Source organism: Apteryx mantelli, chromosome 5, assembly GCF_036417845.1.
Source record: "Apteryx mantelli isolate bAptMan1 chromosome 5, bAptMan1.hap1, whole genome shotgun sequence".
Classification (NCBI taxonomy): domain Eukaryota; kingdom Metazoa; phylum Chordata; class Aves; order Apterygiformes; family Apterygidae; genus Apteryx; species Apteryx mantelli.
In genome coordinates, this window is record NC_089982.1 from 58,964,837 (window position 1) to 59,102,059 (window position 137,223).

General features: G+C 38.3%; 1 protein-coding gene across 1 annotated transcript; it reads left to right on the forward strand.

The window, feature by feature from the left end:
- The first annotated feature begins 38,837 nt into the window (after nucleotides 1–38,837).
- GABRA2 (gamma-aminobutyric acid type A receptor subunit alpha2) lies at nucleotides 38,838–105,727 on the forward strand. Its single transcript, XM_013949450.2, has 9 exons — nucleotides 38,838–38,908; nucleotides 41,477–41,592; nucleotides 66,846–66,913; nucleotides 82,044–82,264; nucleotides 84,646–84,728; nucleotides 87,756–87,899; nucleotides 88,761–88,913; nucleotides 97,489–97,691; nucleotides 105,145–105,727. The coding sequence occupies exons 1-9, from the start codon at nucleotides 38,838–38,840 to the stop codon at nucleotides 105,451–105,453; spliced, it is 1,368 nt and encodes a 455-aa protein (XP_013804904.1). The 3' UTR covers nucleotides 105,454–105,727.
- Nucleotides 105,728–137,223: the final 31,496 nt, after the last annotated feature.

Consider the following 137,223-nt stretch of genomic DNA (forward strand, 5'->3'; position numbering starts at 1 on the left):
CCCGCAAAACTCTGTGCTGTTTCCAAAGTGGGAAAAGTGGTACTGGGACAAACAGTCTGCTCTGTCTTTTTATAAATCCTGAATTAGACTCCTGAAATAGAGCTTCCCATTTCAGGAGGCCAATGATTATAAAAGACGCTTTGTAGTTGAACACAAAAAACTGCTTTCCTGGTCCTAGGAAAGTAGACAGTACCCTCAGATGTGAAGGGGGATGCAGGCTCTTCAGGAGCTGTTGAAAAACAATTTTCTCTGAGGCTGATTATAGAGGAATGGTTAAGTGGGATTTTTTGTTTTGTTTTGTTTTCCCTAAGAGTCTAATCACAGACTTATAGGCTTTAGAATTAATAAGGAAACACAAAATCCCAAATGAGCGTGAGGTCCCAACTTTCCTAAACATGCACTGCTATAGTCTGTGGATCCTTCTAGGCAGCAGGCCATCAAAGCATGCTTCTCTACTGAAGTGTGGGAGATCTTGATGAATATTGTTCTCTTTCCTTTTCTAGTACTTTAGCCTTAGCAAGAAATTAGTTCATTAATAAATGAAGAGGATGGGTGAATTAAATATGATTTAAAAATGGCAGAGAGTGAGATCCTCTGCAAGATTTGTGTGTCATATGTGCACACACAAATTGGAAAGAAGATAAGGTCATATAGAAATAATTTTGGGGCGGGGTGCATGCAAGGAAGTATTTGAAGTAGCAGAGTCTGAGGAAATTGCTGCTTTGGAGAATTTGTTGCACAAAGTTTCAGGGGGAAAGAGTTAACCAAGATCATGGGCTATTTCTGAAGAGCCCCCAGGGGCAACTTAAGGTGTGCACTGAGCGCAGATCATTTGCTTTGATCTCTGCCTACTGCTCTACACCAGTACCTGCTGGCAGAGGTCTGTGTCTGGTCGGGTAGCTGCTCCTCTCGCATGGCCTGGTGAGTGACTCCTATGTATCAGGACTCCACAGTTGGCAAAAGGTAGCTGAAAAATGTGAGAAAACACACTTAGTTGTACTGATTCGTGAGTCACAGCTGGAAGTGAAAGAAGAAAAAGATGGCCATAGGACTTTGTTACATTTTTAACCTCTGCTTCTAGTAGGATGATAGAACAATACAGAAAAATGCCTCTCTACATATATAAGTACTTTGAGCAGTAAGTATCATAGTTAAAGTTACTTTTACCAGTGTGTTTCTATCATTCCTTTTTATTGAAAGTATAATAGAAAATTGGTGGCTCTACAGACTGCAGCAGATGAAATATCTTTCATTTTCATTTCAGAGTTTGATCTCATCCTATGGAATCAGCTGACAAAATTAATTCACATTTACTTGAACAGAAGCAGTATTACTTGTCCCAAAAAAGGGGCTGAAAGACAGATATGTTTAAAAATAACAATATATCAAACAAGGTAGGAGATGTCTAATGAGCTGTATTAGGGACTAATAGTTTAGCAGCTAGTGTAACATTTCTTGTGAAAACATAAAATGCATCAATGAAATTCAAGCAGGCAGTGCAAATGGCAGAGAAAACATATAACTGAGTTGAAAGACTGGATATATAGGCAAAATAATACAAATAGAGCACCAACATGGAAAAATGTCTGTTAAAATGGGTGAAATAATTCTGTAGGTGCTGTAGACATGGTGAAACATAACTTACTGCTCCCAAGAGTGTCTTTAAAAGGGAATAAAGTGCACAGGGGAATATCATGGAAAAGGAAACACATCTTTGTGTATGCATACTTTTGGCCATAGGGATTGTGTTATTTATTATGTTAACTCCACAGGATTTAAAGATCTCTTTTTCCTAGAAGTGGAATGCTTTGGAAGAATGTCTTTGCGGGAAACTGTGAGAATTTTCTTCCCTGAACAGTCTTGCCTGAAGATTTCATCATGGAATCTGTCCTTATATGGTCACCGATGAGTCAGACTTTACTGGAAAGCAAATTACCAGATATATAATTGACTTAAAGGTGGAGAGGAACAGCAGAAATAGAAGGAATGGCATATGGAAAAAGATAAAGTGGCATAAAATTGGATAGCTTGGCTTAAGAAATGACTTAGGTTGTGATGGACTTTGATAGCTTGCAGCTATTGAAAAAGTGTGAAAGAAAAAGGAAGAGAAGTTATGTGATATTTAGAGTATTTTTGTTTACACCAAGATTGAATTTAGTCATATGTTTTTTGTAGAGGTGGCTGTACATTCCTTTCAGCCTGTATCCACTAGATTTTTAACCAGACAGCTTATGCTCTGAGAAGAAAGAGGATACATGTGTCTAATATTTCAGTAGCTCTTTGTCATTGTATCTCTGTCCTGTTCACACCTTTGTAGGACAGGAAAGATTGTTGCCCTCAGGAATGCTGCTGGCGCTGGCAGCGTCTTCACCATACCCCAGGGCGTGGTGTGTGTGCTGTGCTGCCAGGGCAGGCTTGCAGCGGTCATCTACAGAGCTCAGTGGGATGCTGCGTCAAGGCTCTCCAAACCATGGAAGAACCATGGAAATCTCCTCCATGGAAGGAGGAGACTTGCTTAAAGTGACTTACAAAAGGTTACTCAAGCAGTGTGTGGCAAAGCAGGGAGTTGAACCTTGGCTTCCTAGGTCTCAGGTCAATGGTGTAAACTTTGGGACATCCTTCCTCCTCCTCTTTATTTAGACATGCAATTTTATTCAGGGCTTGTCATTATGAGAAATACAGATGTGGCATGAATAGAATACTATCCTATGAATAGAAATATCACTGCATGAAGCATTTTTACAAACAGAAATGGGCAACCAGTTAGTCAGAAGTGGCAAGTAATTCAGCTCCTGTGATGGTACCTCATTTTCTTAAATAGGAGTAAAGATCTCTTAGTACCTCTTGAAATCAGACCATCTTACTGTGAAGCTGCATTACAACTATCTGAGGGTGTATTGACTTAGTTTCAAACAATGACTGGAGTGTGGCCAAGACCTTCCTGTAGCTTTACCTTCAGGCTTCATCTCTTGCTGTTTTGTTCCACTTAGCAATTCTGATAATTTTGCTAGTATGTGCAGTTGGCTACTGTTTTCTTTCTTCAGTGGTGCCAGGTGGCCATCTTTCCTTCAGAGTAGTTTTGTTCCAGGCAGTTGGCTTCCTGATAGCTAGATGTCTTTTTCTATTAGATGGCTGTTGCTTCCCAGTGATTGAGCTGCTGCTTCTTGTTTACCATTTTCTTTTCACAGCTCTTAGCTTGTTGCTTCAGATGATATGTCAGTAGGCCCTGACAACATCAAGTGTCTCCTTCTGCTACCTCTCTTCCCCTGCTGCTTCTGCTTTTTGCTGTGCCTGGCATTCTGGTTCTTGTTCATCAAGACTATTGTTTGGAATAAAAATCAGCATTTCCTTGCTGATTTTATTTCTGAGTTCTTGCTGATCTTTTATTTTATTTCCCATTACATTGTTGGCTTCAAACTCTAGAATTTTATTTAAGACAATTGGGTTATTTTGAATTCTTGTATTGCATATTTATTGTATCTACTAAGGCATCAGTAATTCTCATTGGCTATGGTGATTAACCTCTGTATGTTTCATTTATGCAAATGTTTCATACTTTTTTAAAAGCTTCTGTTTCTGTCCATGTCTCTGAATTGTATTGGTTTGTGATGCTAACACAGACTTAAATCTGGGACTCGACTTTATCACTTATTCCAGAAATGCAATACAGGTAACATAAGTAAGCTTCCTGTTAAGGAACCCAGATCTGCTTTTAATTGGAAGATATGGGTTTTAATTAGGGTGGAGTGTGGACTGGAGGCACTGAACAGCAAGATTTTTATTTTTTAAATTCTGATCTTCAGAAGTCATTGGGTGCCATTCTATGGACATAAATGTCATTGAATGGATTGGGTGTTTTTCAAAATCAGAATTTAAAGAATCTGGCTTGCAGTGTTCAAACTGTTTGGAACAAACTTAAACCCAAAATATTTATCTCAGAACAGGGCATTACTTATGCAATTCTCTAAGATTTTTGTATCTATATCATATGGTTCCATTTTGGTCAAAAGGGGTTCAGATTGAAAACTCTGCCCATCCCTCTGTTTTTGAGGAAAATGACATGAAACAGTGACTGTTTCACATGTGCTTTTAACTAATTCTTTTCAAAGAACGACATAATGAAAATTGTTAAATCAGTAAATAATTTTTGTCTTTACATGCATTGACTATATTTTGTGAGATGTGCTTCTGTTTGTAAATCTAACTCAAGAGACAGTGAGTCAAGCAGTAGTCAAGCGTATGGGATATAGTGACATTTTAAAAGTTTTTGATTTGAATTTCATTAATACTCTACATGTATTTCATTACAACACTACTATTTATAGTAATGATGTGCTGGCAATGGCTTGTACTAAATGGTTATGGAAAAAACAGATCTACAAAGTCATCTGTAGTAGCTGGTAGATATGGAAGACAGTCTCCATCATCCATTTGTTTCATGATCACCATGTACATGACTGAACAGTTTAAGAGCAAAATCATGTGACATGAAGGATTTATACCCAGTGCAACTGGTGTTACCTGGAGGACAAAAGTCATCTTTGAATGACTGAGCATCAATTTTGAATTAGCTGCTGAGCCAGAGGGAATGCTGCAACTTGTGCTATAAGCCAGTGTGGTGTTTCCTCCTGAGATGGTGGGATCAATCCAGCCCTTAGGCACTGGATGGTTGTGTTCTTCTCATCCCTTCTCCTGCCTCAGATCACCTGGTTCTTCTCTATGGCTCTTTTGCCCAACCCATGAGAAGGAAATTCTCATCTACTCTTTTGTGCTGTTCCAGAGCTTTCCCAGGACACAGCAGCTGTCAGAACTGTCTGCAGTCACTTGTGTGGGAGGTGTGTGAGGGGACTTATGCAGTAACTGTGCTGAAATAATTACTGTATTTGACCTGACTAATAATCAAGTGGTATTTGTTGCCTCTCCCCACCCCCCAAAAAAAAAAAAAAAATCTGGACAGTGTACAGAAGAGCGTTTTACTCATTAAGCTCTGTACTCAATGCCATGAAGATGAAAATATAAAATGCTTTGAAAAGAAGCAATTACTTCTAAAAGGTGTAGGAAGTACTATTTATGAAATAGATATCGTTTGTTATGATTTTTTTATTTAAAGTTTAAACTCAGAATATTGACGTCTTTGGGGAATAAAATGTTAAGTAATTCTGCAGTCTTAATTTTTTTTTAAATGCTGCAGTTTCCTTGTGTTGCCGTGGTAACATACATTCTGTATAATTGCCAGGCTGCCTTACAGTGATGAAAATAAAGTAAAGAAGTTGTCATATGGTGTGACCCAGGCTCATATTTTGAGTGGAGATTTATTGCCCACAGATCAGGAATAACAAAGATATCTGGTGCCTGCAGGATAAGGAATTAAATGTTCTTGAAGCGCTGTGGAAACACATGATAATGAACGTGGAGCACTGGGCCTACATGTTATAAAGGAGGACTAGAAGCCCTCCCCCAAGCCTGCTCCTGCTGAACTTAAAAATAAGTTCTACATCATTCTTGGCACTCCAAATGTCTTCCTTAGTTCTCCAAGTTACCCAGTCTAGAGATGTGGCAATTAACTCAGTTCACATTTGTACCACCTGCTCTGAGATTTTCCCTGCACATACATCATCTTTGTTCCCTTGTTAATATTCGATTCTGTTAAATGTCCCTCTTTAAATGCCTCTGTATCTTTAGCTAGCATGGGCATGGGGGAGTTAACCGTGTTCGTTTTATGAGTGTTTTCTCTTTAGAACAGCTCTTCCTGTAAGACCTTTTTTTTTTTTTTTTGTTAAAACGTGAGTGTCCCTATTTCTCTTTGCTCTTGATAGACCTCCCCTGGTTGTCTTAAATATGGCTGTGAAGTTAATTGCTTCCTCGTGAGTCTTGGAGTTGGGTTATACAAATGCCAGCTGAGCTTAAATTCCCACTGTGTATTAAACTCAGGTCCAAGTTCGGGGTATTGCTTGCATTTAGACTATGTCATGGCTCTGAGTTTTGAGGTCAATACAGAGCAAACTGGCAATATGAATTTACACAGAGCTGTTTATTCGGTTGGAATGAGATGAACCTTAACTACAGAATGTTCTTAACCTGGGGGGGGCGGGGTGAAATCAGTATTTCATGGTAGTAGAAGATGGAAGGGAAGATGAGAAGTTAAAAGCCAGGAAGGAAGAAGGAGATTGAGCTAAGAGCAGAGGATGGTGGAAGGAGCAACACTGGGCCAGAGTACTGGGGACCCACCTTGCCCCCTTTCCCAGAGATTTCCTTCTGGCTTGAGAAGATAGTTGCTCTACTTCCACAGTGTACAACACATGCCCATCTCCCATGAGCCTGTGGATCTGAGACAACAGTCATTATTTGGTGTGTCTTCTGTACAGTACAAAGTGTATAAAATAACCTGAAGGCTGTGCTGCAACCCATCTGAACAATGTGTTTATAGTACAAAGCTAAAAGCATGGGTTGCATACATTGGGATGTAACATGAGAACATACAGGGTTGAGGCTTGAGGGTACAAATCCCACTGAAACAGTGCTGGAGACTAAGACATGGGTAGCTAGATCTGGTGTAGGATAGTACATCCTGCCCTTTGGGTGTGGGACCTAGGCTGAACTGCTCCCCATACCTTGCCAAGGCTTTATCTTAGAAAGCTAGCAGGAGTGGTCCAAAGCAGTAACAGACAGATAGCTAACAATAGAGTTGGAGGATGATCACAGGTCTGTTCCCGAGTTTGCTCTTACGTGGTAGTATATTTGTACTCTATACCTGGTCCCATGTCCCCAGTGTGCTGACCCAGGCTGATTGTACAAAATGTGCCTATGCGTAGAAAGCAGGATGGCTTCTCACCTCTTGCTACCTGGGGTTAGTTTTTTTTTTTTTTTTTTCCCCCTTTCCCTACATATTTACCTCTAAACAACTAGAATTGAAATGTCTCCACGCAGATATTTCCGCTGTGTTCCTTAACTAGTCTTTCTGGCTTTTGGCTCTTTCTGCAAATTGTGTTTTAAGGCTGTAACAGAACTTTATCTTCCTAGATTATGAGGCGGGCTCGTTGCTCATGCATACTGTACAATTTGACTTCCAGCCTACTGCTAGCTTCTTTCTCAGAGGCCCTATGTGACAAAATAGTAAATTAAAAAAACCTGACATTAACAACTTTGTTTTTCCAAGTAGCTTCCAGAGCAGGTTTTCCAAAGCTACTCTCCACTGCCCTCTGTCTGTCTGGGGAAGGTCCTGCTGTTGCAATATGTATTATTACAAATTAGTTAATATGGATAGATCATGGCTATTTTCACCTTATAAGAAAGATTGTAGAATAAAATAGTAAAAGCATCTAATGCTTTTTTTTTCCACTTGATAATTTCCAAAGTTTGAATTGCAGGACAATTCATTAGAGACAATGTAGTATCCAGTTGGTAGAATGCTGTTAAATTTTTCAAAAGAGAGGTTCAGCAAATATCCTTTTAGTTTACTGGGATAAGAGAGGCATTCCTGCCATGAGTAGAGTATAAAAGAGCAGGGAAAAGTGAACTTCTAGCAACTTAAAGTAGGGCAGCTTTACCCAGAAAACTATAGTGTAGATTCAAATTAAATATAAGCTATAGTTTCGCAGGAACCATAATCATTTTCTTTTTCCTTTTTTTTTTTTTTTTTGAGAGGAGAAAAGTGTGGAAAGTGAGTGGCTGTATTTTGGATCTTGACTAGATTTCACGTGCCACTTTTTGCCTTCTCCACAGATCTTTGTTCTGCCCTTCTTGCATGAATGGACTGTCAGCTGGAACAGCAGAATACAAAAAAGCAATGTCTTCCCTGAGGCTATCCGATGGGAGAATATTACCCCCTCCCCCCAAAAAAAACCAACAAAACCCCCCCTGTTATTCACCACTTCCATGAAGGAACAGCAAAAGGATAACTGTAAGCTTCTTGAGCATGTAAGGTGAAGTTCAGAGTTCTGCCATGGCAGGACAAATTTCATTTTTAATATTCAGGACACTCAGCTATCAAAATCAGATTCTCCCTTTTTACTTTTCCTTGAAATCTCATATTTAAGAAAATGTTACTAGTTATCACTGCATAAAAATGAACCATGTTAATTCTTTACTAAGATTGCTTTAAAATTCTTGTTATTTTAGATGTAGGAATTAGAATGAAAAATCTGTCTTTGAAGTTTCTAAACATCCCACCATTCTATCAGGAAAATCATAGCAATTTGGAATCATTCTCATCATAACATTTTATATATCCTATTAAAAAGAACATGCGAGTTGCCTGAGGGAGGAATGATTTTGTTGTCTGTATAATGGCATGTTGGTCCATTACTCCTACCTAATGCTGGTAGTAAAAATAATAATCTGTAATTGGGATGTATAGTAAACTGCCCTTAAATAGGAACATATAAAATTGTGTTAAGACAATAACCTTAGTAGAGTCGATGAACACTTCTATGAGTCTGTTGGGGGCGGGGGAGAGGAAACTGCTTTGAATATGCACAATATAGGAATTTTAAACTACAAACTAAGTTTCTTTTCTCTCTGTTTCTATTCTATCCTTCGCCACATTATCTCCATTTTGCTTTCCATCCTCTACTGCTCAAATGAACTGTTGCTACTTAGAAACTCAAGGGGAAACATGAGACAATTTCAACTCTTGCCGACCCCTGTCTCTTCCTCAACACATAAGCAAACAAGTACTTTCCTCTTCCACTGTTTCTGAAAATAAAGTAATTTGCTACTTATTTTCTTACTTTGTGAAAGCAACCTAGATTTTTATTGCTTGTAGAAAGTATTGAAAATAGTGAAGGAAAACTATGGATTTGCAGCTGGGAATCACACTAATAAGTTTTTAAAGATATCCTTCTACAGGACTTCAGTGTATCAGATCCACTCTGCTAGACAACAGAACTCCCAGACACATACACAAAATAAGTTTGTGTGCTTGTCTCCCACGTAATCCTGGTTCTACCACTGTTGACAATGTGAGTGTAGAACAGAAATACACAACCTCAGCATTCTAGCCCTGCTGCTAATATCAAATTGATATTTAGTCTTGAGTATTTAACAATGAAAGATTGTTTCCACATTTGTAACCCCTTCTGTACATTGAGCAGGAGACTATTTCTTACCAAGTCATCTCCCTGGGGTGTCCTAAGGATTAACTGCTGTAAGCACAGTTCCTGGAATACATAAAATTACCTGTAAGTATCCATTATTAAATGTTATATCCCCTCAAGTACTTATTTGTGTTAGTTTCTCTTACTTACGTAGCCCCAGTCACATCTGTTCCTTTTAACTATTTTACTATTTGCCACTCTTCTTAGACACAAGCTAAATGGCTTTGGCTGTGGGAAAGCAAATTCACCACAGAGCTGCTTTCTTCTATATTTAAAGCATATGCAATGCTGTCTTTTTGCATTATTTTATTTGCTTACATTTATCTTTGTCATTGAATTTTTGTACTCAGTTGGTTTTCTGACTCCTATATTCCTTATTAAGAGAAGTGCTTAAGAAATAAAATCCAGCCTAACAGCAGAGAAATAAAGTAGAAAATGAAGAAGCATCATACACCTTTGCAACTTGCAAAGGTCTCATGGTTTTCATAACAGTCTAAAAATAACTTTGGCATTTTTTCTGCAGATATTGAAGAAAATAATTAAAGCTAATGTATTAAAACAGGAACAATGAATGGAGGGGAGTAAGAAAGGAGGAGGTGGCAATGAAGATTTCAGAAAACTAACTTGAACTGTCATGCAAAAAATGTGTTTTTAAAAACAATTCAATTAGCTTTTTATTAGTATAGCATCAATTAAAAAAAAAAGTTCAAATGCTGTGTTTAGAATTCATATATTCCTTATCTGGCATTATTCTCCTCCTTCTATTTACTGAACCAGTCCCCTCTCTCCCCTTGTAAATCTTGCAGACATGAAAGTCCTCTTTTTTTGGAGTCTCTGTAGGTAGAGGTTTCCATTTTCTGAATTTTCCCAATTTCCTATTAGCTTCTTTAGTGTATTTACAATGGTGACTAAGTATAATTAATTACAAATAAAGTTGATCAAAAAAAGTCATCTCATCCCCTTATCACCACCACCTTTCCACTAAACAAATACAATGACTCCCTCCATTAAGCAAATAGAATTTAACCTACTCCCTCAGTTTAATCTGTAAGAGCAAATAGGTAGAGACACCTAATGTGATGCCCTAAATAAATTCTTCACGAACAGGGAAGTTTTTTCCATAATGCCACCTTCAAGTTAACTTGAGAAGATGGATAGCAAACACTGTCTAGATGATCTTAATTGCATGAAAGGTGCATGAGGCAGAAGTGATCTTTAAAGCTGTGTCCCTTCAGTGTGCTTTCACCTTTGGAGAAGCTCAGAATACAATTTCTTTTACCTCTGTGCACTCAGCCCCTGCTTTGGTTGGAAAAGTGCCAGGCTTGTACTTTGAATGCAATAAACAGTTCTAGCAGGATTTTGTTGTGTTAAATTGGTATAAGACTAGTAAGTATAACTTCTCCAGTTCCCTTTTTCCTCACTCTCTAGGACTCTCCTCACATCCCCTTCTTCCTTGACTCACCCTCAGGGACTTGAAGCATTCGGTCCCTCTTCTATCCATCACCATCTCCCATCTAGAGCTCTGGGTACATTCATGTGGTTCCCCAGTCTTCTGGCATGTCGCTCCCAAGGCAGGCTCATGGATGAGGCTTTGCAGAGTCACTAAAAGCTGGCACTCCACTAATGGAGAAGTTATGAAAAAGTTTATTGCTTGCTCTTGTCTTCATTTTATTTCTTTCACATTTTACGTGGTCCAAGAACAGGTCTCACTCTTTCACTTCTGCTGTGCTGGAAATATAACTGATATATCTTCCTCATCTTAAAAAGCGCTTAGCAGTATTGGAAACTAATTAAGGCTGAATTCATCATAATGCTTAAGCATGTTCCTTAGCTGAGGGACACAAGTAGTTCCATTGGTTTCATGTACTTATTTGTAGGCTTAGATTTGAGTACCTGGCAGAATCAGGACCTATTATGAAGATGGTAGATGGAAGAAAAGTTCATTTGCTCTAAACGAAAGAACGTACAACATGCATTTTGATGTTAGAAAAAATATGCAGTCCTCTTCCACTCTGCTGAAAAAAAGCTAACATATTACACTTGCTAAGTACCAAAGTAATATTAAAGACTTATTACTTTCAAGTTTAAATGCTACCTTTGACTTATCTTAGTTTATAGCTCAGGAGTTGTAATAAATTGTAAAATGCTCTTATCTGGCCTCTGATATGTCCTTGGTAAGGACACATATACTAGGGAAATATAAATCTTGGATTTTTTTTTTTTTTGAAGAAAACTCTTATCCTGGGGTTCTTTAAATAAGAATCTTGAATAGGCCCTTAAAATATCGTGTACTCATGTATCAACTTGTTATGTGCCAGATCTGGCAAAATGCTGAGCATCTGAAGCTGCCCAAAGCTAACTGAAATTATGGGTGCTCTGTACACCAGGGATCACAACCCCCATCTTTTTGAATAAGCCATGATACATAACTATGCAGCCAATGCTCAAGGTTCAACATCCTAAAGCAGAAGTAGAAACATGTCCTCTTCCCTTCTGCCCTGCCCAAAAAGAAAAGCCTGCAAAAAACCAGATGATTTCAACAGTTTTCCCAAAACTTCATCTGCTGCATAACACTGTTTTTACCTTCGTTCCTTCCCTTTTTGCATGCAAGAGTATCCCTGTCGTGGCAAGGGCAGACATCATCTGGCTAGCAAGCTACTGAGGCCGGCAAGTACTGGACTGGGTGAGAATAGGCATGGCGTCTCATTTGCCACATGCTAAGATGGCTGGGTTGAGATGGTGTTAACTCTAGCTGTGCAAGATGGAAAAACCTAACTGTCTTTGGTACCTTTTGGAAAATTTATGCTTTGCATTGATCTGACTCTTCTTCTCCCCACGCTCCCAGTGACTGACACAAGACCTGAAATTCATCTTTCAAATTCATCTATGATTCTTCCATATAAGCTTTAAAATTGCTCCATCCATATGGTTTTATTGCTCTCAGATCCCATTGTTTGAGTGTGGATGTGGCTGCTTTGTGGTGGGCTAGAGCTAAATCAAAAGAAAGTGCAATTCATAGCTCTTCTTCAGCAAAATCTAAAGGTACAGGTTTAGTGACAAGTCTGGGATCTCTTGCTAAATTAGGTTTTTCAATGCATTCCTAGTATGTTCACATATGTAAGCAGAGGTGAAAGATGTAGTATAAAGATTTAAGCATCATGAATTAGAATTGCTACATTAGTTTTGATTTTACAGCTTAACTTTGTGCCCTCAGTCAGGGGTGTATGCACATTTATTAAGGGGTATTCCATTTTGAAGGGCCTCTCTAACAGGGTGGTCTGTTCTCTGTATACGTTAAGAAATCTGGGACCAGCAATACTTGTTCAAGACTTGGCATTTTTAAGAGGAGGAATTCTGGGAAGGAGGGATGGTGGAAGAAAGGTGGTACACAGGTATCTTGATGGTGTAATTAGCTGACCATGAAGAGGCATGCTTTTAGAATAGAAGGTAATTTAAGATCAGGATAAAACTTGTGGTGACTTTCTTTTTAAAGTCTTATGCATAAGCCACTGCAAAGTTGGGATCATAGATGATGAATTATCAAGACTGTCTGTAACCCATATTTGTGCATAACCATAAAGTAAGCCCTAGTCCAAGCTGTGGGTGCTACTATAATACAATTAATTGCATTATCAACAGCTTGGTGGAAAAATTGCTAAGGGCTAATAGTAAATTAATTGTGTTTGAATAAATGAAGTTATGCAAGAGTACAAGTATTTGCAGCATTAGAAACCAGCAATGTGAGTAAGTGTAAGAAATAAAAGGAGACATGAGAAATAAGGAAACAAAGAGAGAGTAACTGTATGGAAAGAGGTTGCATGTAATACTTCACTGGGCTCTTTCTTTTCCCTGATTTATAGGTTTTGGGATTATAAACTTCTTTTTCCTCTCAGTCTTTTATGACTTGCTCATTCCATTAACTGATGACAGTAATCATGTCACCTTTCAGGCACTGACCTGCTCCACAAATGTAGATTTCCTGGCTTCTTCTAAAGAGAAGAACAATTTATTGAAAAAGCCAAAGAGGAAAGATGGAGTAACAGCACTGAACAGTGTATTTCCTACAGTATTAGCAGGAGAGAAAATAAAAGATTCATGGCTATAAAGCTTGAGATTGCATCCCTAATAACTTTATTCTCATGAAATATAAACTCAGTCTCTGAACATCTCCATCCTGGGACAGAAATGACTAGTACTAGGAGTCTTAGATACTTCTGTCAACAGCCTGATAGCCTTAAAAAGTCTTGTAGACTTAACGGTTGATATTAACAGGAAGATGCAGGCAGATTACACATGACTGCTTGTTAGGCTAAAAATCCCTAAAATCAAGCAAAACCCCCAGGTGGCTGATGCTTTTTAATAACTGATAAATAAAGATTGTGGACCATGGTGGTTAGATCATAGTCGAACCAGTATGAACTCTACAAAATGCTGATGTCATGGTACCCATGGGGCATGTAATCTCTTTTGGAAAACAGACCTTTTTGCTTCTGGATATGCTGTAAGGCATTCTATCCTAAGGCTTTCCTTGTGGCAATAGATAAAAGACATATTTACTACTAAAAGCTTTTTCTTTCGCCTGGCTTTTGAGTAAGATTGGATTTGTTGCCAATATCTTAATATACAGCGTTCCTCAGCCTTGGACTCCATTCATAAATGGGTTCCCTGAGCTCTATAAATTAAACATAGGATAAACAAAGCCAGCAATGCTCACATTCAGATTATGAATGAATCCTGGTCCTGCAAGGTATGGAGTGCTTCCAGAAGTGCATGAGTCAGTGGGAAAATAGGATCTTTCTAGATCTATCCTAATAGCTCTGAATAACTCTATCCTAATATCAGATTCTTATTCATCATTCACAAGAAGACGTTAACTGTGGCTTTTAATAAGAAACAGATTCTGCATATCCAAAGCAAAAAATATGAGTTGGTAGATATGTTGCTTTTTAGACAACAGTTTGTGAACACATAATTAAACACTTATTCAACTGTGGGCTTGATTTATGGCAGGCCAACTCAGGGATATACAATCAAGTTCCAGTCTTGCCTGTTCAATTGATCGATGGAAAAGTAACTTGCTGTAATTTAATAAAACTGAAAGCATCAAAGGTTTTCAAAGTGTTGTTATTTGTCTTGGAAGCACAATCATAAAATATGTGAGGTGACCCTCAATACTTCCTGCTGCATAGAACTAAGCTGTCTTTTATGCTTGCCTTTTTTTTTTTCCATAGCACATCCAAAAGGCTCATTTTTCTCTCTTTTTCAGTTCAGAGACTTAAAACTTTAGATCAAAAGTCTTTTACATCATGAGCACTGAAGCTACTTTACTGCTTTTTCCTCCCAAGATTCTCATCACTACATTCACCCTTTTCCCAGGCAAAATATGGCTGCTAATGTCATCTTCCTGTGCAGCGTCTGTGAGTCTGTTAGTGTTGTTCTTTCTTGGAATCCCCATATCTACTGATAGTTAGGGTTTTTGTTACCTTATTTCTCTGCAATCATTCACAACATTTTTTAAAGGAAAAAAGTGGTAGGGGTAAAAGTCATTACTGTTTGCTATTTCTTAAGACATTTGTAAACATTAACTTAAATCCTTTGTGCAAGCATTTGATTATTTGTGTATGTTGTATGATTATGATTAATGAAGAAGACAGTCAAAAAGAGGCTCAGAGCAGAAACTGGTGACAGAAAACTCATTCTGTTTTTTAAATGACCACAGTACAATACCATTAGGTCATTATTGCAAAATATTGCTGTGTATTGTTCAGTTGAGAAGTAATGTAAATGTTGCATAGAGAAAGAAGTAACTGAAGTACATGCTCTACTTATTCTTGCTCTTAGGGAAAGGTACAGAGGGATAAGTTTGCCACTGTGCAGACTTTGCCTTCAGAAGGAATTTGGTGCTGAGGTATTTTTTTTCCTTTGCAAATTCCCTCCTTAGAACAAATTTTACTGTTAAAAAGACATGGTGATAGAGAAAAGTCCTCACGTTGACAGCTTTCTCAAATCAGATTGGCTGACTGTACCTCACATCTTGCTGGTGAGGATACCCTGTAATATACGCTAATGCTCAATGGAAAATTAGCAGTAGCAGCATCTATGGTGGGAGGTGATAGAAGTGGGAAGGCATGACCAGGGAAATGCAACAACCCAATTTTCAGATGAACTTAAAAAGCCTTTTTAGGGAAAGATCCAAAGGAGGACAGGAATAAAATCTCCACCATGACTGTAGCAAGGATTAGCATTGTCCAGCAACTATTTGCTTTGGTATTATAGAGATATAGGAGGATAGTAGTTTGGCAAACTGTGCACGGAGAGCAATTTGTGGTAAAGGACAAAAATAGCATAAATACAAGAAAGGTTGTGGGAATCTAATCTTACTTTAGAAAGAGTTTTTCCTCTAACTAAATTGAATCAGCTATTAATAACGCAGTGATCTACTGAGAGATTCAGCCTGTAGATGTGATTTACTCTAGATGTGCCCAGAAAGCAATGTTCTAAAAGGATAAGCAAAAGTTTCAGACTTGAGTTATTTTACTGAAGCCAAAAAGCTCTGTGTGCTTATGTAATCCTTAACTGGAAGAGGGGGGAGTAGGTATGTACTGGGATGTCACCTTGATATGGGATTCAGAGTGCAGCCTGAATCATCTTGGGAAGCAGGAATTACTCCAGTTTCTGTCAAATTGACTTGTGTGTCAGCCTATTTATTGATCATGATTTCGGGTCTTTTAAAGGAATTAATACCACTCAAGAGGGAAAAAAAAGAAAAAAGAAAAAAAAAAGCCTTTGTTCCTGCCTGTATCATGATGTATGTAACAATAGAAGTGCAGTACAACCCTGTTTAATAGTACAACTCTGTTGAATAGAAATCATCTTTACCGAGAATATGGCTCGGCAGTACAGCTGGGCCTGTCTAACGGCTGACTGCTGAGTCCTACTCCTCCTTCTGGCCTCCAGCTAAGCACTCTCCCTTTTGGGTTCCAGCCTGTGCCCATCACAACAGGGTCCAACGGTGAATTTGTTCAGGGAGCTGAGCCAGCGGAAGCTGGGGTGCAGTTCTGGTGCTTGAGTGCTTTGGGCTGGCTCATTGCAAGTCAGGGGAATGATAGTACTAGCATAAGGAAAATGGTGGGAGCACTTGGCTGCAGCAAGCTGTTAGATTGCCTTAGCTGTAACATGAAACTGCATCTGAATTTCAAACACGCACACACACACACATATATATATATATATAAAAATAAAACTACCAATACACTTTTAAGGAAACAGCCGTATCAGTAGAACTAGGCATTAGATGGGCATGACTTTTATGAATTTAAGTTTACAGTCATCCTCTATCGTATCCCTTTTGCTATTTTCTTCCTCCTCTCCCCTATGCCTGGCACATTTCCCAGTGGTATGACAGAAATATTAGCTTGATGTCCGAAGTCAATTTATCTCTGAACAGTTTGGGAAAAAAGAGGTAGTTCTGTGCCATCCACGGCAGATGAGTTATAAAAGAGCAGGGTGACTGTATGAGTGGATGGCTCACTTCCCTGTTACAGAAAGGTAGGCGTTTGGAGGCTGTAACTTCCACCATAGTCCTGTGCAGGGGGTTGTACCACAGTAGTCCTAGCATGTCTCTGTATTGCTAAAAAAGAGGGCCAAGCTCTGAGATCAATTATTGGTCAATAATCAAGCAATAATCCAGCCTTCATACTCCAACTGGTGAGTCAACTACTTCGTTCAGTGTGCGGGAATAGAGTGAAGTCCCTTCCCTGTGTCTTGGGACTGATGTGAGCAGGTCCTGCCCACGCAGGTGCAAGGTCTCACTTGTCCATCCATGAAGAGGCTGGGGTTTTGGATGAGCATGTCACCCAACTCACAGCCAAGCCCAATTAATGTATGCAGAGAAAGAGACTGTTGCTCAACAGTTAGTTAATCCTCCTGATCTTGGCATTCAAATAACAATTACTATCAGGTCTGTAAATCTGGCTGAAGTCTGGAATCAGACCGTGAAGTTTGTTTCAGTGCTTAGCCTTCTTCAGTCAAAGCACCTATTGAAAGAAATGGGAGTTTTATCTGCGTCAGTGCTGAATAAATGGTTGGGTTGTCACATTCTGACACCTCTTTGCACATCAGGTACCTTTGTGCTTGTTCAGCACTACCTACCTACCTCAGTTAGGTTAGTAATGAGGACATGATCCTGGAAAAACTAAAAACATCTGGGCCTGCCTCAGTCTTTAGAAGTACAGTTCTCTGAGATAAAGGCACCATTAAATAGTGAGGGAGCTGAAAGCTTTCAAAGAGTATTAAAGTTAATATGCTGCCTCTTCTTTCTTTTTGCAAACCACCTGGATAGTATTACAGGGAGAAGCTGACTTTGGTTTAATTGAGACATAGCAGAAGGCAGGGTTCCTCTGATGTTACTTTAATTACAGCAGACGGAAAAATAGCAATAGCTGAAAGTACTTGAGCAGTAATTTCAGCAGGTGCATCAGCAGTAATAAGAAACCTCATTCTTGCTTATCATTATCAACAGGGGGGAAATTTTTCCTTCAGCCCTTTGCGGAGTGAATCACCAGATTATCCCAAATCAGTCCCTAAGTGCTATTTTGAAAGTGTGAATTTGGGTGACCAGCAATTTTCTGATGTACTCTCTATCTGTTCATTTAAAAATGGCTCTTTTCAGTGGATAATATTACAGATTAACTTCCTAGGTCCTCCTGGTACCCCTATAGCCACATTATTTGTGGGAAGCAATATCTCCCTGGAGTGCACAGTGCAGTGATGTTCAAACACTAAATGTCATCATGAAAACTGTAATGCTTGCTATACTACTGCCCGTGCAAAAGTGAAAGGGTAACAAAAAACTTGAGAAGAATCTAGAGGTCAGAAATGATTGTATTGTCCATGTTAAGAGGATGTTCATTTAAAATGGATAAAATCAAAGCTGCTTGATAGATATGTGATAGGACAGCAATGGTTCTTATTTGTTTGCAAGTCATTTGGTTATCCTTTTTCTTTAAGATGCTAAAGCACATATCCCTGATGAGAGGGAGTTCCTAATGGTCACCAGATCTGAGCACTGAATTAATGAGAGCATGTTCCACATCTGTTTAGGCTTTAACAGTAACTAAGTGCAACGAAGATACAGGCTCAAAGTAGGTGACATAGCTCTTCTGATTCTGTTAACAGCTTAAATTAAATTTTTAAAGCATTGAAGTAATTTTTTTTCTCATGTGCTAGTAGTTAAAAGAAAGATAAATATTTTTTCAGGAGGAAAAGAAAAGCTTTGCAATACTTCAAAGTATCTGGCAAAACATATCAGCTGAAAATACCACCTCAACCATAAATTTATGCTTCTGCATAGCTTGCCCTATGTCAGAGCTGTCTGAAATACATTTGAAGAAACACTGTAATCAGTTAGTGGCTTGATTTTTTTTTTAAAGGTTTTGAACAACCACTACAATGTCTAGTGAATTCTGTAGGATCCCTAAGCACTGGGATCCACTTAAATCAAATGTTTTACCAGAAGTTTCTTTCTTCCTTTCCAAGATACAGTAGTTTCTCTCAAGCCAAGAAGCTATAGTTATTGTCAGTAATTCTACACTCCTATGTTTCCATCTCCTTGCTGGAGCTGAAGCTAATATTGTCTTTTAGGGAAAGGACAGTGACTTCTGAGTAGGACAAGGACAATGAGAGAGCTGCTGATATACTTCATAGAGCAGGTGCTATAGTTGAAAAAGGATACACTTCTGCTCATTCAAATGAATTCCCTTCCCTCCCCTGTCCTGTTACCAGACATTTAATGACTCAGTTGAATCTATTGGGAAGTGTCAATTAAAATCTTAATATGAGATTATCAGAAGTTTTCTTCTAAATATCTTGAATAGTAGTGGGGAAAATAACCCTGACATTATTTGAAATGTAACTCAGATTTCTCTAACCTGTATAGTAACTATGATGTCTGTACAAAAAGCAGTGATTTATTTGTTCAGTGGCGCTTGTAGTCTGGAAGTAAATATTATGTACAGTAGCTGAAATGTGCAGTCCATTTCACAAGAGCTCACTAGCAAAGATACCCCTGAGATGGAACAACTGTTATTTCTCTTGAAGCCTAAGAGATAGAAGATTTTTGCTGGGCCATGATGGCTGAATTTACTAAACGACTTTTCATTCTACTTAAATGAATGAATAGTAAAGTGACCTTTAAATATTGAGAAAGGCCTCAGATGAACACAGTTTAGTAATATAGTTGGTTTCAAATAGGATCTGATATTTTTGTGTCCCTGGTTTGATAAAATTTAAGAGTTTTAAAAATGTCTTCTACAAATTCATTGCATTTTGTCTGTCTAAATTAGTTTAATCCTTTATTTGGGTTGGAACACTTATTTTAAAAAAAGCTTATTTCTCCCCTCCCTTCCCCTCCCCTCCCCTCCCCCCCAAAAGCTATATCACAAATGCACCATAAAAAAAATGGAGGTTAATAACAGGATCATATATACAAGGTCTGAGCAATCTGAACACAGCAATTGCTTAGTCTGTCTCTTCATACTGATTTTAAAGACAGATTATTTAACACACCAGTTCAACCTTATTAGGTGTATTAAAACTTTACATAAAATCATATGCACAGCAGCTTAACTTAATGTATTAAATTAACAAGGGATTAAATTTGGTTGAAATAGCTGGGGAGACATTTGCTTTATATTCTAAAATGAGTTTTTATGAAAGTCTTACATGAGAATGAGAAGTTAAGTTAATGGCTCTTTTAAATACTCTAGTGAACTAGTTTTAAAGACTAGTGCTTACTTTGCAATCACCTCTGCAAAGCACAGCTTGCATTTTCATGCAATACTCTCCTGTGTCATGTTGCATAAGCCATTGGACTTTGCATTTTTTCTCCAAAAATGTTTTGTGTGACTTGGGTGCACAATTTTGGCAATAGTAAAAGAACAATATTTCCCAATGGCACAAGAATTTCAAGCATAAATGGCTTTATTTTACAGTATATATTAATGTGAGATAGTGCACTGACTGAGTTACCTAACTTTTCTAATCTTTATTTTTTAAAAAAGGGATCTCTTCAGGAATGTGAATGAGTATTACAGGGAATTAAAACTTTCTTTTGTTATTTTAAAATTTTTCCTGCAGAACACATATCTTCTGGAGACAATCTGTGCACATTTCTCCAGGTTGATTTCCCAGCTTATCCTGATCCTGACACTCAGAGACCTTCTCATGACCTCCGTCCCCATTCAGTCATTTCTTCTGTTTTTACATAACAGCAAGGGATCCTACAGTGGGAATATTTTTTTTCTTGTTGTTGTACAGTGATAGATAAGTTTCTCTAGTGTCACATAGAAAGAGCATAGTGACTGGTGTGCCGTCATGGGAGAGGTGAGTCAGAATGCCTTTGTCAGACAAATATCTGCCTATTGTGCAAAAGACAAGTGCCTTCATATTTTCTAAAAACAGATTACAGAATGATTTTTAAAGAAGTTGTAAGCAACTATGCTCAGGAGAAAATTCAAGGGTATAATTACCAGGTGGCTGTTTTGGATCTTGCCCGAGTTCTCTGTCTTTCTGCATACCCTGTGCATTGAGGTATTTAACATGGAGTCTAGATTCCACTTTAGTCTTGGTTCAGATGCAGCCTCAATGGTCCACCTACACAGTGTAGCCCAAACCTGGTGGCTCTGCACACACCAACCACAGCAGTGAGTAAAGGGACGGGTTGGACCATGACGGGCCCATTTTTCTCCCAGACTCCGTATCTGAGGTGACAACTGCACGTGCAGAGGGGGGCTTTGCTCTCCAGAAGAGTATTCATCTCACCCTAGAGAAAGTGTACCAAATTAACCTGATTTCTTGAATTTGTCAATATCTGTTGTCTTTCCTACTAGGAGCTGACTGAGTGAAGAATTTTGAAACAGGCATATCCCTTTAAAATAAATCTGCATTGACAAAGCTCTGATGATGAAATAGACAAATGTGTTCAATGTAGGTAACCCAATCCTCACCAATTTCATGCTGTTTTAATGGGAATTATGTCCTTCTGCCTCCAAGCAGACCTGTGAAATCAGACTGTGCAATTAGAGCTACAGACTACATTCACCGGTTGGTTGAAGTCAAGATATGGCTTGGACAATACAGTGGTTTTTAATTTGTAAAGTCTATGGATTCCTCCCCCAAGGGTCTGAGAAATGGAACTAAGAAAAGTACTGTGTTAGTAGGCTTACATTCACTGTGAATCTCCACTGGGAAATTTTAGAGGTTTGCAAATCAAAAAAAGTTGAAACCAAACTGCATTAGGTTATTAAATAAAAGGAGGGACAGAAGGATGATTAAAGCATATATATCAAGGCTTTATTTGGAAAATCTGACCTTTTATCAGAAACACAAAGGTGTACAGCCTGGAAAGGTGAACATTCTGTTTTTAGAGGTATCAGAAGAACTAACAGTCCAGTCTGCATTTGTTAAACAGGGAATTTTTAGAGAGGACCAAAGGCCTGCCTGATGGGTAAGAGAGGCAGAGGCAGAGGAAGGCTGGCAACTGGCTGACTACCTTCATCAGCCTATCTACGAGCTACCTGAACACTGCTGAGATTGAATTGTATTGTAATTGCTGCATAGTTAATTCCTTTGTCTTAGAAAATGTCTTTATTGTTTTAAATCTAAACAAATTTCTTTATCTGTTAGGAGGAAAAGGCAGTATTTTTTGGAGTGTGTGCAATTTTTCTGGAAGTTTGTGCACTTAACTAAGTCTCCAGGTGGATAGCTTTCATGCTGCAGTTTAGTATCAGAAGCAAAAGCATTTAACAGGCAGAAGCACTGGCCTGGAGGTGCCCCTTCAGCATAACTAACAGAGCTGCTGGGCAGAACATGACTCACTCAGACTTTAGCAGCTCCCTCTTCTGGCTGAGTGTGAGAACAACTACTTCTTGAGCTCAGTATTTGTTCCTGATACTTATTTTTTTTTTGCTGCAGAAAGGCGCATATTCTGACCCCAAGCTTCACGAACACCCTAATAAATTTATCACAGAATCACAGAATCGCTGAGGTTGGAAGGGACCTCTGGAGATCATCTAGTCCAACCCCCCTGCTCAAGCAGGGTCACCTAGAGCATATTGCACAGGATTGCATCCAGGCAGGTTTTGAATATCTCCAGAGAAGGAGACTCCACAACCTCTCTGGGCAACCTGTTCCAGTGCTCTGTCACCCTCACAGTGAAGAAGTTTTTCCTCATGTTCAGATGGAATTGTCTGTGTTTCAGTTTGTGCCCGTTGCCTTGCGTCCTGTCGCTCGGCACCACTGAAAAGAGTCTGGTCCCATCCTCTCAACACCCTCCCTTAAGATACTTGTACACGTTGATAAGATCTCCTCTCAGCCTTCTCTTCTCTAGGCTAAACAGGCCCAGCTCTCTCAGCCTTTCCTCATAAGAGAGATGCTCCAGTCCCCTAATCATCTTCGTAGCCCTTCGCTGGACTCTCTCCAGTAGTTCCGTATTTCTCTTGTACTGGGGAGCCCAGAACTGGACACAGTACTCCAGATGTGGCCTCACCAGGGCTGAGTAGAGGGGGAGAATCACCTCCCTCGACCTGCTGGCAACACTCTTCCTGATGCACCCCAGGATACCATTGACCTTCTTGGCCACAAGGACACATTGCTGCCTCATGCTTAACTTGGTGTCCACCAGCACTCCCAGGTCCTTCTCCGCAGAGCTGCTTTCCAGCAGGTCAACCCCCAACCTGTCCTGGTGCATGGGGTTGTTCCTCCCTAGGTGCAGGACCCTGCACTTGCCTTTGCTGACCTTCATGAGGTTCCTCTCCGCCCACCTCTCCAGCCTGTCCAGGTCTCTCTGAATGGCAGCACAGCCCTCCGGTGTATCAGCCACTCCTCCCAGTTTGGTACCGTCAGCAAACTTGCTGAGGGTGCACTCTGTCCCTTCATCCAGGTCATTGATGAAGAAGCCGAACAGGACTGGACCCAGTACTGACCCCTGGGGGACACCGCTAGCTACAGGCCTCCAACTAGACTCTGCGCCCACAACCCTCTGAGCTCTGCCATTCAGCCAGTTCTCAATCCACCTCACTGTCCACTCATCTAGCCCACACTTCCTGAGCTTGTCTATGAGGATGTTATGGGAGACAGTGTCAAAAGCCTTGCTGAAGTCAAGGTAGACAACATCTTTATTATCACTACTTCTTTAAAATAATAGTACTATGTTTTATAACATCAGAGGGTGATGTTTTAAGCATACTATTTCTGGAATTTAATTCTGGATGAGGAATTGGAAGCAAGTTGATAGTAGGTTGCAAGCTACTCAGTTAACTGCATCTCATACAAATAACACCCCGAAGTCATAGGAAACTGTTTGGTTCTCTATAGTTAGTCTTCCTATCATAAAGCATTTTAACTAACAAAGGTCTGAAAGAAAGTTCTAGATTTAAATTGGAAAATATGTCCCCTCTTAAGATAGGAGGGGCAGGGAGGATTCCTGAACATTGAGAATGGATCTTTGGTCAGATGATCACACTGTGGGAAATCATAAATGTTAAACCCAGTTTTGATACAGCAAAACAACAGCATCTAACCCAGCTAGTAAACACCCTTTTTCAAAGGAGTGAACATTTCTGCCCCTCTTCCACCTCTCTATAGCAGCTTCATCTCTACTAAAAGGCTTTTCTGCTCTCAATTTTCTTGTTTTAATGACACAGAATTCTATGTCCAGGTATCTTTGAACCTCTGGTTTCTACTTTTAGCCTTAGATATCAAAGTTCCTAATTGAATTGGTGAGATAATTTTCTTTCCTTATTATGGTCTTCCATTAACCTTTCTCATTTCTCTGAGATTTATTATCTATTCTTCGCTTGCCAGTGGTTGGAATATATTTGCCATTTGCTCTTGAATGGTCTGGGTATAGTAAAAGAGGTATGGATTTTAATCACATTAATTCTTAAATGACTTAGCTAACCTTTTTCATTCATTTTTTATTTTCTTGATCTCTTTTGAGATAGAGATGAACAATGCATATCTGCTTAATCAAAGCTAGGTCTAATCAATCAAGTTTTTATCTTGTCCATAGTGTATCTATACATTAAAAAAAACCCCTCATGTTTCACTCCTTGTGATGGAGAAAGTATAAATTTGAGGGAATAGCATTTTTTAAAAAATTGTAGTGATGTTGTAGAAACAGTAATTCATAATATACAACAAAAGTGTAATAAGATGTTATGTTAATAAAAATATTGTATTAAAAATACTTTAGCACTTTCATAAAAATACTCTCCTGTTTGGAAGAAAATTTCCAGACTTGATCTTCACCCCTGCAAGTATTTTTATGACACTTGAGAAAGCCCATACACTTAACTTCTGATTTATGTAAATGCTAGTTATTTTACCCTTTCGAGACATTCAGAACACATTTGTTCAGAAAATGTACAACTGCGATGTCCCTGGGTACATGTTGAGCATTAAGGGCTTATGAAACACAGCAGTGAGCTGTACTCTGTTCCCTATGTCTTTTGGAAGAAGGTAGAATTTGTCTCAACCAGTTAACATATATTTAAAGAACAAGTCATTCAAGATTAAAAAACTCTAACATAGTGTTTAGCTTAATGAAAATACTTATTAAACAGATTCTGAAATGATATCTTTTTCCTAACTACAACTAGCTGACAGAGTGAGGCTGCTTAAAAAAGGGCAGGCATCAAGTGTATGTTTGAGGCAGAGTGCATATAAATTATTTGTTCTACCAAAATACAATTGTCTGCTGTTGCCAAGATTTGAACTGGACAGAGGTGGTATTTAAATATTTGTGTAACAGAAGTTGTCACTGTTGGCAAAGACTGACATTTATAAAAAGTGTCTGTAGGTTCTTATGATGAGGTGTGCTCCTCAGTTTTGTTCTGAGTTCATATAACACTACCGCTATAATTAATTAGCATTTGTTTTTCTTCTACCACCAAGCAATAGAGCTGGAACTTTCAAGATCTCACTAAGGGAGGCAAAACACTTTATTCCTCCCTAAAGCTTTCCCAGTCAGCGCTCTCTTTCAGTAGACCATACTGTTAAAGATGACGAAGCAGGACTTTCATATTCACTTATTTTTTCAAATTCATGCTTAATTAAACAAGTATATACAAAGTTATTGTTTGATTAAAAGATAAATGAATGTGCAGACTATTGTAATCCAGCATTACCATTGATCAATTGATAGCTTCCATTGAAGCAAAATGATTGTGCTAATACTGTCATGAATATCAGCTGTTCTTCAATGTTGATATGAGCTTTTCAAGTCACAGCATTTGTAGTACCTGTTCTCTTCTAACAAATGGTGTTTTTAGAGTCTCTGATTATGTTTTACCTAAAAACTATTTAAGATAATTTTCATGTTGTTGAATTAATCCATACACACCTTTATGAGAGGATAGCAAAGACAGATGTAATGCTTGCAAGTTTATCAGCCTCCTTTTTTCAACTACCAGGTCTTCTACCTGTCACACTTCAAAGTATTCTATTCAGCTTGGAAACGATCCATTTTTTCAGTTGAAAACTTCCTATGAAACTTTATAATTTGGGACTAAAAGCGACTTTTGGGACTCCAGTCCTCTTCTGTTGCAGGTATCCAAATACAATAATTCTCTTCACAGATTTATCACACTCCAATTTACAAGTAGCTTGGTGAGCCTTTTTACCCCACTTCAGTTCTTAAAGATGAAGGCTGCTCTAGAACATGACTACACTAATGGTTCAGAATCCTTACTGAATTTCCAGCCTCATTTATCTAAAAACTAGTATATGCCCAGTTGTTCCTATGCCAACGTTATCCTTTAGCTTCAATAGCTCTAAAATATCTCCTCTTCTTTAATAGTTCTAAAATAGCTCTTCCATTTCCTTGTTTACTCCCCTCTCCAGTTCTGTTTTCCTAGGTTAAACAATAAAAATATTTTTCAGTTTTACTTGGTAGGAAAATCTCTTCATTCCTTGGACTGTCCTAATACTCCTCTCCTGAAATTCTTGCAGTTCATTGAGATGGTTGAAAAGCCTCATGGTTACATTCGCCTAATTTCAGAAGGCTTTGATAGTTCCCAAGCTGCATTTTATTATCAATGATACAGTGCTTCTCTGAGGCAACAGATGAAACTGGTTGCATCATGTGAGGTGGAATCCAGGCTATTGAGGAAAAATGAGGCGTGAGTCACCCGAATTAAAACTTCTGTTAGGCTCTGCTAGCATTTCAGAATTGAGGTTTTGAGCTTGTTTTTGTTTTGGAGCTGTTTGTGTTCTTTGCAACATAATATAACACTTCCCACGTTTTGTGCAAGCAGCGCTGGGCAGGAAATGATTTTTATATTAGATTGGGACAAAAACAAGCCTTTTAAAGTTTAAACAAAGAATGAGAAACATCTTATAAAGTAGCAAACACCCAGTGAAGGGAGATCTCTGTTCAGACTGCTTTGTTCACTTTTCTTACCAACTGTTGTGTTTGTCTCAATCAGTCTCCTGTTGCAGCTGCTGTACTTTGCTATAAGCCTTCTAATTTCAAGACTAAAGGTATTCAGGACCTGTGGATACCCACTCCTTCTCTTGTTCTTCAACTGAAATCTCTCTTCTTTACCTTTTTTTTTTTTAATGACACCTTATCTTAGCTTCCTTTCTCTTTTCTCCCCTCCTTCTTCAGCCTTTATTATACTAGGCACAACAAGGCTCTCCTCTTTCTTCTGCAGTATAGGCAGACCCATTTCAATGCCCCTTTTGGGCACACATTCCAAGTTTTAATTCCTCCTTCCCAAACACCGATTTAAGAACTGATCCTTATTATTCCTGACAGGGTCACACAAGCATTTTATATAAAGATATTAAAGCTTGCTTTCTACAGCAAAAGCTTCCTCATATATCCTAGGATCACATTTGTTTTTCATTGCCACTTTACATCAGTGACTCAGAATGGTCTTTCTTCTCTGTTTCTGATTAATGAATCCTGAATTTAGCAACACTATAAGAAGAGCTACTTGCCATATGTGGCGGACACTGCAGATATAAGAATCTGCCACAACGGAGCAGTCACTAGGCTCCTCGCCTAAAGGAGAAGGCAGCATACCTACCTTCTGCATGTGCTCCTTTGACAATCTCCCTGTATCCATGGCCCCATTCATACTGCAGTGGTAGTGGTCATTATTTCTTGAGCAGACTTTGCGGATCCTAACGGATCTTGTCCTTCAGTGAATACACTGAAAGCTCTTTTCTTTCTATTTCCTATCATTTTGTGCACACAGATTTATCCTTATTCCTCTTGCCTTTGATGTTCTTGCCTTCTGAGAAGAATGTAGTCATTCACAAGGTCTTAACTACTTAAGGCCATAAATGCTGCATTTTAAACTGTTACCCTTGAAGTCTTTGAACTACTTCCAACTCAACATTAATTTTCCTGGGTTACTCTCCTTGAGTTAATTAGTTCTCTGTACTGTCTGCCCACATCTTTGATTTGTTTTATAGCTTTCCTTACTTGCACAGAAAAAGATTTCTTCTTTTTGCACGTGAATGAAATGAAATAATGGTCTTCAGTATTTTGCAAGATTATTAATTCAGGAGGTTGAAAATCATATTGTCATTCTCTATGGGGAAACCTATTATTATATCACCATTAAGTACTGATTAAATATACATTGTCCTTGTATAAATATATTATGCTAATAGTGCTTCCATGATCTTATAATACTTCAGGATCATTCCAAAACTAATACATATAGAAAATCCCATTTTTTTGAATTGAAAATGTACTAATTTTCTTCTATGTAGACCATCAGGTAACAGGTATAGGAGGGAGATTGTGGAGCACAGGCCAGAGTTTGGATTCCCACTGTGAGCATCATACAATTTTTAGGGAGTTTCATCTTGATACAGCCAGGATGGTATAATCTGTATACAAACCTGAATTACTTTAACTAAGCAGCATGAGTACTGTCAGCACTAAAACCATGATTATCTGAAGCTACCTCCTTCCATGCACCCACTCCGCTATCTTAAAAGTGCTTATTTTACTAAGCAACTTTTGTAGCCTATACTGCCAGAGTCTACACTGTTAATAGGATCTGAGCTAGAATAAACCTTCCTTACATTTCTCTGTACTTCCCAAATAACAGCAGTATAGGGGTACTGTCATTCAAACACAGCTTCATTACAATATGGGACAGGTATCTGGGTAGAATAATACAATAATGTCTGTCATTCTTCTGTGAAAGATATCCAAAGGACTCATCTCCAAAATCAGTCTCTGAAGTGGTAAGACTTGGAAAGAAATTTGGCCATATGGAAGTCAAGAGCATTGATTTTGATGTGATTGGGATTTTAACACTTAAACTCGGTTTGCAGGATGACTAAAATGTAGTGATACATGAGAACTTGAAGAGAAGTAGTAATAACATGTAACTGGATGCACGTGATTAGTATGTAGAAAAGAGAAAGAAGTGTCTGTGCATTTATATGAGAGTTGGAGTACAAAACAAAATAATCTCATGAAAATTGCAAGATAGGAGGCACTGTTTAACATGGGAATAATATCCAGGATCAACTTATATTTACTCTGCCATTTTCAATGAATGAAAATTTTTTTGAATTATTTGAGGAGAGTTACATGGCTTTACATGTATGGTCCACTCCTTTTGATATATATGTTTTCAACTTTTTTTTGTGTATTAGTGAAGTGCAAAATTCTTCAATGCAAAAATATTTTTTCAGTTTCTTTTAAGTGATGGAACACCAAAGGCTTATTTTTCCATTTAAAATAATGTACACAGAGTGGAAAAAAAAGCATTGAATAACACTTAACTTTGAAATATTCATTTTTGCAAAGTATTTCTGATGTATCGGAGGAGCAACTTGGGGCCTGTGATTTCTTTCTTAAGACAGAACAGGCTGGTAGAAAATGCAGAAATCTGAGAAGAAAATCACCCTAAAGGAGGGCAGCAGTTGGGTAAGAGAGACATATTTAAAAAAAGAAAATCTTTATAGTCTTTTGTGTAGCTCAATTCTTTTTTTTTTTTTTTGATGGGATAAGAAGGAATTGAGGAAACACTATGTTTATATCTGAATAGAAGATAGACTTGCTGCTGTGCAGAACAAATGAATTCAATATCTCATATTTCCTGAATGTACTGGTGAGGGTCTGGATTAAGCAACACAAAAACAGAGAAGCAAGCTGTTCTCTGCAATGCAAAATACTCCAGTGAAAGACTGTGAAAGCTACAAGTGTGCAGAAAATTGGGCAACATGTAAGTCTCTAACAGAATTGCATAGATAGTGCACAAAGCATATTTTGTAGAATTTATCCATTTTTGCATGTAGGTTGTTGTTGGTTTCTGTCAGAATGATCTCTTGGTTGAACACTTACTATAACATAGTCTTTAGGCTCAGAGCAATAGAAAAGTCCTTATGCAAACAGACCTGCTAGTCCTTTAAAATTTAAAAAATTAAATTAAATAAAACTCCAGTTAGCTACAATTTTTTCCTTGAAGAGGAACAGCCATCTACACATCTTTGTAGAATTAATCCTTCTGGACAAATACATAATTCAAAAAAACCCCACAAATAGTCAAGTATATGAGATGAGGTTACTGTTTGCCTATAATAAACTGGAAGCAAAAGAGAGGAGTGGGAATTCTGTGAATAGTGTGAAGCTGAAAGTTGGAGCTGAGTATCTTGACAAACAAAAAACTCCTGAGCTTTACCTTGGTGTTTCTTTAGTTTCTTGCATGCAAGATCACAGCCTGCATGCTGTTAGTGTTTATGAGAACTGATTCAGGCTTTTAGGGAGACCCTGCGTTGAGGAGGATTTTGCTCTTGCTAATAGGCTGATTTCTGACTCCTAGCTCTCTTCACATTTGCTTTTTGATAGAGAGTTAGCCAAAACCCTCCTTCATCAGGTATGGTTGTAGGCTCCTGAGGAGTAGGGGAAGTCTACAGCCCAGCTGCCCCCACTCATCCTTTGGTGCTTGCTGGCAAAAAGGACTGGGGGGGGGGGAATAGGCCAGAAAAAGCCTTTGAAGCCAGACAGTGTGGTGAGAAAGTTGCTTGGAGGGCTGCTGGGGAAGTGGGGAGAGCTTGTCCCTGTGTTTTTAAAATGTGGCATATAGCTTTGTCCTCCCCGTGCCAGGACTAAATGCAGCTCAGCCTGGGCTGAAGGTTTTGACCAGGCTCTCTGCTAGGCAGTGAGCTCCCTCAGTGAGACCTCAGAGCACAAAGCCAGGAACTGCAGGGTCAATTAAAAGGACATAACAAGTCCCTTCTTTTCAAATAGCCTTGGGGTTGTTTAATAAATTCTTGCCCTGGGCACGCTTTTTGCGTGGAAGGTTTAAATAGCGCTGCCCAGAGTGCTGCACATACCTTTCGTGTGACACAGTTCTTACTTTGTAAGCAGTGCGTAGTATTTTGCAAACAATTGCTCAGTTGCTCTCTCATGTTAAGCAGTTGATATCCAGATGCTTGCAAGTACAATACTGTGTTGACACAAACTAATTATCTGCCATGTGCAACTATTTATACACTTTCTCTATGTTAGTAAGATATGAGGACAACTTTATTTTTCCTTTAAAAATCCCTATGCATTTACAGGCAGTTTTGACTCAGTGTTGTGGCAATGGATGTTAAAATGTAGCCTAGGTTTCTCCTCCTTTAGAGCCTGTAAGGCTACTGCAGAGTGCTACCTGAAACAGAAAGCATGCTTTGAATTCCTTCAGTGAGTCATCTCTATTTTACTGGTGGTTCATTTCTTGAAAGGAGAGGAAGGAAGACCCAGCCTGTTTATACCAAGTGCAATCTATTTATCTATTTATTTATTTATTTCAGCACAGAGCATTCTCAGAGCACTTAACTGCTGCAATGTGGCTGGACTGATGGCTGTCCACATCTGACACCTTTGTTTGGCCCCAGGTTGTGCTTGGCACTTGCGCGCACAGAAGTGAGCAGAGAAGAAATGGAGAACCTTCATCCATGTAAAGGCCAGGTACAGTTAAGCTCTCTTGCACTGAAGCTGGGAAGAGTGGGGAAAGGAATCATTCTGTGGGCTTAGGGGTGTGTGTGCGTGTGTTAGGAGCATTTTGGATTTCTGCAGCACTTGAGTACCTCACCCTCCTGCAGCACAACTGGCTGCAGCCAGCACCACAGGAGCTGGCGTGGTTTCATCTGCTTGGCTAAGGAGCTTTCTGGTCTATGTATCTGTTGGTGCAGCAAGTGGCAATGTAGGAAACTACAGTATCTGGAGCAGGTATTGTGTTCTAGCAGTTTGTTTATGCAAATGTCTTTACTATCATTTAATTTTCATTCTGCATAATATGTCATCTGCATTGTGAAGAAAAGCAAAATCCTTCTTTTAAATGTATAAAATACTATAAAGGCAATTACTTAAACCAGATGTGTTTATAAATAGCTCAATGCTTTTGCAAAATGTAAACAAACTGTCATGAACTAGAGCTACATCCATAAGCAATTGTGGTTTATGTTCTATTTCTTTGACAAACATGGGGCATAGCATAAAACTATGTGACGCTCTTACTTTCTTTTGAATCTTCCCATCTAGACTCTATAGACAAAGAAACCCCATTATCTGGACTGCATATGGAGTAATGTGGGGTTTTTTTGTTATTCTTGTTGAATCAGGCAAGACATTTCATGTTAGAACTGTCTTTGGATTATTTGCTGTTAGTGATAGAAGAACACCTTTGCATGTGTTTTAGCTAGTATTAGTCACAGGCAGGAAGAAATTCTTTGAAGTTCCAGGAAGCAGAATCATTTTTAAAATGCAGGGTTTTTTTGTCACCAAAGATAAGGTAATCTTGGATCAGCAACAAATGCTTTCCTGAATTATAAACATTTATTGATCAGATTCCTAAATGCATTCTGGCCATCCATTTAAGCAGCAGTGCAATTAGGGCAAGGATGATTTTTTTTTTTTAATCAGAACTTCATAAAAGCATCCATTTTTTTAATTCAAAAATTAAATGACCTCTTAGTAGGAATATGAAAAACAACTTTTTCTTCTCAAAATCTTCCACTGCCAGAACTACCAATTTTGTCAGTTTTCAGCCAGTTTTAAGGTCTGGATTGTGCTTTTGTGAATAAGCACAAGTTGCTCTGGAACAAAAAGACTATACCTTTCTAACCAGTTTGTCTTGAAAAATCATCCCTTGGTAATCCCTTTTTTTGTCGTGCTATATTCATTTAATTTTCTGCTTGCTTTTAGTATTCTTTCATGCTACTGACTCTCAGAAAGGAGACTTTAACTAATTATTTACATAAACATAAAAGTATCCCTGCGCAGTTGTGTCATCTGTCTATAGACTGTATTACGGGGGTGGGAAAGGGTGTGCAGAAGCACATCCTCTCAGAAGTTGTCCAAGGCCTTGAGGCCTAGGTAAGTCTGCTGTTCATTGACAAATCAGTGCATTCAACATCATTGAGGAAGGCCAGTATCAGCCAGTGACGAGGGGAGATGAGGCTTTTGCAAAAACTAAGAGAGCAATTACGGAATAACTGCTGGTATTTCCAGGTAGCAAAGCCACCATATGTCAATTCTGTGGGCAACACAAGGTGGCAGGAGCCTAGTGTCTATCCTTCCTGGAACATGGTTGACCATAACTGGCCTTACATCTGTAAAATTATCCCTAAAGATCAATTGCTTAGTAGCAATAGAAGAGTAATTATGTCTTTAAATTTGAAAATATATTCAAAGAAAATGAACCTCAAAGTAGTTCCATGTAGTCACACTGATTTTTAGAAATGTGAAATATTTCTACCCTTCCAATAAGCAAGGTCTACTTGCCCCAAGCTGGACACTTGGAACATGAAACGTCAGTAATTTGCATTCATTTATGCAAAAAACATCTTCAGAGTTCAAGGAATATTTGAGTGAACAGCTGAAAGATAAAATAAACTGTATTTGTACAAGTAACACACATGTAAAGACATTTTTGAAATTATTTAAAATATGTTTGCATTTTCTGAATTCTGTCTTCTCTACCTGGAGCAAAGGTCATGTTTTGCAGTAATGTTACTTTTGGTCTGCCGTGAGCTCCCTGTAGGTGTGAAAAGCAAACAGGAAATCTGTAGTTGAACAACTATTGTTAAATTGGCTGTGCATTCTTTATAAAAGCAGATCTTCCCTTCCACTCACTCAGACCAAGAGTTATGAGTCAATGTTATTTATCTGAGCTTTCCTATCCCAGTTGGTGTGTGTGTTGCATTGCCCTCTGCTGCTTGCCTCATGTTTGTCCTGTCAAGGCAAAGCTACTCTAGAAATACGACACAAGCCTCCCTACTCCTGATAGATTCTGGTCAGTCTGTCTGTACATCTCAGTGTGTTTCGAGAAGCCTAAAAATCCTAACGTGTTTTGTAAGGTTAAAATTTAGGGGGAGTATAACCCTGGGAGAAAAAAACACTGATTAATATATAAACTGGCAATTTTGGATAAGCTCATTTCAGCTTCCTGTTCTGATAAACTTCTAGGTAAATTTAGGAAACTAACCTAAGGATGGCTATGCACCACTGAAATAAAGCTGGCACTTACTATTTACTTCAGTAGGTGCTCAGTTAGTGCCCTAGTTGAAGTCTGTATTACAGTTAGAGCTTTAAAATGAGTACAATATCTCTTCCCAATTCTGGATTGCCACAGGTAGAGGAAATACCCTAAAGATTATAAGTTGTTCAAGCACTACAGTAGAGGGTGGCACTTAAGGCCGTAAGATTTTTGCTCATTATGTTAGCATCTACTGCTAAATAGTGCATTTCAAAATAATTTCACCTCACTGAGGGATCTGTGGCATCATTTTGTAGAAAATTGGTGACTGATGAGGGGGTTTTGGACACTTGAATCCCATGGAGCCTAGTTATCATTTCTTATGAAAATCTTACTTTCTTAGAGAAATCTTATTTCCACAGCCAATGTAATGTGGCTTAACTTGGAGCTGCTCCTGAAAGGAGACAGCCCTTCCTTTTTTTTTTTTTTTTTCCTCAGATTAGCATTCATGTGGCTGTGTGATGAATCAGTCCAGGGAAGCCATCCAGCTAAAAACTAATCCCCCCTTCCCAACTTCTTTTTTTTGTCATTATTCACATAAATAAGATGAGATAACAATTGCTTATATTATGTAGCCATTGTATCTTGGTGACATACTTCAATCTTCTGATTTTATACATGATTGCTTAACTATTTAATTAATACACAAATAAATTTTACAAGGTTAAATAAAATAATCTTTCCAATACTGAATCCCATAGTGATTGACAGATTGCCTTTTCAGAGATGAATACATTTATAAAAAGCATACTTCATACTAAAAAAAAAAAGCTGTTGTTATATTGCAAAGAAAAAAGTCTGACATACCACTTCAATTTTCACATAAATGCATCACTTCACTGAATCTCAATGTTTGTTGTTGTTTTTTCTTATAGCTAAAGAGTGCTGCTGGCCTAGATATAAGAATACAGATTATTCTCAAGCAGTACAAAATATATGATGATTACCCCAAGCTGCCAAAAATTTTGTCTGGAACTAGTATTTTCCAGAACACACCCCAGATCAGCACGCTCTGTTAAGTACTGTTGACATTACTTGATTATGTCCATGATAGAACATGTTTACTGCCAGCTCCCTAACGGTACAAATCTGAAGTATTGTTTTTGTGAATTTTTTTCTGCCTGAAGGATGTAGTAACTTTGTCATCTAAATGATTCTTTTCAGCAAAATGTTAAAGGAAGCATTCACTTTAGTATTTTGCAATCCTGAAAATAACTGGTCTGGGCTTAACCTCTCCTGTGATTCTATTACCTGTAAACTGGAAGAAGTGCTTATGAAATGTCACATACCTTTCCTGCTCTTCAATTTGTTCTCGCAGGGGAAATCTCTCTAACTTTACAAAGGTATTGTGAAACATCATTTATCAGCATGTGCAAAGCTTTGAGATCCTTGGCAAGAGGGAATAATAGGATTGCAAGATTCTTAAAAAAAAAATACTTTTAAATATCGAAATAGGGATTAAATTATAGTTATATATTTCAGTAAATAAAGCAGAAAAGAAATACAACCTTTTTGGTAAAACAATTTATGTGCACTCTGAAAACAATCATTTATAGACCTGCTGTCTTCTAATGGACTCATCCAACTCCCATGCAAATCAATGGCATGACTCCCTACCTTCCAGGGCACATCAGGGCTCAGGAAAGTCTCACAATCCAGGTGATGTGTTGGATGCTGCATATGTCAACAAACTGACATATGAACAAACTGAAATTCAGTAATGAATAATAGCATTCAATACCACTCAGCAAATAATAACACAGAATGGAAGAGAGGGTTCCCTGTTGACTCCGCACCTGAGGAGGCTCAAGTGCACTGTTTCTGAACAACAATAGCTAACATACCCAGTATGTGTGAAACCTGGGCCATTCATGCATGTAACCCAACACAACAATAAATACCCAACAGTACCACAGATTTATCCTCAAATGCTTTCCAGTTCATCAACAGTGCAGGTTATAAGCATGGGGGACTATCATAAAGAACCTTCTTTCTGGTAATAATCACATTGCTTCTGATCTCTCATACACTTTGGTAATTTTTCCCTGTGTTCAGCTTCCCTGTGATTTGAGATGCCACATAGGGCTGCTCACGTTGTCTGAGAATGTGAATACGGAGTTATTCTCAAATTTCTGATACTTCAAGGTATGTGGTTTACCTGACGTGTGAATTCAATGCATGTAGCTATGGTAAATCTCAAGAATATCACAGGTAAATAATTGTGATTAGAGCCAAAAACCTAGCATATTTTTCTGAGGAAAGCCTTTGAGCACAGGTTCATTGGAAATACATACCTACCCCACGTGGCTTTTGAAGAATGGCAATATACTATCACAGCAACAAGAAGCCACTGTTACTGCTTTCCTTAAAAAATGGGCTTTCTATTTTTTGATGCAACTCACACATAAAGATTAGAATCTAGTTTAGGTATTATGGTTAATTGAAGTTACTGTTGGGAAGGAATGACACAAATATCTATGAGAAAAATTTACTCTGCTTCTACCATGCTATGTATTTCACATTAGAATAAATCACCAAGACTACTTTTGATGATTTTTTTCTGCATATTGATATTTTTGAAGCCATTCTATCTTAGGCTAGATAGTCAAAACTAGTTTTCTTTACTGTGAAGGTTGATACTGCTTTCAGTATCAGTTGTTAATTCTGCAGAGTCATTTACAGTCAGGTTTTGCCATTCTTATTCCTAATATGTAGGGACTTACAGGCAGATCCACAGAAGATTTTCAGTTGATTGTAGGTGTTTAACTGATGAGACAATGAAGAATTGTGAGCAGAGGGCATTTTCAAGGCTGCAAAGGAAAGACGATGGCCTAGTATCTTAGGCATTTCCGGGATCAGATGGCTGCTGAATGAGTGTTCTTTGGATTACAGTTTTTGCATTTGTGCCCTTATCACTGTCATTTCCTACAGTTTGGGCTAGTCATTTAGCGGTCATTTTATAACATAGAAATCCAGCTTGTTCCTTCTCTCTTCCAAGCCTTACTGCAGGTTATGAAAAAAAGCTCAAAGCTGTAAGTAAGAGATCATTTTGACAGCCTGAGCACTTTTCTTCCTTCTTTTGGGTCTCATGCTTTGCTGTGGAGTTGTTAAGCCATTAGAAGAGAAGGAAAACAGGGCGACATCCAGTTGCAAGCAACAATGATTAGAAAGCGCAAAACAACAGAAAAACAGCAGGAAGGGAAGTAGGAAAAAATCCCCAAATTTTCTAGTTGATTCTGTAGTTAACTGAAAAAAGTGACTTTTTTCCCCCGCCAAGTTTTGGCATACAACTTCACATGCTCATATTAAAACTGGTAATGATTCAGAAGCAAGCTGAACACATCACTCAAAAATGCAATAAGCAGGTAGGCCGGTGATGTTAGGAGGGTAATTGAAAGCTTTGTTTCCTGCAGTTAATAGTTTAAAAGGAGAGGGGGATAGACAGAGATTGGCTTAGAAAAAGGCAGCAATGTTATTGCTGGTGGTATTTAATTATTTTCAAGTTAACAATGAAAAATGAAGGTAAACTAAATTTAAACCCGTATGTTCAATTCTCAAGCTTGTCATGATCCACTTGCACTGGAAAACCTAAAATCGATGGCAATGAATCTTAGCAGCAGTCCAGCGGCTAAGGCACTATCAAAGCAGCACTGCATATTAGAAAGGAGGGCAACGTGATTTAAAAGACAATACAACAGAAAGTGTGTGATCTGGGCAGAAAAATGAGGTTTGTTTTCCTGGCTGCCTGCATCCTGAGCTCAGTTTAAATGACAGACTTTTCTTCTCTCTGCATTTCAATTAGACTGTGCCAATGAGCAAGTGGGGAAAGGAATATTAATGACACAGCATCGGGGGGGCGGTGGGAACTGGGTACTTGCAATTATTCATCTAGCAGGCAAAAAAGAAAAAAAAAGCTAAGAGTAATTGTTTATTTAGGTTATGGCACATCAAACATGTACCTGAGGTGATTAAAAGGTTAAAAAGGGCGGCTGAAAATATGACTTATCATTTGGGGGGTCTCTTTTCACTCTGCTTATCATTCAGCGCCGGCAAAGTTGAGGCTCCCGGCGGGCCGCCCGTCCCCGGCCCCTTCGCGCGGGTCGTTAACGCGAAGCGGCGCCCTCCCGCCGCGCCTGCCGCTGGCGGCGCGACCTGCGCCCTCGCCGCCGCCGCCGCCGCCGCCGCCGCCGCCGCCGCCGCCGCCGCCGCCGCCGCCGCCGCCGCCGCCGCCGCCGCCGCCGCCGCCGCCGCCGCCGCCGCGCGCACTGGCACGCGCGCGCCCCCCGCCCCCCGCGCGCACTGGCACGCGCGCGCCCGCGCGGCCCCCACCCCCCCTCGCAGCCAGGCACGCGCGCGCCCGCGCTCCCGCCCGCCGCTCGGCAGCCGCTCCGTCCTGGCCGCGCTCGCGGTCGCCGGCTCTGCCCGCCGCCCCGCGTTTCCCCGCCGCCGCCGGCCGCCTCCTGCCCCGCTCGGGATCCGCGCTCTCCCCCTCCCCCCGCCCCGGCCTCCCGCGGCTCCCAGGTAGGGTCCCCGGGGGTGCCCGCCCGCCGCGGGCAGCGCGGCGCCGACGGCGGCGCGGCCCCAACGGCCGCCGCGTGGCCCCCAACGGCCGCGGGCAGCGGCTGCCGGAGGCGAGGCGAGGCGCTGCCCCGGCCCGCGGCGTCGCGCCCTGCGGTGGCTGCCCCCGGGCCCCCGCCGCGGCGGCTGTGCGGCCGCCGTGCCCAGCAGCCGTCAGACGTGGTCGGCACTGGACAGCAGCAGGGGTCGGCTTGCTCCGCGGTCCCCTCGCCGAGCCGCTGCAAATGGCATGGTTCCCCCCGCCCCCCGGCTGCGGTGTATCGTAGTGAGACGAGGAATGGTTAAAACACAGTCTTTTTATATATACATTTTTTTTTCGTCTTGGGGCTTTCAGTTTACAGAAAAGGAGAGCATCTGATGCATCTGCTCACATGCTACTTCTGATCATACGTTGCCTCCTTGCACAGAGCAGGATCGTTGGGAAAGATGGAGATACCATAAGTTGCTAGTAGTGAAAAGTGCTGCAGAAATCCAGTGGTTTCCCTTCTCCATTGAAGTGACATATTTTTTCCTGGGTTAAGTTGAAAGCAGTGGTTGGCGGAGAGTGACGGTAGCTGGGAGTGGGTTTGTGTTTTTGTTGCACCGTTAGGTTTTGCAAAGAGCAGCGATGAAGAGGAAGCTGGCACTCTCGGAGATGCAGTTGGTTCTTCTCATTTTATTGGTGTGGCTGCCCACAAGGTGAGAGGATGTTTAATTTTGTTGTTCTATATAAGCATATATGTTGTGATCTGCTTAGGGTAAGCTTGTGTTAGAGGTTGTAGTAGTATATAGTAATGTGATAAGAAAAAATCTCTTCTAGCTGTTCAAATACAATAAATATTACATAGTTTCCAGAGCAAATGCAGTGGGAGAAGGTACTGGGAACAGTACAAACCTAATGGCTTGTCCTTAAACAGTTTGTAAATTGATGTTTTATTTCACCATTTGAAAGAAAGCTATGCTTTTAAATGCTTTATTTTAGAACTAGGATCTTAAAGATTTATTAGAGCTACTGTATCACTATCAGTCTATACCACATGTTTCTTCATGCAGATGAAGAAATAGATTGTTGTGAAGTCAAATAGCAAATCATAATCTCTAAAATAATGCTGGCATTCTTTTAATACAGCTTGCCTTTTTTTGGTCTTATTTTGGTCAACGTAACAGAATTCAGAATGATACTTAAGCTTTAAACCTCTAGGTGGAGATAGCATACAACTTCACAATCACATATAATAAGACAATAGCTTCATTTATTAATCAACTTTTCTTATGTTGTTTAAAGTTCTCTATTTCTAAAGTGAAAGCATAGTAGAAAGTAATTTTAATCATGCAATTAGTTTTGTGTTGCCCATAATCCCTAAACATGCAATTAATTGTAGTTTGTGACTTCCATTTAGTTACTTTGGTTCTCACTGCCCTAGGTCTTGCCCTAATATGGGAAGGGTCTTAAGTCACCCAATTCAAGTTTCCTATGGTTGAAAATGCCTATATTTATTTTTGTCTATTTCTTACTGACCAAAATATTCACGAAAAATATGTTTCCTGTTTCACTTTATGCCTAACTATGGTGCAGTATTAGTTGAGTCACAGTGGGCCAGATCCTGCAAACCTTACTCGTGTGAGTAATCCCACTGACGTCAAAGGGATTACATGCGTAATTATAAGGGAGTTTATGCCTGAGTAAAGTTTGGAGGATTAGACCCTAGTAATGATGTAATTGTATGAACTAATTTTTAGTGATATCTTGACTTCAAAAACTATTATATCTCAAAAAAGAAGCATATAAAATGGCAGAGACTTACAGTGGAGGAATACTATTTAAAAATAAAAAATGAAACATCCAGTAATTATAATTAGTAGTAAACTCATAGAAGAGTAAAATTACAGATGACGTTTTGATATTTACTTTATAAGTTATCTGATTTTGTTTGATTCTATGGGATGTATAATGGAAATCACAGACTGCAATGATTTACATTTAAATACTTCCTCCATGCTGTTGAATTGGGAACCAACATAAACCCCTATCTTTATTCATTTTATAGCTTGCTTTAAAAATGTCTCTTGAACCTATTTTTGAGCTAGAGTAGGAAGAAATCATGCTCATTTTCATGGCATAGTTAGTCATTCAAAATATGTTGATCAATAGTTCAGTTACAGATGATAAATACTCGAACATCTCTTATGAGGAATATCAGATGGCTGAAAGAGGTGTAAATGATATTGCATGGTAGCATATGATTCTTTGCTTGCTTGATATTAATGTTCTGGTATTAATAAGATAGACAAACTAATGCATTTCACATACATGATACTTAAAAATTGTTGGCTCAGTAACGTTTGTGTGCGTAGGCTTTGTGCATGGGAATGGTCCCCAGTACACAAAACCTTTGGTTTGGATATCCAGGTCCAGGTGGACTGTTCAGCGGCACAGCTGGCTGGGCAGCAGATTCATGTTCCAGTCCTTGGTGTTTTCCAAGGAGATATGACCCGTGAAGCCTGTAACATATCTTTCTTCATCGGGGAAGTTTTAAACAATTGATGATCTATAGATTTTTTTTGATGCTTCATTTATGATTTTTTTCTATCCAACTTTTACAAGGTGTGTCCGCATCTAGCGGAAATCGTGTAGTGCTTTTTATAACAAAATACCATTTTAGAAACAGAAGCTATCCACAGCTATCCTGCAGCTTGCTAATCAGCATCATTGTTCCCACCCACCAAATACTGACATCAGAGGACTCCCTGAGCATGATCGCTGGAGTTTTCCCTCCTGTTAGTACGTCTGGTCATGTACGTTATATGACCATTGGGTGGAGGCAAATCCACAGGATTTATGCGGAGAAATAGTACACAGAGGTGAGGGCAGACAGGATAGAGCTGCAAGGAGACAGTTTTGTATGTGGGAACTCAGGTTATCAGTCTAGGAGTGACATACCATTGAGGCCTGGAAAGCTCTTTTAGACTTTTGTAACTGCACAACTGAATGTGTTAATGGAGCTTGAAGTAGCACTCACTGTGATGCAATGTGGACTAGAAGTAGAGGCTACTGGAAAATTACTACCTGGGAATTTTAAATAGTATGTCATAGACTCTTACGTTTCTGAACATGTTAAACATGAATTGTGAATTCGTATACTCCTAACTATACCTTTCATATTAGAGGGTGGTGTGTTAAATATTCAAGGCTAACCTGCAATGACTGCATGCTGAGTGGATGTAAAGCATATTTAGCACTTTGTAAAATATAAAATGTCCATTTAGATCAGTGCTGGCTGACTCGCTGGAAGACGAAGCTAAGAACAACATCACCATCTTTACAAGAATTCTAGACAGACTTCTGGATGGTTATGATAATCGTCTTAGACCTGGATTAGGAGGTAATAAACACAATTAAAGATTGATTTTAAAAAATCAAGTTTTAATGTTCAGCATTTGTTATTGATGCAGTGATATTCTTCCTTCAGGGTTTTCTTTTCCTAACAACTGGTATGTATTTTGATAAATTACTTATAACTATATTCACCCAGTTGAATCATTTGAAGTTTGAGGAAGATAACATCTACAAACGGAAAGCAGGCACTTTCACACATTTATCTTAAGTAAAGAGAAAAAAATCTGGAGATTTAACATAGTAAATCAGAATGAGAACAAAAATAACATCTAACGCTGTTATTCCAGTCAGGGAATTTTGGTTGAGCAAGGAATGCAGGCTTGATTCTCTGCAATGCGATGAAGTGTATGTTTTCAGAAATCTACACGTGTGTTTTGTGTGTGGTGTAAAATTTGCATTTTAGATTCATTCGTTGTCCCAGTAAATTCAATGGGATTGTTATATCTTTGACTTCCTTGGGATTAGGATTTGATTTATAATTAGCATTTTGTTTCTGGGTATTTTACATGTATGTGGGCACTGGAAAAAAATAATGGAAATATTGGAGGGCAGAGGTCACTGGACTCTTCTGTCATGACTGTCAGTTGTTTTTCAAAATATCAGTTTTCATGTTCATTTTAAAGCTGTATGCTAGCTCATATAAATATGTAAGCAACAAATTTAAATAATTTTGTTTGGTGTTAGGAGTGTTACTGTGCAGAATGATCTGTATGATATGGGGAGGGGCAGAATATCTTGATTTTGATAATATTTTATCTTCTATTATTAATCTACCATTTATACTTAATATAATATCCAACATAAATATTTACATATTGATAATAAAACTGTTATTACTATTATTATTCATAATGGTTTTGGTAATTGTAATTTTCAGCCTGGGGACTGTTTCGGCTTGCTGAAACTAAGAACAGTACAAAATTCTTTAGAACTATTCAGGCTCCTGTTGGTTTCAGTAAGATCAGGCCCAAAGCTGTAGGTCTGCTCTAACTTCTGTGGAAATAATTTTAACAACTCCATTTGACCAGATTAAGAATTGGTTAAAGTTCACAGTTTTTAGTCAACACTGCCATCCTAACCTGTGGCTCTACTGCTGTTCTGGGTCTGAGAACCTTGGCTGGCACTTGACACAGCATAAAGTGGGAGTTGGCACAGGCTGGCAACAGCTCTCTCATTACACATTAATCTTAACTTGAAGTTATCTTTACATTTCCAATTCTGGCCTCTGTACAGTTGAGACTTGTGAAATATTTTATATTAAAGGGCTATTTTATTTAGATGATCCATAAAATGAGACATATGGTACTGTAGATGGGTGTGAGAATCTGTATGGTGATGTTTTCATGGAGATTCAGTTTCTCTGCAAAATACCTGATTTAAAGAATTTAGATGTAGTGTGAACATACTATGCCTTGCAGGTGACCTGTAGAGATATTTTATATCATAAAACTCAAGTTTAATTTGGAGGGCTTTTTAAATTATGTTTTTGTTAGCAAAATAATGAAAAGTTCTTTTCTTGTTTGCAAAAAGGAAAGTGCCATTTAATGAGAGCAGTCTGCAGTTTCTTTGCATATCAAGCCTTCTTCTGAATATTAAAATTTATATTGTTGATTATATGAATTTAGAAAACTGTATTTCCTGGTGGATTTTTATTTTATTTTCCAATAAATTAACTTTAAAATACTTACCTTGTTTTCCTTTTCAAGCCTCCTAGGTAATTAGAATATACTTTGGGAGCATAAAAATTAAAGAATTAACAGCTGTTTGGTATTGGCATACATGGCAATCAACCCATGTAGAACATGTGTGAAATGAAACTATGTCATGCATATTAAACCGTGATGATTCATGATGCATTAATGTTAATCTGCAAGAATACTTCAGTTGTCGGTGGACAGATTCTGATAGTTTAAAAGAACACTTGTGAAATTCAATTGTGATAATCCATGATATGAAATGTACTAAACAACACTTTTACAGATAATTCTTACTGATCATGGAGTTTCTTATTTCACAAATTTTATTCCTTTTTCTCTGTTAACACGTACTCTAAAAAGAAAAAAGGAAATGATTGGTTATTGAAGTCCCTTCCCTCGCCCACCGCCTTTTTTTTTTTTTTTAAACATGATGTGTCTGGTGAGTCTTGATAGTTTCTAAAAGTGTTCTTGCACAGTCTACTGTGTTTTGACCATGCCACATGTCATTAATTTAATATACTGAGGCTCAATTCTGTTCAAGGTACATTTATATGAATTTGAAGTAATTCATTTGAAACCAGTAGAGCATTTACTTTGGCATAGCAGCTTGCATTATGCCACTACACTCATGAGACTGAGATCACAATCTAGTATAACATGTGCTAAAACAGAAATAGTCCAGGATCTGAGATGAATTCTTTTAAAGCCTCTGAAAGCAAAAGTTACTCACTGGCCTACTTTCACCTGATGTATCTTCAGAGATGTCTTATAACAAAATCCAGATCAGTGTAGAGAAATATTCACCTCAAAAATGTTTTTTAATAATGAAAACTGTTAGTTTAGCACTGGATATTTTAGCTAGCTACTGACCAACAGAATGCATTAAGTGGAAACATATAGGCTCCTTCAAAGGCTGTGTAAAAATTCTGCTTAAGTAAAGGTCTGTTGGGAATTTGTTCTTGAATTTAGGGATAGATTTATAATTAATTTTACTGGAAAACTTGTTGTGAGTGCTTACAGTGTGTAATTGATGCTTTAGTAATATATTGATACACTTCAGAACTGAGAGCTATGTTCTGTATACTGTTAGGGCAGCTTTGACTTTTACTGTTGCTACAGATCCGTTGTAAAACCAGTTTTTGGCTGTTGGAAAGTCATCCTAGCAGCTGGGATCCTTGAATGATGTATGAGTACTACAGTGATGCAGTAGCCTGCAAAGTGGGTGTGGACAGGGAAAAGAAGACACTGCACTGTCCCCTGAAGCCAGAGACATCTCATATGTATTAGATAACCCTGAAATCTACTGGGCTGATATGAATAGGAATGAGGTTATTCAAAGTGGGATTAAAATTCCTCTGTACTTATCTTACACTAAGCACTGGATTGTAGCTGGAACGCTCCTGAGTACACTGTTGTTTCTGACATGAACTATTTTACTTAAACATTCTGTGCAATTTCTGTTTAGATAACAAAATAAATTAAAAGTTTTGGTTTCAAACCAAATTCCATATGTCATTAGCACTAATTTGTATGAAATAGTCATGCAAAATGACAAATCATACAGAGGTTGATTGTTTATTATTTTCTTAAAAATCATGAAGGAATTTTCTTCTATGTATTTTCTGTAATGCTTGCAAGACATTTAGGATAGCACAAATCCTTTGACTTCATTACGTTATAGAAAAAGCAATCCACAAAACAGTGGACACTAAAACTAAGCAAGGGAACAAAAGAGACTTCAGGTTTTTAAACAGGGAGACAATAGAATGTTGAAGTTGAGATACAGCTGCATTTAAATCAGGAAGTAATTGAATTATCTGTCTGTGCTATGTCTGCTTTCCTCTACCCCATGGGCAGGCCTGATTAAAGGAAATAGGGACAAATAGTAAGGCAATCCCATCTTTTAATTTGTTGATATTCTTGTATGTTAGATATATCAGCAATAACAGTATTTTCATACTTTTTTTGGAACTGTTAGCTTCTTTTTAAAGATGAGAAAGAAGGAAGGGAGAAGAAATGGAGATGGTGCTAGGATTTTGATATCATGTTGGGTGCTCTGGTAGTCTGACTATCTCCATTAGCTATTCAGCCTTTCCTTTCTCATATTTGAAACTGCTTTTTTCTAGCAGCTATTGTACTTGTATCAATTCTACTCACCCAAATTTAGAAGATATAATTGAATACAAGACGCAATTAGAAAAGATTAATTTACATCTTGAAAAAATGTTGTGGGGAGTTACAAAGAGAGGTAGACTTCGTTGTCTAAGGGTCAGATTCCAAATGCCATATTGACATTGAAAAGAGCTACACAAATTTATCCTATTTGAGAATCTTTCCACAAACTGTGGTGAGTCTCAGTGGCTATAGGAATGTCATTCTTTTTGTAACTAGACAGCTTAATGTTGGCTATTCAAAAAACTCAAGCAGATCAGACAATAGGTAAGTGAAAACTAGATGCCGCCATGGTTCCATTTCAAAGAATCTTCTCTGCTGCAAGGTGACTCTCAGATGTTTTGATTGTGTTAAACAAGAATTTCCATTAGCTTTCATTTTCAGACATACTGAAATCTTTTTTTCACAACATTTTATAAATGGATTGCGCAGGAGAACTGAAGGGAACTAAGAAAGATTATTGCTGATTTTTGCTGGTTATTGCTGTCTGAGGGATGGTGAGCAGAGAGCACTTACAGGCATGATCATTCATCTTTGCAGCAGTGGAGATACCCTCGCATAGAATTGGTGTAATAGTGTAAAGGATCAGGCTCAGTGGTTAAAAGTGTATGATGTGCTTATCAGTATGAGCTAAAAAGGGAAAAAATATTTTTTCACAGGAAACTTTTTTCTAGATTGCGACAGCTGTTATATATATGTGTATCAAAGGTTTGTATGTTTCCAGTTACCAGGAAACAAGACCATCATCATATGCTGATAATCTGGAATATGCTAAGTTTAGGACAACATATTTGTATATCTCTGTGATTCAGAGAGTTTTTAATCAGCTTCAGAAGCATTTGCAGCAGTTTTAGCAGTCCCCCAGCTGGAGATTCAAAACTTCAGCAGTGTTTGTCAGCCTCATCCTGCTTGATACAAATTCAGAGCAGCCTCCTGGAAGGTCCTTGGGCTATTTTTCTTCCACAACACTACAAGGATGCTTTTGCTGCTGTTTTTAAAGGAAAAAGGTGCAGTGTGTTCCTGCTCAGTTCCTTCCGTATGTGTGGTTGCTACCCTGGCCCTTCTTTGCCCCAGTTTCATCTTTTAGAGAAGATCATGCCTCTGCCAGTGCTAGTGCAGAGCAGCTCAGAGCAGCACCTGTGTTTTCTGAAAGCACACTATTTATATATGGTACTTATGCTGGGATATAAAGGAGTAAACTACTCCTGCACTCGCTCTTTTTTCTTCATACCTTAAATGGATCACATGGAATCTGGCCATAATAATATACGTCCTAATAATGCTTTCAAAGTAGTTGGTTAGAAACTCAGATTAATTTATGTCTTAGTTGAGGATAATGTATGTCGGTAAAAAGCATTCATTGTAAAAAATGGAAAAGCGATAGGGAAGAAGATTCGAAAATTGTATTTAATTAGTTATCCAGGACATGTGGATGGAGCTAAAATACAAGAAGAGAACTCAATAGCTATAAACATTCTAGAGAATGAATCCTTAGGGAAGCGGTAGGGTAAAAAACCTTCAGAAAACTATTGAGCTATTGAAGAACAAACCAGCAAAAGAGATATAGGATAGGATACTGGCTGAGGTGCTAAGCAAAAATTTTTGTTCTTTTTTTTAATGAAAGGTAGTTGTTAAAAACAACAGTGAATATGTCAAAATTAATGTTGCAATTGTGCAAAGTATTGTGATTGCACAAAATATTGCACTGCACAGAGTGGCAAAATGCTATACTTCCCAACATTTAACAAAAATCTAGGTGCTCAGCAGGAAAGTTTATATGCCTATATAGGAGCTCATCTGTAAGGATCTCCCAGTTCATTGAACTCTTTTTTTTTCCCTGGCAAAGTGTCACATTTGCTTATAATGGTAGAAATACTGCTGATGACACCACATTAGTGGTTGGCTTACTTTTGTTTCAGTTACAAGGAATACATGAAAGATGATACTATAGATTTCTGTGTTCAGTCTCTCCTACCATTTTGGAGGTCATTGTAAATCAGATTGACAGGATGGTTTAATTGTTCAAGTGAGATTTGGTGGGCTCAAACAAACATGGCCTTTATTCAGACATACATCTGTTCTAGGTCATTTACAAACTGGTTGAAATGTGAGTTAATATCCAAGTCCTAATATCCTGTGAGTTTATATTCAAGGCCTTCCACTGTTGACTGCTTCCCGCTGATATCTGTTAACATTTTGCATAAATCTTGCAACCAGTTTGCTATCTCAAATGTAAAGCTATTTTTCACTCAGAATGACTTAGCTTTAGTAGGCAAGTACCAAAGGATTGTAATAATATCGTTTCAAAATTTTTATTATTCTTGTGAAATGACACTGTTTATGTAGTGCCACCTGAATTGAATAAAATCATTACTATTTAAATAATCTGATTAACTCTGAAAGATTTTCATAAATACTTAAGCACATTGGAAATTAATCCAGAATATGTTTGGGGGATTTTAATGGATTTTATGGATTTCTGGTTGGATTTTAACCAAGCATAAAGTGAATTTAAAATGTGAAAATCAAAGTATATATTGCTTACACTGAGAAAAATGTTAGGCATTCTGTAGCAACAAAGACCCGTTTTATAAAACAAAATTGATAATATTCTAGCTTACATTAAAAGGTATACTTACAAACAAGATCAGGGAAGTCCTTTTATGTTTATTGCTATGATGTAGTCCAGGAGTAGTGTATTCGGTTTTGTGTGTGCTTTGTATAGGAGATACAAAAGTTACACATTTCAAATCTTTTATTAAATAATGTATACCAAAATAGAGTGTTAACTAAAGAGTTTAAGAAGAAAGGAAGCTAGGGAGGTCTCTTATTGTGGGGTATAAGCACCTAAAGGAATTAAAAAGGTTTTGGTGAAAAACTATTTAAGTAGCAGTTAATAAAAGCATGGGTGTTCTGTGATTTTTTGTGTGTAGATTTATAGGACATAGTAGATATTTGGAATACTTTTCTCAGAGAAGTGGTGGAATCTACATCATGAGACACAGTCAAAATTTGACAGAACATGGCCTGAGCAATCTGATCTATCTTCATAGTTGGTTCTGCTTTGGACCAGATGACATCTAGGAGATCCTTTCTAAAATGAATTATTCTAAGATTCTATAACTTACAGTTAGCAAGGCATTGAAATAATGCCTGAAGTTTTCCATCTTATTAGGTGACTGTGAAAGAATTAGTTTTTGGAATGTGAGTTATGGAATATATAGCTGAACAAAAATACCTGTGTAAATGAGTGGTTGAAACCAACTGAGGACAGCAGAACATTATTCATAAACCAGTAAAAGATTTGGAGTAAACAGGAAAGGTCTGGGAAAACCCAGAGGACATATCTGTCCTTTTCTATGGTCTTTGCCTTGGATTTTCTAAGATTCAGCAGAAGCTGGGACTTGGCTAATCAGTTAAAAGTGACTATAGCCACCTTTTGTTCCCCTCTCACCATAATCTGATATCCTGAAAAGAGTTAAATATGGGAGAAGACAGTATCTTAAAGGAGATGCACTGTATTTCATTGAATCATTCTCAGTTGACTTTGTCATCATCAAATGTACAACATATAGGAAATGGTTTTCTGGGATCTAATTGTATTTGGAAAAAAAATGGTGTTAGCAAAGCTATGTAAGGGACCACCACAGACTTTCACAGAGTTGTGAACAAGTAGAAACACTGAAAAACTCAGCTGTACAGCACCATGCATTGTAAAGCCAAAAACCTCCTCAGGAAAAACACAGCAACTAGCAAATTCTGCCCTTCTGAAGTATTTTCTTGAGAGAGGTCTTCCTTTTTTCTTTCTTGTGTAGTTGCTTCTCCCTTTCTGAATGTCTATTTAGTTATAGATCTACTTCATGTTCCTCAGTACTGCATTTTATACATTCTTCCTTAAAAAATTCCCTTTGACCAAAATTTCATCAATTTGCCTTACTGCATCTAAATACAATTTTCCCCAAATCCAGGCCAGACTTGCCACCTAGATGCAGCTGTCTAATTTTGCATTTTTTGTAGTATGAATCCCAGACCTTCCTTCCCTCCTCTCCGGTACAGTTGCTCACATTTAGCTGCCTACCTGAAAGATTTCATATTTAATGAACCTGACTGGAGAGAGAGTGATCTGAAGGCAGTCTCCTTGTGACCTGGAAAGTAAAGATCCTTCTTTATCCACAGATTGTATGGCCTTCCTTTTGTGCTATTGCAATTTTATTGCTACCGTTGGGTGGTCTGTGATAGATCTGTTGCTTCTGGCAGTACTCCTGGCTACATATTAGTGCTTCTGTTTGCTTGAGTGCCACCATTTCATGACCATTTTTAGCAGTAACCTTTTCAATACACTGACTAGCGCATCCAATTTCTAGAATTAGTAGCATGTAGAGAGAGACAAGGATCATGCAGAACTTTTTAATTGCTGGTACATTATGGCTATATCTGCTTTATGTTTTTTACAGTATTTCAGTCCGTATTAATTCTTGTTGCTATTATAGTAGCTCTTGAAGACTCCAAGAGGAAACAGATATGAGATAGATCATAACACTATTTTTTAACAAACTATCATTAGGGTACTATATGCTAAAGGTGAAAAACCACAAAGAGGAAGGAGCAGGGTAAAGGGCAGGAGGATAGGACGAAAGAGGTGGAGAGAGAAGGAGAGAGATAAAATGGTAATACTAAACATTGACCACTTTTAAACTATTGGCAGGTGAAGGCAGCTGGCTGATAATAGCTTCAAATATGCATTAGAAACTTGTAAGTGAAATAATATAATCAGTTTTAGCATTATGATATATGCATTTATTTAAATTTCTGACATTAATGTTTTTTCAACAATGAGTCATCTGTCTCAAAAACAGGTATAGAAGATATATCAGATAATGTTTTCCATTGCTGTACAATTCACCAGCCTGCTAAATTAAAGCATCAGCAGAAGATTTTGAATTAATATTGTCAAAAGTCTAATAAATTTTAATGATAAGAATCAAAGCACTTTAATATGTCAAGATTAGTCTTTGAACACATTTTATGTCTGTTTTTTCAGGTTAATACACCAATTAAATTAATCACCAGCCAAAGAAACTTTTGTTTACCACTGTCATCCTAATAATAGTTTGCTTTCTCATGCAGAATATGTTAGCACTGGCTTTCTGAAAATGTCTGTACATTGAGAAGGTATGATTCTGCTAACCTTCCAGAAGTGCTTTTGCTGGTTGGGAACCATTTGTGAGATTACTTTGTAGCACAAGATTCTTGGATATTCCATAATTGCTTGTCATAATTTTTAGGGCTCTTTAAGAGTAGCTAGTTCAGTGAAAGTAGCCTAAGTGAGTTTCCCTCTTGCCTGGGAATGTCCTGCACATTAGAGCACATGACAGTTTAGTAAAGTTGTATAGCTGTAGTCAGAGATTGGATTTACTTACGTCTGACCAAATTACATTAATTTTTCTGTCCATGCATACATATTTGGTCCTGCACATGCATTTCTTGTTGAACTGGAAGAGATCATGCATCCAAAGTATTAATCTGGGACTTGTTCAGGAAGTACATGAATGGCCCATGTTCAGTCTGATATCTCTTAATCTTGTAATGTTATGACTAATATGAGTTGATTGCAATCCAGATTCAGTGCACTGTACCACTAACCATCATTATGTTCTAGCACATATAGTTTAATAAGAATCAGTTAAAAATGATGTATGCTATGAAACTTACATGTCCATTTTTTATATAAATAAACATATAAATATATATTTATAAAAGCTTCTCTTAGACACTGAAAACCTATCAGAGAACTCAGACTACTCTGCAAAAGAGGTAAGCTTTATATTTTGGTGAAGCAGGGTAAAGTAACCGGGAAGTATGATCCACCACTCTGTGGTGGAACAGATCGTTGTCTCCAAGGCTCAGTACAGTGCTCTGTCTTCCTGGTCACAGATTTCTAGGACAAATTTGACTTCAGAGAGGAAAGATTTATACAGAAGGCATATTCCAGCTGGAAAGATTACTTCTAAATATGCTCTTTTTTAGTACTCATGTTTTTTTTTCTTAAAGCGTACAAAAGCTGATTGCACTTGTGATCTTTCACATGAATGTAGTTTCCTTGGGTTACCTATCATGAGAGCCATCTGTATTTGTTGCCCTTTTTTGGTTTAATTTCAAAAATTGCATTGTCTTGATTAGTTACATTGTTTTCTGCCATTCAGGTATGTATCCTGTGACTGAAAGATTGCCCTGTCATTAGGAGTGTCTTGTCTCTTTATTGGTCTCTATAAGAAAGGGAAAACAAGATAAAGCATAAATAATGGCAGTTTGGGACCTTCACTGTTTTACAAATGACTGCTCAGTAATTGGTAGATCATTACTGTGGATGAGCCATATATCTTGAATTATTTGATCTGGTCACTTCATGGTGCTGATTCTCTTATTCAGGAGAAGTAATTGTCTTCTAACATGTTCGTTTTCTTTTCTTCATGCATCCATTCTCTGTGGTCCCGAGGTAATAGATTCTTCAGACCACTTCTGTCAGGAGATTGGGAATGATTATGAAAGCTCTAGTTTGTGAGCTTTCAGCAGAGCACCAGAGGGTGAAAGGAAAGGAGGGGGAAAGAGAGTCTGCATTTGTCTTTGAAAATTTGGAGGTGTGTTGAAGGGCTAATTCCTGGTCTGAATGTATCAGCCTAATGTTTTAGATATTTTCTCCTGACTGACAGTCTAAAGACTACTGTAGATGCCTTTTTATTCTTGCTTTTTGTAGGTCATTTAGATTTTTCGCAATTTATAGGCTCACTGAATGAAGGATGAAGTTCCTCCAGATGAGACAAGGCTGAGGAACAGGTGTAGTGTGGAGTATATGACTGAGAAAAAGCTAAAAGTAGAGCCTTAGATTGAGTGCTGCCTTGATAAAAGCCCTCTGTCATGCTGAGAACGTGCCATGGCATTTCACTTACTACCCTTATGAGTGTCCACAGTTTTAATTGGGTGCTGAACAATGAACTTCTTTCTAGTAGACCTTTTAATTTGAACTTCTTAGTGCATTGCCTTGTACAGTTTCTGAACAAAAGGAAAGATATATCCTCATAGGAAAATAAATAAATAAAGATAGGAGAAATAAATAAAGAAGGAAGAAATATAAATGCCTGTGGTTTCAGATAAGGGAATGGTCATGTCCTTAATAATCCCTTTCAATCTGCTGGATCCTAAAAGCTGTCAGAGAATTTCATATTTTATTACCAGGCATTCTCTCTTTAGTTGACCATAAGAAAAATGAACAGATAATCTTACTTGCTACTGAATAACTTGTTAATTTTAAAATAATGTTCTGTGGTAGGTCCTGTCCACATTCTCATGAAGTCATAGTATGTGCTTAGAAGAATATAGACTTTAAGAAATCAAATGATACAGATTCTAATTAAACTCACATTAAGCAACATATCTAAGAAAAAAAATGCTCTTTTGCATAATCAAAACAATCATTTTGCATTTTCTGCCTGTAAAAACCAGTTAGTTTAATATTAAAAGGAAATTCTTTCCCCCAATATCTAGCCTTTTCACACAGAGAAGCCTGAATGGGTTCTGAAAGTCCCATATGCAGTCAGAAGGGAAATCTCTTGTCACAGCAACCATGAAAGACAGATTTGAGGCTGCTTAATCCAAGCTCCTGGGAGTATGTTGTAGAGGAGATTCTGGGAAACACAGCTAACAGTAAAGTAGCTTAGGGATGTTGCAGTGACTCAGCTGTGAGACTGAGAGTCCTACACTACACTTCTTGTAGGCACAATACACAGTCTTAGTATAAGACTTCTTTATTATTAGCTAAATAATGGAAAAGTAACTGACAACTGTATAACATATTAAAGTAAGATTTAATAAAAGATTGACATGTTACTGTCTGAGTTATTAGCTCATTTGGGGGGTTCTTTTCCTTGATTTAAATATTAATATGATTCTCTTTTGGGTGAAGCCATGAACATATTGTTTGTCAGGATTCCTGTTTAGCAAGAAGCTTATTATCCATGGTCATCCCACAGAGGGACCTGCTGAACAAAAAGTATTAAGAATAAAACCAGGCAGCTTGGCAGCAGTTCTGATTTGTACTGTGTCTCAAAGTGCTTACCTCTATTCTTCCTTCCCCTGCATTTCAGCAACTGCGGGGTTCTGGGAAGTTTAAAGAGTGCCTACCTGTTCTCATGCACCCCGGGGACTCTGGGTGTTAACATACAAGCAACTTCAGCTGTTTTCAGTAAGTGTACACAGTAACTTTTTTGAAAGTATATTTATTAGAATAGTCTGGATAAAGATTAACTTCCTGTACTTCATAGTTATTTTACCTGGCTTAAAATAGGAACTTTTGGCTGGTTGATAAATGGATTAGAATGGTGTCTAGTTTTTTAGAGGTTTCTGTAATTGCTCTGTCTTGCAATCCTCTGAAATGCTTTTTTAGATTTTGATACAGCATTACTTATTAAAAAAAGGTATTTGAGGCTCCTTCTGCAAAGAATATGTTAAAAGTACCCACTAATACGCAGCTCTACTAAATAAAGGCACTACCTCCTTTAGCAAAAGAAAACAGAACTGTAGCTGCCTTTTTAATGACTGTGTGACCCAGGACTATAGTAACCAGGCACTATACACAGACATTTAAATTAGCCTATCTGAAAGGACCAGCATTTTCAATGCTTTCTTAAGTCTGTTAGTCCCCAGAGAAGCTCTGTCAGTCTTTGGGACTTGGGAAGATGTACATTTCATAATCTGCTCTGACAGCAATAAGCCTTGGGATCATGCTGACCTCTGGTGCCAATGAGTGTTTGCCACAGAACAAGCAAGATTCTGCTTCCCAGAGGCTTGTCCTGGCTTCTTTCAGCTCCAGAGTCCCATAGAACTCTTTTTTTTGTGGCTGACTGCAGAGGTAGGCATTCTCCCGGTGCTGCCTTTTCATGTCAGCCATCACCAGGGGAAGCCTATTTCACTGACTTCAGTGGGCTCTGGCAATCCACCCAAATCTTTATTATATAATTAACAAGAATAATAAGCATTTGGACAGTGTCTGTTTTAGCCTAGGAAAGTGGTGTGCAGTTGAAGGGTGAAATCCTGTGCAAGTATTGACAGTTCTCTGGTCACTCTGTTGTGTCACTAGTTCTGCAGCCATCTCACATATTCTGAGTCCTGAAGGAATGTCACCTCTGATGCTTTTCCAGTGAATTATGAGAAAATTTCTTTATTTTTGGAATGTGTGGGAATTTGTGGGAGGGCATTGAAGGAGAACCATCTCTCAGCTTGTACTTTCACTGAAAAGTGGATGTGTTTGGCATAAGCCAAAGTGGTTCCTGAAATCTAACCTGTAGAACATCTAGCCTGACTAGCCTTCGTTAGAAACACATCTGAGCTTAAGAGGAAATGGGGAACAAGCAGATAAGCTAGCAGCTAAAATTAAGCAAGTCAGGAGCCACTATGCAGTAAAGGCTTATCTTAAAATGTCCAGATTTGGCTGCTTCATGACTTTAAAGAGAAATCTGAAGCTTATTCTTTTTTTTAAATGATACTGCTTTTATGGGGAGATGTGTTTTGAAATACAGAAGGGGGTAGCTGAGTGAGTGTATCAAAAGGGATGATTTGGGAATGCTGTGACTTGGAATAAAGCACAGAGATGAAACTTGAAATTACCCTAGAAGGCTGATGCAGCAGAGTTTGACAGGGTGTTCTATGACTTTAAGTACTAAGGTCATCACATGTAAACATTAAAAAAAAAGACTTCTGAATGTAAGTTTCTAAAATCTCGGATCATTTTGGGAACCTTTCTGCCTTACCTGCATGTTACAGTTTTCTTTCTAATAGAACAGCACTTGGAGCAGATTAGATGGAAATGTGGTTGCATGGGAAAAAATGCAGTTGCATGAGAATAATAACTTTGCTATCCCTAGTTGTGTGATGACACTGTTTCAGATCAGTCCAAGAGTCTGCTCCCTTGCATTTCCAAACTTGAGTGCTGCTGTTCTCTTTGTCTTTCTTGGTCTCATTCCTTAGAGGGTGTTAGGGCCATTTTAGCTTTATCATGTTCATCCATTTGATCTAAACAATGCAATAGTCTCAATTGTTACTCAGCCTGGTTATTATATGGTTACACGGTTACCTGGTTATCTAACTCTTCCTATCCTGATAGGTGCTGTAGTGGCTGAAGTGATAAGGTGTAATGCTGATGTTTTATTTTTATTTGAATGCCATGTAGTTTTGATTTGCTGCCAAATATATTCGTTTTACTTCAACCTTTTAAGTATCCCATCTCAGTAAGACCACGTTTCTTCTAGCCAAACTCCTCTATGTTTTAAGTTTTCACTTTCGTGTTTCTATAGAACTTTTTAAGTAACTCCAGCTAAAGATTACTCATGTTTGTTCTTTATTTAAGAGCTGGATTCTTTTTCCCTTTTTGTGTGCATGAGGTTATAGTGAAAAGGAAACAAATGGACATTTGATGGATTTCATGGTAGTCTGGCTTTATGGGGAGAGATTTCATATGACCTGTGTGTTTAGATTGCCCTTTCCAATAATTTCATTCACTCCTTGTTGCTCCTGTTTTCAACATTTTGTTTCGCCACTTGTTAATTGTAATATAGTCAAGACTAGTGTTTGTAATTACTCAGTTGCCTCTAATGTTTATAAAATCAAAGCATCCACACAATAACAGTATGTTTACAATGAACCTGTAAATTGGAGGAATACACTATTTAAAAGATAGGGAAAAAATCTAGAAAGATGTTTAGAAAATTAATTGCCATCCTAATCACCTGACATTTGAAACCTCTGAGATTTTCAAAATGTTGCTTGAGGTTCCAAAAGTCTATGAAGTCCCACAATAAAGGCCAAGATGTATTTTCTTCCTCATACCTGGAACCAGTTCAGTTTTGCACTTCTGAGTTGCTTCGAACCCTCACTTGTGTTTAAGTATCGGCAGGATTCAAGCTAGGTACTGGTTGGTCTACCTGACGTGATTTGGGCTGCACTCAAATTACAAATTGCCTTCTCATCAGGAATGAAGCACATGCTAGCTGAAGCATCTTATTTATTCTCTACCTGATTTGGAAAACTTACTTGAACCCATGTCTGATATTTCCCAACTCAGTTAACTAGGCATAGGGCTTTAGGTTGTTCTGGGAGAGTGATCTTTTCCACTGGAGGTGTTTCACTTCGTATAAAGTACCTACCTTTGTATCAAAGCATGAGCTGCTCTGATAGCAGACCTGTGTTAGGTACTGCTGGACTGTAGTGCCATTCACAATCTTTGGCCAGCTGGCCCCATGAAGACTGATGGCTGTTCAGACAAAAGCGCTTAGATTTGGCAGTGCCTAGTTCTTATGCACACTACCTGCAGTGGAGTTCATAGCTTCAAACATCCATGTCTTATTTGTGAAACATGGGGGAAGCGAAGCATGTGGGCACAGAAGGGGAGTGGAATATTGTTAATAGGCTGTAAAAGCAGTTGTTAAATCCAATAAACTGAATAGAGATCTGCCAAGCTAGACAATTCAAAAATGCTGGAGAGAGGCATCAGCTGGCATCCATTTCTTACCAATGCAGGTGAAACAGTGGTGTGCCCCCTCTAGAGTTCATGCTATTCCTCCTCTCCTGAAAAGAGCTGTGAGATTTCCTAATAGCCTGGGATGGTGGAAACTTATGAGAGAGCACTCTGATTTAAAGCAGTGACATGAACTGAAGTTACTGTGTTTCAGGGGTTGTCTCGACCACAAAGGTGAGTTTTCTAAGTTAGGGCATGTTTCCTCAGTTCTTAGAAGGATTTGTTCTGCTTTGTACAAATAATTAGATACTGAGCAGTGTCTTCAACTTTGTCTGCCACATCCTGTGAGTACTGCTAGGCTGTGGAATCAGTCTCTTGCTTTTTTTGTTGCTTTCTCTCTCAATGTCTTTCTGGCCCAGGAAATCTGTAATTATTTATAGTTTGAGGAACTTGTTGAAACTTGGTTGAGAGCCAGTTCTCTAAGCTGCTTGGCAGCATTAGGGCATATGGATAGTTCTGCCTTAAGGTGGAAATAAAAGCAGCTAGGGAATTTTAGTTATTTACAGTGTTAGGAGTTTGGGACAAAGGAGGATTCAAACAGATAAAAACACAAAATCTAGTAATTATGATCTGGACCACAGAGACATTCAGATTAACTTTTATTGATTTAAGTGGAAGCTTGGAGCTTAAATAACTTTGTGGAGCTTGTCCAGTATTCTTAGAGATAATTGGGCACCAAAGTCCTTCTTTAACCCTACCCTTGAGTGACTTTCTTAAACTTGAGTAGATAGCCTATGATAAAGTTAAAATTGCACCTCGAATTGTCACTTGTATCCAAAGCTCTTTAGTCATAGGACCTTTTGGAAATATATTTAATTTTTTTCCTGAAATAATGAGGTTTGCAATTAAAACTATTGGTAAAGGGGGAGAGAAGCAAAAAGTAGCAAAGATATTTATATATGGGATCTGTATTCTTTACATCTTTTTGAATGAGAGTTAAACCCAAAATCTAATCTGTCATAGTCATGTAAAGATTATCATTCTAATAATGTAGATCTATCACTTAGTACAGAGAGAACTCTAAATTCCTGTCTTTTTCTCCAGCATATTTTCTCCTCCTTTCTTCTGATTTCCCACTAATGTCCTACTAAGTGATTAAGACTGGGGTTCTGTAATCCATCACACAATTAGATTTTTATCTGAATAAAACTTCACTGTTATCTTTAATCAATCAGCTATTTGGTGACAAAACTAGCTAAGAGCACATTCTTGTTTCAGTCAATGCCATGAGAAATCAAATACAGGGCCTGATTCTGATCTCATTTATACCAAAGTGAATCAACAGAACAAATGTTGTCAGTAACTCTAGGTCTTACTGTGGTAAGCGCTCTACGTACACTTTGTTAGAGATTTGGAAGAGAAATTTACTTATGGCTCAAATTAAGAAATTGCTTTGCAGATAGGTCAGGAATAGTGAGGCTCTTGGTAGTAAAGCACTGATGTCAAGGAGGGAAATTAATTTGTTTTTTCTCACAAACACCACTTCCGTTTACAAGTTGAAACTATTTGTGTATGCACATGTGACTTTGAAACTACTGTAATCTAACCTAGTAGATAACAATTGAAGAAGCTGAGTAATTGGATAGATAAAACTGTCCTATGAAGAACCAAAAAAAAAAAAAAAGAGAGACAAGAGCAGGCAGAATGATATTTTGAAATACTTTAATTCCTATGGATTTTGCTGCTCCTATGGCTCCATGTTGTGTGACCTCTTCTTTCCCCCATTCCCCTTCAGCCAGAGACTGTCTTCAGCTGTCAACAGACACACTAAGGAGCTTGTCAGTTAAGGGCAGCATGTTAAGTTGGAACAGTGTTTGATGGATTAAGACTCAGGCTGCTTCACCTGTGCCATTTCTGGCTTGTGTTGTGAATGATGATTTCAAGGCCTTTGGGCAACATTGCCAAGCATGTCCTTAGAGACCATATTACAATGTCAGAACAATGTCAATTCCTGTTAAATAATTTTTATAGCAAAATAATTAAAGTAACATCAAGCTTTTGACAACATTTCTACAAAAACTCAGAAATCCTGAGTTAAGGCTCCCACAGCACTCCAAACTTGACCTCCTTTTTTATTTTGTGTTGACATAATTAATAAACAGTGTTTCATTTTCACATTTTTTGCATACTGTAAAAGCCCTTCAGTCAAGTTGCAGCCTTGCAGTGTTCTCCTGAGCACTATTTATTTTACATTAAAAATAATGTTTGTAAAAGAGAAATTGTTTCATGCTATGCATTAGACTTGCGTATGTATATTTTAGAAGCCATCTCCCACTAAGAAATATTTTTAATGGTTTTGGATTACCTCAAACAGATTGGCTTTTATTTTAGCTGTCAAAACCACGACTTATAGTTTTAGTTCTGTTGACTAGAAGTCTAATAAAAAAAAAAAGCCTTTCTCTTGTGAAGATAGTCTTGACACATAATTATATATCCAGCTTCTTGCAAATGAACACCTGGAACCTTGTTGCTGGTTCATTCTGAAGACTTCAAGATGGTTATTCTGCTTTCTTCTCTTTTTTTAAACATAGCTAGAACCAGCCACACACATTTTGGCCCTGCTTGCTGTGAAAAAAGCTGTAGATTCTTTTGGTGAGAGGAGTGAAGAGAACCCAGATCTTTCTCAGATTTAAGAAATATTCAGAAGATTTGTTTCAAGAAAGATAATTCTCCTTAAATTCTCCAGGGAAGAGCTCTCGCATGTCTAAGCCTGCCTGTCTAGCTGCCCTACATCACAGACACTGGAACCTTGGGAACTCCTTCAGCGATGCAGGCAGGCTGAGAAAGGACTTTTGAAAGAAAGTAGAAAAGTTTTGAAAACTGTCTGGCAGGCAGCATTCCAGAGGAACTCCTTCAAAATTGAATTGTCTCTCTGGAAATGTCCAAGACTGACAAATCAGTAAGTGCTGATGAAGAACCTTTTTATCTGACTTTTTCGGCCATCTCTATTATTCAGCCTGTGATTGATTTACACTTCAGCCACTCCAAATTCTCTACCAAACAGTTAACTTCAGCTGAGCCAGCTCTTCTACGGGAGAACAAGCCAGCAGGATCTCAGACCATCAGAATGGTTATCGCAGCAGCCTGAGAGGTGGAATGGACCAAGGCACTGGACCAACTCTAAACTCTGAATGAGTTCTGAACTCCTCTTCAGGAGACCTGCATGGATGAGCAAGGAGCTCCTGGCAAAACTCAACCAGAAGAAGGAAGTATACAGAAAGTGGAAAGGGGGACAGGCCACTCGGGAGGAATATAGCAATGTTGTCAGAGTATGCAGGGATGTGACGAGGAAGGCTAAGGCCCGTTTGGAATTATATCTGGCAAGAGATGTCAAGGACAACAAGAAGGGCTTCTTCAAATACATCAGTAGCAAGAGGAAGACTAGGGAAAATGTGGGCCCTTTGCTGAATGGGGTGGGTGCCCTGGTGATGAAGGATGCAGAGAAGGCAGAGTTACTGAATGCCACCTTTGCTTCAGTCTTTACTGCTCAGGCCAGCCCTCAGGAACCCCAGACTCTGGAGACAAGAGAGAAAGTCTGGAGAAAGGAAAACTTTCCCTTGGTGGAAGAGGATCAGGTTAGAGATCATTTAAGCAGACTTGACACCCACAAATCCATGGGCCCCGATGGGATGCACCCACAAGTGCTGAGGGAGCTGGCAGATGTCATTGCTAAGCCACTCTCCATCATCTTTGAAAGGTCATGGAGAACAGGAGAGGTGCCTGAAGACTGGAAGAAAGCCAATGTCACCCCAGTCTTCAAAAAGGGCAAGAAGGAGGACCCAGGGAACTACAGGCCAGTCAGCCTCACCTCCATCCCTAGAAAGGTGATGGAGCAGCTCATCCTGGAGGCCATCTCCAAGCATGTGGAGGAAAAGAAGGTGATCAGGAGTAGTCAGCATGGCTTCACCAAGGGAAAATCATGCTTAACCAATCTGCCAGCCTTCTATGATGGAATGACTGGCTGGGTAGATGAGGGGAGAGCAGTGGATGTTGTCTACCTTGACTTCAGCAAGGCTTTTGACACTGTCTCCCATAACATCCTCATAGACAAGCTCAGGAAGTGTGGGCTAGATGAGTGGACAGTGAGGTGGATTGAGAACTGGCTGAATGGCAGAGCTCAGAGAGTTGTGATCAGTGGCACAGAGTCTAGTTGGAGGCCTGTAGCTAGCGGTGTCCCCCAGGGGTCAGTACTGAGTCCAGTCTTGTTCAACTTCTTCATCAGTGACCTGGATGAAGGGACAGAGTGCACCCTCAGCAAGTTTGCTGATGATACAAAACTGGGAGGAGTGGCTGATATGCCAGAGGGCTGTGGTGCCATTCAAAGAGACTTGGACAGGCTGGAGAGGTGGGCAGAGAGGAACCTCATGAAGTTCAACAAAGGCAAGTGCAGGGTCCTGCACCTGGGGAGGAATAACCCCATGCACCAGTACAGGTTGGGGGTTGACCTGCTGGAAAGCAGCTCTGCAGAGAAGGACCTGGGAGTGCTGGTGGACACCAAGTTAAGCATGAGGCAGCAATGTGCCCTTGCGGCCAAGAAGGCCAATGGTATCCTGGGCTGCATCAGGAAGAGTGTTGCCAGCAGGTCGAGGGAGGTGATCCTCCCCCTCTACTCAACCCTGGTGAGGCCACATCTGGAGTACTGCGTCCAGTTCTGGGCTCCCCAGTACAAGAGGGATGTGGCACTACTGGAGCAAGTGCAGTGAAGGGCTACGAAGATGATTAGGGGACTGGAGCATCTCTCTTATGAGGAAAGGCTGAGAGAGCTGGGCCTGTTTAGCCTAGAGAAGAGAAGGCTGAGAGGAGATCTTATCAACGTGTACAAGTATCTGAAGGGAGGGTGTCGAGAGGATGGAGCCAGACTCTTTTCAGTGGTGCCCAGTGACAGGACGTGAGGCAACGGGCACAAACTGAAACACAGACGGTTCCATCCGAACACAAGGAAAAACTTCTTCACTGTGAGGGTTACAGAGCACTGGAACAGGTTGCCCAGAGAGATTGTGGAGTCTCCTTCTCTGGAGATATTCAAAACCCACCTGGACGCGATCCTGTGCAACGTGTTCTAGGTGACCCTGCTTGAGCAGGGGGGTTGGACTTGGATGATCTCCAGAGATCCCTTCCAACCTCACCCATTCTGTGATTCTGTGATTCTAATTTTTGACAAGCCAATGATGTTGATATTGTCCACTGTGGATGCTTAATGTTAGACAGCTGAATCCAGAATTGACAAACAGGCTTGCTTCACGTTATTTACACTTCACTAAATCCTTTTGCCTCATTTTCCCAAGTATGGAAAAATTGAAGATAATAGAACTGTTCTCTTCACAGAGTGGTTATTATAATTAATATTTGTAAAATCCTAAGTGTTGCTTAAACACGCACTATACCTTCCAGATAAGGATAGATAAGGATGTATAAATCCCCTGCAACCTGCTGTATTTATTACTTTTCTAATTTCTTAATTTTTTCTTGATACTGATACCATGACAGATCAAGTAAGGAAAGGGAATAAGAGGAAACCAGTGCCTGAGAACCTCTGAAACATGAACTGAGCAGCTCCTGCTATTCATACCTCTAGACTGTTTGTTTCTTCATTTCTTTATTCTTAACTTTCTGACTCTTTCCTGTCAGTTTCATTTTGGCTTCCATCTTCTGAGAAACTGGCCTAAGTTAAGCCAGATAAGGCTTCTCTTTCAACAGTGTTATGACCAAAGTAAGTTAAAAAACAAAACAAGCTATTAGAATAGCCTGGCTACATTTGCTGCATTTTGGAGCATCTCAAGTAATGTTGGCGTCTACATGCCATATTCTGTGCCTAAGACTTTTCTTTCTCATAGTGGAACCATCAGGAATGTAAACTATACTCTTATCTTTCCCTGTTGTCTCTTAGTGCATTTACTTTGTTTAACCTTCAAAAGCAATAATTAACAATAACTCAAGAGCTCCCAAATATAAATGACTGAGTCCCACCCTCCCCAATGAAGGTTTCTCTTTTAAAACTGGTCAGGTTTTCAAAAGTGCTGGGCCTCCATTGATTTTAAGCACTTTTGGAAACCTGGCCTTTTAGTTAGATGTTTACATATAGATTTAAGAAAAAGAATTTAAAGATTATATTGGGAAAAAAAAAAACTTATCCTTAATTTTGCACACAAAAACACATACACGTGGACCATTTGTTAGCTGAATATTTTCCTATGGCTTTTGCACAAATACTTTTGATCCAGAACTGTTTGAATCTCCAGTGAGTTAGGAGGGACTCTGATGAACTGTGCTGTTCTTGACAGAACATGAGTTATAAAAAGCCTTTAACTGTGGTGTCTGGTGAATGAATTCTAATCAGAAAGTACTTCTGAAATTGTGTTTTCTGCCTCTGAATTGTTTTCAGTAAGTTGCTAGTGGGATAGGATAAAGTGTATATTTTAATACAGACTTTGTTAAAGAGTGTATATTCTTTCAAGATAAAAGCTGGCATATTTGTTGTAAATAATGGACTTAGATAATGACTTTTTCTCTTTATAGGTATTGATTATGCAACCCTGAGTTCAGACTTGTAATTCACATGAATATTTTAACAGTAGGTAAACTAACATATGAAGGAGCAGACATGAGGCTCAGACTGCTAACATTAACAGATTATAACTGGAATAATTGAAGACTTACTACATTTTGGCTTTATTCCTCCCTAAGGACCATTTTTTTTGTATGTAGGGTAGGTAGATAGTTATGAAATATGCAGAATTTTGACAGCAAATAGGCAGAAATAAAAACCTACCAGTTCCTCCTCTAGTTTTCTGTGCTTTTGCCTTTCTTTTTATCTGTTTTCCTTTGTTCTGTTTTCTTCTACCCTTCCTCTTCCTTCAGTCATCTCATTTCTTGCAACTTAAGAGCTTTTTTTTTTTTTGTCAACTTCATACTCTGTTTCAAGACATTCTGCTTTCTCCCTACACTCTCTGCTCTCACTTGTGGAGAAGCAGCCTGGTGGAGTGTCTGCATTCAGTCAGTAAGAACCCTCACATCAGGGGAGAGCAACTGGTTGCACTGAAACTCACTGCTGTCACCAGTGACTGTACAGGTTTAAGGCAGTTTTGGCAAAAAGAAATAAAGGTGTATTACTACTTTGCATCCATTGCCATTCCCGAGGCTATAAGGGATGAATTTGCCCCAGTACTCTTTTATAGATTGGAGTGCTGGTCTCAATTATGGCAGCCAGAAATGAAGCTCTTGTAGCTGGTGATTACATGCTGCTTCTTCCTCCCATCCATTTTCCCCCACCCCAAGTCTCAATCCTTGACTCCAAGGATAACGAGGATCCCTAATCAGGAGTATTGAATGTGCAGCCAACAAAAGGAATCTCCAGACTGTTGCAATAGCTTTCAACTGCGTGTTGTGGTCTATTTGTTCATCCTCAACTCTGTCTTCACTGCTCATTTCCCGCCTGAACGCAATCCTGTGCAATGTGCTCTAGGTGACCCTGCTTGAGCAGGGGGGCTGGACTAGATGATCTCCAGAGGTCCCTTCCAACCTCAACCATTCTGTGATTCTGTGATTTCTGATGGAAGTATGGATTCGGAAGTGTCTAGAACTAATATGATTGTAATAGATGGATTTTTTTTATTGAACTTAAATGCAAGGCAAACCTAAAGACTTCGTGTTCTGTAATTTACTATATGCAATTGTAAAGACATTCTCATATGTCAAATAATAAGATGTCAAGTGCAAACAACTGATAACAATAGAGTGAGGTTACAAAAAGACCATGCTTCCAACCGTAACTCTGTTTTTTGGGGGGGACAAATTCAGATTTCCCAACTGACTTTGTTGTCTGTAATGGAATTACTTCAGATTATACCAGTATAATTGAATATATCTCTCTGCTATTGGGATTGTTTTCACTGTCAGTCATATGTTAACACTAGTGTTTTGCATTGAATTATAATTAAGATTGCATGTTGTCATTACAGTACAGGCCAAATTTCACAGTTAGTCCCTGCAGCAGTGTTTTACCCCCTGAAGAGTAGTCTGTCTTGTCACTTTTCCATTTCATCTTAGCCTGTGCCAGGTGACCATTTGGAGAGAATAATCCTTTTTCTGGAGTCTCTCCCACAGGCATCATGCAGTCAGTAGTCTTCTGAACTGTATGTGTGGTTTCCATACAATTTTCAGCCAGACCCATACTTTATCCATGTTGAATATTGAAAATAGTGCAGACCCAACACTTCCTGTTGTCCAGTGACTTAACCTCAGTTTGTAAACCATTTGGAGTAGGAATCAACTCTGGCTGTATATGCACCCCATATATGGGATTACAACAGTCTCTGTCAGATAAATAAACAACTCTCAGAATGTGCAGGGGAAGCACACTTTTTGAACTCTCAGAGTACCTAAATGACAGCATAGTAAGAGTCAGCCCTCATTTATTTGCTTAAAAAGCATTAGAGGCAAAAAGAATTAGAAGCAATCCTGAAAAGAACGTGCTTTTGAGTAGGAACGACTATATTGAGTCCTCTATTCTAATAAACGTGTCTACTATTGGAGTGGAGAAGGAAATGCAAGTTTCCTCAAAAGTGCAGGAATGTGCCTTCACCATTCTCCGGCAGTTTGCAGAAAGTACTGTATCACCCTATCTCTGCTCTGGATGCAGCTACATCTCTTTGATAATTCACTGCTCTCAGAAAAGTCTTGCCCTTGTCTGGTGGCTGGTAGAGGCTCTTTAGTCGTGTGTGAGCACCGCTGACTTCTCCCGGTAGAGGGCAGTGGTTATATTATTGGCCCCAACAATTACAAGCAAAATCTGCCTATGTGATATATTTGTCAAAAGATAGCTTTTAACAATATAAAAGCTCTAAAGCATAGATATTAAATAATGCCTGAATGTGCAGCAGTATTTTTTTTAGGAAAGGGACATTCTGGGGAGTGTCAAATTACAAATAGCTGTGTTTAAATATTTCTTTTTCAGCCAACGATTGGCTTTAAGGCAGAGAATTCCTTGTGCTAGTTGTCTTGATAGCACACAGTAGTTGACAACTGCTGTTAGAAATTTCCTGCAAGTGAGTGCTGTCCCTCTTAGCACATCATTCAATTTGGAGCCTAATTGAAAACTAAACATAGAAGACTCAACAATTATTTTTCCCCACAGTATAATATTTAATATTCTGATTCCATGGCTGTCTGACTACAATGATTAGGAAGCACATTTTTGTCTACAGTGTTTACAGTGCCACAACAATGTATCAGGAGCATCATATATCAAGGGAAGGAACTATTATGTTAAAACATACACCACTTAAAAACATGCCCAATTGAAATGTAGGGCACTGCTGAACATTACTTTTGGTGTTGCCAGTAATTGTACTGTAAGCTTTTTCCTGTCTTTGGCTTTGAAAAAGCTATTCAGGATGAAGAAAATAGCACTGAATTAGAAAGGCTTTAACAGGAATGGTCTGCAACAACAGAAATAATAGCTCTGCAACAAAGGCATTTTATGTTTAGAACTGTACTACTTTGTTAAGTCCAAGACAGTGCAGTTATCTTTGCTGGTGGTGAAGTGGGAAATATGGGTGTACTTGCTGATGATTGTATAGTCCTTTAACCAAAATGAGCTACTCAGCAAGGCAAACTCTCATCTAATAACCTCTTGTAATTGCAGAATAATTCAGTGAGCTAGAGATCACCAGTATTTACAGCAGGATACTGGTTAAGAGAAGTAAATTAGGATAAGAACTTGTTCATAATATCCCATAATTTTGTATAGAGAGTTTGAAGAAGCACTATAAGTTTAAAATGTTTGCTTGTTTCTTTTTATATCAGACAGTATTACTGAAGTCTTCACTAACATCTATGTGACCAGTTTTGGACCTGTTTCAGACACAGATATGGTAAGTTCCTGAATCTTTTGCTTGTGTGGTAAAAGGTGTAAAGAGAGATACTGTAAACTTCCTTTAAACTTGTATTCTGCTTTTACTTATTCTGAGCAACTTGGGAATAATTTCACTGAAGTCAGAAAGTGCCAAATCACAGGAAGTCCAAAGATGGAACTTGGTTTATAGATCTGACATGATGAGTGCATTTTTATTAGCTGTTTAGGCTGGACCAGCAATGTGTCTTTCAAGTGAATCTTCTAATTGTCCCCATTGGCTTTGGTTCACATTGCGGAGCTGTCTATGAGTGTGTGAACCTGATTCATCTTGAAACTAGAATGGACGGTGCACTGTAGGAACACACCTAATGTAGCTAACAGTCCAAGGAGCCTGACTGGAGTTAGTCTGAAATAAACCTGAAAGGTGTAGTTTGGAAATTGTGTCCTCAGCATCAACTGTGTGATTCTACGGATTTCTCCTCCTTCGTCTGCACTATTGAGTAACATAGCATTCTGAGAAAAAGTCTGCCAAAATAGCCAAATTCATATAAATGTAGTCATCAGTGGATTACCTTGTAAAGTGAATTTAGGCAGAAATTTCTGTGATAATAATGGATGAAAAGATGCCTCAAGAAAGCAAGATCATGCAGCCTTATATTCTTAAAAGCCAAAAAACCAGAGTGAATATTGTTTTCTTGAATACTTAGGGCTTTCATAGTCACTGGGTCTTTTAATGTCAACAGAGACCATTTAAATAAGATCCAGTGTCATTAAAAAGAAAGAAACTGACAATATTGCTCTGGATCACAGCTTCTCATAAAAACAGCAATGGAAAAAACTCTGAGACAAGCAAATCATATGCAGAGTAGGGAGAATGTCTTGTACTGGTGAGGAAGATCTTTATTGATTTAACATCTCCCAAAGGAAAGAAGGGAAGGACAAAGTAGTCCGAAAGTTACTTTAGCTGCTCTTGCAGTTCTCTACTGGCTTCTTACTGTGTGATCACCCTATGAGTGTCTGGATTATTATGTTACTAAGACAGCTGTATCAGATTAATGGACATAGGGCTATGCAAGATACAGAAAGCAGGTTATGCAGTGTAATTGTGGAGAAAAATGATAAAATTTTTGGAAGATTTTTAAACACACATGAATATGTATGAAAAATATAAAATACTATCTCTGTGTGTGTATATCTATAAGAAAAATGAATATTTTAAAAAACATGCAATATTTATTTTCTTTTATGGAAACTTTCATGTTATGCATCATACAGGAACAAGGGACATTTTGAAGTTACAAGTTAGAATGAAACTAAATATTTCTTGGTACAGTGTGCTTTTTTAAAGGTATTTGCTGATTGACTAACAGGGAATCATAGTTTTGGAGAAAGTATTCTGTTATTTTAATTTCTTTGTGGTAGTTTCAGTTTTCAAGCTTTATGTTTCCATTGTGATGAAAACACTACTGATACTGCACATGAAAAGTTATTTCATAAACAAATATACACATTTCTTTTGTCACTGCATGTGTTACCTTTTCTTGTGAGCTGTTTTGCCTAGTTGTGGGAAGTTTCTGAACTGACTCATATTTTATTATGAATTATAAAAAAATGAGTTTCCATGGCTGTATATAAAGGTGATGAGAACATCTCTTGACCTTGTTACTTTAGTATATGATGACTTCACAATCTTTACATATACTGTACTCTGTGAAATGGGGAGATGATGTTAACCAATTTTAAAGATGTAGTACTTAGGCGCAAGGAGACTTACGCAAGGAGACTTACCCAAGGCCATGCAAATCCTCTCTGCTGAAATGGAACTTTAATGAAAAGCTCTCTGAGCCTAATTCCAAACTGCTGGAGCAGTTTTCACATCACTGTGTAAATGGAGAAATGGTAATTGTTTGTGTAAATGGTAAATGGAAATTGTGAATTGTAAATGGTGTATGGAGAACTCTGGGCATCCATTTGCACAGATCAATATGGCAACACAAGGAGCAAGACAGCAAGGCATTAGGTCATTTGATGCCATGACTCTAACTGCTCTCTCAGAGGTGTTTACTGAAACAGAATGCAGTACGTCAAAATGGCAACTGTTACCATAATGGGTAGGTCTATTTGTGGGTAAGTAGACAGGTAAATAAGAGCAGTTTAATACCTACTAATACAAATTTCAGGATTAATTTAGCATGCTCGACTTATGATTACAAAATTATTTTGAAATATATCAGCAGTCAGAAAATTTCAACATGTGAATTTTGAAATGATAATTTCCAAGTAACCACATATTCTGTCAAACATGAAGGTGACATAAGAGTACATATCACGTGCTCTTTCATTTAAGTATTTCATTACTGAATTACTAATGTAAACTACTATATAGGGGTTTTAGAGATAGATATTTTCTTTTGTAAAAGTTTGAGGCTTTGGAATGTTCTCATTTTTCCAAACTTTCCCCTAAAATGTTTGGAAGAATAAGTTTGGTTCTTGCCCACATTCTCCTAGCTCTCCAGCGAATCCCAGACTGTATCTCAGAGCTTTTCAGGAAGGTTGGGTCCTAGCCCCTGAGGTCCTGCAATTTCACATTGTCAGTGAGGCCCTCAGTCACACCAGTTTTTTAGGCTGGGCATTGCTGTTGTCCAAAACTCCCATAGGCACAAATGTCAGTAGGATTCCTTATCCTGGGATTTTTCATACTAAAGAAGGTCAGTACACATGTGACTGCATCCTTGTGCATTATCTATTTGCCATTCTTTTTTTCTCCACTAACATCCTGTGAGGAAAAAAGTGCTTTGGAGAAAAGCTTATTGAAAATGGGAACAGGGCTCACTGCCATTGGAGAAGATTAGTATGTGGTTCTAGTATGGAACAGGGAGGATGCACACTGATAATGACATTTGGATTGGAGCTAAGGACACTATTCTTGCACAGTGGTGTTGGTTCACAGAGTTGATAAAATTTCATCCTAGTCTTTATTGTTATTGATTTGATAGGAATTAGTGAGGTATTTGTTTTCCTCACTAAGTACATTAGTTCCCATTAATCACAGAATCACAGAATGGTTGAGGTTGGAAGGGATCTCTGGAGATCATCCAAGTCCAACCCCCCTGCTCAAGCAGGATCACCTAGAGCACGTTGCACAGGATCACGTCCAGGCAGGTTTTGAATATCTCCAGAGAAGGAGACTCCACAATCTCTCTGGGCAACCTGTTCCAGTGCTCTGTCACCCTCACAGTGAAGAAGTTTTTTCTCGTGTTCGGATGGAACTGCCTGTGTTTCAGTTTGTGCCCGTTGCCTCACGTCCTGTCACTGGGCACCACTGAAAAGAGTCCGGCCCCATCTTCTTGACACCCTCCCTTTAGATACTTGTACACGTTGATAAGATCTCCTCTCAGCCTTCTCTTCTCTAGGCTAAACAGGCCCAGCTCTCTCAGCCTTTCCTCATAAGAGAGATGCTCCAGTCCCCTAATCATCTTCGTAGCCCTTCGCTGGACTCTCTCCAGTAGTTCCGTATCTCTCTTGTACTGGGGAGCCCAGAACTGGATGCAGTACTCCAGATGTGGCCTCACCAGGGCTGAGTAGAGGGGGAGAATCACCTCCCTCGACCTGCTGGCAACACTCTTCCTGATGCAGCCCAGGATACCATTGGCCTTCTTGGCCGCAAGGGCACATTGCTGCCTCATGCTTAACTTGGTGTCCACCAGCACTCCCAGGTCCTTCTTCGCAGAGCTGCTTTCCAGCAGGTCAACCCCCAACCTGTCCTGGTGCCTGGGGTTATTCCTCCCTAGGTGCAGGACCCTGCACTTGCCTTTGCTGACCTTCATGAGGTTCCTCTCCGCCCACCTCTCCAGCCTGTCCAGGTCTCTCTGAATGGCAGCACAGCCCTCCGGTGTATCAGCCACTCCTCCCAGTTTTGTATCATCAGCAAACTTGCTGAGGGTGCACTCTGTCCCTTCATCCAGGTCATTGATGAAGAAGTTGAACAAGACTGGACTCAGTACTGACCCCTGGGGGACACCACTAGCTACAGGCCTCCAACTAGACTCTGCACCGCTGATCACAACCCTCTGAGCTCTGCCATTCAGCCAGTTCTCAATCCACCTCACTGTCCACTCATCTAGCCCACACTTCCTGAGCTTGTCTAGGAGACAGTGTCGAAAGCCTTGCTGAAGTCAAGGTAGACAACATCCACCGCTCTCGCCTCATCTACCCAGCCAGTCATTCCATCATAGAAGGCTGGCAGATTGGTTAAGCATGATTTTCCTTTGGTGAAGCCATGCTGACTACTCCTGATCACCTTCTTGTCCTCCACATGCTTGGAGATGGCCTCCAGGATGAGCTGCTCCATCACCTTTCTAGGGATGGAGGTGAGGCTGACTGGCCTGTAGTTCCCTGGGTCCTCCTTCTTGCCCTTTTTGAAGACTGGGGTGACATTGGCTTTCTTCCAGTCTTCAGGCACCTCTCCTGTTCTCCATGACCTTTCAAAGATGATGGAGAGTGGCTTAGCAATGACCTCTGCCAGCTCCCTCAGCACTCGTGGGTGCATCCCATTAGGGCCCATGGATTTGTGGGTGTCAAGTCTGCTTAAATGATCTCTAACCCGATCCTCTTCCACCAAGGGAAAGTTTTCCTTTCTCCAGACTTTCTCTCTTGTCTCCAGGGTCTGGGGTTCCTGAGGGCTGGCCTGAGCAGTAAAGACTGAAGCAAAGAAGGCATTCAGTAACTCTGCCTTCTCTGCATCCTTCATCACCAGGGCACCCACCCCATTCAGCAAAGGGCCCACATTTTCCCTAGTCTTCCTCTTGCTACTGATGTATTTGAAGAAGCCCTTCTTGTTGTCCTTGACATCTCTTGCCAGATATAATTCCAAACGGGCCTTAGCCTTCCTCGTCACATCCCTGCATACTCTGACAACATTGCTATATTCCTCCCGAGTGGCCTGTCCCCCTTTCCACTTTCTGTATACTTCCTTCTTCTGGTTGAGTTTTGCCAGGAGCTCCTTGCTCATCCATGCAGGTCTCCTGCCTCCTTTGCTTGACTTCCTACTCATAGGGATGCACCGCTCTTGAGCCTGGAGGAGGAGATGTTTGAATATTAACCAGCTCTCCTGAACGCCCCTTCCTTCTAGGGCCCTAACCCATGGGATTCCTCCAAGTAGGTCCCTGAAGAGGCCAAAGTTTGCTCTCCTGAAGTCCAGGGTTGTGATCCTACTCAGTGCCCTGCTGCCTCCTCACAGGATCCTGAACTCCACCATCTCATGGTCACTGCAGCCAAGGCTGCCCCCGACCTTCACATCTTCCACCAGTCCTCCTTTGTTTGTTAGTACGAGATCCAGCAGCACACCTCTCCTTGTTGGCTCCTCCACCACCTGTGTCAAGAAGTTGTCACCAATGCTCTGCAGGAACCTCCAGGACTGTTTGTGCCTAGCTGTGTTGTCTTTCCAGCAGATATCAGGGTGGTTGAAGTTCCCCATGAGAACCAGGGCCTGGGATCGTGAGGCTACTTCCAGCTGTCTGTAGAAGGCCTCATTGACTTCCTCATCCTGATCAGGTGGCCTGTAGTAAACACCCACAGCAGTGTCACCCATGCTAGCCTGCCCTTTGATCCTTACCCATAAGCTCTCGACTCGCTCTTCATCCACCCCTAGGCACAGCTCAATACATTCCAGTTGCTCTCTCACATAAAGAGCAACTCCACCACCTCAGCTTCCTGGCCTGTCTTTCCTAAAAAGCACGTAGCCATCCATGACAGCATTGCAGTCACGCGAGCTATCCCACCATGTCTCTGTAATGACAATGAGATCATGGCCCTGCGACCACACACACATCTCTAATTCTTCCTGTTTATTCCCCATGCTGCGTGCATTGGTGTACAGGCATTTCAGGGAGGTGATTGATCATGCAGGTTTGCCAGGAGGGGTGCAAGAGGATTCTCCATTAGCCATGTCCCGTATGCACTTCCCTGGCTGCGTGCACCTGCTGGAGGCATCCCGACTTGAGCAGTCTTTTGCCAGCTACCCTGTCTCTATAACTCTCCCCTTCCCCTATCTTTCCTAGTTTAAAGCCCTCCTTACCAGGTTGGCCAACCTGTTGGCAAAGACCCGCGTGCCCCGCCTTGTGAGGTGGATCCCATCTCTTGCCATCAGTTGTCTATCTATCTTCAAACAGGGTCCCATGGTCGTAGAAACCAAAACCCCGTTGCCAACACCAGCAGTGCAGCCAGTTGTTAACTTGGAAAATCTGTCTTCTCCTCCTCTGATCCATCCCCCTCACTGGCAGGATTGAGGAGAAGATGACCTGGGCTCCCAGACCCTTGACCACCATCCCCAGAGCTCTGAAATCCTGCTTGATGGTCTCCAGTTTGCCCTTGGTGTCATTGGTGCCCACATGGAAGAGCAGCGGAGGGTAATAGTCTGAAGCACGGACAAGCCTTGGCAGTCTTTCCATGACATTTCGTATTCGAGCCCCTGGCAGGCCACAAACCTCTCTAGACAAGAGGTCAGATCGGCAGATAGGTGCCTCCGTCCCCTGCAGCAGGGAGTCACCCACAACAATCACTCACGAGTTCTTCCGGGCGTTCCGGCAGGGCACAGGGTCTGTTGTCCCAGTTGCTTCCCTTGCAGCCATGCCCAGCTCCTCCTCACCCTGGAGGGCACTAAACCTGTTCCTCAATTGCAAGTCTTCAGGAGAAGTAAGAGCCTTTCTCCTTCTATGAGAAGTGACCAGTTTCCAGCCTTCTTCTACAGTGTTATGATGTACCATTTCACATGGCACAGAGCCCTCCGGCAACTCCACTGCTGTGGGGGGCTGGGACTCCTGGAGCTGTATGGTTTCCAAAAATACCCTGTCTATCCTGCTCATCCTCTCGGATGCTACGCAGCCTACTGACTTCCTCCCATAACTCCTTTACTTGACGACACAACTCGTCAACAACAGCACACCTTCTGCAGGAGAGCTGACTGTCAGCCCAGGCCTCATGGAGAGGCCCCAAGCACTCCCTGCAGCCTGAGACTTGTGATAATAATATTGTATTGAGTGCAATCTACAACTCAGTATGATTGCCCGAATGTAGGGTTTTATTTAAATTCCCTGTATTTTTCCATCTATCATAATTTTGCCAAAAAGAAATTAAGTCCAGGGGAACTTGATCTATGCCTGATTTCAGGCTGGATGAAATTGTGGTTGATAAATAAAGCATGTAAAAGCTTCAGTTGAGTTTTTTCTACAATTATGTTTGATTCTCATTGTGGATTAACATTTTGACTAAGTTAAAAAGATTCTGCTCTCTCTTTGCCCAAAATAGTCAGCTCCCTAATCTGTTGAATGTTGGCCAGAAGACTTTTGCAAACTGTACTTCAAAAGAACTGCTTCAACTAAAATATGGGTGGTACCCGTATTAGCTGTGTTTTAAAAATGCTATTGTATATTAACCACAGAATTTAATGTCAAAGAAAATGGCACTATGTAAGAGCTGTTTTCAATTTCATTTTGCAGAGTAATGAGAATCAAGGAAGAGAAACCAAAACGTGGGATTAAACAGATTTTACCTTCAGTGCTTTGTCTTTTTGTGTTGTTGTTTCTCTGAAATGTTTATATTCAGTATTCTAATGCTCTGCCTTATAGGCTTCCAACCATATCAGTGATACAAATTTGTTTTGACACTAGCCTAAGAGAAGAAAAGCTGTATTTTTTTTAAAAAAAGAACAAAAACTGAACAGAAAAAGTGAAAAACAAAACATCTCTGAATTGTTAATACCATCATTTTCTAAGGAGAATTGTAAGGCTAAGTTATGATTAAAGTGGCTAATTACAATATTTATAACTAAATTAAAATCTTTACTTTTTGAAAATTCTAAAGGTGAAGGGTAATTAAATTTTGGATGGAATATGGTCTACAGGATGGCAAAATGGAAATGTTTTAATTTAAGCAATTAAAACTCATTCTTTCTCTATTTTTTTCAAAATTTATAAATACTACTGTCTGGTAGATCAACACAGCTTTATACATATGCTGATACGTGCTTTTACTGCTTTTTCTCAGAATTACTTTCTCTCCAGGCTCTCCTGACACTTTGGCATCTAAAATTTCCCAGACAGCTGTAACTGCTGATCTTCTTGAGAGAAAAAATTATAAATAATAAATGAAAAATATTATATTTATTCTTCAAGCAATAATTATTGTACGTAAGACATAACATATAGCCACTGAGAGTATATGAGGTCTACTGCTCTACTAAGCTCAGCTAAGGTTTTATCAAGTGCTGCCTCACAGTAGCCTTTCTAACTGTCACTGGGAGCAGTGCCTCCTACTTTCCTACAGTAGATGGCTAGTAGGTGGCAGGACCTGAATAAACATATGCAAAACCTGAATCACTTTTGGTCTGAATATTAAAACTAACAAGCTTTCTCACAATTTTGAACTTTCAACCCTAGCTTTGCATTGACTTTGTGGATCTTTTTTTAACTGTGGTTGCATCCTTATTTTTCCCTATTTATTTTTACACAACAACTTTTTGTCATTTCTTGCTGATTCACATGTAGTTTTTCACTCTAGAATCAAGAAGCATGAACATTTCCTTGCAGAGCTGGTCACACCCAGCTAGTTCACCGCTACACACTCTTCCATGTTGTCAGTTTGCAATTCAACTTCCAATAAACTTCTCTGATTTTTCAAATATGGCTAGTACACAAATTTTCAACGAAGGCTGAAGGTCAAACCCAGAAATCACCACAAGGGTTGTTACAGAATCTCTTGCTACAACTTAGAATAGTTTTTCAGCAGGAGTAGCTGAGCTGAGCATCACATTTCCTTTTCCATGTCTATTTTTAAGATTTCTTCATTGCATTTTGTATTTCAGCTTCTGTTTTTCCCACTAAACCTTAACATTTTAGCTGTTTCAAAGTCTGGTTATTAGCTATGGCTCTTTAGAGAGGCGCTGTAGAGGGGACGTATGATGTGTAAGTCATGACAGAATAAGGGAATGCTACAAGCTGATTGTTTTCACAAAGGTAAAAAAAATATTGCAATTATTTTACTACAGATTTTATTTTAATTCAATAATGGAAGAGTAATTAAGATTAACAGGCAAACAAATGATAAGTACACTTGGTTGTCTTAAGTGTTTGGGAGCATTCGGTTTGTCCTTTTATTATTGGAATGTTTCTGAAAAATCAGTAAATTAGTCACTGTCTTCCCTTATATCATAGGCCCAGATCATTGCCTTTGCAAGTTAAATCTATAGGCTGAAATTTTAAGGAGGATATCTCACATGAACTCTTGCAGAACTTCTCTCCTTTCGTTCTGTTGGGAAGTTGTTCCCCTGTGCAGCAGCCTGTCAGCTGGATCAATATGGGAGATTCATTTGTCAGAGACTGTGTCCAAGCCCTTCACTGACATTAGCTCCCAGTGGTACCTCCCATTTGCATTCCTGTCCCTAGCACCAGGCATCCATTGTGTTTCCAGGGTCGCTTTTTCTCCATTCCTGAACAGAAAAGGATAATGAGATATGTTTGTATTTTCAGTGATAGTGTTATGGATAATATGCTGTAGTCTCTTTTCTAAGTAATCCCTATTTGTGTCTTTCCCATTCCTGTTATCCCTCCTTAGTGCTTATGTTAGACCCTGAGTTCATTCTCCATCAAATCTACAGAAAGGAAGAGAAGGAAAATCATTCAGAGAAGGTCTTTTTCACAAATGGATATGAATAGGAAGACATTCTCTTCCCCCCGACACTATCATTCAGACTAGTTAAATACATTTTTTCAGATTTTTTCAAATATTACAAGTTTAAATAAAATGCTTGAACAAAAATGACTGAAGTTGGCAGAAGAAGCAGAAATAAAAGGCTTGGAATGAATTCTTCAAATAGAGAAAAATCATACTACAATTCCCTAGAAATATACTGCCTTATCTTTATAGTATTAAAGGTCATATACCTGGCAGATATTATTTATATATTTAAAAATAAATACAATTAAAAATACAAATTCCTTTGAAATGCAGTGATAGCTAGGACAACGTGTAAGTTTTTAACAGGGTCTTTATGGGTTTTGATTAAAAAAAAAATACAATGCAGTTTCAAACCACAGCCCTTTTCCATAAGGGAGTTTCTCCAGAATATTTCCAGGGGCAGCTGCTGTTATGACAAAACGCGTACTTCAATATTTATAAGAATTCTATTCAAGCCTGCCAAAGACCCCAAAGAAATATCTGGCTATTGTCTCCCTCTGTGTTCTGTACACACATCAGAAGGTAAGTTTTGGAAAAGGAGAAATGGACTCAATTTGTACATCCATACAGTGGGATTTGCTGTTAGATACCCAGCTAATAAAATACGCCATCTGTACAGAGCCTGAGTAGTCAGTGTTTGTGATTGGAGTGTGGAGGGATGTTTGGAGGAAAGGAATATTGCATCCCAAAATCTTTTGTATGCTGTGGCTCCATCATCAGCTTCAGTTCTGATACTTAGACAAAAGTGTTTTAGAGAAAAGAGAAACATAAAGTGGGACAGAGGTGGCAGAAACATCATTTTTCCAATCTAGTAGGTAGGCCTAGGTGAAGCCAGAACAGGGACCATCTGTCTGTGTTCCTCAAGCACTGTGGGGTTTTGCAGAACACTATAGTGCATTAAGCCCTCGTGTACACCGTGTGTACCACAACAAACAAAAATGAGTTGTTCCTCCTAATGTAAAACTCATTTCAGCATTTACTCAGAAACTAGATCCAAACACTTAGTGAGGAAGTTTGGTAAATTAACTTGAAGGAATGGCATTACACACTTGCAGAGCTCATCACACATGCAAATGTCAGATCATAGCAGAAATTCAGATATGTCCAAAATGCTTAGCTGTCAGACAGATGAGTTTACTTTGAATAATTGCATTTTTTGAGGCTCTTGCTTATAACAGCTTCTTTGGTTTCATGGAAATGGTTTTGATCCTTGGTTCCACACTAACCATATCAGTATGCAACAATATTGGTTGCATATTAATATTGTTAATTGTTTTTAAACTGAACTGAAGGAAAAATGACATTGCCTTAAGGAAAATAAGAGGCAGATATGATACCAAGAACAATGCTTTTTAAGAAATAAAATTAAGAAATTATGCTAGTGTGAAAAAAAAAAATGTAGCCCCTATATTAGCCAGGCAAGAATTAGGTACGTGAATCTCTTGTGTTTATCTCAGCAATGTTTCAACAACAATATTTTTGACTGTCATGAAGAAATCAGTAAAAAAGATATGTGGGCTGTTTCCACTTTCCTTATTTTTGAAATTTTACATTTGCCTTTTAAAGTTTTATATTTTATAATGCTTAAAGTTTGTGTTCATGATTATGTATGTGTGCTAGTTAAGGGCTTTAAGTAGACAAGAAATGGCCAAATTTCCTATAGAGAATTGATTCAGAAAAATGTGCACAAGAGGAACTCTGGCCTGAACTGTTCACTAAATAAAAAGCTGTGTTCCAGGAGGTGATTAATAAAATGTTCAGTCTGCTCCACGACAATACTGCTTGCTACTTGACATGCACTGTTTTTGAAGTGTTTGGAACACTTCCATCTCCACTCCAGATGCAAAGACTGCCAAAATCTGCCAACCATGAGCTGAGAGGATGAGAGTAATTTTTTTTTTTTTTTTGCTCTGAACTTCTCCTGTACAAATCTAGCCTTAACAATAAAGATTACTGTCCTGTAAGGGAAAAGGATTGCTTATATCCAAGTCAGTTAAAGCTTCTCCCAGAGATACTAATATCTTTAGTTATGTTATGAAAGTCAGCCCCAAGTACTACATATTAAAAGAGGAATGCAATTATTTCACCATTTTATTCTTCTGACCAGTGAACTGGCAGAGGCTCAGTGCTTTTAGCATTGTAATAAGAATCTCATTCTCTGTCCCTAAAATTTCATGGAGACTGGTGTAATACATACTTGACAGCTTATGTTTAATTGTACTGTGTTAGACTCCAGCTGTGAAAGCACCATTTCAGACACAAATCAGCAAGGAGCATTTGTCCAGAAATCATCACAGAAGTCCTTTATAGTTTTGGAAGTAAGATCTTGTGGCTTTATGGAGATATTGTGCTGGAAATAGTTTGGTACTTTCCAATGCTAACACATTTCTTTTTCATGTAGGAGAGTATCTGTAGATTGTATAAAACAGATGTCAGGTATTAATTTGGGTCTTTGTCTCTAGAATCCAGATTTGCATTTCTAACAGAATGTTAGCCTTGCTTGAAAAGTAAGCATTACCAACATTTATGACAAAGTGATTACTGTTTTAAATAGGAAATAAGTACAAAATCTTTATGTAATCTTTTGGTAAGTGCTGACTTTTTAACACTTTTTTATGTTTAAAATACTTGAATAGTTTCCTTTTTTTCATTTTTGTTCTGTATAGTAATTGTTGTAGGGATATTCATGATCATAAGTAGAATGGATTTGGTTCATGAGGGAACTTGAATCAGTGAATATAGCACCAGGATATAAGAGGTCTGGGTTGCATTTTGCTGCTGCTAATCACACAAGTTAATTTCATCCCAGTGCCTTGGTTTCCCTTCATATAAAACTGAGATCCCAATTAGTCTTTTGCAAAATGCATTGAGATTTATAGAAAGAAAAGTTATATAAGAACTACGTGAGGTTTTATTACTATTATGGTGAGTGGAAGGAGAAGATGGTCACGATCATTCTCACTAAAGCTTGATTTATTCCCTTTTTCCATCTTCTAAATGGGATGTTCTGTAAAACAAAGATTTCCAGTGTGGATTGGATGGAAATTTGCCAGTGGAGAAATTAGAATTACCTGTGGATCAGTCAGAGGCTTATCAGTGGGGTCTTTCAAGGCTGCAGCTCTGATTCTCCTCTGCTTATTCCTCTCCTTAGGCAGTTGCCATGCATCAGATGGTTTTTTGAAATGTTGCTGTTTTGATTTAGTGGCATTTCTTGTCTGTTTTTTTTTTCTCTTTTATATCTCCTGTAATTTTCTCTATAGATGATGGAAGACTGAAGAAGTAGGACCTTTGAAATTCTTTATTGATGGACACATTGAAAAAACTTAAGATATATATTTCATCTGTCTGTGTGTGTGGGGATATTTGTCAAAGGAGCTTGCAGGAATTATCACACTCTTCTGTTGAATTTCAGTGGGATTTCAAAGTTCTACTCCCACAGGCTCTTTTGAAGGCCCTTGAAGTCTTATTCCCTCAGGCTCTTCTTCCCACTTTTTTATACCCCAACCATCAATCTTCTGATACATGGCAATGATTTCTTTTATTGAATATTCAGTACAGCTTACCTATTTGAAACAGGACAAAACCTCTCAGACAGAAACCATAAAGAAGCTTTTAGGGCAATTGTTTTCTTTGAATTACCTGGTATTTCTAGTCACATCTCATATATTCCGCTGTGCCTTCAAGCACAGTTGCTGCTGCCCTTGATCGTCCTTGATTTTGTGTGATTTCTAATTTTCCTTGGTGCCTAATGGGACTGTTAAGTAACTTGCAATTTCTAAATAGGTTTTTAAGTCATAAGATACTTAGCAAATAAAACAACATATAAATCGGCAAATAAAACAGGACACTTCAACGTGGTCTATCATAGAAAAATGGGCAGATTACTTGTCATGAGGGAATGGCTCTGGCAGTGATGAGACACAGAAAAAGATCAGGTATAATGTGCAAATGAAATTAAAAATTCCTGATTAAAACTGCTTTCTCTCCTCCCCTTGCCATGTTCTTTCAGCTAACAGAATGCTCTTTCCTCTTTCAACTGCTTCTCTTAGCCTCTGGCCCTGATCTGGAAAAGATCCTGCCAGCTCCTGGGCTCACAGAGGAAGAGGAGCTGGGAAAGGCTGTCTGTTGCTTCTCATTGCCTACTCAGTCAACAGTTTTGTATAACCATATGATTGACTGAGGCAAACCGATGCCTTGTTAACCAGTGCACAAGGGAGCCAGTAAAAAGTGATGGGATGCAATAAGTTCTCTGAAACCACTTTTAGCTCTCTTCCTTATATTGTTTGGATTTTATCAGGACTGCTCCATTAAAGGATAACGTACTTATAAAACAATTTGCTTAAACTGTTGCATTTGCAAAGTAATTGCAATGGTACAGACTATTGTAACATACTAATAATTTGAAAGTATGGGTCCATTTTGCATCTGTCCAGCAAGACTGAAATTGCACTAAGGTAACATTTGCCACTACACAATATAGTTTCCTACAAAATTTTCATGTTCTTGGAATTACAGTTTACAAGCAGTGCTCACAGTTACAAACTACTCAATCAATTTACACATACAGTTTGAAGTTAGTTGATGACCTTATATTGTCAGTGTTTAATCAGTATCTTCTTCTTTTTTATTTAAAATAGCAACAAAATGTAGCAGATGGAATATCTAGCCAGAGTGACAGAGGCATCTAGTATAGGTCAATAATTGCTTTTTTCTTGCAACCTGTTCTTCAGACTACGCTTCCTTCATAATACTAGGAATCAAAGTAAAATCCTGTTTATCAGTCCTTACATATACATGGATTTCAGCAGGTAATGTGTCACCTTTTTTTCATCAGCTCTCAAGGGAGAGCTAGAATCCACTTTTCCTTGTCTATATGCTTAGGCTAATAAAATCCATAACTATAGAAGGGCCTTTCTACTGGTTTATTTTCCCTTTGGAAAAAACTCTCTCTTATATCAATTTTCCTGGATATATTGTACCCTTTTTGGATAGTCTTGTTTCCTTCGTTTGAAATTCAGCCATTCTCTGTGCTCTTGAAATGCCGGATTACTCTCCTACAGATGCATCTACTGCAGGGACCGTTTAATATCCTTTTGTGTCTTTTTTCATACTTCTTAAGGTAAAATATCTGTATTTACTGAAATTATCTTTCCCACAGATAGTATAGGTACCAGCTACAGAAATCTAAATATTGGAAGGGTTCAAAATGCAAACAGTGTTTAGCAATCATGAAGACGAATGTCATACCCTTAATATCTTGAGTTCCTCTCAGTATTGTACAATTTCATGTGATGGTTTTTCTCCCTATCATACAGTTTTACCAAAAGATTCTTGCAACCAGTGCTTTTCTTTTCTCATATTCAGAAAGGAGATTAATGTTTCATTGTGTCAAAAAGAATATCTTTATTCCATTGTAGGAATACACAATAGATGTTTTCTTCCGTCAGAGATGGAAGGATGAGAGATTAAAATTTAAGGGCCCAATGAACATTCTTCGATTGAACAACTTAATGGCCAGCAAAATCTGGACCCCAGATACATTTTTTCACAATGGGAAGAAGTCGGTGGCTCATAACATGACAATGCCAAACAAGCTTCTGCGAATCCAAGATGATGGGACTCTCTTGTACACCATGAGGTATGCCTTTTCATCTGTTCTCATTTATTTTTTGATATGATTTTTTCAAATAAAAATTAAATAAGGTTCCTGGAAGACTTTCCTTATTTGTGGCCCAGCAGAAACAATACGAGGAAAATGTATGTTTTGTTTCCATTTCTCCTACAGGTCTGTTGGGTGATTTTGAACAGATTAGTGTTCCTGCGTGTTCCTCAGTTTTCATGCCTGTAAACGCATTCAAAGATGCTGACCACCTGCTTTGAGATCTTTAGATAGGAGGGATTGTACAAGAATTGTTAAAACACTCAGAGTTTACCAACTCCACGTTATAATGTTTAAACTAGCATATGACTTCTGCTGAAGGCCTGTTAATGTACGCATTGTACTAACCATGTGAGCCATTGAGCAAATTTATTATTGAGATCAATGGGAACAAAAAGAGGAAGAAGAAAAGGTTAATAGGGACTCAAATTCTTCCCAGCAAGGACTGCAGGGAAAACAGATCTTTCTCTCTAATAACAGTTTCTGTGTATCTAATTATAATATTTTACTTAGAGTTTTAATTTTTAATTTTTGCATGCTGTGCATGATTAGCAGCTAAGATAAATATTTAGCTAGTAAAATATATTAAATTGTTAATTTGGTTGGAAAATAATTTATAAAAAACTGCAAACATCATGTATGCATAGGCATAAGCAATGTTTTTATAAAACTAATTTCTTCTTTATTTACTCTTTTTGCAATAATGTTATTTGTACCTTTGAAACTATTTTATTCAAATTTTCAGAAACTAACTTAGTTTTCTTTGTTTTTCTTTGAGTGTATTTAATAAACTGAATTGGTTGTGAAAGCAGACTTAAAATCCCCAGCTTAAGTAAGATACAAAGTTTGATCCATAAAGCAAACGTGTACTATGCAATCTTCTTCGTTCAGCCATGCCAGCATACCTTAAGCCTGATTTACTGTACCACACTCAAGCCATCACAGTACTGAGTGTTGATGCATAGGCTACTAATCATATTGAATGATGTGGTGGTTGGAGAGGCTCAGAACAGTTTGCTGGAAATAAATTGAGACCCCATTTATAGTATTTTTGCTTGGGCTTGAATCAATATTTGAACTTGTCTTTGTATAAACTGAAATTTTTACCTTCCAAGAAGTATTCCAGTCATATGCTATAAATAATAAGAAATACAGTTTGAAATAATTTTGAAGATTTATTTTTTAAATAAGATCAGTCATGTCAGCTAGAATTAACAGACCGTTTTCTATTACTTTTAAGTTCATGACTTGTAAGTATGTTGCTTCTGAGGATATGAGATTCATGTCTAAACTGCTTTCATGTTACAGATTTTAAACAGCCATTTTTATCTGTGCCTATTTGAAATGATAGTGTGTTTTATAACAGAGGTTCATGAAGTTCTATCCTGTGCCTCCAGCTGTTTTCTAACACTTCTCTCTCCTCTTTACCTCCCCCAATTTCAGAACCAGTTTCCTGGGGAGTGGGGGAATAGAAATATGGAATATTTTTCAGTGAAGGGAAGGTAGGATGGCAGAACATAGTGGGGAATACAGTGACTAGGGGCCACTGGGAGTACAGAAAGATGTAGCTGATGTTTGAGGACGGATGAAGAGAGATGGAAAAATGCTGAAAAAAATCTCCACCCAGAGGTGACTTATGGGATAAGAAACAGGAACAGAGTAGTTCTTTTTCTTTTTTCTTGAATTAAAAATAATGAGAAAGAAAAGTCTGACAAAAGTTTTGTTCTGACTGTTTTAAATTGTTCTTTTATATTTATCCCCGTATTTAATATTAAGATATTTCTGGTAATATTTCACAAAATGAGCAAAAATTAATGCATTCTTAACATATTGTCATGCTTATATATAAATAAAAACACTAATCAGTAGTATCATGGAGAATGAGTAAGAATATATCTTTTGAAAAAAAACCACAAATTGCTTTTTTATACACCTTCCATTCAAACTGTAAAAAAAAATGCTCGGAAAACTGTGGAGCACAGTCCTTTGGTAAAGCAGCTGTATTTTATCTGCTTTTGTAATGAACTTTTGAGAGCCATATAATCATACATGTACCTCAGAATATTATGAGGAGAAAATGACTGTTCTTAACAACCTGCAGTTGCATAATTGATATTTTCATTTAAATGGCCTTTTCTCAGTTTTGGGGTCAGATGTTTTAAGTTTTTCATGTGATAAGTCAATGTCTTCTAAAGAAACACATAAAAGGGATGAAGCAAAAGCTGATTTAAATTCTAGTTAGTTTATTATAACATTTCAGTTTCATCTCCTAAATCAGCATGAACTCTGTTCATTTTTGTGGAATTGATTTTCTTGTCCTGCTAACTGACTTAAATGCATAACGGGCTTTTGACTTTAAGACTTACAGTCCAAGCTGAATGTCCAATGCACTTGGAGGACTTTCCTATGGATGCTCATTCGTGCCCACTGAAATTTGGCAGCTGTAAGTACCAAACCAGAAGTATAGACTTTGGTTAGTGAATATCTAACATTGCTCAGCATCACTTTGTTTCACAAAGTTGATACAAGAGAGTCCTTTTTTTAAGTTGTTACCAAACATACTGAAATGTTTTCTCTGTTCATTGTTGTGTCTTTTAATGTATTTGAGAGCTTTCTTGATTCCATTTAACAACAAATACTATGGACCTAATTCAGCACTGCACTGATCTATTTTCATTCCAGTATGCCTAACCATACTGATGAATGCAGACCTGTGTGTAAAATGTACATATTGTATTAATGAACACCAGATTAAAGACTTTGAAGAATGCCTTAACATTTGTTTTCATTTATTGAAATATTTATTTTCCTCTTTATTATTAATGATGTTTGTTTTTTATATTCTTAAACAATGAAGGCAACAACAGATAGCTTCTTGTGATAAAGATTTTCACTAATTAGCACATCTTCATGTTAAACAAGTGGACTTTGATCTCACTAGTATTATTTTTATATCGATACAGCTTCATTTACCTACATTGCATTCTTTTTGCTTCTTCTTGGTGAATTAGGTCCGCATTGTGTATATCACCTGGATTTTGTACATTGAAAGCTTTTCTTCTTTTCTTTTTTCTTTGGCTGCAGCCTAGATTCTCTGCCAGCCCCAGAAAAGGACATGGGTTTTTGAGGAAGGTGGTTAATACCTTTGAGTTCTGGCTGATTCTATATTAATTGCAGCTGCCGCAGGTTGCAAAACAGATGCTATGCTGTCACTAAAGGCATCATTCACCAGAGCTTATCATTTATCAGAGCATTGTGCACACTCTGTCCATAACTCTGATATGTCCCTTTCCCTGGCGTTGGGGGTAAGGGTGGTGGGGGGGAGTGGTTCAGGGAAGAAGGACCTTAAACCAAGTCTATGCTTCTGACGATGTTTCTACTACCGGGAAATCTTAGCTATAGAGATAAAAGGTCATTAGAATTAATAAAATTTTTGTCATGAAGCCTTCTTTTGCCCTAAATATTATATTACATGCTTAACTAAATAACACCAGAGAAGTTAGTTGAAATCAGCTACTAACTATTAATATTTTTATGCATGCACACAGTGTAAAGTATGTTTGATTTATAAGGGGGGGAACTAGTACTCTGAATTCAAAACAGAAAACTTACAAAACCAAATTTAGCCTCAAAATAACTGGAAAAAACGCCATAATAATGAAACCAGTACTCAAGCGAAGAGGCTCCTTTATATTAAGCCTTCATTTGCATTCGTAAGTTTGAAACCCTTCTTACTAGGTATATTGGACTTTATGTGATTTTTTTCTTTTTTGTTTACTAATTTGTTCTATGTCTGACTGTGTTTGGTCTGTTTATATAACATCCTTCCAAGGTTTCTGTTTTTCTAGGAAACAGTTCAAACTGTGAGCAATGTGATTATAGGAAAGCTGTCTTTCTTTTCCTCCTGTAGTCACCTGTGCTGCACCCTATGAGCCTACCCACAGGGCTCTTATTCTTGGTCACTTTGAACAGCTGTCTCTTATTTCCTTACCTAGAACTCATTTCTAGATTACTATGCTTTTATTCTGGGATAGAACTTGAATGATGAATAGTGTTAAAAATAAGCTAGAATCCTGAAAGATTTTAGTTTAGCTGAGGCAAGTCCACAAGTAGTATACATTTGTCACAACTCTTCACGTGCTGCTAATCTTACATTGCTAGGAAGACCATCAGCCTTCAAGAATGTTTCGCATTACAGACAAGGAAAGAGCCAAATTGAATGTATTGGAGAAGTTGTAGCTTAATAGATTACCTTTCTTCATGCCCATTGAAAAAATCTAACCAAAAATGGGGAGTTTGGGGTCAAATCAGCAACTGGCAAGACTGCTTGTTTGCATCAGAGCAAAGACTTCTTATTGGACCCTGGAGATCTAGAAGGGAAGTATTAACAATCTCTGCTAGAGTGTGATAGTGTTAACTATCCCCCTTTTAGATTTCGTCAGTCATGCAATTTATGGCCAGTTGCATGAAGAAGCTTCTTTCAGGGCCTCTAGAGATTTCTCCAGTGAATATGTCTGCAGCCCAGCAGAAATGTTGCATTTCTTTTTTTACTTCACTACAGTCATGGGATAAGACTTAAAACCTACCTGTTTTAATCAGCGAAAATGAATACACGATTTCTTCCATCAGTGGTTTAACCTTTTCTTTCCATACTTTTCATACTCCATTTTGCCAGTAGGGTGTTAGACTGGAAAAACTTGCAGAACATACTCATTTTTTTTGTTTCTAAGTTATTGGAGAGGCATTAATGCTATCTAAAATACAGTATTGATTTGCTTCCATTCTAACTTATTTGACAGGCCATAGGCTAAATGTATACTTGATCTTTTATTCTCATGAGTAAACTGTGAGAACAGCCTGCTTAATCTCAGTGTGTCCCACAAAGAGATGCCATGATAAGGAGTGAAACTTAAGAGGGAATACATGCCAAGGCACAGAGCTCCTACAGTTTTTTAGGAGCATTGTCACAGAACCTGCCATCCCATTTTAGGTATGAATTTCAGCTGATCAGAAAATGTTTGTGATACATTCTGAAAAGGGGAGAGTGGGGACAAGTGAAGGTCAGAACAAAATATGAATGAATTTCCAAAAATTTAATGTGACCTACATCTTACAAATTGTCCTTTTCATTGTCCTTTTCATCTGGCTTAATATGGGTTTTAGGATACATATAATATGTACTCTTTGATAACTCTTTTAACAGTGTAGAGGAGCTGTTACATTTAATTTAGTAGCAATAAATTGTGGTTAATAAGATCACAAATCAATGCCTTGTTCCCATGCTGCAATAGTCATTCAGCCTACAATAAAGTTATTTTAAATGGCCAAAGCATTTTTTTACTGTATCATTTTAGGGTTTTCTGGGAAGATAATTAATTAGCTCTCCTAATTATATAAGTTTTGATGTTGCAAATAATGGAAGCTGTTTAGTCTAAATTGCTGACAGAATATTTTATCTTATTTCCCACAGATGCATACACAACTTCAGAAGTGACATACATTTGGACTTACAATGCTTCAGATTCAGTGCAGGTGGCACCAGATGGTTCAAGATTAAATCAGTATGATCTTTTAGGCCAAACAATTGGAAAAGAGACAGTTAAATCAAGTACAGGTTGGTAAAAAATGTTTAAAGAAAAGGGCAATCACTTGGCTATAATAAACACTAGGAATTTCTGTTGGTGTTGGAAGGCTACTGAAAGAAATTATTACAACATGTGAGATATTAGGCATAGTTTATTAATGTATGCCTACAAGTAACACATATGGGCACTTTACTGATTCTTTCAAATTAATAAGTAGCAAATGACAGTAGAGGTGAACTGCTCCCCAGTCACTGTTTTAATATGCTGTCTGGAGCCTAATCTTGAATCCAAATAAAATATTTTGTTTTGTAATCCAAGCCTTGGATAATTCTTTTAATTTAGCATGGTAAACAGCACTTTTTGTCTACCTAATAGTAAAGTGTGCTGGTTTCAGTATTTTTTTCCTTTCTTCTTCCTTTACTATTAAACACTGGATTATTCTACCTGGTTTAATAGACTGTTTAATAGACAAAGACTTCCTATATGTGCAGGAATGTGGTGGACCCCCATGCTTGCCTTCTGACTGTACAATAAGGCCTTAACATGCCTTTATGTGAACATAGAGGGGTGATATATGCAGAAGCCTGCAAGACTGAAATTCTTGTCATGGCTTACAGTACTTCCTGATAATAAGAAATCATTCCTACAAGATACTGTGCAGATTGAGTATTGATCTTTCCTGGAGTTCAGTGGGAATAAGATGTAGTTGTGTTCAGTGTTAAAAGCTAGCTTGTATTCTGTAGGATGCTTTCTACTACAAAATATGTTTTGTGCAATTTAACCACAGCACATTTTGTTCACATAAACATACCAAACTTTCTTTTGCCGAAGAAATGGAATTTGTTAGGATGGTAACCTTTTTTCATTGTCTTTTGTTTGTTGCACATTAGGTGAATATACAGTAATGACAGCTCATTTTCACTTGAAGAGAAAAATTGGTTATTTTGTCATTCAGACTTATCTTCCCTGCATCATGACTGTCATTCTCTCTCAAGTATCATTTTGGCTGAACAGAGAGTCTGTACCTGCGAGGACAGTCTTTGGTGAGTATTCTGAGTAACATTTGCTTTGTTTGCAACACCTGAAGCTTTTCTGAAGCCTGCTTGGCAAAGGCCTTTTTGATTGAAGTTTGTTTGTTTGTTTGTAGAATGTGATACTATTTCTAGTCCAGACAGTTTTCATGTGCAGCTTACAGATCTCCAAAGGATCCCAAAGTTTTTGAAAATTAGCACATAGGAGAACTGTCCATATATCCTTGATTCTCTTAAGAGAAAAAAGTTTTCATAGGATGAAAGAATATGATAATGTTTCTATTTAAAAAATGAATTTAGATTCTTTTCTGAAATGTCGCATTGACTGATAAAAATATTTTGGTACTTAATAGTTAGGTGCATTTCTAGATACAAATTAAAGACCTAAATTATTCAATTGTTTTAAACTTTGCAAGCTGTGTTTCATGAATAGAGACCCTGTTCTGAGGGTCTGGGCCAGTCTTTCTCACTAATTCATAATGGAGTGCACTGTAAGGCAGTGAACAGCTTCAACAGTGCAGAATAATGATGGTTTCCTTACATTAAAGTCTTGTTCTCTTCTTCATTAAAGCAAAGCAACAAATGTCTTTGTTGTGTAACTTACAGTTCTTTTAGTTTGTTCACTTTTAAAGAAAGAGGGACTAGCACTATGAAAAGAAAATAATGTCTGTATGGAATCAATCACCAAAAACGCTACATAAAATCATATTATTAGTTCTCAGTAAACATCATGCACTCTTCAAATAACAAGGCAAACTCAAATTCCTATTAAGTATGATGCACAACAAAGCACTCACAGTCTTTCCTGTTAGAGAAAATTCCACACAAAGTGTCATGAAAACTGCAGATTCAGATATGAGCCTTATTGAAGTCAGTTGGAATGGGTCAGTGGTTTTAGTGGTACCAGAATTCTACCATGTTTTCTTAGGCAGTTAACAGGCAGATATAGGTTTTTTTCTTTCTTCAAAGTCCTCTGTGAATTTTGCCATTCCTACTTATCACGATATATTTTTTTTATGCGTCTTTCCTGCCCCTTCCTGTTTGCTAGCCTTGCAAGTACCCTGTCAAATCCTTCTGTACCTCTGTGTTTACCCTTTTCCATATCCCTACCTATACATTTAGAACACTATGCCTGTTTTTTCCAAAAATATAGTCTCTCATCTTCTCTTCCTAAAATGCACCTTCTGTTCTGGTATCATCATCAGCAAGGCACAGATCATTCTCCTGGAATGTTATGTCCCTTCCTGCATACCTATTTTTCATGGTTTATTTTTTATTTAATTTATGTTGTTGGGAAAGAATTAATGTCTGCATAGCAGCCTGTTGCTTTACTCATCCCAGGCTTTAGTGTAATATGGATAATGAATAGTTGTGATATGTGATCGTCTTGCCTGTTTCAGGATGTCTTGGGTGAACTGGCTGGGGGGGCTGCAAGAACAGAACCACATGGTCCAGTGACATAATTGAAAGTTTATTTACTAAGCAGAATGGATATAGCAGGTGGATAGAAATTTCTGTTCTAATATTTCCATTGTAGCACACGGACACATGCGCACACACACACATACCCCTCACACTCACACCAATCAAGGCCCCATCCCCTCCAGGCCAGCTTATGCCAGCACCATGAACCCAGGGGAACAGGACGGTGGCTTTGGCTGATTGATATGTCTGGGTTCTGCCTGGCAGCGTGGTCCCTGCACGCAATGATTGCACCTCAGGGCTTAGCCTTCTGCGCAGGATCGAATGTCTCCTGAGAAGATATTTTCTTAACTATTTACTACACCCTAGATAAGATCAACAGCGTAAGCCACCAATGACCCCTCTAATCATGTAGCCCCAGGCCAATCTTCTTGATTTTCTCTTTACGACAGGCAATTAAGAGATGTCACTGAGGTTCTTGTTACTGTCTGGTTTCCTGGCTGTTTTACAAAAATGTGAAGTTAGTGACAATTTCGTAACAAAGTTCATCTATTGATTTTTATTTTTCACAACTCATGCTGAATTAATCTTGCCAGTTAGAACTAAGCAGATGTAGTCAAGGTCTCATTTTTTTGGGTGATGCTTTCAGGTAGGCTCTGCCCAGTGGCACAGGAAGCCCATACTACAGCTACTTAATTTTCGGGTTTTATGTGGATGCCAGTAGTCACTTGCTAGATATCCGTTTTGTTTGTATTGTATAATAAAGATAGCAATTTTAAAAATTAGAAAGTAATGGTTTTGATGAAGTGTTTTTCAGAATCTGTGAGAAACTTATTTCAAGTATCTTCTTGAAAGCTACTGAGTTCTGGAAAGGACTAACTGCTCGAGTACTATTCCTTTCAAAGAAACATAACTTCAAGTTATTCAAAGCACCACTTACCATTTAGTATTTCATGTTTGAGAGAAACTACTTTTCTTTCTCTTTTCTGTCCTCACAAAATGTACTTTCAAGTTGTAGGTTAACATTAAGGACTTGGTGTAATGAAGCTTCTTTTATAGTTGAGCTCTTTAATCCCTTTCATTTATGGCATCTATTTAATATTGTTGACCTAAGCTATCCCAAATGAATTATGGTCTAATGTTATATTGCTTCCACTTTGCTTTGAATTATTGGAAGAAGAAAGTTTTACCAATGTTAATTAAATACGTCTTGAATAAGTTTTCCCTAACAGATAAATTTGAAAAGTATTTGACTGCATTCTTAATGAAAGGGAGTAAGCCTGGTTCATAATGCCTTTGTTTAGTGCAAGATTACAATCTATTTCATTTAGTAATGTGTTTATTGTTATGCATTTAATGTCAACAATATTAGCGAAACTAATTTTGTATAGCTTATTAAATTCTCACTTTATTTTTAACGGATCATAACATTTGGAATCATATATATTTGAATAGCAGTATTAGAAGCAGGTGACAAAAATTAGAAATTAGTTTTCTTAGTAATTCACAGTGCTATAGTAATCTGTGTGTTTTAATGCACACAGGGTAGAAATGAGAATCTTAACATGCATGTAGTTAGATGTGTATTCCTTGATCCCTGAAGTAGGCAAGAACAAAAATAATAGTGCCTATTACATTTTTAGTACATTGTCAAGATAAAGAATTTTAAGTTCATATTGCCTTGTTCTTTTGTCAGAATTCTATTGTCTGTGATCATTTTACTTTTGTGCTGTTTTCCTTTCCTCGTGTTTTCTTCATCTTTTCTGAAGCTATATTAATTAATGTGCAGTTTGAAACAAAAAAACATTTAGACCTGAAATAGATATACTTCTTTTGTTGTGCAAATGTAGAAATGGCATCCTAAGACAAGCCCAAATTTCATCTACAGTTATGTTTACATGGGAAATTGAACGAGGTAGACCCTTCCTTATGAACAGTTCTGTTTATATGAAGTGTTTTTTTGCAGTTTTGTTGAAAAAATCCCAACCATCTTTATTACCTCTCCTTTCACAGGTTGCAGGTTTTTTTCTGTGTCTTGGAAACATCCCACCATTTACAACTTTCAGTCCATATTTTCTGAATGGGGAATTTCTGTTGACTGCTGACATAATACTGTTTAACTAGTGGTGTACTGCGGGCACGCATACCTGGCAGACTACAGCAGTTGGTTAGAGACTCTGAGCTGGTTGCAAACAAACTAATATATCTTCCCAGCTCAGTGGTGTGCCAAGATACTAGCTCATGTTCCAAAAGAGCATAATCACATGAGTGTGGTACTGGATCCAGGGTAAATATCACTTGCCATTCAGCTTTGGGGATTAGCTTGGTCGGATTGTTGGGGAACTGTTCCATTGCTCAGTATTGATACAGTGGAACAACATGGGCACCAGCTTCACTAACGTATAACGTACACATATGTGGTTTAACTGACTGACTGAGTGCAAATTTTCTGGAAATAAATAGTGTTATGGTCCCTGGCCTTCCATGCCATTTCAAAAGGCTTCTGGCCTTTTGTGTTATCCCATTAGCGGGAGGGAAGACAGTGAACTTCAGTTATTTTCTAAAACCTTTCTATGTCATTTAGATTTATCTGCCTGTGTCTAAGCAGAATCGACATATGCTGCTTTTTTATTGTATTCTGAAGTAATACATATTTACTGGGTAAATAGAAAAAAAACAGTATGACATATAGCCAAATGTTATGCCCTAATATTTAAAATTACACTATCCCCAGAGTTTGTGTTTATGTTTAGACCTCCATCCATTTACTCTTGGGATGCTAAGATTAAGTAGTAGTCTGTGTTTCTGTAAAAGGGACAACAGTCTTTTCTTTCTGCTATGTTATTTGCATTTATTAATCTAGTTTTTGAACTGGGTTGAGTGATCTAATTACCTACCAAAATTTGCAATTACTTTTAAGAAAAAAAAAGAAGATTGGAATAATAGAACAATGGAAGTATCTATCTTCTTAATTAAAAAATGGCATTTATCAATTCTTTAGTGATACGTTATTCAACCATTGTGTGTATCTTTTCAAAGTGTTGTGGTAAAAAGATAAAATTGTGGGAGGAGTAACAGGACAGAAACAGTAACATTGTAAGAATTGGAACATACTTTAAGGACTTTTTACAAACTATTTGCAAAGCTCAAGTACATCTTTTGTTACAAAATTGACCTTTAGTAGTTCGTTATTTGGGCCTATTGCTGTCATTTTCAAAGGAGATGTCCACATTCTAAGACAAGAAGGTTAGGATGTGATTTAGTTGGCCAAAATCTGTTCAAATTAGAAAAAATATTTGACACACAAGAAGTAAAATTAGAATCCAGAAGAACTTGTCCCTATTAAGGAATAGCCTAACTTTGGCATACAAACAAGGGCATAAACCTAGCTGCCATGACAGATTTCAACTTTAATACTTATGTGCTAGCTCTTCCAATTTCTGTTGTATATATTTAATTACATATTTTTAGTTTTTAGTCCTTAGTTTTTGAGTGCCCCATACTGTTAAGCAACAGACATTATTTGCCCAAAGACGGCTGTCTCTTTTAAGCACATCTTGAATGGCATCCATCTGTTCTGGAATCCAGAATATGATAGAGCTGTATTTTTTACATTTGTAAGTTTAATGCCAGTGAAAGGTGTTGAATTAACAGCCCTGGAGAGGGATAACTTCTCTCCAGTGAACAGATGCAGTTTCAAAATCAGCACCATAAAAATAAATCCTAGGCAATCAAATAACTCCAGTTGTAGCCTGAAATGGATAAACATGTAGTGGTAGGAGATATTTAGCTTTTAGATGCATGTGTTGCTGAGAACAGCAGTTGTAGTAATACTGGAGCATATTTACTAGCAAATAGAAAATGTTTGTTTTTTTCACAGAAGGGAAATGTCAAAAGAAAGTGACTTTTTTTTATTCATTGGTAATATTTATGGTAGCAGTTGCACTCCTCTGTCAAATCCAAAACAAACAAAATGGGGGGTATAGCATTGTAATATTAAATTGGAAGGGATTTTTGGAACACATCCAATCCCCGTCTTGTATGCAGAAAAGAAAAGGGAGTTCAGACATTTATCAGAGAGGGGCCCAGCTTGATCAGTATAGGAGAGCAGAGAGGAATGGTGTGGCTGGAATTGCAACTTGTCATGAGGAATGTATGTAATACACTGGCAAGTAGAGGCTGCAAGGTCACATTTCTCTTCCCTAACATCCTTTTTTTCCTCCTCTGTGCCAAATGCAGTGATTCACTGTGTTCAAATTAAAGTCAAACTGATGACTGCTTGTAGCCTCTTACAAGATGATATTTGTTCTTCTAGCATCTGTACAATGCCACATTTGCTCGATGTTGAGCTATACTTGTAGTAATTCTTCACCTGTGTATAAACTGTAGCCTTTCTTAAAGAAATGATAAGGAGACATCATGCAGTCTTTACATAGCCTGTTAAATCATTTAGACTCTTCAGATTAATATATGATTTAGGGCAGAAGACTGTTTTCTTCTAATATTTTGATACCTCAGTTTGCAGGGCAACAATCTACTCACCTTTTTTTATAGAAATTTGAGTTCACTACTGTTAAGAGTTATATAATGCCATTGGAAATCAGGCCCTAAACAAATTTTTGATCTGGTCAATTTACGGGTTTTGTGGAGTTTTAAGTTAATCTTTGTGAAATAAACGGGTTTTGTTTTACAAGTTGAACTTATTCCTCTACATTAATAATTTTTCAGTCTTCTCAGGTTCAACAGTTATAAGGAGGCAGGTAATTTCCATTCAGTACTTTTTACCACAGAAGATTTGCTCATATTGATTTTTTAAAAAACTGTTAAATGTAAGATCACATGTCTTTTGACTTAAGAATAGCAAGTATAAAAATACTAAAGATTCCTAAACTGACAAGTATCATAGCCTGAGTCTCCTGTCCAGTTTTCTTTCATTCAGTTCAAGTTAAGTGAATGCTATTGCTGACCATCACTGAATATGCAGAATGAAGGAATAAATTGGCAACTGTCTGGCAATCTGCTGTTTGATTAGCATTTGGGACACAAAGTGGCTTGCTGAACTTTTTAGAGAAATTGATGACTGTGTCAACTGATGGGAAGATATAAAATATAAATTCATGATGTTTTAATAGAAACTAGAAAAGGTCAGCAGTTAATCTTAAGTTAGGTTTCTGACTAAGCCATTGGGGCTTCAAGAAGATTAGTTTATTCTAAAAGGCAGGACTTAAACAGAACAGTATCTTAGCAACTGTGTATATTTGCATAGGAATAAGGTCACCTTATCTTTGAGAAACAATCACTTTACTGATCATTTGAATAATTAAAATGATTTATCTGCAGCTCAGGACCTGTGTTAAAATTTGCGTGTGATAATTTTAAATGTAAGATAGGTGTGCCTTTTTCCTGGAGATGCTGAAAATAATTAAGCTATATGTTGTGTGTCAGGACTGAATAAGTTCTTTACAAAATACATAGTCTATGCGTTTTCATACGATATAGTATGATAGCTGCTTCCTTTTCATTGTATGGGCTAGTAGATCATAACTGTGCCACAGCTGATTCCAGACTGAATGCAACTTCTTTGATACATGGAGGCTGAAAAAATAGTAATGAGTGAATTATGTTTGCTTAGGTGGCTGGATGCTATATGCAATCAGCAGGATGTTTCTGTGCCTTGTTTTCCTTGCTGCACAGGCCTTTGGAAGCATTTCAAGGAAGAGTAGTGCTGAGACTGAGTCTACTTAGCTTTGCTCTGTCATCCTTTCTAGCACCCTCAGAGATGGAGATTCTTTACGGACTGAGAAAGGATGGAAATTGCAAAGCCAGAAGGGGACTGAGTAGTCCTAACTGCTACTTTTCTTCCCTTTCAGACAGTGGTTAAAAATGCTTCTCTTGTAGAAGAAAAAAAGAAAACAAAATGAGCTAGATCTATCCTGCAGAAGCTAGGTCACAAATTACTAAGAGTAGATGATCTGGCTCAGAGATAGTGACTGCTTTCTCTCGAGAACTCGGGAACTGTTAAAACAATTTTATGAATTTGTAGTTGTTGAGGCTGGGACGTGCTGTTAGTAATATTTCTGCTATAAAAGCTCCTTTGCTGTTATAATGGAGTGTGGGTTTGTTGATCTGTGCTAAGTATATCACTTTGCATTGCTTTTCATTCTGGAGAGATTTTTAATAGAGTGTCACAATGGAAATGGTTTATTTTGTCTAAGTGTGATTTAGCCTGAGGTGGAAAAGACTGATTTACCTAAGGTATGATGATTGCATTTATGGCTGTGGGGTTCTGCTTCCTAAAAATGATGCAGAAAAATATTCTTTTCCTTTCATCCCATGTATGTTTTTTTTTATTTTGGGGGAATAATATATGGCCTCCTACTGAGTCTTCATTAAGCACAAAAGTATTATAAAGTGTTTTAAATACCTGCCACAGTACAAGAACAGTCTTCCTAGATCATCAAATCTTATTTTCTGGCACATCATATGTAGTCATAATAATCTGGCCATTTCAAATCAATATGCTCTTCTAGAAAAAAATCCATGTTACCTGAATGAAAAGTTAACCTGGTTATATCATTAAGTATTTCACTGGGTTGTTAGTGGAAAAGATACTGGTGAAAACCATCATTATTCTAATAAAAGAGGACAACTTGTGTGATACTCTCAGTGAAGATGGGGCCAGACCTGTAGCCACTGCAGTGAAGCCAGCCACAAAAGATGTATGCTAGGCAATTGTATCCAAGTTTTCTTAAGCGAAATGCCTATGTGGTCAGGATACTGCAAAAAAAAGACATTATAAGAGATATTAGCATATTACTCATTATTACTGTAGTGCTGCAAAATATTGTGATTCCGTTAAGGAATTGTTAATAATTTTGTCCCTTCCTTGTTCTGATAGCCAAAAAAAGAATATTTATCTATCTCCTGTAAATAAAATCTTCAGCTGGTTAAAAAAGGGAGGTTTAAACAGTAAAATAGAATTAAAATATTCCAAAGGAAACTCTAGCTGCAGTCCTTAATATGGTGCTAGCAGTTTGCCACCAAGCTAGATAAGCTTTTCTATTGTGTTTTATGAACATACCAGAAAAATTTTTGTTTTGTATTTCGAGAACATTCAATATCCAAGTAAAATTATTGATATTTTGTTTTCTTCTTCCCCTTACAGGAGTAACTACAGTGTTGACAATGACAACACTGAGTATCAGTGCTCGAAATTCACTCCCCAAAGTAGCATATGCAACAGCTATGGATTGGTTTATTGCTGTTTGTTATGCATTTGTATTCTCTGCATTAATTGAATTTGCAACTGTAAATTACTTCACAAAACGAGGATGGGCCTGGGATGGAAAAAGTGTAGTGAATGATAAGGTAAGTCCTAAGGAAATAGCCCCTTTATTATAACAAAACAGCTGTACGAGATGATTGTTTTGATAAAGTTGGCTTTTACTGAAAAATATGTGTTGCATTAAATCAAAAGAAAAGACACTGGTTGGTAAGGAAGAAAAAGTGTGATTAGAGGAGGACTGAGAATACCATTTAGAAATTTTGGAAGGAAATACCTTTCTTCATCAGATTGTTGTTAGTATTACCTTGAAGCTTGAACCACATTGAAACATAAATCATTTATATCTTTTGAAAAGTCCCCCACCAGAGATAACTGCCCAAACCCTAAGGTCAGACTATTCACTAACCCTTTTGTTTGAAGTGAGAGCTGGAGTATTGGTTATATGAAAAAAGCTTTATGTGGGATTTATATATATATATATATATATATATAAAATATATATATATATATTTGCATCATTTAGATTTCAACCTTATCAGGTGTTTGTTTTCTTTTTTTTAATCTATATTATCTAATCTGTGAGAGCAAGCTATGTAATAATTTGTAAACTCTGTTTTCTGGAATTTCACAAAATGTTGTGGAACTTGCATATGGGTTCATGAGCTAGCTGCCGGAAAGCTGTGAAAACTTTGAACTCATACAAACTCTTGAATGAAATTATTTTTCAGAAAGAGGCTCTTTCATTTTTTAACTGTAGTTAATTTATTCTTTTCCATCGCATTATCATTTAATAAGGAGCTTAGTCTTGTGATGATAGCTTTTTGATAGTTTCTCAGAAAGGTGAAAGATGTTCCTAGTAGTTAGCAAGAAAGCCTGGCAGGGTGGCAAGATTATTATATTGTAGCTTGTGACCATGCTGTGTCGCAAGGTCCTAAACATCTAGCTGTGCGAGATACAAATATAAAATGAATTTCTTTAAGTGACTGGCCCTTGTCACTGCTCTGCCTCTGAGTTTCTCTCAAGGACAAATCATAAATGCATTCTTGCAAGAATAAATAAAATCATAAAAATCTCAGCTCTATATTCATTGCTTTTATTTATTTAATTTTATATATTTATTGTAAGCTCTGACCATGATATGCTTTACACACCTTTCCCTCAGATATAACCATTTCTCAATAAGCCTGTGTTAAGGTTTTTGCAGTTGAGCCTGAGGCAATTTGCCTGCATTATACCATGAACTTTTCTGCTCGGTTTTGTGTTCCAGCATTTTCTGAATCCTCTATTTTGGCAGGAAAAGAGTTAAGAGAGTGTAACCTTATTTTCCAGAAACAGCAAGGAAGTTACTATAATCCATGTTAAATGTGACTAATATCCTTGCTTTTAGAGATGCTTTAAAACTAAGCAATTAGGTGTTTTTCATGTTTCACGTGTACTCCCATAAAGCATCAGTATGTTATTAAGCACCAGTGTATTCTCATTTTATAGATAATGAGATAATAATAAAACGTAGTAGTGAAGAGTGTTATTCTAGGATATGTATGTGGCAAGACAGGGGTCTCAAACTACATTTCACCTGCAAGGTTAATTGTGATCTGTGTGATCTTTTTGTATTGGTTGAAGATTAGTCTGAAATTTTGCTTTTGTAACACGGGACAACTTTCAAGAACTGGTATTGAAGGAGCATTCACAAAATCAAACTATGGATAACCCCACTACTGGTAGCCTATTAAACAAGAATAAATTATGCTGTTGCTCTTACAGCAGCCTGCTTTGTGTAGTCACTATTAAAAAAGTAGTCTTGTGTCCTTATACTTCTGTCTTACTGAACTGTACCTTTAATTGATCCTTTAACCTTCAACAGTTTAAGGCCAACTGAGAGATTTGGGCTGACTTTGAGAAAACTTTGTTGTGATACCTCAAAAAGATGCTGAATGGACCGAACGTTTTATTATTATTATTATTATTATTATTATTATTATCAACAAAGTATATCTGTGAAAAGTGAAATGAGAGGTTAATTGCTACATCAAGGACGTGAAGTTAAAACTCAGAATTGTCATCCTATAAAAATACTTTCCTGCGAGATCCTGAACCTACAGCAATAACTGCAGTAACGGATAGTGAGTTTTATTTAAGGAGTATCCGTATGCCCATTTTTTGTTTGTTTGGACTCTGAATTTATACAGCATTAAACCTGAAAAATCTTTAGGTGTTAGTGGGCAAAACTCCTGTTGAAGGCAACAGGAAGTTTTGTCTTGTTGAAAATTTCAAGATTTAGCCCATATATTTTCTGTCTTGAGCAAAAACATACCTTCCCTGATGATAGCTTATCTCATTTGGTCTCAGTAATCCAGACTTTTTTTTATCAAGTACTTGTTTTTTGTATTGGGAACTGTCTGACTTGTTTCTTGACCTCAGCAGATGTAACTCACTTCTGTTTATCTGGTTATTCAGAAAATTTAATCTAGGTCATATTAGTTGACCACTTTATTGTTATTTAATCCACTTGATTTGGAAATAGGAAAGAGAGTACAGAAAGATAGAATGTATATTAATTTTTCTGATAACCAGGGATCAAAAAAACAACTGAATGCACATACTCCATTTAGAAACTATTAATAATGACATCCAGAAGATTTGAAATTCCTGACAGAATTTCTTACTTTCTTGATGAACAAAATGAACTGGTGATACTCCTAGATTTGTGTCAAGCTTTATAACTCATCATTTTAATAACACAAAATGAATGCTAAAGCTAACTTCCTGTCTTGACTGACTTACTATATTATGTAATTTTATCCTATCCCATTCCCTCATTCTACTAATGGAAAAAGAATTCTGCTGACAAAGAAAACTCCGATTTGTGTGTTTGCCCCCCAAATAAGATACAATATTATCTGCTTCCTGAATGATAGTGGTAGATGTGAAGCAAAGTTTATTTAACCAGTGGTTTCTCAGCACTTTGAATGCATAAAGCACAATACATAAAAAGGCAACATGTTCAGATAATGGTAAAGGAAAATGAGAGAAAATGAGTACATTATTTATAATTCTCTGTGGCTTCCGGAAGGGCACAAACTATCCACAGCTTCAAGATCCATCCACTCACTCTAGAAATAGATCCTGAATCACTTACTACAAGATTGTCAGCATGTCAGGAAGTTTTTCTGACCAGCACATTGCTACTGCATTGTAATAATGTAGAAAGCCCTTATGAGCTCTCTGATCATCCTTTGGCTGTTCCTTTAAATTAATGTAACTATGTTGTTGCATGATCTTAGAAGTGGCAGCAGTTTAACAGCTAGATAGTATTCTTTCCCTAGGGAAGTGACCATACAAGCAAAATTCAAGTGTCCCAGTATGAACAACATATCCGATTTGGATTGTATTTCTTCTGAAATTCCTTTTTTTTTGATAATGAAGTAGATGATATAGTCTGCTTTTTATTCCTTGGAAATCTGCACTTGGAAACAAGTGCATCTTGTTAGGGCATCTAGTTCTGTCCTCGGAGAGATATCACATTGTCCTTTTCTTTTAGTATTACTACTTCTCTACTGTTCTTGAACCATCCATGCTGATTACTTAATGTCTGTTGAAATTATTAGCAGATCCTCTGAAAGCCTATAAAATACACATGGTTAACTAAAATAAGACATTATTCAAGTACTTAAAAACTGTTTTGGGAACAAAATTATTTTTTCCTTTTTAGGATTTGTATACCATTGAAATGTCTATTTCTCTGTTTTCTTCAAATTGACTAATAACTAAAAGCTAAACTTTTAACATATTGATAGTTTCTCTTACTATGTTTAGTTCATCTTTATTATACAGGTCTCATTAATGAGATTATAGATACTTTCTAAAACTCAGATGTCTGAAAGGAAGGAATTACAAATTAACCAGGATGTTCCTCTCCAGATTTGATTTGATAATTTTTTTCTTATTTTTGCCAAATGCATCCGTGCATCTGATATCAGGCTTATTCTTTGCCAAATAAAGTGAAATACGTTTGCTCAGTGACAGTCATCTGTGTTTGTGTTTTATGGAAATTCCATCTAATTCTGTTAGCACAGCAATTGTCTCACAGAAAAGCAGGTGCAGGGATTAGCTACATTTCTGATCGGCCTTCTTTCACACTCCACTTGTTAATGAACAGTGCTGAATATCCACCCCTTCCTCTCTGTTCCCAGATTTTCTTTTTGTGTGACACCACCCCTGAAGAAGCCATCTGAGGCAGGACCCTTGACCACAAGGATTTTGGCAAGATTTGTAGATGGCTCTGATAAATAGCAAATTGCAACTAGTTAGAACAAGTGTCGGAAAATGGGTAGATGTCTCCCAGTGGAAGTAAAAAATAGTAATGCACCTGCATGGAAAGTGTCACAGGAATTCCCTCACTTGGGCTGCTTCTATTAGATTAAAAACCAAACCAAAACAATACAACAGTTTCTTATGTGAGCCAGAAGTTAACCATTTCTTCATCTGTTTCATCTTGTATCTTGTGAAAGAGATGCATTGCATCGAACATTTACTTGCCTGTTTCCAAAGTATATATGGGCTGCCTTCCTTCCAGGAAACTCCTTCCAGTCTTTCACACAGGTTAATAGTAGTTCCTTCGTTTAGGATTGCTGCAGAACACTGATCAATTTATAACATTAGTCTCATTGCAGAGCTAGTGTGTGTATCGATGTATCTGTCTAAAAACATGCACAGAGCTGTGCACATACCTGTATCTGTCTATACACATACCCCCTCCGTTGGACTGCAAACGGCTGAACCTCTAGCTGTTTGAAAACATACATGATCCTATAGAATCACAGAATCATTGAGGTTGGAAGGCACCTCTGGAGATAGTCTAATTCAATCACCCATCTTCCAAGCCAGGTCAGCTAGAGCAGGTTGCTCAGGGCTGTGTCCAGTCAGGTTTTGAATATTTCCAAGAATGGAGACTCTACAACCTGTCTGGGCAAACTATTCCAATGTCTGGACAACCTCACAGTAAAAAAGTTTTTTTCTCATGTTTAAGGGGAATATTCTGTATTTCAATTTGTGCCCATTGCCTCTTGTCCTTTCAGTGGATACCAGTGAGGAGAGTCTTGTTCCATCCTCTTTACTGCCCCCCATCAGGTATTTATACACATTGATAAGATCCCTCTTAAACTTCTCTTCTACAGGCTAAACAATCCCAGCTCTCTCAGCCTCCCCTCATATGTCAGATGCTCCAGTCCCTTAATCATCTTCCTGACCCTTCGCTGACTTGCTCCTGTATGTCCATGTCTCTCTTGTACTGGGGAGCCCAGAACCGGACCCAATACTCCAGATATGTCCTCAGCAGGGCTGAGTAGAGGGGAAGGATCACCTCCCTCAACTCAGTGGCAATGCTCTTCCTAATGCAGCCCAGGATACTGTTGGCCTGCTTTGCTGCAAAGGAGCATTGCTGGCTTATGGTTAACTTGTCCACCAGGACCTTCTCTGCAAAGCTGCTTTCCAGCCTGTTATGCCCTAGTCTGTACTGGTGGCACGGAGTTATTCTTCCCCAGATGCAGGACTTTGCATTTCCCTTTGTTGAACTTCATGCGATTCCTGTCAGCCCATCTCACCCCTGTCATGTTTAGGTTCTAATCCCTATTTTCACCACTGTTATGCATTTTTATTGAAAAATAATTTCTGGAAAAATAAACAGTGATTCTGGGGCTAATTCCCAGCTCACTGCTGCAACTACCAGGCTGGAGTCATCCTCTCTCTTGATTGCGATTTCTTTCCAACCACAGAAATTAAATGTCTTAGAAATGTCTTACGTCTTAAAATTAAATATGTAAGAGTTTATGTACAAAATCTATAGGTGTTTTACATATACAATTTATGGAAAAAAGACATTTTATGTATGAAATATATAATCCTGTGTTTTTTGGGTTGTGCACCAATTTCAATAAGAGGGTGAGAAGTCCTTCACCTTCCCCTTCTCCTCCAATATCTCCTTTTGTTCCACCCAGGAACAGTTTCTACCTTTGAGGTTAGAGTGCAGTCTTGAGAGACCTGGTTTGAACCCCATCAGGCTGAAGCAGTCGTAGATGTTGGGTCTTACACTTCCTTGTTGTTCTTGTTTAGGCCAACTACGTGTATTTTTCAGATCTTTCTGAATCTCTGTCAATACTTCTGAGAGTGGTGGGTTTAAAACTATCAGACCCATATCTGGAAAATGACCAGATGTGCATGTGTGTCTGCATATCTATCTATCTATCTACATTTGCCCTCATACTCATATTTCAAATTGACAGCTTAAAACAAAAGTTTATCAGAATCAGTGGTTTTGTTTACTTGGTGTCTAGTCAAAGGAACATTAAACCAAAAAATTGTATGAGTTTTTACAAAATTTACTTGTTTTTTATTATTATTGTTTTAAATGCCAAAGAAAAAACTTTCTGTTTTTATTTAAACATTTCCCTTCACTGTTTGAAAACTAAATAATGATTCACTAGACTAACATGCATGAAAAAAGTCAAGTGGAAAAGATGGTAGTGTTTTCAAAATCAAGTGCCCCACTTCAGGAAATGAAGAAATAAGCCAGGATGGGAGGGAGCAAAGTAGGAATGGCAATTAAACTTTTTAGCTGTGTTGTTTTGGCTCATCCTAGACAGAGCGTAAAAAAGAGCAGTCCACACTGGTTAAACAATACTGTTCTGTTAGTCCACATCTTATACAAATAGCTGTGTTTTGGCAGCTAGCCAGCCAATCTGCCTGCCCATCTGCCCTCTCTGACTCCAGATTAGTATCCATGCTGATTACTTAAGTTAGAAAGGGCAGGAAAATAATAGTTTAGTCTTCTGCTTTCCCCTACTTAGGTGGGATCTTATGCCTTACTAGCATATATAAATTACTTTATGCATGTATAAGTTTCAAGCTGTATATATGCATACATACATGCATATATGTGTGTGTATTTTTTATATTTATTTATTTATAGACACACATATTTCTCCACAATCTCTTTAAAAATCTGGACACTTACAGAGATTCCTTTATTTATTCGTGGTATGTTGCATATGGCATGTTCAAATAATAGCAATACTAGATTTATGTGGGAAAGATGGCTTGATTTTTGTTTTATGATAATGCCAGGCAGTCTTTTTTTCCAATCCATCCACTCACAACTTCTAGCCTCTTAACAGAGAGCATTTTAAAGATCTTGCAGTTCTGTTTTGAAGACCAAGATACACAGCAGTTAGAGTAAGACTGACTCTTTTCCAGTTATCTTTGCAGTCACAGTAACAGACCCTTCCTCGCCTAACTTCCGCAGGACTTTTGATGGTGTAAGAGTCCACATTTTTAGAGCATTATTATGTTGGCCCTACCTTCATTTTGGGTAGCCTGAAAGTGTCTGTCTTTATATTTGAATTTATCAGTATACAATTCTTGGCATTTATTTTAACATACTAACATTTTTTTTTCTACATTTGAAATGATGTGTTACTAAGTCTGATCTGGCAAATATACCATGCAATAAATATTTAATTTCATGCTGTCTTCCAATAGAAAAAAGAAAAAGCATCTGTCATTAAGAAAAACAATGCCTATGCAGTTGCTGTTGCCAACTATGCTCCAAATATTACCAAGGACTCAGTACTACCAACCATCTCCAAGAGTGCTACAACTGCAGAACCCAACAAGGCAAAACCAGAAGCGAAGCCACAAGAAGCAAAGAAGACATTCAACAGTGTTAGCAAAATTGACAGAATGTCTAGAATAGTGTTTCCAGTCTTATTTGGTACTTTTAACTTAGTGTACTGGGCTACATATTTAAACAGGGAACCTGTCTTACTTGGCTTTGCCCCATCAACCTAAAATCTGAATTGCACTGAGGACTTAAAGCATCATTCTAATCAGATAGGTTGTTTGCTATGTACAGTACGACTAATAACTGCTAATCTGTGAACCATTATGTACAGCTTGTATATAGATGTCTTACTGTGTATCTCCAAAGGAGGGACACGGTGTTAATTCATGGGATCTGTAAACAGATAGCACCCATGGCAAATATAGCCAGCTCTTTAAAAGTTATACCCAGGGGAGTTCTGTTAAACTAGGATTCAAATATACAGAATTATATCTTCTCCATACAATGAGATGAAAATATGATCCTACATAATTATTTAGGAACAATATTTTTTTAATTTAAAGTTAAAATATTTTTCTATAAAGTAACTAATTCTACTTTAATGAAAGAAACTGTCATTTAAAAAAAATGATTTTTTAAAAAAGGTGTAATTGTTTCATACAATAGCAGTACCCATGTACATAACAGAGTACGGAGGTTGTACAGTTCTATTGTTCACAACCATTCTGGATACTAGTTAGGCTCAAGAAGTATTAGAGGCTACTGTATGGCAAAAGCCACTAGTTTCTTACTTCTGTCCTGTTTAAAGTTGTTAATAAACTATTCCAATTGGTTTTAGGGAAAAGCAAGTGTTAATCAAATTTCTAGTAACAGTCAACTTCCAATAGTGAAACTCTTTTATTCTTTTCACTATTTGCTTTATTTGGTGTTGCTGAGCCAGGCTGTCTGGTTCAGCAAAGTTGGAATTTTCTGCTTTTTGATTTTTTCTTAATTAGATTATTGTCAGGTTCATAAAGACACTCAGAAAATTTTCAGGGTTAAGTATATCAGTAATATAATACACTCTTTTTCCTTGCTTAATGTTATCCTAACACCTGCCATTAAAAGGCTTACCTATATTGTCCCGGAAAGCATTGTTTTCAAGGGAAACAAGAATTCATAATTTCAGTTCAGGAAGTTGTCCATATGAATAAAATTTATTGCTGCTTTTGTAAATTGCAACTTTACATTTCGCTGACATAATTTTACAACAACTTTGTATACTAGAAATGATTTTGCTAAGATTTGAATGTTATTTTTTTAATAAAAGTTAATGCATCATCAGTAGGTATCAAGTATTTCATATACACAAAAATAAAATTGGAACTGCCATTTGCAATTTTATATGAACATTTAATACTGATCAGTAAAATTATTTTTCATCTGAGCCTTTGCAAATATTCTTTATGCCCCTAAAGGCCTGGTAAATCATGACATAAATAATAATTGTGTACTGTATCTAGATTTTAGTATACTTGGCCAATCAAAAATATTTTGATTCACTCATACATTAGCAGTTATTAGTTGACCTTTAAAAAAAGATGCACCTTTATGATGATGTCTTCTAGTAGAGACATATGTAGTCGTATAGTGTCATTTATTGCAGTTTTGTACAGTACTTGAGTATAGTGCATAAAATAGATATGTTCAGAGTTTAAAAACATTGTACAAATATTTCTAAAATCAAATAAAAGTATCTTAAGACATGGAAATGTGCTAAAAAACAAAAGGAAACATTGCTTTTATTTGCTGTTTTATTTTCTTGTATTTTCTTTGCTTTTAATGTGATTGTTTTGTACTTTGTGTGACAGTATAGATGCCAAGGTCACAAATGTATTTTATGAATAGAATTAGTAGTTAAGGCAGACTTAACATCAGTAAAATAAAGATATTACATAACTTACAAATGAAAGACACCTTGGCAAGGTGTGTATCCCCGGAATTCCCTCTGATTAAACCATCACATTAAACCTTTCTCATCAACAGGAGTTAAAAAATGAGCACTTTACTCAGAACATTAAAATAAAATATCATTATTTTCATATATATTTATATATAAATGTAGATCTTCCATGTAATATGGAGATGTGTGCAATAGTGTGATTAATTGCATAAGGTTGGAAGGCAAGCAATAAAAAAAGGTTTTTCTTGGTATAATTATACATTTTTAAAATGTTTTATTTGTAAATTATGAATGATCCCTTCAATGTCACACAGTCCAGGTATGAATAAATATATAAATATGTACATATGTGCAAATAATTGTAAATATTAGAACTGTAGAAAGATCCCTTCACTTTAAATCTGTTTTTGGCAAAGGGCTCTGACTGTATAGTTTAATGGTGGCCCATGCTTATCAATTCTTGGACCTGAGTAGCTTGATACTGTTTTCTGTAGCTTAGGTCTCCTTCCTGTGACCTAGTGGGAGTTCTTACCTTCTGTTCACATCAGCAAGATTTAGGGACTCTCCGAACCTCACTGGACTGAGGTTTGAAAGGCAGAGGTTTGCGTTTCACTCTTGGCTACATCCCAGATACTCTGAACACCTCACAGTGTTTAAACAATGTCGTGTATTACTCCATGCATGACACTATAGTCAGAACTCTCCCCACTAGAAACATGAGTGTGCTTAGGAGAGTGTTGGACTGCCTAACAGGGAAGGATTTTGCATCCTTATGCGAAAATGGGGGCCCCTCAGAAGGTTTCTAATAGTACAAGTCTGTCTTCTTCTCCATCAAGTTGTTTTTTTGTCTGAAAGATAACATCTGTGTAATTTACAGCTGCATGCAAATAGTGCATCTTCAGTTTGCACAAGAAGCCTAATGCTGTCTCACGCTAGTCAGCCTTGCTGCTAGTACTTTTATTGGGTGCAATTATTTTTTTCATTCACTGACCAATTTCTCAAGGCTTTCAAGGCTTGTGTTATGCTTAGAGTCATTCAGGCAAAATAAACTGGTGTTTAGTACATGCTAAAGATGCATTTAACACACAATATAGAAAAATAGATATGCCATATAAATTCACTCAGTATAAATTAATATATTTTCAATAGCCACACGCAGTTCTTGTGGGCATCAGCAAGATTTTTGAGTGCATATGTTATAGAAGAGTTTCACCTTTACATTTAGTTCAGCTGGTCTGTATTTAAAGCAGACTCCTGTGGGAGTAAGGCATCTTCTTTATTGTTTCACTACTGAAACGTTTATAACAAGGAAATAACTACACATAAATCTGGCAAATTCTTAAGACAGCAGGATAACTAAACTGGAATGTATCACCATTTAGAGTGAACACAAGCATCGTGCAAGGAATTCTGAAATGCCAAGGTTAAGCCTTCTTTCCATTTAGCAGTATAGTATCTGTGACTGGGATTTTAAAGCTGGTCTCATAAATGTATGTGTTGAACACCTAAAAGTTTCTTTTAACTTGAGTAAGACTTGTTGACTTTAAATACTTAAAAATGTGGAGAGGGAGATCACGAGCAAGCAAGCGCAAGCCATTTCAGTATCGAAGACTTGCATGTGGAATCTACCTGTGAAATTTTGGTTGACATGCCAATCTAATTTATTTCTCTCATTATTCTGGGTCAGGGTGTCATATCATATTTCATGTGACTTAGGAAACAAATACAATAAATACTGTGATATAACACTGTTGTAAACTTGGACTGGAATTATTGTAATTCCAAACAAGGCTTTTGAAATAGGTTTCCAAAGTAGTATGGTAGCATGTAATTCTGGATGCATGTGGTCAGTAAATTAATAGTAACTTATAAGTCAGCATAAAGAATATAGAAATCAGCTAGATTTATCAACCACGGTACTGTTCGTTGTTGGAGTCTTCTTAACAGATTGGTTTTAAAACAGTGACTTCCAAAATTCTTGATGACATTATAGATAATGAAACTAACTTTGCCTTTCATATCTGGGTAAATCAACTGGTACCTGCTGCATTATTGAGCACCTTAAAAAAATTACAATCTTGTAGATCATTCAAAATGATTTGAATGCTTTATTCAAAATGGTCATTTCTGCTCTCCTGGAAATGGTTGGGCTCTGAGTAATACTGATCAGACAAGAACTATCCAGCTTAAGGAATCAGATTGGAAGCTATACAGAAAATCGAGCAGCAGCCTATGAGAGAACAGAAGTAGAGGAGTGGAGTAGAGGACTAAGGAGAGACAGTAAAAACATGGAGACAGGTGGATGTTGTGAGATAGATGCTTGGCTTGGAAGACTACTCATATCACTGAACGTTATGCTAAGTTTAGGAACTAGTCTGCCTGTTTAGTCAGTGGAGAGAGAGCATGAAGGAGCTACTCTGGAGACCAATTCAAGCAGGAGCCTCACACAGGTGTTCTGAATCACCTTCTCCCCCAGTGATTATAGGTAACATGGAGTGGTGAGATATTTTTTAAGGTGATGTGACCTTAAAGTGAAAAGTAAACCAGAAGTAGCTTGGGAAGGGTAGAATGGGAAGAGAGGGAGGAAATGGCTGCACTACTCTGTTCAGTGAGTTGTGAGATGATTGATGAAGAAGCCTTTGAAGGAAGTAATGTGTGGTTTTGTTTGAGGTTCAGTTCTGAGTCTTCATTACCATATATGAGTTGTGGGAAGGTAACTTTTAGAGCCTGAGAAGTTGAAGTATCTCCTGTATAGTTCTGCCAAACTTGAAGGACCTGATTTGTGAGTTTGAAACTAAGAGGGATGTGGTGACTGCTTTATGAAAACCATGCAGTATTGTGTGCTTCCTGAGGGGGAGCTTCAGTAATAAAGTAGGATTTTGTTAATTCCAGTTTTTCTCTTTAAGATGTGACTTTCACCTATGCACAGAGGGTCAGCATTTGTTCTCCATGCCTCTCACTCCCTGTTCTGAAAGCTTAGGGGTACCTAAGTTTTGCCTTGGACTTTTGCAAAATAAATCTACACTGTTTAACCTTTCTGTTCCTAACAGACTTACTTAGGTGAAAGAGAAGTCTGATACAGCTATGAAGCTATGATTGGTCTATGTCCCATTACGTGTAGACACAATACTAAAATTCAGATAAGCAATAGAATGAGTTTTAAAGCAGAATACGAAAGACTCTTAAAAGAGGGTTACTAGAGAGCCAAGCAAGTTAAATAATTTCATTAAAAAATGGGTAAGATAAACATGCAAGTGTCTAAACAAATTAAATAGAATCTCTGAGTGTGGTATGATTTGATGTCTATATAAAGCTTTTTCTCTTAAAGGCTTTGCAAAGTTAAAATAACTATGTGAAATTAGATGAAAGTCGTATCACACTTCAGCTTCCAATAAAGGGAGCAGTTCTTTGGAAAGCTGAGTTTTGGGATTTCCTCCGCTCCTTCCTGAAGACATTTTATCTTCTTTTTGCAGTAAAACTTTAAGCATGCCTTTAAGAAAAGGTAATCATTTTCTTAAATTTTTTTTCCTAGCTAAGGAGAGTCCCCTTCATTTCTGTAGATAACCCAGACTCCTTAATAGCTGGAAATTTTAATTCTTCCATTCTGAATCTGAATTTTAATTCTAGCCTTGTGAGGATCAGTGAGTGGCTTCATCACTTTAGGTATACAGTCATAGAAGGCTCAGAAATTTGTTTGTTTTAATGAATGGCAGGTGTTAAGCACATGAAAAGTTCTTGTTTTGCTTTCATTCATTTAACGTTCCCCTCCTCCCCACCACCCCTTTTATATAAGCCTAGACCTTGATGCTGGATTCAAAGCCCTCTGGGTGAATCCTTGTATTGTGTTTTGAAGCCTGGGATTAGGGCTAACTGGAAGAGGCTAAGCTTACACTGACATCAGGGCAAAACTTGCACTGAATTTAAAGGAAAACTGATTAAGATCCTAGGGATATTCTGTATCACTGAAGTCAGTAAGGGTTTTTCAGAGGGGAAGTATACCTGGGCTCTCCTTTGGATAGAGATGCCTACTTCTTTAACCCATGTAAATAAGCCTTTAAAGGAAGAACCAGCTATACTGAAGTATGGGACTTGATGTCTCTTTTATTCCTGGTACTTCACAATATTCCTAACAAACATCTCAATGAAAGTGTTGTGGGTTAGGAGTAGGTGTCACACTTGCCAAAAGGAATTTGGGGGATGTTTTAAAATATGCAAGATGATGTATACTCTTCCTCTAGTGTTAGTGTCTACATAAACACATGTATATATTTTTATTGCTGGAGGATTTAGTTTATAAGTTAAACTTTGCTTTCCAAACTTCTTATATAACATTGTGAGTTTTTCACTTAATCGGGTGGCCTGGAGTGTGTGTTTATGCATTCAGGGTGGTTAATGATTGCTCTGAATGGTTTCATTCGGCTGACACTTGAAGAGGTGAGCTTTGACAAGTTGAAGTGTTCTGTTTGTTTTCCAATACTTCATCCATCTGCTGTTGGGGATGGATGCAAATGGAGAATGGAACAGGGTGTTGCTTTGATCAACAGCTTTTGATAATTCTTTTAGATGTTCATTTTGGCTGAATTTATCAGTTTATAGGCTACTATAGCTTAGCATTAGCACGGAATGCAATGTAGTACTCTACATCTATTTGTTAGAATACATATGTACAATATGCACTGTATCTACAAACCGTTGAATAATCTGTTCCTAAACAGCCCCCTTCACCCTCTCCCCTCCAAATTAGTCACTTTATTAATAAACATTGGAAGGCACTTTAGTGTAATCACTTCTGCTTAATATTAAACTTTGTTACGCTTGATTTAAAAAAAAAAAAAGTAAAAATAACATGGAGTCTGATTCAGATATTGTTAGCAATTTTTCAGTTGGACTAGAGTCAGAAAGCATTTTACTTTAGTGTGTTGCTCAAGTGTGAAGATGTATGGGAGTTTGAAGATAGGTGCTTACAGTGTATTAACAAGAAATAAGGGAATAAGAAGAGTGGAACCAATAGACTTAAAATTAAACACCGATCAAACAGAAAATTAAACACCAATCAAATATGCACATGCACAGTAAGAAACTGCATGATAAATGTAAGTATACTTAACCTTGAACATCAGCGTCATATAAAAATCTTCTGGGTGACAATTCACTTATTTAGTAGGTTTCATAGCTATTAACAATTAAAGGGGATGATAATATTCTGTAATTTGTGACCTTGTTTTAACTGGAAAGAAGTTGTTACTTTTCTAAAACGTAAAAGAAATAACTGGACTTATGTTTGAATGTGTCACTTTGCTTGCTGTTGAAGAATATTTATTAACCCCATGCAAAATATTGCTTAACATTTATCTTTTTGTACTTCTTATTAAAGTTAATTTAAATATATTGCACTTTGTATTTTTGTTTTTATGCTTTGACAGCACAAGTGTTTGATTCTTCTTATGGCTTTTCTTTCAGGATTTTTTTTTCCTTTTTTAATAAGCAATCCATTATGGCCTCTGCAAAGCTGCTTTTTTTTTTTTTGCTTTTTTTTGCCTTTTTTTTTTTTTAATAGTGGCTACAGTTTTCCAGAGGAAGGGAAAATATTTTGGAAAGAAAATATTCCTTAACCTGCTGAGAATTTAACAGGCTTCTTTATTTATATGGATACATGTGGATACATGACGACATTCCATATATTAGATATGGCAATGTTTCATGTTTTCAAAAGGATATAAAACACTGATGCTACAGGGTATATGCTAACCACCAGTTGATGGAGAGCATAAGAGACCTCCTGATAGCTCAATTTATTAATAGGAGTAGATGGGGTAACAAACTTTACTCAGAAGCAGCTAAATCTGTCATGACAGACTGGTAGTAGTCCGTTGTTCTCATCTAATTTAGTATTGCCTGTATCACTGTGCATGGATTATTCATAATCCAGTCTTTCCTTTTGGTTGATGTATGATATGTATTTAACTGGTGGAGAAAATAAAAATACCAGAATCTCTGCTCCTTGCAGCTATCTGGGTTAGCACACATCACATACTCTGGTGTCACAACCTCAAATGTATGTACTTTAGTAGATTGGGAAGACAGGGGCAGGGAGTGAAGGAGCTTGTGAGTTCCATGTCTTACAGTGGAATGGGTTATAAATATTTCAGGAATAGCCCTTTCTTTTCCTGTCTAGCTGCAGCTTCACATGACAAACACACAAATGCTCTTTGTGGAAGCTGGGAGTGATTTTTGCCTATATGCAGGAATTAGGACTCCTTGTATCTGGGTCAGGGCTGTGTAATGCTTTCCTGAAATACCTGGGAACAGCAGGGCAGTGTGTGAGGCCCCTGTTTCAAATATGTAAGTACAGTAGAGTTGCAGTAAATGAAGTTTGAAGGGATCTCTGAAAGTCATCCTTGTCAGATCCCCTGCTCAAAGTACAGCCAACTTGGATCAAGTTGTGCAAGGCCTTGTCCAGTAAGTGTTGAGTATCTCCAAGGATGGAGTTCCCACAACCTCCTTGGGTGCCTCTGCTTGTCTGACCACCTTCATGGCAAAAATATATTTCTTTTGTATCTGATTGAAATTTCCCGTGCTATAGTCTGTGTCTGTTGCTACTCATTCTATCACTTAAAGCCACTCTTCTCAGAGGTATATGTAGTCCAAGCTATGGCTCAAACTGTTTTATTTTACTGGTATCTTAAACTGAAAACATAACATACAGGTTTCATCTCAAGGTTGGGTTTTTCTTGCAAGATTGCCTCTGTCTTAGACCCTACTTGCTTGTACCTTGAAGAGGTACTTGGGCTGGAGACAACTCTACTTGTCTCTGTGATTCAGGACCATATCTTTTCCATCTGCATGAAGACTTTTGTCCTTTAAAGTGACACAATAAAGAGCCTTATTGTCACATACCCCTGTATAATCAAACTGGGTGACTTTTGCACTTGCTTTCCCACAGTAACTGCTCAGGTACTGAGGTGATAAGAAAAGTGTGTGATATCAGATGAGGGGAGAAAAGTCCCTTTTCTACACTGTAACCTTTGCCTCATGATCAATGGCAGTCAAAGTAGCTGATGGATTTATTTCTCTTTTAATTTGCAATGCATGTAGGTACTTGGCTGTGTAGTGCTGAGTTCCTGATATAAACTGTGGAAGATGGAAAGTCAACACCATGGTGGGGGAAGAGACTATTCTAATTCTATTCTAAACTATTAACCACTAGTAACCTTCCTTTGTTTGTGGCATGAATTAAGTGAAATAAGGAACAAGGGATGTGTTCAGGAGGTAGAGATTTTACAAGGTGAAGAACCTCATGAGGCAGGGGAAGCTATTGTGGATTTTCTGGATCAGGTGGATGCAACTTTCACCTCAAATGATGACCTAACTCTGTGCTTGAAAAAATACCTTGTGCTTTGTAGCCAAGTGCTGTCTGTCAGCCTTGGAGCCTCTTGCATGAGAAGTACTGACAGGACAGTCTTCATCCCTTGATTGGTGATGAAAATGTAGGTGAGGTTTGCAGGAAGCCTGCTCAGACAGTGCACCCTCCCCTGGGGGAAAGGGCCCTGTATTGGTTATGCACCCCTTCATGTCTGGGAGTCCCTGTGCCTTGGGGCCAAAACCTCCCTGTGGGAAGCTGGGATTCTGTAACTGCAAGACTAGGTAATTGCAGTCATGGTCCCAAGGTAACATATCACAGCTGCTATTAGTGCTTTGTTCTGTGCCTTGAGCTGCTGCTACCTGTACCTTTCTGTACCAATGACAGCCTTCAGTTCAGAAACATTTCTGTAAAACTCTTGCTCCTTTAGGCCATAGCAAAGGCCTCTATCAGCTTTGTGACATAACTTGTAGAGTTCAAGCCATTAAGTGTTACTTGTAGTTCAGATTATATTAACAAGTTCATCTTGTTTCTTATTTCTGGCCTTTAAGTATTAAAAGGTACCAACAAATACATGCCTTGGTGTTGGAACAGTTGCCTGTAGGAGAACACAGCCTACTTCTCTCTAGCATTCTAGTCTCCTGAATTTGAAAGGAAAAGCAAAATATGAAGAGTAAACAAATATCAATGAAGGTTCTGCAGCTCAAAACTCTATTTACAGCATGCCTCTAACAGTATCCTGCACTGGAATGTATATTCCATCTGCAGATCGGTGCATGCTAAATAAGAGCACTGGCTTTCCATTAATGTACTAGCTCTTTTCTGGATTGCTTTGTGGTAGCTCAAGAGTGTGGAGTGTGTGTTTTCTGCTGTTTATTTTTGTAGCACACCTTACACAATTCTTCCAGTCTTAATCCCGAAGAACCTATATTGGAGACTGAAGTTGAAATACAATATTATTGTGGAGGAAGAACATGTAACACTCTAGCCTTTCTCAGAGGTGTAACAGCCACCAGATGAGGAACCTATTTACAGGGCATTAACTCTCCATGTGAAATGGCTGTCAGTCGTGGGCCATAAACAACCCAGACAACAAATGCTTTCAGTAATGCAGCCATTTCCCTACTGGGTGAGTTAGTGACTCAAACTATGTGAGCCAGCTTCTGATGCTCTTGTAGTGACTTCACTTTGCTGATAAACTAAATTCATCATCCTTAGTTTAGCATTTGTAATTTTGCTTCCTTGCTTCTTCCCATTTGTGTGTAGTGATATCTGAGCAGCTTGTTTCCCTGAGCTCCCTGGGAATTCTTTGACGCTTCCAGTGAAATCCAGTCTGTCACCAGTAGTGTTCCAGGGAAAGGTCTGTGAGCAGCACACGTACACTGTACATTGCCCACTGTGGGTGCCTGACTCTTATTGTCACCTTGGACCTTGCTGTTTCTCCCATTATTCCAAAACAAATGGTTCTCCCTTGCATTGGTGCTGAGAGTTTGGGTGGCTCCATGAAACTTGGGATTCAGACTGGGACACTGCTGGCAAGAGCCTGGATGTCATTGTCCAAACACACTGGTAGGTGTGCACTTGTGCCATCTGTGCACTGATTCTTGCTTTTCCATAGAGCTGTAAATCAGTGGCTGTTGTCTAGTCTCAGTTGTATGACTGAGATGCATTTCTTATGCATCTATTTGAAATATTTACTTATTAAGAGATTTACTGATTTATTGCGACACTGCAAATAACACCTCCTGGAGCCACAGGATGAATTTGATTTCCTTTTCATTTCTTCCCCTGCAGAGACAACAATGCAATATAAAGCAAGGCAAAATTCTAATGCCAAGATAAAAATAAGGATGAAATTATTGGTGAAGAAGCAGTCTGTTCTGCTTGTCTCTTTATACATTTCCTTCTTCATGGATGCAAAAATCTATGGAGACGAAGTACGCTTGGAGGGCAAAATATGCTTGTAATGCACACTTATCAGCAACTGTCCAAAGATAGCTATTGTTCCATTGGAAAGTGGTTTTTCTTTAATCAGAATATTTAGGTTTTTTTCCCTCCCAAACACTTCACTAGCATCAAAGAATAGTTTTGTGCTCTTACAGAAAACTGAGGGATTAATAGCAATGTAGGAAGCGACCTATAACGCAGTGCATTTTTTTTTTCAGGAAGTTTTTAATCCAAAATCATATTCCAACAGCTTTTTCTTTTTTCTTCCCCAGTATGCTTTCCAGACGATACTAATTAAACAAGGGACCTGAGTAATATTTTCAGACTTGGTGAATCGGATATCAGAAGAGAAACACTTAACTAGGTACAGCATTTAAAACATTTTGAACAGTTGTCCTTCACATTCATGGTGGATAGGAACCACAGCAAAAGTGGAAGATGAATATTCATAACACTTTAAATATTGAAAGCAACTCTGCTTTCAGTTTATTTGCAGATCTTTTGAGATCCTGATATAAATTATTAAAAAGGAAGGAATTCAATCTCTTCCACTTTCCAAAGACTAGCATCATTTTTTGCTAATACTGTATAAGAGTGGCAAGTTCAAAGAATGTGACTGAGTTTTATGAAGACTGCTGTTTTGTGCAGAGCAACTTAAGTGCTGCGTGTGTGCTCTTCCCCCCCCCCCCCCCAATCAACTGTCAATGTTTTGAGATGGTCAGAACAAGCAGTGAAAATTCCCCCCCAGTTGTGGCTTGGCATATTGCTGTTAAATTTTTCTGATGGAACACATTTTTCTTCAAATACCCTTTATCCTCTTCCTTTCTATTGCATCCATGTCACACCAAACAGGTTAATGTTTGCAGAAGTGACAGTAGTTTAGAGTCAAACCATGCCTCACATTGCACTATTGGAAGAGTTCAACTACTTGTACTGTGGTCTCTGCACAGCAGTTATGTTTCTATTTTTTAAAAGATAGAACTGCATGGATAAACAAAGAGATACTAGGTAAACTCAAAAAGGAAGCATGCAAGAGGTAGAAGCAGGGATGGGTGGCTTAGGAGGTATACCGGGACACTGTCTGAGGGTGCAGGTGTATGGGGTTAGGAAAGCCAAAGCCCATTTGGAGTTGATGAGGTGAGGGATGTGAAGGGCAACAAGAAGAGCTTCTACAGGTACATCAGCAGCAAAAGGAAAACTAGGGAAAATGTGAATCTTCTGCTGAATGGGTCCGGGGACTTCGTGCAAAGGACTTGAAGGCATTGAATACCTCGATCTTTACTGTTAAGACAGGCCTTCAGGAATCCCAGGCCCCTGAGACCTGTGAGAAAAGTCTGAAGCAACAAAGACTTACCTTTGGTGGAGGAGGATCAAGTGAGGGAATACTTAAACTGGATATCCACAAGTCCATGGGACCTGATGGGATGCATACGCAAGTGCTGAGGGAGCTGGCTGATGTCACTGCGAGACCACTATTGATTATCTTTGAAAGGTTATGGTGACTGGGAGAGGTTCATGAGGACTGGAAGATAGCAAATGTCTCTCCTATCTTCCAGAAGGGCAAAAAGGAGGATCTGGGGAACTACAGACTAGTCAGCCTCACCTCGACCCCAGGAAAGTGATGGAGCAGATAATCCTGGAAACCATTTCCAAGCTTATGAAGGACAAGAAGGTGACTGGGAGTAGTTGGCATAGATTTACGAAGGGGAAATTCCCTTCATGGGTTATGCTTGACCCATAATACCAAGTTATAGCCTTCTACAACGGTCAGTGGACAAGGGGAAAGCAGCAGACAGCTTATCTTGACTTTGGCAAGGCTTTTGACACCATCTCCCATAACATCCTCATAGACAAACTGATGAAGTACTGGCTAGATAAGAGGACAGCAAGGTGGACTGAAAACTGGCTGAACTGCTGGACTCAAAGTGTTGTGATCAGCAGCACTAAGTCCAGCTGGATGCCAGTCTCTAGTGGTCTACCCCAGGAGTCAATACTGTTTAACATCTTCAACAAAGACCTGGATAATGGGACAGAGTGTGCCCTCAGCAAGTTTGCAGGCAGTACAAACTTGGGAGGAGTAGCTGACAGATGGTTATGCTGTCATTCAGAGGGACCTTGACAGGCTGGAGAAATGGGCAAACAGGAACCTCATGAAGTTCAACAATGGGGAATGCAAAGTTTTGCACTGGGGGATCTCTGTGGTGAGTTGGGAACTGATCTGGCTTTTGTATGCAATTTAGCCTTTCAGTAAATTTGCCAAACTCATGTGACATTTTTAATAGGAGGCTTTTTTTGTGTCTATCAGCAGCTGCTTTATTAACTGAATTCTCTTTATATTCAGTGGCATGATCTCATAGCCTATGGGATCAGCCAGCCAAGAAAAGCAGACTCTGCTCTCAAAACTCCATGGCCCTCATCCTGCTAGAGAGATGAATAATTTCATTCGTGTTAGCAGATCCATTGAACTACTGGCACAATTCATGTGTGTAGCATTATTCATCTAAAAGCGGTATCAAGGCCTGCATCTCTTCCAGCATGAGCTGCATGTAGCAGGAAGTTACCACTAGGGCAGCTAGGATTTTGCTAATTTTGCAGATATTTTCCCCTATGTTAAAGGAATTTAGGAGAAATTAGTTGGATCTCTTGCATTCCCACCACAGTCAACACAATAGGCAACCTATTGTGTGCGTGTTTCTTATGTTATCTCATTCAGTGATGTTTTGTTTTTCCTTAAAACAACATTTTTTATTCCTTACAGTGTCACAGAAAGTCAGAGTTGTAAACGCAGCATCAAATGTTATAGCGTTTTCTGAATCTGCAAACAATCTGACTCTATAGATCATCTCTGAGAAGCGTCATTTCAGTGTGTTGTAGACTGATCAGTTAATTGGTACTCCAAGTAAGATAGCTGAGATAACTTGGGCAAAGAGGAGGTTTTTTGTTTTTGTTTTCCTCTTTGCTAGGCTACAAATATTTATTTTTAACTGTCTATAGTGCTTAGGAGATAGAAAAGGTGAAATCAAAAAAGAACAAACATTTATCCAGTACAACACTATTATGAATCAAACAGAACTAAAAATTACAGGTCATAAGGCAAGGAAAAGCTCATTAAAAGTAACTACAAAAGTTACTATAAGAGTAACAGATTTTAACAGTGATACCACTTGCGCTCTAATAAAGACTGTTTCACTTGGTAGGATGCAGACTAGAATTCCAGAAATGCATCATTTAGGTATGTGGGAGAATGCTTTTGTCCACCATGTAAAATCCAATGTGTGAGGAGGCTTTTTATGTTGTTTCATGTTGTCAGGAGTTTCTTCTTCATAACGTGACTATATCGCTTATTGTACTTTGGTATCTTATGTTTATTAGTCTGCAGTTGCATGAACTTGTCCTTTTTGCATTATGATCCTGCAACCAAACCAATGCTCTCATTGCCTGCTAGTCATTCTCCACTTTCATGATGAAAATATCTAGTAGAGCATTAATCTCAATCTGAAAATTTCCATTTATTCTGAGTTTATCATTCTGAGATTATCAAAATGTGATAAATAACTGACTATTTGAAATTATTCCTTTTCTCACTACTCACACATTATACTTGTTGCTAAGGCCTAAATATTTATGTTTGAACTATAGTTGCTTTGTTGCCAAGTTATAATAATGGTAACAACATATTAACTTTCAATCCTAGTGAGTATAATGCACATATTTATATTGTTTTAATTTTTTCACTTTTGATGAAATAGGGATCATCAATGCAAGAGGAAAAATCATAATCAAATCAGAATTTGCTATAAGTGACATGTTAATTTTAGCAGTATAGTTGGATTATAACAGGAAGTATGTTTTAACTATTACTTTTCTCCTAACTCCCATGACAGATCTTGAGTCTTTTTGCTCAAAGTTTCTACCTGACTGTTTTCATTAATTGGATTTTTTTTTAAAGAGGAGGGAAAAACGACCCCCTTTCCACATACAAGCATTACTTCTGATATTTTTTTTATGGCTGTTGGCATCTGATTTTTCATGATAGCAATTATACTTGAATCCCTTACACCTGCTCAAGCACCAATTGCCTATTGTATCTTTGCGTCCAAATACATTATCCAGTAAGAATTCATCTTTTAGAATGTTTTGTTCATTCTAGTATATGATACAATAATAATATATTGGATCTTCCTGTTCAGAACATTCATAAGTCTCCTTAATCATAATTTATTTTGATCAATGGTGAAGGAATTTTATCAATTTTAAATCTTCACTATATCAGCCATATGTTATTCACATTGAACAATTGCTTAATTTGTAAGGTAGCTTATTGATTAACATTTCTAAAATGTATGCATGTATAAAATCTGAAACAAAAGGCTCAGTCAATGTAAAGATTTCTGTGGGATAATGTCATTGCACATCAAAATTATGTATCTCTTTTAGAAGAAAATACCATTCAAATGGTAAAGTCTGCCTTGTATCTACTCACTGAAAACCACAGTGTATGATTATAGAATTAAGTACAATATTATACCACAAGCAACCAAGGAGGCTGCAATTTCACACACAAATAGGCATTTTTTTGGCCTGATGGACAATTGACTTTGTGATCCACATGATCTCATAAGTAACTGTCTACGCTTTAAATTTTATTTGAGGAAAAAGTCAAACCAAACACTGTTAAGTAACAATCTTTCACCTCCTGCCTCCCCGGCTCAAACATCTGTTTGCATTACAGAGCAAGCCCTACTATCTAGCAGCTGAAGAAAGCTGGTGTGGGCTGCTTTTCTGCCTTGCTGAATTTCAAAGGCTCACAGTCATGGAGTCATCTGAGCCTCTCTGACAACACTAACAAGGATCATCTCTACAGGAAGGCTCTAGACAGCCTAAATATAGTGGTGACCTGTAGTGACCCAAAAGTAGGGCATGCCTGAGAATTCTGTTTAAGGAAAAACTTTCTGTGCTCATTTTGGGTCTGATTTGCTCACTTGCTCGTATGGTGATCCCTTTCCTCCAGCAATGCCATTTAAATTAATGGAACTCCTCACCAGGCAGTCTCCTGCCTGTGTGAGTAATGAGGGCAGAACTGGGCTATGGGACTTCTGTTTTTCCCCCATGTTCTGTGGTTCCTTACAGTGCTGCCAGGGCCCCTCACAGGACCTGCTTTGTGAGAGGGGAAACCATAATGGCTTCCTGTCCTAGATCTGCCATGTTCCTGGTGATTTGTAATAGAGTTTATTGTGCTTTGCACACAGTAAGTGGGGTACTTAAACCTGGCTGAGGAAGAAAAGTGTCCTTCTGATCATTCTGTTTCTGTTGTAGGGCAGGTGCATAGCAGGAGGTGAAGGGCCACAGCAGCCTCTCTCCTACCTGCCCTACTTATTCCTTGGCTTATTTGGAGTCCCAAAGGAAGCGGGACAGTGTAAAGTGAGGTTGAGGCTATTTCTGTCTTCTCCCACTGCAGTGGTCCATAGTGTGGTCTTGTCAAAGTAAAGACAATATATTTGTTTCATAGGAATTGTACCAGGAGTTGTCCTCCAACTACCTAGTCAAGGAAAAACCCTCAAAGGTCTTGTCTACCCTTCAAGGACTTTTATTCATATTTAGCCATTTTGCATAACAGCTGTTAAGATATAATGCATCACTGAGGCTGTAAAATGGCCTGGATTTCTGTTTAGCATCTCAATCAAAAAATGTCTCAGTGCTTTCCTGGCCCCCTTCCTCCGTCCCCATCTTACCCCCACTAAAAATGCTTTAAGTGAAAAGTTATGAAAATCACATCTGTTGGATAGTACAAGACCGTAAGGAATCAAAGCACAGAAAAATGGGTAAAGAAGCTAAGAAGAGATTACTTCAAATGGGAAATAATGGGGGGGGGAAATTATCCAAGAAGAATACTTCAGAACAAGACCCATATTATTTTCTTAGAAAGTTCCAAACAAATTGCTTAGAAGTGTGATATGTTATTTGGGTGATTAAGCATTTGGAATGGGTTTTAAAGAGAAAACTTTGGGAAATTTTCATATTTGCTTGACACACCTTTAAAAAGAGTTGATACTTTTCACATTCTTTTATACTTCAGCAAATCTGACTGGATAAAGGATGATGATATATTGATATCTTTGTTTTAAAAAAGGAACTTGGTAAAGAGCACAACAGACCTTTCTCTTGCTAAGCCAAAAATATGACAGTTTCGGTGAAGTGTTAGTTTAGGGTTAAAAATGGAGTTCACACAAACCTGTACTCAACCATGAAAGAAAAGTTTGTCATTCAGAGGAAGCACCTATAATTAAAGTAAGTGAGAAACATCTTCTATGAGAGAGATCACTGATGCTTTAAGGTTAACTTTTAAAGTATTTGGTATTTAGAAAAATTAAAAAAATTACATACAACTTTTCCTTCCTCCTAGCACTCCTTCCAGCTTATACAAGTGTATAAGAATCTTTAAAGCATAAAAATATTTAACAGGCATCTGCATTTCAATAAATTTAATGTGGGATGAGGGTTGAATTTTCATTTTATGGTATATTTCCCTCATTCTGAACCAGAAACTCAGTCCTGGGAATTGTCATTAGGTAGATAATTAGTGAGTGACTCAAAGATATCTCACACCCAACGCAGCACAATGCAGCACCCTTATTATTGGCGAATAATTTAAAATAAGTATTGGAGTGTTTGGAAAAATACACAGTTAACTGCTGCGGTAACTTGCCTCACGTCGAAGTTGCTGGGCAGTGGGGCCTTGGCTCCATTTCTTCCCGAGATGGACGGGCGCCCTCGCTGCTGGTGAGGCAGCGACCTGGGAGCACCTCGTTGGCCGGGCCTGGGCTAATGCCGCATGAGCAAGCGCCTTGGTTGCTATGAAGAAAGAGAGAGAGGGGAGAAAAAAAAAAAGCTGCTGTTCTAAAGTCTAAGTTTCTAACTGCTTTTGGATGTAAAATGTCAGTGCTAAACTGGCATCCAGCTGCCTCCTCCTGGCCTAACGGCCCAGCGCGGCCATGGGGCACCGCAGCAGCTGGTGGCCATTTTGGTGGCTGTGGGCAGCGGCGATTCAGGCAAGCGAGCGCGGTGGTCGTGGTGGCCCCGGGCTGGCGGGTGAAGGAGGGAGGCTGGTCCCGGCCCTGTCGCGGAGGACGAAAATGTGTTTCATGCACTCCCCGAGATGGTGGCCATGCGGCGGCTGCGGCAGCTGTCGGGGAGGCCATTGGGAGCTGCGGGCGAGGGGAGGGCGCTGAAACCCCAGGGCCGTTTCCGAAACTCTCGTGCTGCCTTTTCGGAGGTGGGAAAGCTGTGGCAGCCCAGGATGGATGCAGCTGATGTGATCAGCAGCCTCTCTGCCTACCCTTCGGAGGGGTGTCTCTCACCGGTGGATATTTCCTACGGATACGGGGGCGTGTGAGGGAAGAGAAGTGCTGACTCTTCAAAGTTCATGCCGAAACATATACATGAACAGATTCTGTTTTGTGAGTTGATCTTTTTCTATACTTTTTTTTTTCCTAAAAAAGATTAATACTTATATGTGCTTCTTATTCAGAAGCAATAATGCTGAGATGTTGGAAGAGGGGGATAAACTAACTTGAACGTTACACTTAATAGTGAGCTCCTGTTGCAGTTGACTTTTAGAAAACCTTACTTTTCTTCTGGAGCACTTCCCTTTTTGTTCTGGTGACCTTCCATCAGGTTACAAGCGGCTGTATAACAAAGGGGAGGTTTTGTAATAATGTACTGCTTCAGCAAAAATGTATTTCATATTCATTCTTCAGTACCGTATATCCCTTTTGTAGTAATACTTGATAGTCACCATAAATAAATTCAGGGTTAGATTGTACCTCTCAAGGTGACTGGCACAGGAAAAAGGCAGTTGTTACTGTGTTTCAGTTCTTCTTTGTAATGTATGTAGAAGGCAAGGAAGGTTTTATCAAAAGAAAAGTATTTCAGTTTCCTGCCCTTTTTTTTTTTTTTTTCTCCTTACAGTAGAAATTCAGACAAATGTATAGATATCTAGTGAACTTGCTCCATCTTAAGAAAATCTTGTTCAGCAGTTGAGGAGGAATAGCTTTTCCAAAATCAGTTTGTTCACGTTCCCTTTGTCTGAGGGGTGGTGGTGGCAATTTTTTTTTCTAGCAGGTGTTTCATTCTGGTGACTTCTTCCTTAGCTTAGTGAAAGGAACTCTTCCTTAGCTTTGATCTTTTCCAAATCTCTTTCAATCTTTTCCAGCTTGAAGCTTTCCAAAAATCTATTTGTTTAAATTCCATTTGTTTGGGGATTAGTTTTGTTTGGTTGGGTTTCTCCTTCCTAGAATATACTTCATTCTAGTGAATTCTTCCTAAGCTTAGTAAGTAAAGTAATTTTGCCTTAGTTCCAATACTTCATTTTTTTTAATCATTTTTTTTCTTCTATAAAAGTGCGAGAGCTTAAAAGAACACTTCTGAATCTTCTATCTCCACAAAAAATGAAGGAAGATTAGATTCAATGTTCTTTTTACTGGTAAGGTACAGAACTATCAGGAAGAAACACTTTTATTTTCAGAAACTTCTGTATGCATTGGAGAGAAGTCAATAACAGGCAAACCTCAATTACATAACCTCCTTTGCAGTTAGTTTGAAGGTATGAAGGCATGAGGATTTGTAATGTATGTAAAGCCATAATCCTTTCCTTGGCTTTCTGAATCACCTGGAAAACTTTCTCTGCTTCGTTGAAGATGGCTAAGCCTCTGGTTTGGGAGGTGGGGGAGAGCACATGGAGATAGATTGGTTACAAGTATTTGGCTACAAGTGCTGCTGTTCCTAGGCAAATTCCATATAGCTGGAAGGGGTAAAATTATTTTCACTCTCCTTCCCAGCCTGCCTGCTATTCCTGTGAGTGACCAGGCTATTTGCTGTTCCCTCTTTCCTCTGATGTCAGGCAGACTGACATCAGATTGTGCAAGATGGGATGCAGATTAGTGTGTCCTATCCTTTTGCAGCAGAAGAGAAGGCTTGAGGAAGATGAAACAGCAATAATGAGAGAGTTATTCTAAAAGTCTGCTGTGGATAATTACAGTGAGGTTCTTGGAGGGAGTGGGAGAATTTACCAAGAAATAAAAGTGAACACACATTTAAGTCAACTAGAGGATTCACATCATTAGATTGTTTTTCTACAGAATCAAAAATTTGCCCAGAAAGAAAAGCTGGGCCTAAAGATGGTTCAAACCAATATTAATTCCGAGCAAATCTCATGCCAGTACTCTGTAATAAAAAAGATTGAGTACATTTGTTCTGATAGCAAGATAGTAGGTGCCTTAGAAGCGCCTTTGAGAATAAAATTCCCTCTGCGCACATCAGATTCTAGCAATCATTTTACTTGATGTATTTTGGCAAACTAGCTTGCTATATTTTTTCCCATTTAGAAGCTACTAGGATTGCTTAAGTACTGGAATAATGTGGGGGACAATTAGTAATTGTAACAAGTATTAAACAGCCCTAAAGGCACTTCTTGGCTTATCAAACTCACAATGTTCTGACAAGGGATGTTTAACTTAAGTTTATTTAAGGTATTTGCTACCTCCTCCAACTTGCTTGGTGTCTCAAATTACTTCTGAAATGTACAGTGAGAGAGTATATTAATTCTTGCACTCGAATGCCTTGGACTGGTCTCCAGTGAATTCTCTTAAAGAAGATCATATTGTAGCTTTTGATAAAATACAGCTCAGACTTTTACCCTCCTTTCCCTCAGCATTTCCATTCCCAATTCAGTTAGTCTGAGTTGCAAGAAAAATAATTCTATTTTGCTTGTCCTTTAACTTGTCTCACAAGAATTCTTCTCACTTCCTTTGCGTGCACAAAGCACCCATCCATACTTTCCTCTTTGCCTGGTTAGGAAGAGGTGAAGTGGTCCTGTCATTTCCTTTTCTAGAAATTATAATAAAGAAAGGTTACCTTCAAAATCTCTTCCTCTAAGATATCTCTTCTTAAGACTGACTGAGATTTACGAGGCTTCAGTTAACCCATGAGACTCTACCCTCCAACACCATAAAGCTCCTATAAGCCTGCTCCAGCCAGTGCCCTTCCACTTGTATTTAGCCCTGAAGAAGTGGTTGTTTGGGGTAATGTGTCACGAAATGTCATGCAGTGACAATCTTCAGTCCTGTAACTGATCTCTGTTACTGGTAAATTTATCTATATGACTTATCTATATTTTAATTGTGTTTTTCTTTGGCACAAGCATTGTATGTTTATTGGCAAAAGAACATTTGTAACTCTGGTGCTTGTAAACAGATACGGTTTTGTCAGGATGTTAGAGCTGCTACGCTATTTCCAGTTATCACTGCATTTTCAAGATGCTGTGTTTAAAGCTCAGTTTATGAGTTTGCAGAGAATTTTAAATGGGAATGGCTTGTTTTCCACTACAGCAGCATTTAGACAGTGACAGGTATAGTAGGAAGATAACTAAGCAGTAGCCATGCTGCTACATTGCGTAGTGCAAATTGATGAGGGAATACCTGCAGCCTTTTCTATGCCAGACATTCTATTCAGATTGTATGAAAAATGATGTAAGACATATATAAATAGCCAGGTAGCTACTGCATTCTGTAAGAGCTGTCTTTTAAGTGCCTGTTTGTCTCCTTTAGTATCCAACGGTTATTTTTTCCAAAAATGAGTTTACATGACCATACTTAGATGTCATTTCAGTCTCAGAGAACGACTACTTTAATCTGCTGAATGCTGGATGTTTTCTAAAGGATTTTAGGACACTACTTAAAGTCAGCTTTTATAGCACTTTTATGCTTTATGACTAACACAGCTATTTTGAAATGGAAAGAATGCCTACAAAGTAGATAAAGGGCAAAAATAAACTTCTTATGCCTAGGCAATTCAGAATAGAGAAAGGAACAAGCAAACACATTAATAATTTGCTATATTTAATTGCAAGCTACTGTTTTACTCCCTTAAAGGAAAATTTCTTGAAGACATTCCACTCAAAGATTATTGAATTATGTTAGGATGAGAGATTATTTAAGAACTTCTGTGAACTGAAGGAATCAGACCCATCAGGGAGGTAAAAAGACATAGATTCCCTGGAAAGGACTTCTTGTGGTTTGTGTATTTAGGGGCTGCTATATTTAAGGATACACTATAAAAAGTGTGCTGTGATATACAAAGAAAGTGATTCATTATTCTTTTGGTAACAGTGTCTTGATCTGGTTGTGGTTTTTATCAAGGATTCCAACAGCTCATTTTGTAAGTACTTATTACTATTTTATAAACATTTATTTCCCCAGACTGCCTCTACTATTGAAAAACTATAATTATCACAAAATAAATATCGAAGTTACAGGGAACTTCCTATCAGATTTTCTTACTCATGTCTCATAGACTTTATAATTTTGGATAGAAACTTTCTGTAGTTGGGAGGAAATAGGGTTTTCTATGCAAAGGGAAGTTTGACCTCCTTGGGGGTTTTACGGGACCCTCAGAAGATGAACTGTCTGGACAAAGGTTAGACAAATAGGTCCATCAGCCAGTGCACACCAGGATGGGATTACCTGCTCAACAGCAACTGCGACAACAAGAACATGCAGACTTTTCAGAGATGGCCAGGAGGTCTCACAGGTATGTTTATGGATGAACTGAGGGTACAATTAAACTTGTTTGTGTGTGACATGTCTCCTTACCTGCCTGATTTAGTTCAGGGACTGTAATTAGCTAGTACAGCAGAGGCTTGTGCTTTAGCTCTTGGAATCCCTGGCTGTTTCCAGAGTGTCAGAGACTAGATGACAGCCAGGACACATCCTCTTTGCCAAACTGCCACTACACCCATTTCAGCTGTCATAGCATAACAGGTGAGGAAACACAACTGCTCACTGGGCCCTCATATATGCACAGTGCTTAATTAAAAGAAAATATATCCTATTAGCCTATTTATGATTACATTAAATATATGTATTGAGAAACAAAAGAACAAAAGATGCCTGGGTATCTTTAAGGGGTATTGCATCCAGATTACAATCATACCTCAAGGGGTGGGTGACCAGGACAAACAGCCTGGGCAGTCTGCATGGGCTAAAGAAACACACCTCATATGCAGAGTCAAGAAGTTATTGCTAGTCTAATTAAAGTATTAGAAATCAAAGACTTATTAGTAATTCAGTTACAATGATACTAATACTTACAATCCAAGTTATCCAATTACAGCTAATTCTCATTTATAATACAGATACTAGGAAGGCTGTGAATAACACATCTAGTCTTTTCTCTTTTATGCTTACCCTTTTGCTGTTCCTCTGGGTGATAAGGTTGATGGTGCTACTCTTCCTTAAGGAGAATATGATGGGGGAGGAGAGTTATACTGAGCTGTCAGCATCTTGGGTCCTTCACTGCAAGGATCATGGGGTTGATGGTGAGAGTTTCTTCATCTTCATCCCTGGTTTTGCTCGGGGTTATTTTTATATGTTTGATAACAAATCTACTTGCTTTTCATATTGGTCTGCAAATTTCATGTTATATCTGGGTTATTATGTATGATTGGTTTTACATATGTTGGATATTTGTTCTTTGCTGTCTTTGTTATCCCTAAACCCAGCACTACCTTGTTCCCAAGGTTGCAATCCTTTAGTAACTAGTAACTGACCATTTGTGGTTTGTGTCTGTAGCCCTGAGGCCTCTGGTATCATCCTGTGCTTACACTTTCAAGGCCCCTGCTATCACCTTGTGCTTTAACTTTTGGCTACCACTGTTTTTCTTCAAGAGCCTTCAAGCTATGTTTCCCTGGTAATGTAATTAACATTTATATTAGCACAACCTAGTCAAGCATACCTCCTTGTTCTAGGGTTATTAAAGAGTTTACTCTACAAAAATAATGGTCCACAGCTATATCTGTATGCATATAGATATAATGATTTGGTACTACTTGGTATTGATATCTATTAGCTATGGTAATATCGCTATTATCAAAATTGCTTTACAACAGGAGGGATTTCAGTTACTAGAATTGGAGTTGCTATTTAAAAAAGCTTAGAGCTTGTTACTTTTGGAGACCATCGTAATGCATGTTTATAACTCAGTGGTGCAATTTAATGGCTTCTAGAGCTCAGAACAGATATGAGGAGAGTTGAACTCAAATCCTTAGTGTACTTTGCACATTGTCAAAAGCTATGTAGCAATAACGATGGAGTAATTCTCTGCAAGTGTGCTGCATATGCAAAATTCATTGGTAGGAAGCACTGGGAGGCAATTCCTAAATCACTGATTCCAGTTCATTGTTATTACAAACAAGATTGAATTCTGTTTGCAAACTTAACAGTTCTGCTTACAATCTACTTTGATTTTGCAGAAATAATGATATCATTTTAGGCAGGTTTGTAATACAGAGCAAGGGCAGCCCAGTATGCCTACTGCCATGTCTTTTCCCATCTAAGGGCTAACATTCTGACAATTACGTATTCCATATGGTGTTATGGAAAATCAGGCTCACCGGCCTCCATAACAGGGTCCAACCCTAGGTTCCTGCTGAGGCAGAAGTTCGAAGTCAGATTGAAGAAAAATAAAATTTAATGATACACGTGCGGTAATTACAGCTCGAGCTGGGTGCCTCCGAAGAGGGACCCTGAACAAAGAAATCCCTGGGCAATTATACCCTTACAATCTAAATTCCCCACCCCTTAAGCGATAGTTTGGACCAATAATAATAGTTAAGTCTGTGTTCTTCCCCTTCTTCACTGGGCTACTTCATTGTCTCTAGGCAGGCTGCTTCTTATCTTCAAGGTTAGCTACTCCTGCCCTCCGTGCAACTTCTTTATCTCTCCAGCTTGAACCAGCTCTGGGGCCCCCTTTTACTTATCTAGGTAAAAATTCACAGCCTGAGGCCTAAGGCTTCAGCAAATTTAGCTACTAATGCTAAGCAAGTTATGCTAAGCAATTAATTCTAAACAGCTTCAGTTCAATATTCTCTAACAATGGTATATCTTACTGGAGACTGTGGACTGGCTTCTTTTGGAAAAAGAGCAGGATTATAAAATAAAACTTTCCAGTTATCAGGAAAAATTCTGGGAGGAAGTAAAACTTGTTGCAGATAGGAGAACTGGGATGTAAACTGCCAAGAGTTTTATTAGTGGAAGCTCTTCAGAGGACAAGAGTTTGAACTGAGTTTAGAAAAGCATCTTTGAGTAAGTTAGATGAGGAGCTGAGGAGGATTTAGTGAAGGACTTAAAGGCATTTAAAGACATTAAAATTTACAGCATCTGATGGATGACTGTCTGAAGACCCAGTGGCTGAACATCCCAGTAGCGTTTGAGAATTCCGCTCAAAAAAGCTGCCTCTTCTTTAGACCTTCACCACTAAACAACAATTCTTAGTCCAGCAACCAAAAATTCAGAGCGCTACTTAAACCTAAAATTCTGACTCAGAACAGTGATCCATTCACAATCTACCTTGTGTTCTACCTCCTATAGGTCTTTCTTTGTTCAACAGGTGCTAGCTGATCTTTGATTTCAACATGTTTGTTTGACTAATGTAATTAGCAACTGTACTTAAGCTCTGCTTTGTTGGAATTTTTCAAACTTTATCAGACTTAGAGGAAGGACTGTGTATCTGAAAGCTTGTCTGCTTTTTAGAACTATTTCAGCTGGTCTAATATACTATTGTACCTTTTGCTTCCCTAAGTAAAGAGAGAAATCATCACAATAAAATGTATTTCTGGTATCTTGGGAGCAATATGGAGGTGAGGATGGACAACCTGCATGCAGCATAAGATTCCAGGTCTGCAAGCCTGAGTAATATTTTGAGATCCTGTAAGCTGTCACAAAAGTGGGGATAAGATCTGAAATATATAATAAGACTGAAAGGTATTGGAAAGTCATCATTATTTGGAGAGATGAGGGCTACAAAAGTACACATAGCCAAGGACTAAAACTGTAAAAGGCAAGAGGAAACTATGTACTTAGCTAGTGTGTACCTATCTCTGCTGTAGGAAACAGAAGTTGTGATCCCCTGTCCATCTAGAGAGACTAGAGGGGCAGTTTCTGACAAGAAAGAAGGGCATCCTGCAACGAGTAATGAAACATTCAGTCCAATGAAAGCAAAGAACTATCTAGGAACTTAATGATGGGGAGATAAAGCCATCTGCAAACCCAGTCTGGAAACACCTTCCAGTCACATAGACCTAAGGATATCACACAAGAGAATGGAAGCTTCCTAGCTGAATATTTTGGTTTTGTTTATCTATCTAAGAAGATAGCCATGGAGAGGTAACATGATCTATGTTACTGTGATTATTCTTGCGTGGGTGGTTTTATACATTGCTCCTGGAGAAGGAGGAAAGTAGCCACAGGCACAGATATGATGAAAGTGGGAAAAGCCTACCCACCTTCAGAGATGTAACAGGCAGAGTTGGGCACTTCTATCTGTGGCTACAAGATTTTCAAAGAGAAGTGAATCAGAAAGATGTGGGCCTTCTTTTGGTCATGACTAATTGGAAAAGTTCTCAGTGATTAATATAGGTAGCAATAGCTCCATGAAATCTGCAAGACCTTGTCAAGCAGTATTTCTTGCTTTTACCACTTCAGACTTCCAAATAGCTTCACTGTGGAGGGATCAGTGCAAAAGGCTGCATAGTGGGCCATGAGGCAGAGGGGAGAGTCTAATCATTATGTTTCCAGAAATTAAATGCACTCTACTAATTTGTCAGAAATGGTAATTACCAGTAGTGCCATCTACAGTGAAATACATTTCATCTGAAGGGGAGGAAGGACTAGTCACACAGATAAACTGTAGGTTCTCTATGCAGCTGAAAGAGAAAAACTGAATCCTCCAAAAAAATAATTGCCTACTTCTCCATGGACTATAGGGAGCCTTGGAAATAAATCTTTTAACCTGAGCACTTAACATTCCCTGCAACATAAGAAGTTAATTGCATGTCATATGTATCTAGTCACTTGCTAAATTGGCATCTAGTTGTTCGCTTCCCAAGTTTTAACTGTTACAGTATCTATAACACTTTACATATCTCTGTTTTCATGGATCCAAATACAGAAAAAGTTTTGAAATATTTCTATATTTGGAGGATCAATGCAGAACTGCATGTTTGAGAGTTCAATGTACTTATACACTATAGAGCTTTCTAGCTGTGATCACCTGTTCAGTTGCAGCCAGAGTAAGAGTAACAAGAAGTCATTCCCACTGGGGTGAGATGGTCCAAGGACTTTATGAAGAATGACTTTCATAGCTAATACTAGCTGATTTATTCATCAGAATCAAAGACACCATAAATGTCCAGGCCTGAAGAATGAGCTAGGCTTTCACCCTCTCACATCCTATCAGTAGGAAGATACTGTGTAATAGCATTGTGTGTCCTGTTCCTATTTTGCAGATATATACAAGAATTAAGTCAACAGGGCTGCTAATTCAGGGTCTACCATGATCTCTGTGTCCACACCAAAACCAAAGATATTACAGCTACGTCTACAGCAGAAGTCTAGTGCATACTCATTGTTTCTTCTCTTTTTTTTTTTTCCTAGTTTCTTTCTTAATTAAAACCTCTGCAAAGGTAAATAAAACACAGTTCTAGCAGTAGAACTGGTTATCTTTAGAAAATTGCATGAGGCTCAGCAGCAAGATCAGAACTCCCTCACTCGGATGGGAGAATCACTATTAAAATCCACCATAATATTTTAAAATGTGGGAGAAGTGCTTATGCATATAAAAGTTACTTTTCTTTTTCTGACCCGTTCATCCCAGAGGCATTATAAAATTGCAGTCATAATGCCATAGTTATGATTGAGAGGACAGGACAACTGAAATACAGTACTCTTAAGGCATATGTGTTAATATAGAAATATGGTAGCTTAAATAATTTAGCCCAATAAATCAGTTTAGTTTTAGCTTATCACTTGGCTACTGACATAATTTTGTCTATTCTCAGTAGTGTCTTTCCTCTTGTAGACACTGGTATTAATGAGGTCAAGTTGTAGCTTCCTGAAGATGAGTGATAACTTGGACTTAATCACCTTATTATTATCCAGATACATATACTAGCAAAACGTAGAGGTGACTATTAAAAACTTTCCATTTTTTTTCCTGTGGATAGATAAAAGAGGTAAGTTATTTCAGTATTGGGAAATATATATTTTTTAATCTAGATTACTTCTGTGGGATAATGGTCTGTGATTATCTGTGATCCTCCCTGCCATGGGGTAAACAGTGGATACAAAAGGTGATTTGCGGCCTGATGCCCATGCTGTTGAGGGGTGAGACAACGCTCAGGGCGAGGCGGAGGTCTCACCACTTGACATTGCTCTACCCAAAACAACACCTGGGGCGAGGCGGAGTCTTGCAGCCTGGTGTTGTTGATAGGGGCAAAAGAAAAAAAAGGCCAGCAGCCACTGACAGCCTCTGCTGAGCTCGACAAGGACCAAACATCCCACAGTGTTTGACTCAGCCCCACCTCACCAAGAGTATAAAATCAGTGCATAAATGATCCTCCATTTGGAGGATGAGAACACCAACCTACGGACAGGTCGACGGGCCTGGACCTCTCTCCTCCCCAAAACAGGGATGCCTTTTTGATAAGGTTTGCACCTCTGACAACGTCAGATGTTACCCCGGGAAAAATACCATTGTTGAAAGTGCTTAATTATCAGTTTGAGCTCAGAAAAAGTAGAATTTGTTGCAGTAAGTGCATTTATCACCAGCAATCCTGAACCTGTTGATCTGTCGCTTTAATAAATTGTTTATTTTGTTCAACTTTGTGAACCTGATCCAGTGAAAGCCCTTTTGAGGAGGGCTCTGGCAGGCAAAGTTGATTACCAAATTATTGTTCAACTTTGTGAACATGACTCAGTGAAAGCCCTTTTGAGGAGGGCTCTGGCAGGCAAAGTTGATTACCCCTTTCCCTCCCTTCACGCGACAGTAACAACTTTTCCAAGGAAAATTTGACCATATTTCAGGGAGCATTCTTAAAGGATAAAAGCATATCCTGCTATCTTGAAATGCCTCTAAACAAGAATAGAATGCAATCACAGCAGCATACATTAAGTAAGATTACATTAAGTCCATCTAGAAAGACACTTCACTGCTCTCTCTGTATTATCAAAACCCCTTGTTACAATTTAGTCTACGAACTTATTTTCAACATATCCGTAATCATCAAGGGTTCAAATAGGGCTCAAATCATGTGTCCTCAACAGATGTGGTGTGTAGGGTCACCCATTTGTTACAAGTCTTGAAGAAGTTATGCTTGTGGGTAGGCAGCTTAATCCGAGCCCAAACAAGAAAGAGGTGCTACTGGCCAGGAAAGTCACATAAGGCTTCAGCAAGGATACTTTCTCTATCATCCCAAGAAAGCAAGTAGCTTTACATTTTAAAGACAGTGTTTAGTGCTTAGTCACCATGAAAAACACGTTCAGTGATATTTATTTGGCAGGGAACCACACCACTGCTATTCAAAAGTTATTTTGCAATTGCAGTAGACTCTTGCAGTCCCTGGAATTTGTGCAGCTATGACTCACTTTATCTGGGGCTTATACAGGGACTACTGTGCAGCGTAATGTAGCAGCATGACTCATGGCCAAAAGATAGTATGAACGTGTCTTTTCCACTGGTGTTACCGTTACGCCAAGGGGCAGATCTCAGTCTATTATGGATCCAGTCTGTGGAGCTGACAAATTCTGAGAGTGACTAAAAGCAAATGATAATGATATTTTCAGACGAAGCGAAGAATCTGTTTTACATGGCTAATATAGCTTTGGTAACTGAGGTGAAGCTTCACAAAAACACACAACACTTTTAACAACTATTAGGGAAATCAAAGACTATAACATCAAGAGTATCATTTGCAACACAGCTGAAGCAGAAGATAATATGAATATCACCAATATTGCCAATGGGATTATTTTAGGAGATACTTTCAAGAGAGTGGTTGAATTACCCCAGGAAGGACCATCCTCAAGAATAACGGAGTCATCAATGATACAAACTGAAACAGCTGTTCTGTTAGTCTCCAGTGAAAAGGGTGAATAGATATTGATAATCATAATTGATAATGACCTGCCTGAGAGCATATGATAAACTGTAAGATAATTCTTCCACATTTAAAAATAGCTAATTTCTACGTCATTCACTAGAATTATCTCTGCACAGCAAGAAGTTTTTGTCATGCTAGAATGATGAATTTTCATCATATGCAGATGCTCAAATATGCAAGTCAGTGATTAAAGAGAACTGGAAGCAAGAGTTTGTCTAGTAGCAAAATCAAGGCACTTTTGTACTAATGATACAAAGACATAGTTTTGAAAACTTACCTCGAGATATATCTTTTCAAAGATTAGCATGCTTTTGCATTTTGCCACAATGAAATGATTAAAATAGCAGGATCATAACGTGCATACTGATAGTCTTTATTCTTTCAGCTTCACCTTCACTGTTCACCTCTGCATATGATATTGAGGTAGCCCACGCTGGACTCACCTTTCTAAGAGAACTACTGTGCTATGGGTATCTTGGTGCCCCAGTCCTCTGTAAGACTCCTTGCCTTGCCTTGACACTCACATGCCTCACACTTACAAGTGCCACTTCTGGTTGATCACCATATTCCCTAGGAAAGAACACTGTCTTGGAAGATGGGTGTCTATCCCATTATGGAAGATGAGAAATACGGTGTCCTGAGAAATCCTGGACCCTGGCTTCCATTTTCTGTCATATAGCCTGAAAGGTGAGGGAGAGGTGGAGGACAATTTGTGCTCTTAGAGAGAATAAGAGGGAGAGACTGTGGATTTATGCCCTGAAGAAGAGGATGGGGTGAGAAAGCATTTGCTTTTCATTTTCTGACTTGCATTGAAAATAGTCTGAGGTATACTGAAAGGCAATGACAATAATCATAGGCCAAGGAAATTCATGTGATTTGAAGTTATCTTTCTGTTCTTAAGCTCGTCAGCCTACTTATCTTATGTCTGCCTACACTTCAATTTGTTTTTCATTTCATCATGGTATGAAAGGAGAAGGAAGGTAACATGTGCCTTTACAGATATAAAGGAATATTGTCTTATATGCTCTAACCCTTCCCCTCTCCCCTGGATGTGAAGATGGGTTTAGTTTTCTCCTTCCTGCATCCATCATTCTCTACTTGAGATTACTTCTCTCATTTAATTTTTAAGTGCTGCTAAAGTCATACTGTTAGTAATCATTTTAATGAATAACATAAGTGAGTGAGCAGTTAAATCAATGTATCGGAGATGAAATCTTAATTAAAATGGTATTTAGCTATGGGAAGTGAGAGTTTTATAATTTATTTTCTATTAAGATGTTGACTGTTTCGCTGAATGTAATTATTTTGCAGTTTTAATCACAATATGAAAGCTGCACTGAAGTGATGTTTCTGCATCTTTCCATTCCCCCTTCCTGGAGATCCACCATCCTCATCTTTAAAGGTACATTTAAAGGCCAGTGCCAAAATGTTTGTATTTATTTTCTTTCTTCTTTAGATGTTTTGTATAGCTGTTGTAACAGTAGGCTACTGTGCTGTTTATAGTATCTACCTTGAACTTTATTAAAGAATAAATATTCAGGTAGGATAAAGCAGGAAAGTTTTGTTGCATATTTAAGCTCACTTGTTTCTCAATTTAATTAAGAAGAACCTAATTCTTCATTTGTTCTATTTTTATCTGTGGGCTGCAGTTTCAAAATACAATGCATATGACAGTGCACTTGCATTTGTGCTTACCTAAGTTTGAGAAGAGGTACTTAAGTTCTATAAATCATATGTGCATAGTCTTTGCTATCTAA

Bases quoted from the DNA above. Each gene is read 5' to 3' on its own strand.
- GABRA2 (XM_013949450.2), top strand. From the start codon at position 38,838: ATGAAGAGGAAGCTGGCACTCTCGGAGATGCAGTTGGTTCTTCTCATT. The intron at 41,593-66,845 runs GTAATAAACACA...TTTTTATATCAG, and splicing joins TCTTAGACCTGGATTAGGAG to ACAGTATTACTGAAGTCTTC. The intron at 84,729-87,755 runs GTAAGTACCAAA...TATTTCCCACAG, and splicing joins CCCACTGAAATTTGGCAGCT to ATGCATACACAACTTCAGAA.